Here is a 144,179-nt window from a genome sequence, read left to right as displayed (position 1 = left end):
CAAATTGCTGGTCCCATCCTACCAGTCTGAAATGTGAATTTCATGAGCTTTGGTTTCACTCAACCTTACCAGTTCTTCGGTCTGGTGGCAGAGTCATCTGCCCCACACAGAAATACCAGTTTGGGAGATAATAGTTGAGAAAAGTCCATAATTGATTAATTATACAGATGCTCAGATTCAAAACATATCAAAATGGAACATAGAGTGTGAGCTAAGCATATGTAGCAGAGGATAGCCTTGAATGGGAGGAGAGGCCCTTGGTCCTGGGAAAGCTCAATGCCAGTGTAGGGGAATGCTAGGGCAGTGAGGGAGAAGTGGGTAGGGGGCACACCCTCATAGAAGCAGGGGGAGAAGGAATGGGATAGGAGATTTCTGGGGGGGAAATCAGCAAAGGGAATAACATTTGAAATGTAAAATAAATAAAATATCCAATAAAAAAAAGTGAGCTAAGGACTCAATTGTACAATTAACCATGCAGAAGAAAGAATAAAAAAAATTGATGACCACTGAAATTATCTGACCTGAGGTAGATGGAGAGAGGGAACTGGATGGGAGAGAGGACAGGGAAGGGATCTGGGGTAGAGAGCAGTGTGCGAAGAGTAGGAAGTGGGGAAGAAGGCTAGGAGAGAGAATGAAAACAGGTATGTTATCTCTGGGACAAGCCTGAGGCCTTGGGCAGATGGGGGCACTCCCAGGAGGCTATGTGAAAGACCCTAACTAAGACTTCTAGCAACTAGAGATAAGGAAACTGAAGGAGCCATCTTGTGTAGCCAGGTGGTACTTCCAGTAGAACCACCCACAAAATTTGTCCTTCAACTCAAAATTTGTCCTGCCTACTAGATGTATACAGGGATTCTTACACGCGTTCTCGCAACCGGCCAGGAAAGACGCAACAAACCGGAATCTTCTGCGGCAAAAGCTTTATTGCTTACATCTTCTGGAGCAAGAGAGCAAGAGAGCAAGAGAGCAAGAGAGCAAGAGAGTAAGAGAGCAAGAGAGCAAGAGAGAGAGAAAGAACAAGAACAAGAAAGCAAGAGAGAGCAAGAAAGCAAGAAAAAGAACAAGAACAAGAAAGCAAGAGCAAGAAAAAGAACAAGAACAAGAAAGCAAGAACAAGAAAGCAAGAGCGCAAGAGCAAGAAAGCAAGAAAAAGAACAAGAACAAGAAAGCAAGAGAGAGAAAAAGAACAAGAAAGCAAGAGAAGAGAGAGAAAGAGAATGGCAAAACCCCGTCCCTTTTAAGGAGAATTATCCTCCGCCTAGGACGTATTACTCCCTGATTGGCTGCAGCCCATCGGCCCAGTTGTCATCACGGGAAAGGCAGAACACATGGCGGGAAAACTGCCCCTGCACGTGTGCAGATTATGTTTACCACTTAGAACACAGCTGTCAGCACCATCTTATAATGGCAAATGTGAGGGCGGCTTCCCACAAGGGATAAGGGAACAGAGATGGAGCAGAGATTAAGGGAATAGACAACCAATGACTGGGCCCAACTTTAGACCCATCCCATGGGAAAGAACTAACCCCTGACACTATTAATGATACTCTGCTATGCTTGCAGATGGGAACCTAGTATAACTGTCTTCTGGAGGCTTTATCCAACAACTGATGAAAATGGGTTCATACACCCACAGCCAAACATTAGGTGGGGCTCCAGGAATTTTTTGGAAGAGTCGGGGAGCAGGGGGGACTGAGGAAGCCAGAGGAGTCAAGAACACCACAAGAGAGAAGTGGGTAGGGAATCCACTCAAGAACCCAAATCCAGAGACTCGTACTTGCTACGCAGATGCTCTGCCAACGAGGCCCCTTTCCCAGCTCCTGTAATAGCTCTATTCTTATTCTGAAATAGAATCAAATTAGGCTTGTAAAACCCACACTAGGACAGGAGTGTAGCTCAGCCATACAGCATCTATCCATCGCATATGAAGCCCTCAGTTTGATCCCTAAAGTTGAGAATAAAAACAAAGAGTTGTAAGTTAATCTTCGTGTTCTCCACAGTCTAATGGGTTCCTCTGACTGATCTGTGCTGCTTCCCACCAGCTCACTATACTAACTCTGCTTTAGTCAAAGTGCCCAAAGACTTCCAAAGACTTGTCAGTCTCATAGCTAGAGAGGTGGGCAAGTGGTAAAGAGCACACACTGGTCTTGCCCAGGACCTGAGTTTGTTTCCTGGATTCCATGTTGTCCAAGGGGACACAAGGCCTCTAGTATCCATAGGTACCTACACACACACATGAGACACTGTAGCTAAATAAATATTTATAAAACTCAGCACTCTCGCATTAGCTTTATAGAGATAATCCATCATGGGGGCAAGCAAGATGACATGGTGAAGGGTAGTGTCTTAGTTAGGGTTTTACTGCTGTGAACAGACACTATGACCAAGGCAAGTCTTATAAAGAACATTTAATTTGGGCTGGCTTACAGATTCAGAGGTTCAGTCCATTACCATCAAGGTGGGAGCATGGCAGCATCCAGGCAGGCATGGTGCAGAAAGAGCTGAGAGTTCTATGTCTTCACCCAAAGGCTGCTAGTGGAAGACTGACTTCCAGGCAACTGGGGTGAGAGTCTTAAGCCCACACCCACAGTGACACACCTATTCCAACCAGGCCACACCTCCAGATGGTGCCACTCCCTGGTCCAAGAATATACAAACTATCACAGGTGGGTACTACTTTTGCAGAGGATCTGAGTTCTGTTCCCAGCACCAACATTAGATAGCTCACAGATATCATAGGTATAGATATCTATAACTTGAGCTCCAGGCAGATATGATGCTGTCTTCCAGATTCCACAGGTACCTGCACCCACACATGTATACACATTGGTAATTTAAAATAAATACATCAAAAAATAAATGTCTCACTACTAAGTTGCTTTCTATTTTTAACTATGGTTTGCTTTGTTTATGTAATTTCATCCTTAAATTTTGGGTGGCTTTTTTGAGATAGGGTCTCCACATAGTCCTATCTGTTCTGGAATTCATAATGCAGACCAGGCAGACCTTGAATTGTCAGAGATCCTCCTGCCTCTGCCTCCCAAGTGCTAGGATGCTAGGATTAAAGTTGTATGCCAATACATCCAGCTAATTTAATTTGTTTTTAAATAACTTTATTATCCCAGTAGAATGTCATAGGGATATGTCTCTGTCTCACTATCTCACTCATCCCTGATCCCTAAAAGAATTAATGACATAGTGAGAGGAGTAGGAGTCCTGTACCTTAGGCTGGTCTCCATCTCACAATATTGTGGAGGCTGCTCTTAATCTTCTGATCCTTCTGTTTCTCCCTGGAGTGCTGGGGTTATAGGTAAGAACCACTATGCCCAGCTTATGCAGTGCTTGACATTGAACCCAGGACATCTTGTAAGTTGGAGATTCAATTCCCTGGGTGAATACTAAACTTCATCTTTTCTGCATGCTCAATATAAGCTAGAAACTCCAAAGTTCCTATATCATTGCTAATTCCTTTTTTGGATGAATAGAAACTTTTGCTTTGAGTTCATTTATTTATTCTTGCCCTGGTCTTATTTTTATCTTCAAATTCCATTCTTATATAACAAAATATAACAAATAAACTTGTTATTTACAAAATATGACAAAATATTGGCATGTTTATTCAAATTCTTCTTCAACAAAGTGTATTGCATGGCCCAAAGGCTCCTCTTACTGTCTCCATATGCATAATTTGTGAAACCATTTATCCCTTTGATAAGGGGCGCCTTTGTCTCCTCCTTTCTTTATATCAGTTGCTTTTCAATAAATACACTAGATGATGGCTAGGAAAGAAAGAAAAAGTCTAACTAAGGGTGCATGCAACCCTGAATCACTGTGATGAGGCAGAGTTTGTGGCTCTAGAAATAGCAACAAACAGTTTTAGGGGCCTCTACTGTTTTCTGCTTGGTGAAAGGATTATGAAACCACTGGAGGACCAGTCTTTCTAACTTCTTCAAAGCTTGTTTCCATGTTACAAAGATATATATTCAAATGTACATCTTTTATGCTTTTGAAAACAAGAAGAGAGACCCTGGGCATGACTTAGATATGTTGTTTGGCATGCTTTACCAGAGTAGAGTAAGTGGAAAGTGGGGGAATCAGATTGCTCTCTTATCATTAGATATCACAGACATGGACTTTGTAGTGACTTTTTCTATATCAGGTCTCTGTTTCTTCACAGATTACTGTATCTGTTAGCGACAATTTAATAATTATCATCAGTGGAACTAGCCACTCCAGTTCCATATCCTTGCCCAGTAGCTCTCATAACAGACCTAACACTAAAGGATCAGGTCACAACATAGAGGCCCAGTGCAAGATGCTAAATATACAAATCTAATATTCTCTTCTGTGACCTCTAAGGAATTTGTACACTGGCCATAATCTGTTGATGTCTGTGAGTGCAGACATGCATGTTTTGATAGCATTTTAATGAGTCCCATTGAAACTGCATCATCAAATCTAGAATCAATTACTGCTTCTTTCCTGTCCAATGATTCTCTCATTGTCATTCTTATATTAAGCCTGAGGTTGAGGGATTTGAGCATAAGACAGGGACACTGTCCAAGTCCAAGAGCCTTAAAAAGGCAGATCCTGGAGTTCACTCTTTCTCTTCTGAAAATGGAGCAAGGGCACTCAAATCTTCAACAGCACATCTTTTTCCAAGAATTATGTTATTGCATGCTGCGCTAAATAGCATATGATTTTCGTTTGAAGTTCTAGATCAAAGACAGTGAGTAAAGGCATTTAGGATCTAGCGTTAAGGTTGTGCATGCTGCAATTCAAATGTTGTCATTGATGTTTAACAAAATTGACTTTGAATATTTTCCAGGGATATCAGATATTTCAAACTGAAGGTAATCATCACACACACACACACACACACACACACACACACACACACACAAAACAGGTGTGTGTCAAGTGCTGGAAACAATGATGTTTCTTAAAAGATGTAGAATTCTGGTACACTAGATACATCACCAGGAATTTGTTGAGAGCCTAATATGTGGCTGCTACATGTTAAAATCAACATAAGGAGTTTCTGTCAAATGAGATTCTTCAGACAGATATTTTCAAAAATTGCTGTAATACAATATGAACCTGAAGTTGGGAATGGGGTGGGCAGTGTGTCTATTTCTATTTCTATTTCTATTTCTATTTCTATTTCTATTTCTATTTCTATTTCTATTTCTATCTCCTCCTGATTATGCAAGCTTGCTTGCATAAAATACTTAAAGGGCAATAGGCATATATCACTCATTCATTCACCAAACAATACCCAAGAACCATGAAATGCAACATTTAAACTAGGTTTTACTTAGGTAATGAGGCAAGGTATAATCTGTTACAAGTCCTTTCATTGTGTGTTCCCTTAAACTTACCCACTGCACTGCTTTTTGGGGTTCTCTGTGTAGCCACACCCCAGTGTATCTTCTCACCCCATCCCTATTATTTTTTCACCTCTGTTATTCTTCCAGACTATGACAGTCCTTTGCCTCCTCCACAAACCCTTCTCATGTCAGCCTTAGATAGAATGCTGCTACTGTTCTCAAGGCTGTGGATGGACTTAAACACTTGTATTTCCACCAGAACATTTCTCCAGGGCAAAACCTTGCTGCATTTGTGCCTGTGTTGTCTGTATGTATGTTAGTCCATCCCCAACAGTGCTGTAAGCATCACAAAATGTGTGAGAAAGCCTGAAGGACTCCTTGACTAAATGTATGTCTCTGAAATTCCTAGTCAATTCAGTGTGAGGAATGTAATCAAATCGAACTTGAAGGATTATGGCTCTGTTTTTTTTTAATTAGATATTTCTTTATTTACATTTTAAATGCTATCCCGAAAGTTCCCTATACCCTCCCTCCCCGCCCTGCTCCCCTACCCACTCACTCCCACTTCTTGGCCCTGGTGTTCCCCTGTACTGGGACATATAAAGTTTGCAAGACCTAGGAGCCTCTCTTCCCAATTATGGCTGACTAGGCCATCTTCTGCTACATATGCAGCTAGAGACACGAGCTCTGGGAGTACTGGTTAGTTCATATTGTTGTTTCACCTATAGGGTTGCAGACCCCTTCAGCTCCTTAGGTACTTTCTCTAGTTCCTCCATTGGGGGCCCTGTGTTCCATCCTATAGATGACTGTGAGCATCCACTTCTGTATTTGCCAGGCACTGACATAGGCTCACAAGAGACAGCTACATCAGGGTCCTCTCAGCAAAATCTTGCTGGCATCTACAATAGTGTCTGGGTTTGGTGGATGATTATGGGATGAATCGCTGGATGGAGTAGTCGCTGGATAGTCCATCCTTTCGTCTTAGCTCCAAATTTTGTCTCTGTAACTCCTTTCATGGGTATTTTGTTCCCTATTCTACCGCATAGCCTTATGGAGGCTCCTACAGATGTGTGATGCAGTAGTTGTTCTTGAGCTGACTCCGGGTTTATCAGGAAATTTTATAGATGACAAGACAAATAACTCTTTGGGGACTTTTTCTTACTACTTTTACTCCAAAAATGAGTTGAAGAAATAAATCCTGCTGAATTCTTGCACAATTACTATTGTAGTGCATCAAATAGCGTTGGGATTGAACATAATCCCACCAAATTTCAGTTTCACAATATAACAAAGTATTGAGTTTGAGGAAATTAATTCACCTTTCTTCATCTACTAAAAATTAGTAAAAATCCCTTCTTTATAGGAATACACAGGAGAGCCATTACAAGGCACTTTGCCTTTGAAATGAGATGTAGGCAAAAAAAAAAAAAAAAAAAAATCCTAACTCCACGACTGTTCTTCCTCAGCAATCTAAAGATGGATATGATGATTGATGATGCAGACAGAGGGAATGAGGATCGCAACCTGTGAAGGAAGCAGATCTCTAGGCAGCTCCTGTTCTCTGCCAGAGGCTGAAACTAGGAACCCACAGTAAGACTCAGGAAACTACATCCTTCTTCAGTCCTCTGTCATTTCACGTGAGTCCCCTTGGCCCAGTTACCTCCTTCTCCCTGATTGCTAGGTTCAATATTGTCTGCAGGTCACAGCAGATAAATCAGAATCCTCATCATTCAGCAACTCAGTGGCAGACTGGGAGGGAATAAAAACCATGTTTCCCATAGCCGAAGCTTGCACATTGTCTTTGTCCAAATGTGATCTTGTGCAATGTAGAAAAATAATAATAGTGTTAACAAAAATGGGGACAGGTAAACATAGAACCTGAAGAAGGTTTTTCCATTTCATGCTCTTAAAAAGTCAACCTGAACTCTTAAAAAGTAGCCCCCAAAGTAAGATAGCTGGCCAAGAGATTTGAGTAGATTTTATTAAAGCAGAAAATATTGATAAGGCATTAAACTGTACATCAGTAATGTTTTCGTTTTAAAATATGATGCTTAAGTGTCACTACCTATTATATTTTTTCCTAACGTTTCTCCATGGGAAAAGAATTAATGACTTGTTTTGTAATTGCTAGCCAGACTTGATTACCAGATTGATTATGATATTTAAAATGTGGACAACTCCACCACTTTTGAGCACTTTGGCAGAGCAGAAGAACTCAACTTCATCCTAGGAAGACAAGAGAAACAGCCCAAATCTTGAAACAAAAAGGCAAAGAAAGAAGATTTAATGAGATGGAAAACTACACCAGGGTGAAAGAACTTATTTTCCTTGGCCTGACCCAAAGTCAAGAAGTGAGCATGGTGCTCTTTCTTTTCCTTCTCCTGGTGTATGTGACAACTCTGCTGGGGAACCTTCTCATCATGGTCACAGTGACCTGTGAGTCTCGCCTTCACACCCCCATGTATTTCTTGCTCAGGAATTTGTCTGTTGCTGATATCTGCTTTTCCTCCATCACTGCCCCCAAGGTTCTGGTAGACCTTCTCTCAGACAGAAAGACCATCTCTTTCAATGGCTGTCTCACTCAGATGTTCTTCTTCCACCTTATTGGGGGAGTGGATGTGTTTTCTCTGTCTGTGATGGCTCTAGATCGATATGTGGCCATCTCTAAGCCCTTGCACTATGTGACCATCATGAGCAGAGGGCGTTGCATTGGGTTAATAGTGGCCTCCTGGGTGGGGGGCTTTGCCCACTCCATAGTGCAGATTTCTCTCTTGCTGACACTTCCATTCTGTGGACCCAATGTTCTTGATACTTTCTACTGTGATGTCCCCCAGGTCATCAAACTTGCCTGCACAGACATCTTTGTTCTTGAGCTGCTGATGATTTCCAATAATGGCCTGGTTGCTACTCTGTGGTTTGTGTTGTTGGTGGTGTCATACACAGTCATTCTTATGATGCTTAGATCTCATTCAGGAGAGGGCAGGAAGAAAGCCATCTCCACCTGCACCTCCCACATCACTGTGGTCACACTGCACTTTGTGCCCTGCATCTATGTCTATGCCAGGCCCTTCACTGCCCTCCCCACGGATAAAGCCATCTCTGTCACCTTCACAGTCATCTCCCCTCTGCTAAACCCCTTGATCTATACACTGAGGAACCAGGAAATGAAGTCAGCCATGAGGAGACTTAGAAAAAGACTTGAACCTTTTGATAGAGAAGAGCAATAGCTCGACCCTGTCACAACATTCTCAAACATTTGTACATAAAATAAGCTTTATTCTTTATACTTGTCTGTCACTTTTCTTCACAGTGTGGCATAAAACAGCTCAAAAGATCTCAAATTGATAGTTTTAATTCTCCCATATATTTTCAGTATGTAAAATACTGTCTCACAAAATCACCAAGCAAATCTCAATGGAATCCATGAAATATGAAGAAATAAATGCATGAACTAGATCATTGCATACTGTAATCATGCTTTAGTTCTGCTTTGCTTTTGTGTTTTGTTTTCTGACACAAATTTCATTATACAATGTATTTGCACAGGCTAGCCTCAAGTTTTCAGAAACCTTCCTGTCCCGGACTCCTAAGTGCTGAGATTAGAGTTGTGAACCACTATACCCAGCTAGATTTTCATGTTTAAAATTGATTTGATTTCTAGAACAGACAAATCATCATGGGAGCCTTCATAGAAGAATATAGAAATGACTTAAATAGCAGTGCTGTGAACTAGATCCCATGTGTCTAAAAAAAAACAGATTCAAAAACATTGTGTGAGCACAATGCAATCAAGGAGTGCTTAGAAATATTCTAACCTATGTTGTGAGTAGATACAGCAAGCCTTGGAAACCTGAACTCAGTGTAATCACATACAGAAGAACAAAATGTATTTCCTTCCTCTTTCTGTATCATTGTAACTGGGAGGACTGAGATAAAGGATTCAGTGAAATGTTTCTAGAAGTTAATAATAGCGATTACAATAACTGATAATAATGCAGACTCACATTCTCATATTTGACTTATGGGAAGCAAGGTTTAGAAATTGACACTTCTTATATTTAGAAAGATAATTTCATGCATATAATGACATGCATTGTTTGCCCATGGAGAGTAGCTGAAAAGCAAATATGTAATTATTTTTACAGAAAAATGTTGGAATGTTCCTATAAGATAAAACAGTGTATTTGAAAATTATGCTTAGATTTACACTAAGATCAAATACTGCTGCAATAATTCAGGTCAGAGTAAATTTTACAACCAAAGATATTAAGTACTTGAGTAATGAAATAAATAACATAAATGTTTAGAGAAAAAAATAAAAGATATTTTTGTAAAATGCTGTTCTGGTTACTTTTTATCAGCTTGAAACAAGCCAGAAACCAAATCCAGACTCTATTGCACAATGCCAGAAAGATTTTGCTGAAGGGACCCTGTTATAGCTGTCTCGTATGAGGCTATGCCAGTGCCTGGCAAATACAGAACTGGATGCTCACAGTCATCTATAGGATGGAACACAGGGCCCCCAATGGAGAAGCTAGAGAAAGCACCCAAGGAGCTGAAGGGGGTCTGTAACCCTATAGGTGGAACAACAATATGAACTAACCAGTACCTCCAGAGCTCATGTCTCTAGCTGCATATGTAGCAGAAGATGGCCTAGTCGGCCATCACTGGGAAGAGAGGTCCCTTGGTATTGCAAACTTTATATGCCCCAATTCAGGGGAATGCCAGGGCCAAGAATCGGGAGTGGGTGGGTAGGGGAGCAGGGCGGAGGGAGGGTATAGGGAACTTTCGGGATAGCATTTGAAATGTAAATGAAGAAAATATTTAATAAAAAATAAACAAAAGAAAGAAACAAGCAAGGATCCTCTGGAAAGAGGGAACCTTGTTTGAGAAAATGCTTCTATAAGACTGGCTTGTAGGCAAGTCTGTAGAGCATAGTCTTAATTAGTGTTTAATGCCAGGGGGTGGACAGCCCACTGTGGCCTTGCCACCCCTGGTCAAGTAGTACAGAGTTGTTTTGTCTTGTTTTGTTTTGAAGACAAACTAAGCAAACCATGAAAAACAAGTCAGTAAAGACTAAGAAAGTGTCACACCACAGAGATAGGATACAGAAAATGGTAATTGATAAACATGGAGAAGAAAGTGAATGAACATAATAAATGTTGAATATAAGAGGAGTTTCTAGAGAAAAATAATAGGAATGGAAAAGCACTGTTTTAAGAGAGAATAGCTGATAACTTTTCTCAGGTGATGAAATACATAAACATGAAATCTATCAAATTAGAATCTGAAGACTGAAATGAGGTATTGGGTATGAGGGTTCAATGGCGTCATTAAGTTGGCAGGAAAGAAATCAACAAGCTCAGAGATGGGTTATTTGAAGTGTATAGTTCGAATTTGACAGGCAGGCACACCCACATTTAGTCTCTGAAAAGCCCAACCATGCAGGTACCACTGTGATCTTCTTTTATGACCATAGTTTATTGGATGAAAGAGGTGCAGAGAGCTTTTGAATGGCCCAGAGCTGGTCATGGAGAATGCCACAGGACTATGCAGACCCAGATGCAGCATCTCTTCTCCACTGTACAAACGTGAGAAAGTGGCTGAAGCTCCTTGAGGAGATGGGCGTGATCACAAAGTGGAAACAATGTTAACACTCTAAAGAATCAAATAGATATGAGTATAAAATTTGAAAGTTCACTAAGTCAAGGTCCTAAACTAGAGGCAAAGACCTCTGTAAAATCATCCTAGAGACGTAGCTCATGATTGACTTTCCAAGCATTGCTTCAGTCAACAATTATTTAGTACTTGCTGTATGTCAAGACACTAAATCAATCAATACTTTGAGAGAAAACATAAGTTGTACAATCTGAGAAGCATAAAGATAAACAAGTAAAGAGAAATGAAGAGAGTCATAGACACCTGTGAGATACCATGAGGCAAAAGAACCTATGCATGCATGACAAGAGTCCTAGGATAGGTAATGAACTGAAGCTTACAACTTCTGTTTAAAAACATTACACACACACACACACACACACACACACACACACACACACATATATATATATATATATACCTAATAAGTAAACACAAAAACTCTACACTTAAAATACCATAATAAAACTTTCCCCTTTAATCCCAGCACTTGGGAGGCAGAGGCAGGTGGATTTCTGAGTTCGAGGCCAGCCTGGTCTACAGAGTGAGTTCCAGGACAGCCAGGGGAACACAGAGAAACCCTGTCTCGATAAAACACAAGCAAACAAACAAAAAAACTTTCCAAAACTGAAAATAATCATGAAAAATATGATTTATCACATACAAGGAATATTGAATCACTTTAAGAGCTGAATTCTCATAAAAAATGGATTCAAAGACAACAAGAAAACAAATTCAAATTGCTAACAGAAGATGCCAGTCAACAAAGAATTATATTTCCAATGAAAATGTAGGAAACATTATCAGATAAACAAAAGTAGATTATATATAGCATCTTTCCCTATTAAAAAAAAATGATGACACTTCTGGATAAAAATGTAGGACATTCTGCAAAAGATACCAGCAAAAAGTAAAAACTTTCTAATAGAACCCTGGCTGCTTAGGAGGTAAGGAAAGATTTAACACATTAAACCTTATTAAATTAAAAGGCTTTTGTAAAGCAACAGAAATGGTCAACTGGGTAAAAAGGTAGCTTACGTGATGGGAAAGAAACTTCATTAGCTACATATCTATCAAATCATTAATATGTCTAGAATTCACAAAGAAATAAAAAAATGGAAAATGAAGAAAACAAGTGGGCCAGGTATGATGATGGCTACCAAGGACCAGCCTCAGCTTGGAGACGGGTTCTGGGAGAAGGAGTATTTGATAGCAGCAAAACAAGACTCAAAATCAAATCATGGCTCCAAGCTGCAAACCTGTGTTCTGCTCAAGACAGCTTTCGAGAGTGTGCTCTCTGTGTTCTGTTCTCTCTCTCTCTCTCTCTCTCTCTCTCTCTCTGTCTCTCTCTCTCTCTCTCTCTCTGTGTGTGTGTGTGTGTGTGTGTGTGTGTGTGTGTGTGTGTGTGTGTGTGTTCTACTCTGTTTGAGACAGTTTTCTCTTGCTATTCTAAAAACTCTCTGGATAGCTCATTCTTGCAGACCAAAAAGTCCAGTCTTTTATTCCATCTATCAATTCAGTCTTTACCCCAGGTTCCCTTTTGATTATCCCATGAATCATCATCCCATGTCCCCATCCCCTTTATTCATAGGAAAAAAACAGCAAGCACAAGCACAGACAATAAGATAGCTGGGTAGGACCCTGCACTGAAATTACCATTCCAACCACCCCTAGACCTAAATTAGACTGACTGAGAACTCAGGAATCCACCAGCCTTTCTAAGCATAAACAAAAAAAAAAAAAAAAAAAAAAAACTAGCTGAGTAGGATCTTGCTTTATGATCACCACTCCCCAAATGTCTTTATCTCCTTCCTTAGTATCTTTCTGAAAAACTGACTCACAGTGTATCTGCCTCTGTTCTTTATACATTGTATATTGCATCCTCATATTTTGTATAGTTGGGAAATTATATATTTTCAAACTCATGTTTTCAGCACTCTTTCCCACAACCGTAAAGGCTGCCCTGAAGGTCACAGTTTTACCATTTTGCTGAGACATAGTCACACCCTCACCTACCAGACTCATGCTGTCTCTGATTATTATGGAGCCATTAACCTTGGCAAAAAAAAGACATTCCTTGAGGGAGAAACATGAAAATATGTACACTATTATGCAAACAAACATTTCACCCACAGCAACCATCGACATTCATGGAGGCCCATGCCCAGCTGGCTCTGTTCCAGGGGCAAGAACCATGCCATGCCATTTCTTATATATGGCCAAGTGGGTCTTGGCAGATGGCACATGTCTTTAATCTGAAAATTTGGGAAGCAGAGGCAAGTAGTTCTCTGTGAGTTCAAAGACAGCCTGCTTTACATGGTGAGCTCCAGGACACAAGAGCTGCATGGAAAGAACTGTTTTTGAAACGAAAGAAAAAAAGAAAGAAAGAGAGAGAGAGAGAGAGAGAGAGAGAGAGAGAGAGAGAGAGAGAGAGAAAGGAAGGAAGGAAGGAAGGAAGGAAGGAAGGAAGGAAGGAAGGAAGGAAGGAAGGAAGGAAGGAAAAAAGAACAAATACCCCAGTTAAACAATAAAAATGTGTAAATGTATAAGAAATACTTTAAATACAAACTGTTCAACATTCCTACCCATCAGAGAACTGTGAATCAAAACTACTGTGGGAGTCCCTCTCACCCCAGTAAGAACAGCCTTTATTAGGTAATCAAGTGACAACTGCTGAAACCTAGTGTAGAGAAAGGAAAACCCTCCCTTCCTGCTGGGAGGGTTGTAAATTGGTGTCATGACTCTGGAAATCAGTGTGGAGGCTCCTCAGAAACCTAACCATAAATCTGCCCTATGACCCAACTGTACCACTCCCAGATGCATACTCCCTACCCTACAAAAGAGACAACTACACATCCATGTTCACTGCTACCTCTGCCTAGGGAATGGACTCAAGCTAGATGTCCACTGAATGATGAATGGATAAATGGATAATGCAAATGTAGTACATTTACACACTGGAATTTCGTTCAACTGTAAAGAAAAAAAAAAGACAATGAAACATGCAAAGAAATGGAGAGAACTGGAAAGTACAAAGTGAGATAACTCAGGCCCAGCAAGACAAAGAGCATGTACAAGCACTCTCTTTCATATGTGTGCTTTAATTTATTTTTGTGTTTAACTTGAAATGTTTCTACAGACAACAAAAGCTTTGGAAAATAGAGAGAAAGCAACCTAAAGGCAGACAGACATTAGAAGTGCAATTAGAAGGGGGAATCCTGGGCTAATGAGACTTAAAGAGAAAGAGGATGGGAGGATGAAAGGATGAAGGAAAAGGTGGGGTGGATAATAACCAACACTAAGCATGCAGGAGGACATATATAAAAGCTTGCACATCTACAACCTATTTTTAGAAGATATTTTAAGTTTGTACAGAGGAATTCTACATGGGTAAATACTATTACCAAATCCAGAAGCCATGGGTGACCAAGTGAACATCGTAGTGCCAACTGCAGTGTCTCCCTCTCAGTTAGCTCAGAAAGACTTCAGAAGCTCCCAAAACAACACAGGACATCACCATTGCCCTTGTTTGGCCACTTCAACTACATGGCAAGATCCTATTGCTGTAGATAACATATACCTGCATTACAGGACATAATGAAATCGAGCTGGAACTAAACTGCAATATTATTTACCCTGCTGCCTACTGGACATAATACAAGAAAGTGCCATGGAAGCTGCTGGAGGAGAAAAGTTATTAGCAATCATATACAGCTTTGAAGTCTGTGACACAAGATATTAACCTGCCAGGCAAGATGTGCCCAATGGTATAATACTGGCATGACTGTATAACCACTCAGCTTGAATAGAAAGGAATTTCCACATGGTATTATAAACCCGGTTAAAATCCAAGGCTGGTTTATCATAAGGCCTGGGAGTGGGAATTACCACTAACATTTTGCTAATTTGGCATGTTGTTAAACTCCCTTCTAAATATTTATGTTTATATCCATAGGCAAATGCTACATTAACCATGACCATAGAAGCATGCCTTTGTAGTCAATAGCAGTGAAAGCAGAGACTGACAACTTCTTGGGATTCTGAGAATAAGTAGCAGTTGTGGTCTCAGTCCTAAACAGGTCATTTACACCAACCACCCTTTAAAGCTCAGGGAACATCCCAGAAGACAAAGCAGAAAGAAGGTAAAAGCCAGATAATAGGAAGGAAAGCTGCAAAATGCTACCTTCTAAATATCATACAGTGATCTCAATCATAAGCTGACAGAAAATGCTGCTACTTGCACAGGCTGGAACATGATTGAGGCTGACAACCTCCAGTAGAAACTGGAATGATTGAGGTGGGGGTCATGGGATAGTACCCCTCCCTGGGAAACTATTGGCTACTATGAATACTGGAAGGAGAGGAAGTCACCCTCTTTGTTTATGTGCACCCTGGGGAGCCCACCAGGCTCTAACAGATAGTTTACATCCATAATCATGCACATAGGCGTAGTTGAACTAAATGGGTCACAAAGAAAAGCAGACGGACATGAATGTGGGAAATGGACTTGTATGGTGGGGTTGACTAGGGTGGGAGGGGGAAAGAGGAAGCAGTTTATTATAATTATAATACATTATGTATATAATTAAATTGTCAAATAATATGCTTAATTAATAAAGAATCAGGCCAGGCACAATAATGCACATCTTTCTTTTTAACCTTTTATTGATTCTTTGTAAATTTCACATCATGCACCCCAATTCCACTCATCTCCTCATCCCTTTGTATCTGCTTTCTGCCCTTGCAAACTCTCCCTGCTGAAAGAAAGAAAGAGAGAGAGAGAGAGAGAGAGAGAGAGAGAGAGAGAGGAAGAGAAGAGAAGGGAAGGGAAGAGAAGAGAAGAGAAGAGAAGAGAAGAGAAGAGAAGAGAAGAGAAGAGAAGAGAAGAGAAGAGAAGAGAAGAGAAGAGAAGAGAAGAGAAGAGAAGAGAAGAGGAGAGAAGAGGAGAGAAGAGGAGAGAAAAGGAGAGAAAAGGAGAGAAAAGGAGAGAAAAGGAGAGAAAAGGAGAGAAAAGGAGATAGAAGATGGAAGCTGTACTGTGTCACAGTGTGTCACACAGCCTACTCTTTTGTCCACACATCTTTTCTTGCAAATGTTCTTTGCAATGAGTCATTGGTCTGTTTCAAAGCCTCTGGCTTCTGCTACACTATCAGTACTGGACCCTCACTTGGACTGCTCTTGGATATGCTGTTGTTTCCCTGTGTCATGGAGATCCTGAAGCTTTGGATCTGCAGAACTGGCTCTTTCATGAACTCTGGCAGTTCATAGATTGGGTAAATGTTGGGATGGGGCAACTCAAAACCCTGGTTCTGGGCCTGGATGGTAGCTGAGTTGGTCGGCCAGCCAGCTCTCCCAAACCCACACCACCAGGGCAAGCTCTCCAGCTCTTCCCCAATTAGCTCACCTAATGCCACAGCCAGTTCTCCTGATCTCATGCCCACGAGACCAGCCACCCACCCCCATGCCACCAGGACCAACTCTACTGTGCTGCTCAGGTGAAGTGCAGAACCTGCTCTCCTGAATGCTGCAGCTGACAAGGGGTGGAGACAGTTCTCCTTTTCTCATGACGCAGGGCCAATCTTCCCTCCAGCCACAGGTAGCAAGTGGGGGGCGGGGGGAGGACAAATGATGCACATCTTTAATCATAGTGCTCTGGAAAAAAAGGTAGTCAGATCTCTGTGAGTTCCAGGCCAGCCCCATTACATAGCACATTCCAAGACAGCCAGTGCTACATAGTCAGACCCTGTCACAAATAAATAAAATAAAATTTAAATTTAAAAAGACCATGTGATAATATAAAACAAGAACAGATATAATCCCCATAAGAAATTAATATAGTATTTATGACAGTGGAACACCAATATTCTCATTTGTCAGTTATATATGTTAAAAGTTGATCTTTATTCACCCAAGACAAAAACATGTTATACTCTAAATGAACATTGTTACTGCTTTGAATTATGTGTATTTGTGTATGTACATTAGTGAAGGTAACAGCAGAGACTAGAGCAGTCGCCTCTCCATGCGGCTGGAGTTATAGGTAATTATATACACGGATGCTAGGAATTTAACTCAGGTCCTCTGGAAGACCTCAGTATGTGCTCTTAACCACTGAGCCATCTCTGTAGCCATGGAAATTCTATTTATTTTACAGGAGTGTTTGCCTGTGGTAGTATATGCTCTTAACCACTGAGCCATCTCTCTAGCCCCAAAAATTCTATTTATTTTTTATTTATCTATTTATTTATCTATTTATTTATTTATTTATTTATTTATTGTATAGTACCCTCTGCCTGTGGTGCCCACAAAGACCAGAAGAAAGCATTGGATCCCCAGGGACTGAAGTTATAGTTGAGATTCTCTGTGGATTCGGGAATTCAAACCCAAGTCCTGGAAGAACACCCAGTAGTCTTAGAATTTCAGAAAATTACATTTTCTGCATGCTTCTGGCTACCATGACTTCCCCAGGTTGGACTTTACCATGCTAGTCTAAGCTGAAACAAATCCTTCTTTTAAATTCTTTTGACAGGCATTTTGACACAACATTAAGATAAGTAAATAAACAGCTTCCATACTTGAAATGGTGATTCTCATTTCAAAGGTGAGAATAGCAGTTAACTAAAAGGTGCTCTTTGGTAAGGTCAGTTATCTCTACCATGTATTGTCCCCTTTCTTCTCTTTGTATCTGCTGCTTTTCATTTCAGTTGTCACATGATGACAGAGACAGGAAGAGTGGGACTAAGAGTCACTTATCCCCGATCACTATGGGGAAGCATCCTTCACAGCCTTTAAAAGAACAACCACCAAAGATTCACATTTCAACTGTGTTCCAGGGCACTGGATCTTACCATCCAGTTCTGTAGAGCAGTACATTAACACAACACCAGTGCTGTTGTATGTACAGTTGTACCAATGTCCCTCTGTGTTACCACTTACAAACTTAGCTCTATCTACCTCCCACCAAATAGATGGTTTTATATGGCATAATGATGGGAAAGAGTTGATAGCTGTGCCTTTCTAAGTATCCTCATAGGATACTTGAGAGATTCAGAAGAGGTGGACATCCAGGCTCAAGAGCCATACTGTTCTCTACTTGATAAGGAAACTAAGTGGTGTGAAACTACTTGAGAGCCAGCTCTGGTTTTCTAACTTCGTCACTTTATCCATATAAGAAATATAAGAAATATGGGCATTTAGGGGCTAGAGAGATGGCTCAGTGGTTAAGAATACCAGAATTGATCCAGGTTCAATTCCCAGCATCCAAGTGGTAGCTTGTGTGAATAGTCTGTAACTCTAATCCCAGGGCATCTAGCACCCTCACACAGACATACAAGCAGGCAGAACACCAATGCACATAAAACAAAGAATTTTTTTAAAAACAGAAACGTGGGCATTCAAATATACGATTTTATACTTCTAAAGACATAAAGAAAACCCTGGAAATGTATTAGACACGTGGACTGACACGCTTTATCAAAGAGCTGCTTAAGCTTTAGAATAAAGGCATTCAATGTCTGTCTTGACAACCTAAATAAAAATGTTGGGTTTTTTTTCCATAATGCTCTCTGTTTACACATGGGTCTATCTGTTGACAACAATTTAATAATCCCCATTGAAACTCCACTACTAGCAGTTCAACTAGCCGGTTGATTTCCACTTACTTGCCCAATCTGTTTAGCTTTCATAATAAGCCTGAGACTAAGGGACCAGGACACAACACAGGGGCCCAGGGCAAAATGTTAGAGAGTCAAACCAAATAGAGTTCTTGTTTAGCCTCTAAAGTATTTGGACACCAGCCAACATATGTCAATAATTGTAAATGTGTATATATGCATGTTTTAATAATGTTTTAATGACACCCATTAAAATTGCACCATCAATGCTACAATCAGTCAGTTACTTCTACTGCCCTAACCAATAAGAGTCCCTTTGTCAGGCTTATATTAAGCCTGAGGCTAAGGGATTTGAATATAAGACAGAAACAAAGTAGAAAAACCTCAAAGATGTGACTGCTTGAGTTTGCTATCGAGGCAAATGAAGCAAGGGCACGAAGATATTCAATCATGCAAAGAGTTTTGCATCCAGAAGAACATCTTTCAGTGATTAATGTCAACAGTTGCTGCACAGTGGACCTAGCATCATATCATATTCTCTGAAGTTTTGAGATAAAGGAAATAGGTAAAGATATTCAGCTGCTAGCTAGGATTAGGGTTATGGCATATTGAAATCAAGATGGTGTCATTGATTATGTTTAACTAACTTAAATTTAAATGTTTTCCAGGAATATTAACTATTTCATACCAAAAACAATCTTCTCACCAACAAACAACAAAGGTAGGTGTCACGAACTAGAAGGGGACATTGTGTTAAGAAGAATTCAGAGGGTGGCCTGGGTCTAAGACAAGTCATTGGACAATTGTTAAGAGCTTTTTGACTACTTGGTTTATGGCTGCCACATGTTAAATCAATGCAAACAAAAAGGTTTTCTGATAAATGCAACTCTTTAATTTTTTCCAATGTTCTTATAATGAAAAATGTAAAGATACACATATTGAATTACAGAGAAAAGAGAACAATGTGTCTCCATTCTCTGTATCTCCTCCTGTTTTCACAACCTTCCTTCCAGGAAATGCATACTGAATAGGTAATATTCCTAGATCAATCACTCATTGAATTAACAATACCTAAGAACCATGGAATTCAATAGTGAAACATTTATCGATGATGTAATGAGGCAAGAAGTTGCATTACAAAAAGAAAGAAAGAAAGAAAGAAAGAAAGAAAGAAAGAAAGAAAGAAAGAAAGAAAGAAAGAAAGAAAGAAAGAAAATAAAGAGAGCCTCCTATCAAAGCTCCAAGCACCCCTCCATTAGTCCACTGCACTCCATTTTTCTGTGATTTCTGGGTGGCTGTGCCATTTCACCACTGTTTGATATTATTTCCCTTCCTCTCCTGTTGAAATTTATCCAGACAGTGACAAATTCTTGTCTCCACTGTTAAAGCTTAAAGTTTCCTATAACTGCCCTAAATAGAGCCCTGTGCTTTCATGACACTAGGATATAATTGGTTGATCCCACAACTGTTGTCACACTAAATATCTGTATTTTCATCAGACTGAATACTGCTCCAGAATAACACCTTTGCTACACCTTTGTGCAATGTAGCTAGCCTACGTCTAGTCCCAACTGTACAATAAGGACCACAACCAATGTGTGAAAAATTACTGGACTCATTGATTAAATGTATACTTTTGAAAAGCCTAATAAACTTGGTGTCATGAATACAATCAAACCTAATTTAGAGAAATCCAGATCACTTTATTGAACATCAGTTTTTGCTGCACAATCTTAGGGGGCTGCAGATGTGTGGGAGAGTGGAAAGGTAGATGATGTATCCAAGTCTATCTGGAAACGTCATGACTTTTCTAATAAATAACCAGTCAGGAAGCATTTTTTCTGGTATCTTTATACTAAAATTAAGATGAAAAAATAACTCCAATTTACTGGATGAATAAAGAGTGGTTGTTGCAATAAGTAGAATGGCTTTGAAGCTAAATAGAACTACATTTAAAGCTCAGATTTTCAACATACAATTGCTGTGGTTTTGTGGTAGTCCCACTTTTCATCTCCTGAAACGAAGTAAAAACTGATAATTCACAAGAATGTATGAAATTACCATTCACAAGACTCCTTATCAGTTAGGGTAAATAGACCCTCCAGGCCACCATAACACTTCAACTGCTTTTCTCCAAAACCTACAAATGGTTCTGATGATAATGCAGACTGGAGAGAGGAAGCAGGAACAGAGGGGAGGAGAGTAGATTTCTAGTTGACTCCTGTGTTTTCACAGAGGCTAACATTGGGAACCTGTATTGAAGCTAGAAAGCCTCATCCTTTTTCAGTCCTACGGCATCTCACATAAGTCTCATACACACACACACACACACACACACACACACACACACACACACACACCACGGCCTCCTACACACATATACACAAACATACACAAACACACACAGTTTCCTTCTCTTCCTTGCTTGATCAAACTGATATTGTTGACAGCTCACAGTTCAGCTCAATCATGCACTTGGTTGCTAACAGAATAAGGAGGTGGTGAAACTACTGGCTCAGTATCTGTCTCACCATTGTGGCCACATCACTAACTGCCTTAGTAAGTGCCTGAAGTCTCCTTTAGTGGAAAAACAAGTCACCTTTCAGAAGAATTCCAAATTCTCCATGTGCTCACATCCAAGAGTCTCCCTGAACAACTGATACAAAGAATAACAAATTAGAGACACTCAACTTGAAAATTGTCCTTCCACTTTATGTTCTTAGGAAAGCAAGAACCTTTGACCCTCAAGTAGCATAACCAAAAAAGAGAATTTAAAAGATCTCATTTGAGCAAAACAAACAGAAAAATGGTTTACTGAGACAATTGTAAGTTTCATACCAAAAACATCAAAATGAAAACCATAGTGACATTTTTCGTTTGTTTAGTCTACCTAAGTGTCATTACTTAATGTGTTTTCTTTTCCAATGTTACTCTCTAGGGGAACAATTATTGAACGATTTTTCTATGTGCAAATTTGATTTGATCATTTAATTAACTGCAATATTTAGAAAGTGGACAACTTGAACAATTTCAGGTACTATAGACATAATGAGCATCTGAATTGTGCCCTAAGAGCTTAGGAAGGCAAAAGAAATATCTCGAGGCTTAAAACAAAAACAAAAAAAACAACAAAAAAAAAACAAAAAAAAAAAAAGCAAAGAAAAAAGGAGAATTAATGAGATGGAAAACTATACCAGGGTGAAAGAACTTATTTTCCTTGGCCTGACCCAAAGTCAAGAAGTGAGCATGGTGCTCTTTCTTTTCCTTCTCCTGGTGTATGTGACAACTCTGCTGGGGAACCTTCTCATCATGGTCACAGTGACCTGTGAGTCTCGCCTTCACACCCCCATGTATTTCTTGCTCAGGAATTTGTCTGTTGCTGATATCTGCTTTTCCTCCATCACTGCCCCCAAGGTTCTGGTGGACCTTCTCTCAGACAGAAAGACCATCTCTTTCAATGGCTGTCTCACTCAGATGTTCTTCTTCCACCTTATTGGGGGAGTGGATGTGTTTTCTCTGTCTGTGATGGCTCTAGATCGATATGTGGCCATCTCTAAGCCCTTGCACTATGTGACCATCATGAGCAGAGGCCGTTGCATTGGGTTAATAGTGGCCTCCTGGGTGGGGGGCTTTGCCCACTCCATAGTGCAGATTTCTCTCTTGCTGACACTTCCATTCTGTGGACCCAATGTTCTTGATACTTTCTACTGTGATGTCCCCCAGGTCATCAAACTTGCCTGCACAGACATCTTTGTTCTTGAGCTGCTGATGATTTCCAATAATGGAATGCTCACCACACTATGGTTTTTCTTGTTACTGGTGTCCTACATGGTCATATTATTATTGCTGAAGTCTCAATCAGGAGAGGGCAAGAAGAAAGCCATCTCTACCTGCACCTCCCACATCACTGTGATCACCCTGCACTTTGTGCCCTGCATCTATGTCTATGCCAGGCCCTTCACTGCCCTCCCCACGGATAAAGCCATCTCTGTCACCTTTACAGTCATCTCCCCTCTGTTGAACCCCTTGATCTACACTCTAAGGAACCAGGAAATGAAGTCAGCCATGAGGAGACTCAGGAAAAGACTTGGACCTTCTTATTGGATAGAGAGGTAACTTCTGCCTGTTGGTAACTTAAATATTTCTAACATTAAAAAAAACAACTATTTGCTATGCCTCCTCCTCATTTCCTTTATTCTGATATATTAAAACACCAATAAGCTGTCAAATGGATAGTTCTAATTCTCCTTTATATTTTCAGAATTTGAACTCATGTCTTAACAACTGAGACTATAAATAAATCTTGCAGATATCTATGATGTTGAAAGAAATAAACAAATTAGAATAAGATTTCAAAATCTATTAAGTCTTTAGCATCTGTTTTATTCGTTTGGTTTTATATTTTGACATGGATTTTATTCTGTTGCCCAGGCTAGCTGGATACTAAGTGTCACAGGGTATCCTCAGACACAACAACCCTCTTGTACTTGCTACCAAGTGCTAAGATTGCAGGTGTGAGACAAAAATACCAGGATAGCTTCAAATACTTAATCTAATTTTATTTGTGAACCAATGAGGCTTTATTTATAGACAATAAAATCTGAATTTCATAGAACTTTCTTTCATGTGTTAACTTTATATTTTGAACAGATATTTTTCACTAAAACCAAAAGGACTCCCAGTGATTTAATCAGGGTATCTGCAGTTTTACTTTCCTGAGTATCTCTTGCAGTTTTATGATGTCATAATCAAAAGATGGATGCAGTTACAACCCAAAGCAAATGACATTTTCTCAAAACTCCTCATTCCAAGTTCCAATCATCCTATCTTGTGGTTATGTACAAACAGATATCTACAGAGTGTCCCAATAAAACATCAAGGAATACATAAAACACATCTTACAAATTCAGAAAAATTGAAGTAATGCCATGTAACTTGTCTGATCATAATACCATAAAACTTAAAGTCAACAGCAGATGAATCGCTAGTAAATATAAAAACTCGTGGGCATTAAACACACATTTCTAGATGACAAATGGGGCAAGGAAGGAAGAAATTAAAGTTTTCTTGGGAATAAAAGAAAATGAAAACACAATGCAACAAAACCTCAGAGTTATATTAAAAGCAGTTCTAGGAGGGAATGTGCAGCTCTAAACATTTCATTTAAAAATAAGAAAGGGGGAATAGAGAGATGGCTCAGTGCTTAAGATCACTGAATGCTCTTCCACAGAACCCAAGTTCAATTCCCAGCACCCACATGGCAGCTCACAACTGTCTGTAACTCCAGTAACTGACACTCTCACACAGACATACATACATACAGGCAAAACACCAATGCACATAAAATAAAAATAAATTTTAAAATCAGAAAGTGGATAAATAAATGACTAATGGTGCAAGTCAAGATTTTGGAAGGGCAAAAACAAGATAAACGTAAATGCAGAAGATTGGAAGAGATACTAAAAACAAAACATAAATTAATGAAATAGAAACAAAGAAAACAATACAAGGAATCAAAGAGAAGATAAACAAGATACACCTTTGGTCCAAATGACCAAAAGAAAGAAAGGGCTCACATTAACAGAAGCAAAAATGAACAGGGAACCATTATAACAGACATCAAGAAAATTTAGAATATTATAAAAGAATACTATAGTGCATTAAATTGAAAATACAAAGAAAATGGATAAGTTTCTAGATTCATTCAAATCACCAAAGTTAAATGAAGATGAGCTCAGCAACCTAAACACACCCATGACAAAGGTAAATGAAAGCCTAATAAAACCTGCTCAACAACAACCAAGAAATCCAGACCCAAATAGATTCACAACACTCTTCTCCTGGATGCTCAAAACAGACCTATGACTAATACTTCTTATTCAAAAGATCTATCTCATTTCAGAGTAATAATTTATAATGTGTATGCCTATAAATTCTATAACCCCAATTCCCAGAAACCTACTCTCCTTTCTGTGCTCCATGGACAAGAAAGCGTGCACATGGTGCATAGACACACATGCAGGAAACAGAAATAAATAATTTTTAAAAAGAATAACAGGTTTTTAATCCAGGCTATGGTAGTGCATGCCTTTAATCCCAACAGAGGGGGCAGAGACAGGAGGATATCTGAATTGAGGGCAGCCTTATCTACAGAGGAAGTTTCAGGTAATGCAGGGATACACAGACAAACCCTGTCTTGCAGGGAAGGGGGAAGTTAAAAAATAACAGTTTTTAAATACTAGAACCTACTTTTTCATTTTGGAAAGATCCATGAAATGGATATATTTTAAATATCAAAATATAAACTTTGAAAGAAATGAATGTTACTTATTAATTTGAAAATTATAGAAATAAAAAAGAGTCATAGTAACACAGGTGACAGCACATGTTGTCGAGGATGTGGAGAAAGAGGAACACTCCTCCATTGCTGGTGGGACTGCATACTGGTACAACCACTCTGGAAATCAATCTGGAGGTTCCTCAGAAAACTGGAAATAGATATACCTGAAGACCCAGCTATACCACTCTTGGGCAAATACCCAAAAGATGCCCTTACCATACCACAGGGGTATGTGCTCCACTATGTCCATAGAAGCCTTATCTGTGAAACAACATAGAAATGATTTTTAAAGAATAAACATGTTATCTTCAGATGCTGAGAAAATTTATTTTCAATTCATAAGTCTGAGTCAGCAAAACTACTTTTAAGAAGTAAAAATTGTTTAGTAAAGTGGCAGTAGATAATTCCCCTCTAAGATCCATGACCTCACTAGTCCTAAGAATCTGGGTAAGCTCTAGTGCCAGACCTGATTTCCATCCTGTTAAACAAACTGTAAGTCCAATTAGAGAGCTGTTGGTTACTGCCAAGATATCAGTGCCACTGTTGCACTCTTGGGCTGTCTTACCACCCTTGTCTCTGTTGTGTATCGTAGGTGTCACTGTGAAGTAGGATTGCTGGTTGCTTCACTCCCTTGGGCACTTGACTAGAACCTTCAACACAACTGCAGCAAAGGCTCAGGGAACATCTCAAGAAAGGAAATCTGCTGTAAGACTATGTCTCCTAGAAACAGTGGGGAAGCTGTACCCATGGTAGCTCAGCAGTGTGGCTGACTAAACCAGACCTGAACAAATACAACACCTATAGGTGTGATAACCTAGAAACAGAACATTTCGTGGCGCTCAAACAATGCTGATTACTCAATCTTGAAATCACACACAAGTAACACTAAACATACCAAACAAATTGTATTTGTACATACATTCATATATAAGTATGAATAATAACTAACGAAAAAAACACAGCATGAATCTTAGAGGGAGTGGCAGAGAGGACATGGGAAGGGATAAATTGAACTATGTTACTATACTAAAAACAAAAACAAACAAATAAAAGGCCATGAAGTTGAGAAAGATCAATGTGTCAGGGAACTGAAGGAATTGAACTGAAAAAATCAGGGTTTCATATGATCAACATGCACTGTACTAACTATTATGGAATTTTCATAGAATTTGTAAATGTATATTTTTGGAAACATGCTACGCACACTCCAGTGAAGTCTGCTTGGCAGGCCGAGGGGCCTAGAAGCACTCATGAGGAAGGGAGTTTCAAGGAAATACAACCTCCTGGAACCAGGCATTCTCATAACCCATATATTTATACCCTATCCCCGAGTTAGTCTGGTGTATGGATCCACGTGCTCTCTTTTAGTATTATTTTATTATAAGTGCCCTTAAAGATTGAATTCTGACATAGGTAAGCCTCCCGCAGTGTTCCAATGTCCTAAAAAATCCTTGAAGCCAACAAACTTGGAATTCAGTAAGAATTCAGTAAGAATGTTACCTATTCAGTAACATTCAATTTTACTTCTAGTAGAGACAGTGAAACTAATTAGGCATTACAAAGAACAGAGCCAGAATAGCTCAGGGCTAGTCTGCAGAGTGTTTACTTGGGACAATAGCCAGTCTTACAAGGGAATTCACAATGGCCTAAGGAATAGGTAGGTTTACCATGAAAGAGTTAGGAAATCCTCCTGAGACAGGTTTCTTCACTAGGCCCAAAGAAACAGTCTAAATCAGACAATTACTAAGAACCCCTGGTGGTGGGCTTAACAATAGACTAGCATTACACCTGGCTCCCTTGTTAGTGGCAGTGGCCTGGTTCCCACCTTCTTTTGATGTATACATTCCTTTTGTATTGTGTCACTGTAACTCTGCAGATGTATCTCACCTGGTTTCTTGTCGCTCTTCTGTATAAAAAGTATGAAGCTCAACTTGAAAAATTACACTCAGATTCTACACAATCTCTTGTGTTGCTTCTCTCTGTCGTTCATTCGCCTACTCCTTGTCCACCTGCAACCAGAGACCTGTTCTATGCAGACAGGGACCAAAAAGGGTCTGCAGCAGAAATATAAATAGCAATGCACTGCAAAGTGTAAATGGACAGCAATATAGCTGTATTAGTCAGGGTTCTCTAGAGTCACAGAACTTATGGATAATTTCTAAATAGTAAAGGAATTTATTGATGACTTACAGTCGGCAGCCCAATTCCCAACAATGGTTCAGTCGCAGCTGTGAATGGAAGTCCAAGGATCTAGCAGTTACTCAGTCTCACGCAGCAAGCAGGCGAAGGAGCAAGAGCAAGAGCTAGACTCCCTTCTTCCAATGTCCTTATATTGTCTCCAGCAAAAGGTGTAGCCCAGATTAAAGGTGTGTTCCACCACACCTTTAATCCCAGATGAAAGGCATAGCCCAGATTAAAGATGTGTTCCTTAACTCGGAGATTCAATCTTCTGGAATCCATAGCCACTATGGCTCAAGATCTTCAAACCAAGATCCAGATAAGGATCTCCAAGCCTCCAGATAAGGGTCACTGGTGAGCCTTCCAATTCCGGATTGTAGTTCATTCCAAATATTGTCAAGTTGACAACCAGGAATAGCCACTACAATAGCTAACTAGGACCAAGAAAATAACTCTTCCTTAACTCTGAGTAACAGCCATGAGAGAGAGTTGGCTTTCACTATGTTTATCCTACTCCTGTTTTTCAGGAAGAAAGTTGAAAATGAATATACCAATTTGTGATTGTTATTGTTTGTTGATATTTAGTTTTAGAAGAGGGGTTGTGAGGTTTTCTTTTTTTTTTTTTTTTTTTTTTTACTTTTCTTTTCTTTTCTTTTGAGACAGGGTCTCTCTATGTTGCACTGGCTGTCTTGAAACTCACTATGTAGACCAGGCTAGACTTGATCTCAGAGATCTGCATGTTTCTGCTGTCCAAGTGCTGGAATTGAAGGTAAGTGCCATTGATTTTTTTAAAGAGGTAGTAGTATAGGCTATGGAGCACTCACAAAAAGGGGCCTATCATGACTGCCCTCCAACAGACCCAACAAGCAGCTGAAAGAGTCAGATGAAGATATTTGTACCCAACCAATGGACAGAAGCTGCTGACCATTGTGGTTGCATTAAGGAAAAGCTAGAAGAAGCTGAGGAGGAGGGCAACCCTGTAGGAGGACCAGCAGGCTCAATGAACCTGGAACCCTGAGATCTCACAGACACTGGACCACCAACCAGGCAGCATACAACAGCCAATATGAGGCCCCAACATATACAGCAGAGGACTACCTGGTCTGACTTCAGTCAGAGAAAATACACCTAACCCTCAAGAGACTGGAGGCTCCAAGAGATTAGATGTCTGGTGGAGTGGAGGGTGGGACACGAGGACATCCTCAAGGAGACAGGTGGCAGGGAGGAGGTATGGGGTGTGGAACAGTTGAAGGGTGGACCAAAAGGGGAAGAAAATCCTCTGTGAGTTACCATGACCATGGTGTCTCATCACAGCAATAGAAAAGCAGTTTAAAACAGTTCTCATGATTGTTCCTTGTGCTCTCTGAAAGAGTAGTAAACTCAGTGCTCCAAGGTATGCTAATCATAAAACAGATAGTGACATTCCTCCACCCACCCACTTCCTGAGTTCAAGGAGTATTCATTCAAAGAAAGTCACCCTGACCATTACCAGAAGCTGCAATGCAAATGTGCTATTGTTAGGGGCTCTTAAAAACTGTCTTGAGAGTTAACAATTACCAGGTATTCCTTGTGACACCTGTGACTTTGTACTTCCTTGTGACTCTTAACTGGTATTTTTGGTATTTTCCAACAATGCCCTTCCCACCTCCTTGAGTTGTGGTTTTTTCCTTTAAATACCCCCTTACTCAGCTACTCGGGGCACCACGGTCCTCTACCCCTGCGTGGTGTATGACCGTGGGCCTGAGAGTGCTCTTGAATAAAAATCCTCTTGCAATTTGCAGCAAAACCGTTTCTTGTAGGTGATTTTGGGGTGTCGCCTCTCCTGAGTCAGAACGTGGGGGAGTCCTCACGTTGTGAGTCTTTCATCTCCATACAATCTCACTATGTGTTCTTTCCATACAAGCCCGGCCCCACTCAGAGCAGCCACATTCCTGCCAAGACTCACCATTCTTTTGCTATACTTTCAGAGATAATAGCTTACTATTGAGTTACTTTCTATCCCTACTCTGCTCTATTTTCCTATTCTGAAATAACACACAATCTTATTTATTTTAGCAGATACTTGTATCTTACCCCTGGAATGTCAGTGCTGTCTCATACCTGGCATCTTGGAGTATGTCATGAACACTAGTTAATGCCTTTTACTGAAAATTGGACTCTACATTTTCTACATGATTTTGCTTCCATGACTTCTTCACCTTGGATTCTGTCCTCAAACTGTGTGACAAAATGAATACGTTCTTCTTTAAATCACTTTTTTGGGGGTCAGAGGGAGTGTTTTGATACAGCAATAGGACAAGTTACGTTGAAAACTTCTACACTTGGTGAAATAATTACTTAACTTTTAGACCATTTTTTGAGAAATAAGTTTGCCTCTACCCTGCATTTGTCCTATTCCACTTTTTGTATCTGTTTCTCTTTTTTTCATTTAATATAGAATATGATTAATGTTCTACTTTCATTTCTGTTGGTGTGATAATGTAGCCTGATAAACTTAGAAGAAATGGGTTTGTTTTGGCTTAAAATTCCAGGTTACAGTCAATAATTTTGAGAAAGTCAAACAAGGAATCTCAAACAGCTTGTCATGTCACTTTCACAGCCAAAAGCAGAGAAAAATCAATCCATGCCTGCTCAGTCACTTGCTTACCTGTACTCAGCCCAATTTTCCCACTCTTATATAGGTCAGGACTCCCAGCCTAGGGCCTGGTACCACCCACAGTGATCCCAGTCTTCCCACACTGAGTAACTTAATAAGACAGTCTCCCAAAGACATAACCACAAGCCAACATAACGAAGACAACCCTTGATTGAGACCATTTTGCCAAGGAATTTACATAGTGTCAAACTGACAATTAAAACTAAGCATCACACTCCATCATTTGTCAAACTTGACACACAAATACATCACTTTTGAACAACAACCTTCAACTGCTTGTCCCCATGGTCTGAGAGTTTTTTCATAGGCAAAATATAGACCAACTTTAAAAGGAAGCCCTCTTAACTGTGGACTCCTATAAAATTTTAATGGTTGTATAATTCCACCATATGGTGTCATAAAGTAACATTCTTATTCAAAAAGTGAAAAAGCAGAGTATCACAAAAAGCAATAAAACTAAAGCAAAACCAAATTTGGAAGAACAAATATCAAGCCCTGTAGCTCAGGGACCAATACCTGAAACTTGTTTTCTGGGCCTCCAGGAGCTTGTGTAGTACAGGTCATGTCATATTACTGATCCTCTTCAGTCTCAGCCAGACCAGCACACAAAGATTCTTAGCCAAAGTATCATACAAGCAGCCCTTCACACTGTTTCTGATAGACTATCTATTGCTTGGTAAAACCTATGAACCAGGCTCAACTGTCCTCAGATCCCAAGATCCAACTAAAATGGACCATTAAACATGGTTTCCAATATTCAAAAGATTTCCACCTCAATACACAAATACTTCCTCATTCTTCCCACAAAAAAATAGTCCAGGAGGGCACTGGAGAGATGTACCAGTGATTAAGAGCACATACTGCTCTTCCCGAGGACCTGAGTTTGATTCCCAGTACCCAAAGTAATTACAAGTTACGACTTGTAACTCTCACTCCAGAAATGTCAACGTCTCTCACTGCCTCAGGCACCTCTATGCCTGTGAAGGGCATATACTCCAACAGATGTGCACACACACACATATATAAATAAATAATGAATAACTGTGTTTTAAAGATAGTCCAAGGCTATCTTTAAATGTGCATGGCTGGAAATATCATAGTCAAAACCTCATTCTTGGTGCAAATTTCTATTTCAGCTTCATTTCTATAGCTTTGAAAAAAATACCCAAACCCAAACCAAAAAATAAAAAAAAAAAAACTTAAGGGAAATGGGTTCATTTCAGCATGTAATTCCAGGTCATACTTCATTGTTGTGGGAAAGTCAAGGTGAGGGAAACCTCAGACTGTCTGTAACCCCACCTCACTATAAAAATATCACTATTTGCTGATGATATGATAATATATAAGTGACCCTAAAAATTCTACCAGAGAACTCCTAAACCTGATAAACAGCTTCAGTGCAGTAGCTGGATATGAAATTAATGCAAACAAATCAGTGGCCTTTCTCTACACAAAGGATAAACGGTCTGAGAAAGAAATTAGGGAAACAACACCCTTCACAATAGTCACAGATAATATAAAATACCTTGGTGTAACTCTAACTAAGGGAGTGAAAGATCTATATGATAAGAACTTCAAGTCTCTGAAGAAAGAAATTGAAGAAGATCTCCCATGTTCATGGATTGGCAGAATTAATGTCAAAATGACTATCCTGCTGAAAGCAATCTACAGATTCAATGCAATCCCCATCAAACTTCCAACTCAATTCTTCAATGAGTTAGAAAGGGCAATTTGCAAATTCATCTGGAATAATAAAAAAACCTAGGATAGCAAAAACTATACTCAACAATAAAAGAACCTCTGGTGGAATCACCATGCCTGACCTTAAGCTGTACTACAGAGCAATTGTGATAAAAACTGCATGGTTCTGGTATAGCAACAGACAGGTAGATTAATGGAATAGATTGAAGACCCAGAAATGAATCCACACACCTATAGTAACTTGATCTTTGACAAGGGAGCTAAAACCATCCAGTAGAAAAAAAGACAGCATTTTCAACAAATGGTGCTGGCACAACTGGCGGTTATCAAGGAGAAGAATGCAAATTGATGCATTCTTATCACCTTGTACAAAGCTCAAGTCTAAGTGAATCAAAGACCTCTACATAAAACCAGAGACACTGAAATTTATGGAGGAGAATGTGGGGAAAAGCCTCGAAGATATGGGCACAGGGGAAAAATTCCTGAACAGAACAGCAGTGGATTGGGCTGTAAGATCAAGAATCGACAAATGGGACCTCATAAAATTGCAAAGCTTCTTTCTGTAAGGCAAAATATACTGTCAAAAGACAAAAAGGCCACCAACAGATTGTGAAAAGATTTTTACCAATCCTAAATCTGATAGGGGACTAATATCCAATATATACAAAGAGCTCAAGAAGCTAGACTCCAAAAATTCAAATAACCCCATTTTTAAAATGGGGTACAGAAAGGGGTGAGAAGCACCTGAAAAAATGTTCAACACCCTTAATCATCAGGGAAATGCAAATCAAAGCAACCTTGAGATTCCACCTCACTCCACTCAGAATGGCTAAGATCAAAATTCAGGTGAGAGCAGATGCTGGCGAGGATGTGGAGAAAAAGGAACACTCCTCCATTGCTGGTGGGAGTGTAAGCTTGTAGAACCACTCTGGAAATCAGTCTGGCGGTTCATCAGAAAATTGGGCCTAGTACTACCAGAAGATCCAGCAATACCTCTCCTGGGCATATACCCAGAAGATGTTCCAACTGGTAATAAGGATACATGTTCCAGTATGTCCATAGCAGCCTTATTTATAATAGACAGAAGCTGGGAGGAACCCAGATGCCCCTCAACAGAGGAATGGATACAGAAAATGTAGAACATTTACACAATGGAGTACTACTCGGCTATTAAAAACAATGAATTTATGAAATTCTTTGGCAAATGGATGTATCTGATATCATCCTGAGTGAGGTAACACAATCACAAAAGAAATCACTGGATATGTACTCACTGAAAAGTGAGTATTAGCCCAGAAACTTAGAATACCTAAGATACAATTTGCAAAACACAAGAAAATCAAGAAGAAGGAAGACCAACATGTGGATACTTCATTCCTCCTTAGAATAGGGAACAAAAACCCATGAAAGGAGTTACAGAGACAAATTTTGGAGCTAAGACAAAAGTATGGATGATCCAGAGACTACCACATCTGGGGATCCATCCCATAATCAGCCACCAAACCCAGACACTATTGCATATGCCAGCAATTTTGCTGAAAGGACCCTGATATAACTGTCTCATGTGAGGCTATGCCAGTGCCTGGCAAATACAGAAGTGGATGCTCACATTCATCTATAGGATGGAGCACAGGGCTCCCAATGGAGGAGCTAGAGAAAGCACCCAAGGAGCTGAAGGGGTCTGCAACCCTATAGATAGAACAACAATATGAACTAACCAGTACCTCCAGAGCTCATGTCTCTAGCTGCATATGTAGTGGAAGATGGCCTAGTCAGCCTAGTCAGTGGGAAGAGAGGCTGTTGGTCTTGCAAACTTTATATGCCCCAGTACAGGGGAACACCAGGGCCAAGAAGTGGGAGTGGTTAGGTAGGGTAGCAGGGAACGGGGACGGTATAGGGGACTTTCAGGATAGCATTTGAAATGTAAATGAAGAAAATATCTAATAAAAATTTGAAATAAAATAAAATATCTGGAATCCAGACAAATAAACACAACACTCTCTCTCTCAAAAAAAAAAAAAAAGTTGGGGTTTTCTTCCATAATGCTCTCTGTTTACACATGGGTCTATCTGTTGACAACAATTTAATAATCCCCATTGAAACTCCACTACTAGCAGTTCAACTAGCCGGTTGATTTCCACTTACTTGCCCACTCTGTTTAGCTTTCATAATAAGCCTGAGACTAAGGGACCAGGACACAACACAGGGGCCCAGGGCAAAATGTTAGAAAGTCAAACCAAATAGAGTTCTTGTATTGCCTCTAAAGTATTTGGACACCAGCCAACATATGTCAATAATTGTAAATGTGTATATATGCATGTTTTAATAATGTTTTAATGACTCCCATTAAAATTGCACCATCAATGCTACAATCAGTCAGTTACTTCTACTGCCCTAACCAGTAAGAGTCCCTTTGTCAGGCTTATGTTAAGCCTGAGGCTAAGGGATTTGAATATAAGACAGAAACAAAGTAGAAAAACCTCAAAGATGTGACTGCTTGAGTTTGCTATCGAGGCAAATGAAGCAAGGGCACGAAGATATTCAATCATGCAAAGAGTTTTGCATCCAGAAGAACATCTTTCAGTGATTAATGTCAACAGTTGCTGCACAGTGGACCTAGCATCATATCATATTCTCTGAAGTTTTGAGATAAAGGAAATAGGTAAAGATATTCAGCTGCTAGCTAGGGTTAGGGTTATGGCATATTGAAATCAAGATGGTGTCATTGATTATGTTTAACTAATTTAACTTTAAATGTTTTCCAGGAATATTTTTTCCAGGAATATTAACTATTTCATACCAAAAACAATCTTCTCACCAACAAACAACAAAGGTAGGTGTCACGAACAGGAAGGGGACATTGTGTTAAGAATTCAGAGGGTGGCCTGGGTCTGAGACAAGTCATTGGACAATTGTTAAGAGCTTTTTGACTACTTGGTTTATGACTGCCACATGTTAAATCAATGCAAACAAAAAGGTTTTCTGATAAATGCAACTCTTTAATTTTTTCCAATGTCCTTATAATGAAAAATGAAAGATACACATATTGAATTAGAGGGAAAAGAGAACAATGTGTCTCCATTCTGTGTATCTCCTCCTGCTTTCACAACCTTCCTTCCATGAAATGCATACCCAGTAGGTAATATTCCTAGATCAATCACTCATTGAATTAACAATACCTAAGAACCACGGAACTTAATAGTGAAACATTTATTGATGACGTAATGAGGCAAGGAATGGCATTACTAAAAAAACAAACAAACAAACCTCCTATCAAATTTCCAGGCACCCCTCCACTAGTCCACTGCACTCCATTTTTCTGTGATTTCTGTGAGGCTGTGCCATTTCACCACTGTTTGATATTATTTCCCTGCCTCTCCTGTTGAAATTTATTCAGACAGTGACAAATGCTTGTCTCCACTGTTAAGCTTAAAGTTTCCTATAACTACCCTAAATAGAGCCCTGTGCTTCCATGACATTAGAATATAATTGGTTTATCCCACAACTGTTGTCACACTAAATATCTGTATTTTCATCAGACTGAATACTGTTCCAGAATAACACCTTTGCTACACCTTTGGGCAATGTAGCTACCTAAGTCTAGTCCCAACTGTACAATAAGGACCACAACCAATGTGTGAAAAATTACTGAAGGACTCATTGATTAAATGTATACTTTTGAAAAGCCTAATAAACTTGGTGTCATGAATACAATCAAACCTAATTTAGAGAAATCCAGATCACTTTTTTGACATCAGTTTTTGCTGCACAATCTTAGGGGACTGCAGATGTGTGGGAGAGTGGAAGGGTAGATGATGTATCCAAGTCTATTTGAAAACGTCATGACTTTTCTAATAAATAACCAGTCAGGAAGCATTTTTTCTGGTATCTTTATACTAAAATTAAGATGAAGAAATAGCTCCAATTTACTGGATGAATAAAGAGTGGTTGTTGCAATAAGTAGAATGGCTTTGAAGCTAAATAGAACTACATTTAAAGCTCAGATTCTCAACATACAATTTCTGTGAATTTTTGTTAGTCCAACTTTTCATCTCCTGGGACTAAGAAAAAAACTGCTTATTCACAATAATGCATGAAAGAACCATTCACAAAACACATGATCGCTTGAGGAAAATAGACCCTCAAGGCCACCATAACACTTCAACTGCTTTTCTCCAAAACCTACAAATGGATCTGGTGATGATGCAGACTGGAGAGAGGAAGCAGGAACAGAGAGTAGATTTCTAGTTGACTCCTGTGTTTTCACAGAGACTAACATTGGGAACCTGTATTCAAACTAGAAAGCCTCATCCTTTTTCAGTCCTATGGCATCTCACATAAGTCTCATACACACACATACACACACACACACACACACACACACACACACACCATGGCCTCCTACACACATAAACACATACACACATACAGCACACACACACAGTTGCCTTCTCTTCCCTGATCAATCAAACTGATATTGTTGACAGCTCACAGTTCACAGAGTCCCATCATTCACTTGGTTGCTAACAGAATAAGGAGCTGGTGAAACTACTGGCCCAGTATCTGTCTCACCATTGTGGCCTCAGCACTACCTCTCTCACTAAGTGCCTGAAATCTCCTTTAGTGGAAAAGCAAGTCACCTTTCAGAAGAATTCCAAAATCTCCATGTGCTCACATCCAAAATTCTCCCTGTACAACTGATACAAAGAATAACAAATTAGAGACACTCAACTTGAAAATTGTCCTTCCACTTTATGTTCTTAAGAAAACAAGAACCTTTGACCCTCAAGCAGCATAACCAAAAAAGAGAATTTAAAAGATCTCATTTGAGCAAAACAAACAGAAAAATGGTTTACTGGGACAATTGTAATTTTCATACCAAAAGCATCAAAATGGAAACCATGGTGACATTTTTCATTTGTTTAGTCTACCTAAGTGTCATTACTTAATGTGTTTTCTTTTCCAATGTCACTCTCTAGGGGAAATTTTTTTTGAATGATTTTCTATGTGCCAATGTGATTTGATCATTTAATTAACTGCAATATTTAGAAAGTAGACAACTTGATCAATTTCAGGTACTACAGCCATAATGAGGAGCTTCTGAATTGTGCCCTAAGAGCTTATGAAGACAAGGGAAATATCCCGAGGCTTAAAACAAAAAGGCAACGAAAAAAAGGGAGATTTAATGGAGATGGAAAACTACACCAGGATCAAAGAACTTATTTTCCTTGGCCTTACCCAAAGTCAGCAAGTAAGCGCAGTGCTCTTTCTTTTTCTTCTCCTGGTGTATGTGACAACTCTGCTGGGGAACCTTCTCATCATGGTCACAGTGACCTGTGAGTCTCGCCTTCACACCCCCATGTATTTCTTGCTCAGGAATTTGTCTGTTGCTGATATCTGCTTTTCCTCCATCACTGCCCCCAAGGTTCTTGTGGATCTTACCTCAAACAGAAAGACCATCTCTTTCAATGGCTGTCTCACTCAGATGTTCTTCTTCCACCTTATTGGGGGAGTGGATGCATTTTCTCTGTCTGTGATGGCTCTAGATCGATACGTGGCCATCTCTAAGCCCTTGCACTATGTGACCATCATGAGCAGAGGCCGTTGCATTGGGTTAATAGTGGCCTCCTGGGTGGGGGGCTTTGCCCACTCCATAGTGCAGATTTCTCTCTTGCTGACACTTCCATTCTGTGGACCCAATGTTCTTGATACTTTCTACTGTGATGTCCCCCAGGTCATCAAACTTGCTTGCACAGACATTGTTGTTCTTGAGCTGCTGATGATTTCCAATAATGGAATGCTCACCACACTATGGTTTTTCTTGTTACTGGTGTCCTACATGGTCATATTATTATTGCTGAAGTCTCAATCAGGAGAGGGCAAGAAAAAAGCCATCTCCACTTGCACCACCCACATCACTGTGGTCACCCTGCATTTTGTCCCCTGCATTTATGTCTATGCCAGACCATTCACTGCCCTCCCCACAGATAAAGTCATCTCTGTCACCTTCACAGTCATCTCCCCTCTGCTAAACCCCTTGATCTACACTCTGAGGAACCAGGAAATGAAGTCAGCCATGAGGAGACTCAGGAAAAAATTTCGATTTTCTCATTGGATAGAGAAATAAATTCTGCCTGTTGGTAACTTAAATATTTCTAACATTAAAAAAATAAATAAAAGTTTTGCTCTGCTTCCTCCTCATTTCCTTTATTCTGATATATTAAAACACCAATAAGTTGTCAGATTCACAGTTCTAATTCTCCTTTATATTTTCAGAATTTGAACTCATGCGTTAACACCTGAGACTGTGAGGTTGAAAGAAATAAACAAATTAGAATATGATTCCAAAGTCTATTAAGTCTTTAGCATCTGTCTTATTCTTTTGGTTTTATTTATTGACATGGATTTTATTCTGTTGCCCAGGCTAGCTGGGTACTAAGTGTCACAGGGTATCCTCAGACACAACAACCCTCTTGTACTTGCTACCAAGTGCTAAGATTGCAGGTGTGAGACAAAATACCAGTATAGCTTTAATTACTTATTCTAGTTTTATTTTTATTTGTGAGCCAATGAGGCTTTATTTATAGGCACTAAAATCTGAATTTTATAGAACTTTCATGTGTTAACTTTATATTTTGAACAGATATTTTCCATTGAAACCAAAAGGACTTCCAGTGATTTGATCAGGATGTCTGCAGTTTACCTTTCTGAGTATCTCTTGCATCTTTAAGATGTCACAGTCAAAAGATGGATACAGTTACAACCTAAAGCAAATTAGGTTTTCTCAAAACTCATTCATTCCAACTTCTAATCATCCTATTTTGTGACTATGTACAAACAGACATCTACAGAGTATTCCAATAAATCACCAAGGAATATATAAAACAAATCTTATAAATTCAGAAAAATTGAAGTAACACCATGTAAATTGTCTGATCACGATACCATAAAACTTAAAATCAAAAGCAGATGAATCTCTACTAAATATAAAACTCGTGGACATTAAACACACCTTTCTAGATGATGAATGGGGAAAGGAAGGAAGAAATTTTTCTTGGGAATAAAAGAAAATAAAAACACAATGCAACAAAACCTCAGAGACATATTAAAAGCAGTTCTAGGAGGGAATGTACAGCTCTAAACATTTCATTTAAAAATAAGAAAGGGGGTCTAGAGAGATGGCTCAGTTGTTAAGACACTGACTGCTCTTCCAAAGGACCCAAGTTCAATTCTCAGCACCCACATGGCAGCTCACAACTGTCTGTAAATTCAATATATGACACCCTCACACAGACATACATACAGGCAAAACACCTATGCTCATAAAATAAAGATAAATTTTAAAAATCAGAAAGTGTATAAATAAATGATTAATGGTGCAACTCAATAATTTGGAAGGGTAGAAACAAAATAAAGCAAAATCCATAAGACTCGAAGAGATAATAAAGAACAAAACAGAAATTAATGAAATAGAAGCAAAGAAAACAATACAATGAATCAATGAATCAAAGAGATGATAAACAAGATACACCTTTGGTCCAAATGACCAAAAGAAAGAAAGGACTCACATTAACAGAAGCAAAAATACACAAGGAGCCATTATAACAGACATCAAGGAAATTTAGAATATTATAAAAGAATATTATAGTGCATTAAATTGAAAATACAAACAAAATGCATAAGTTTCTAGATTCATTCAAATCACCAAAGTTAAACGAAGATGAGCTCAGCAACCTAAACACACCCATGACAAAGGAGAATGAAAGCCTAATAAAACCTGCTCAACAACAACCAAGAAATCTAGACCCAAATAGATTCACAACAGTTTTCTCCTGGATTCTCAAAACAGATCTACAACTAATACTTCTTATTCAAAAGTTCTACCAAATAGATTCACAACAGTCTTCTACCAGATGATCAAAACAGACCTATTACTAATACTTCTTATTCTAAAGATCTATCTCATTTCAATGAGTAAGAGTTTAAAATGTGTATACCTATAAGTTCTATAACTCCAATTCCCAGAGACCTGACTCTCCTTTCTGTCCTCCATGGACACCAAGCATGCACTTGGTGCATAGACACTCATACAAGAAAAGCATCATTAGACAAGAAACAGAAATAAATGAACTTTTAAAAAGAATAACAGGTTTTTATCCAGGCTATGGTGGTATATGCCTTTAATCACAACAGTGGGGGCAGAGACAGGAGGATCTCTGAGTTGAGGCCAGAGCAAGTTCCAGATAATACAGGGATATATAGAGAAACCCTGTCTTGCAGAGAAGGGGAAGTTAAAGATAAAAGTTTTTAAATACTAGAACCTACTTTTTCATTTTGGAAAGATCCATGAAATGAATATATTTTAAATATCAAAATATAAACTTTGAAAGAAATAAACATTACTAATTTATTTGAAAATTATAGATATAAAAAATCATAGAAACACAGGTAAGAGCACATGTTGTCAAGGATGTGGAGAAAGAGGAACACTCCTCCATTGCTGGTGGGACTGCCACTCTGGAAATCAATCTGGAGGTTCCTCAGAAAACTGGAAATAGATATACCTGAAGACCCAGCTATACCACTCTTGGGCAAATACCCAAAAGATGCCCTTACCATACCACAGGGGTATGTGCTCCACTATGTCCATAGAAGCCTTATCTGTGAAACAACATAGAAATGATTTTTAAAGAATAAACATGTTATCTTCAGATGCTGAGAAAATTTATTTTCAATTCATAAGTCTGAGTCAGCAAAACTACTTTTAAGAAGTAAAAATTGTTTAGTAAAGTGGCAGTAGATAATTCCCCTCTAAGATCCATGACCTCACTAGTCCTAAGAATCTGGGTAAGCTCTAGTGCCAGACCTGATTTCCATCCTGTTAAACAAACTGTAAGTCCAATTAGAGAGCTGTTGGTTACTGCCAAGATATCAGTGCCACTGTTGCACTCTTGGGCTGTCTTACCACCCTTGTCTCTGTTGTGTATCGTAGGTGTCACTGTGAAGTAGGATTGCTGGTTGCTTCACTCCCTTGGGCACTTGACTAGAACCTTCAACACAACTGCAGCAAAGGCTCAGGGAACATCTCAAGAAAGGAAATCTGCTGTAAGACTGTGTCTCCTAGAAACGGTGGGGAAGCTGTACCCATGGTAGCTCAGCAGTGTGGCTGACTAAACCAGACCTGAACAAATACAACACCTATAGGTGTGAAAGAAAGAGAACATTTCATGGGGCTCCAACAATGCCGATTACTCAACCTTGAAATCACACACAAGTAACACTAAATATACCAAACAAATTGTATTTGTACATACATTCATATATAAGTACAAATAATAACTAACGAAAAACACAGCATGAATCTTAGAGGGAGTAGCAGAGAGGACATGGGAAGGGATAAATTGAACTCAGTGTGTTACTAAAACAAAAACAAACAAACAAAAGGCCATGAAGTTGAGAAAGATCAATGTGTCAGGGACAGCTGAAGGAATTAAACTGAAAAAAATCAGGGTTTGATATGATCAACATGCACTGTACTAACTATTATGGAATTTTCATGGAATTTGTAAATGTATATTTTAGGAAACATAAATAGTGATGCACTGCAAAGTGTAAATGGACAGCAATATAGCTAACTAGGACCATGAAAATAACTCTTCCTTAACTCTGAGTAACAGCCATGAGAGAGAGTTGGCTTTCATTAGAGAAATGCTATGTCTACCCTACTCCTGTTTTTCAGGAAGAAAGTTGAAAATGAATACACTGATTTGTGATTGTTATTGTTTGTTGATGTTTTGTTTTAGAAGTGGGGTTGTGAGGTTTTCTTCTTCTTTTTTCTTATCACAAGGAGCAATGAAACCAAAGCAAAACCAAATCTGGAAGAACAAATATCAAGCCCTGTAGCTCAGGGACCAATACCTGAAACTTGTTTTCTGGGCCTCCAGGAGCTTGTGTAGTACAGGGCATGTCATATCACTGATCCTCTTCAGTCTCAGCCAGACCAGCACACAAAGATTCTTAGCCAAAGTATCATACAAGCAGCCCTTCACACTGTTTCTGATAGACTCTCTATTGCTTGGTAAAACCTATGAACCAGGCTCAACTGTCCTCAGATCCCAAGATCCAACTAAAATGGACCATTAAACATGGTTTCCAATATTCAAAAGATTTCCACCTCAATACACCAAATACTTCCTCATTCTTCCCACAAAAAAATAGTCCAGGAGGGCACTGGAGAGATGTACCAGTGATTAAGAGCACATACTGCTCTTCCCGAGGACCTGAGTTTGATTCCCAGTACCCAAAGTAATTACAAGTTACGACTTGTAACTCTCACTCCAGAAATGTCAACGTCTCTCACTGCCTCAGGCACCTCTATGCCTGTGAAGGGCATATACTCCAACAGATGTGCACACACACACATATATAAATAAATAATGAATAACTGTGTTTTAAAGATAGTCCAAGGTATAAAATGTGCATGGCTGGAAATATCATAGTCACAACCTCATTCTTGGTGCAAATTTCTATTTCAGCTTCATTTCTATAGCTTTGAAAAAAATACCCAAACCAAAAAATAAAACCTTAAGGGAAATGGGTTCATTTCAGTATGTAATTCCAGGTCATACTTCATTGTTGTGGGAAAGTCAAGGTGAAGGAAACCTCAAACTGCCTGTAAGCTCACCTCACTGCCTAGAGTAGAGAGAAATGAATGCCTGCCTACTCCCTTGCTTGCTTGCCTGCCTGCCTGCCTGCCTGCCTGCCTGCCTGCCTGCCTGCCTGCCTGCCTGCTTGCTTGCTTGCTTGCTTGTGCTCAGCTCAACTACTCCACTCTTATATAGGTCAGGAATTTTGTGCATAGGTCTTTCCCACCAGTTAATTAAGCCAATCCTTCACAGAAATGTCCATAGGCCAACCCAATGCAAAAAGTCTCTCATTCAGATTCTCTTCCCATGTGATCCTAGGTTGTGCCCAGTTGACAATTACTGCTGACCACCACAGTGACTGAGACAGCAAGAGAGGGACTAATGATTCAGTCCTGAACCTCTGAAAATGGAAGAGTGAGACTTTATCTCCCTAGAAATAACAATAACCAAGAATTCCTACCCCCAAACTGCCAGGACATTGTTTCTTACTGTTTCTATTCTGCACAGCACTGTATGAACAATTATATCAATTTATCTCTATCTGCATACAAACTTAGGTCTATCTAACTCTCCCCAAATGACAGGTGTGGTTTTGTAAGCATACTCTACAACATCTTGAAGAGACAGATATGAAAGTTCAAGAGCCTAAACTACTCTCTACTTGCTAAAGAAATGAATTCTGAGACTGCCTATGGCTTAATTCTCTTTTCTCGCTTCCTGACAGCCTCATCTATGAAATCCATCATACATATATACACACAGATATATATGCATATATGGATATATTCAAATATATAATATTTTATGTATTTGAAAACACAAAATAAGATCTTGGAAAGTTTTTAGGCACACTATCTGGCATGTTTCCCAACCTTATTAAGCTAAGAATAAGGGGATTTGATATCTCAATTGGATACAGACCAAAATGGGTTTTTTTCCACATAAGTCTCTGTGTGTTTACATGTAGATGTATACTTTAGCAACAACTTAATAATTCCCACTGAAATTCCATCACCTCCAGGGGAAGTAGCCAGTTGATTTTCTCTTTCTTGCCCAACAGTAATCCTCTGCCTACCTCTCATAATAGGTCTGGGACTAAGGGACCAAGACACTACATAGAGGCCCAGTACAAAAAAAATAAAAGACATAAATCAAATAGATTTCTTTTATTGCTTCTAAAGAATTCTGAACACCAGACAAAATACATCAATGTACATTAATGTACATACACGAGTGTTTTGATAACACTTTAATGAATCCCATTGAACAACATAGTCAAAACTACAATCAGTCTACTGCTACTTTCCTGTTCAATAATATTCCCTTTTCCACTCTTATATTAGGTCTGTAGCTTAGGGATTTGGATATATGACAGGGACAATATGGAAGAGCCTTAAAGGTGTTTTTTGCTTTTTCCTTTGTCTCTTGAAACTAAATACACTAAAACATTCAACACCCAAAGATCTTTACCTTCTAAAGTTAATTTTTCAGTAATTAACCTTACCAATTGTTGCACACTGTACCTAATAACATAATTTTTCAATAAAAATTTAAGGGCAAAAGGAATGGGTAAAGACATTAAATTGCTAGCTGTATTTAAGGTTATACATGTTGAAATTGAGGTGCATTGTTGTGTTTAATAATGTGACTTTCAATGTTTTCTAGAGATTGTAATTACTTCTGACCAAAGATGAGTGAGATCACTGACAAGCAACACAAAGATGAGTGTTGAGTACTGGAGGGAATGGGGGTATTAAGAAGTACCATAATGCACTGGTCGTAAGATACGCAACGTCTTCATGTATTTGTTGAAAGCCATTGAATTGTGTAGCACTGTGGCTACCACATGTGAAAATCAATGTAAAGAGAGTTTCTTCCAAATGAGATTTTTGTCAAATACTCTTGTGATGCAAGATGAGAAACTACATTAATTGAATCTGTGCAGCTGCTAGAAAGCAATATGTCTCCCATTCTGTTTCTATCTCTTCCTTCTTATGCTACTTTCCTTACATAAAAACGCAGATCAATGGAGGAGCTAGAGAAAGTACCCAAGGAGCTCAAGGGATCTGCAACCCTATAGGTGGAACAACATTATGAACTAACCAGTACCCCGGAGCTCTTGACTCTAGCTGCATATGTATCAAAAGATGGCCCAGTCGGCCATCAATGGAAAGAGAGGCCCATTGGACTTGCAAACTTTATATGCCCCAGTACAGGGGAATGCCAGGGCCAAAATGTGGGAGTGGGTGGGTAGGGGAGTGGGGGGGAGGGTATGGGGGACTTTTGGGATAGCACTGGAAATGTAAATGAGGAAATTACCTAATAAAAAATATTTTTAAAAAAAAACACAGATCAGCCCTAAGTCTTAAATGATAAATAGAATTAAAACTGGTATATACCTAATTGGTAGAGAATTGAGTAAACCAACTTTCTATAATGTATTGCACATGAAGAGCACCCCAAAGAGTCTGTAGCTAGAAAAAGATTTTTTTGTTTGGTTGATTTTTTTTGTTGTTTTTTGTTTTGTTTTGTTTTTTGTATTATGAACTGCCGTGGACTGGACTCAGTCAGTCCCTCAACCCACAGGGAAATCAGGGTCTCAGTACTCAGGTGGGCAAGGAGTTGGTGAAAAACAACAAATAGACATGAACACAAGGGAGTGTTGATCTGAATGTAATTTCTCAAAGTGAGTATCAGATTTGTTTTTTCTCCAATTTTTTATTAAGTATTTACTTCATTTACATTTCAAATGCTATCCCAAAAGTCCCCTATACCCTCCCCCCACCCTGCTCCCCTACCCACCCTCTCCCACTTCTTGGTCCTGGCGATCCTCTGTACTGAGGCATATAAAGTTTGCAATACCAAGGGGCCTCTCTTCCCAATGATTGCTGACTAGGCCATCTTCTGCTACATATGCAACTAGAGACATGAGCTCTGGGGGTACTGGTTGGTTCATATTGTTGTTCCACCTATAGGGTTGCAGACCCCTTCAGCTCCTTGGGCACCTTCTCTAGCTCCTCCATTGGGGGCCCTGTGTTCCATCAAATAGCTGTGAGCATCCACTTCTGTGTTTGCCAGGCACTGGAATAGGCTCACAAGAGACAGCTATATCAGGATCCTTTCAGCAAAATCTTGCTGGCTTTCTTAGAATTGGGAACAAAACACCCATGGAAGGAGTTACAGAGACGACGTTTGGAACAGAGACAAAAGGATGGACCATCCAAAGAGCATCAGATTTATAATACAGAGGAAAAGCAAGGAAGCTAGGCGATACATCAGCCAAGGTACATCGAGATGCATAATGGCTCTTTACACAAAACAGAGAAAATGCATACATAAAAGCTAACAGGAACCAGGCAGTGTTTACAACTGAGAGAAGATCAGCTCTATCTAAAATCAGCTATTTACAGGAGCCAGGTGAAAGGGCTAATACACCCAGGTGCAATTCTGGTTTATTGTTTAGCCCACCACCAGGGGTCCCTTAGTAAATACCTAATTATGCTATTCCTCTGGGCCTAGTGAAAAACATGCACCAGGGAAGTTCCATTCTACTAACCTTTTCATGAGTAATACAATACTCTAGTTCTTCCTTAAACTGCAACCCTCCTTCTTCCTAGTCCATTGTAAATTCCTGCAAATGGGAGTGACTCAGCTGTAATTCTAAGTTTACTTTGTTGAACTAGCCCTGAGATTTCTAGCTCTTATCCAGTAAACTGCAATGCCTGATTTCTTTCACTGTCTATCAATACTGGAGGTATTACGTCTGAATGAGTAGCATCACCTATAATATAGCACCGACTACTGCAAGACAAATCTGGAGCATTTGTGCTATGGGATGCCAAGGCTCCAGAAGACTAGTTTCCGTGAAACTTTTTGCCTTGGGACTGTGTCCAAGCTTTTGGGCTTGCCACACAGACTTCACTGAAGTGGGTGTGGCAATGAACAAAAAGTTAAAACTATTATTTAAAAAGACAAGTAGCTTCATTTATTGTCTGAAGTGGTCTTGCTTTTTATGTTTCCTATGCCTCCCACCCAAAACTAGCTTGTTTTTCCTCCCAGCATGTTTTGATTTCTTTTCAGGAAGCTTGAATACCATTTTGGTAGAGTTTAGAAGAGAAGCCACAAGACAAGCAAGCACAAAATACTGCCGGAAAAATGGAGGCAGATGAGAATAAGAGACAGAGCCATGCCTTTTCAGTCAGAGCAAGCAATGGAGGGTTTCAAGCAGCCATTAGTGGGGATCTTTGGAGAAAATTGTGAGAAATCAGAGTGTCAGGCAGAGCATGCTTGGGGTCTTGGTCAGTCTCCAAAGGCAGAATAGAGAGGAGGAAACAGCAAAGTTATGATTTTTGACTTAGTATTCAAAAGATACACAGACTTAGCAGCAACTATCTACAGAGAAATTGTATCTCACTTTTTTATCATGCATTATATCTTTAAATTTTCACAAATCATTCTCTCTTCTTAAACTGTAAATACACTAGCAAGATCATTGAATTTATAGTTACCTATTTTAATTTTATCATGTATAAACTATAATCATCAATGGAATTCAGTATGGTGTCACATAAGCTTGCAGCATGCACTAGGTCCAGCCTCCTTTTATCCATCCATCCTTCACATACACAAACACACACACACACACACACACCACCCTACTCAACCTTCATTAGTAACTATTCTACTTTCAGACCAATTTTCTTACCTTCTATACATGAAAGGTGGAATGTGACACATTCATCTTTCTGTGTCTAGTTTATTTTGGTTAGCATAATTTTATCCAATTCTATCCATTTATCTAAATATATTTGAACATTTTAAAGGTATTTTATATACAAGGCAGAAAAATGATTACAAGCCTACATTTTCCTTGATGCTAAGCATGGTAGTACAACACACTAATACCTATATTTGAGAGTTTGTGAAAGGAAGATGGAGATTTCAGTCCTACACTGAGCTATTTATTTAGTGTTTCCCAATAATTCCCCAAGGTGGCCAATAACAGCTTATAAAAACAAAGCATTATTCTTTGCTAAGACTTATTTTCTTATATATTTGTGTGCTTGTGTGTATATATATATATGCATATTGTGTGAGTGGTCATGGAGGCCATAAGAAGTCATTGAATCCCCTGAAGCTAGCATTACAGGTGTTTATGAGTTGCCCAGTGTGGGTGCTGAGAAACAAACTCAAGTCATCTGCAAGAACAGCATGTGCCTTTAACCACTGAACCATCTCTCCAGCCCTCACACTATGCTTACTCAATATCCCTCACTTATTGAGATTCCATGACCATATTAGCTCCATTCAAAGAGGGAAAGAGGCAGAACCACGGCCAGTAAAGTTTGGAGCCGTAGGTCACTGTCCTTTTCTGGTCTCCATCTTTGAACAAGAACCACAAAATTCCATCATGGCTCTCAGAACACTCTCTGCCATCTGCTACTAAACACATGGGTCAGACTTGAGGGCCAAGTTATCAAGGGAATTAATTGTCCCTGCTCCCATGGAACACATTTTACAATCTTACGTGAGACCAAAGATTCCAGGAAGCTTGTATCAATTGTTGGTCACCAAAACAATACCTCATGATCACCAAATGTAATAATAAAATGTTTGCCACTGAGTTAATAAGACAAGTGATTGTCTGTGACTAATAAAAATTTAAAATCTAGTCAGGTGGTGGTGACAAAGGCAGCAGATGTCTGGGAATTCTAAGCAAACCTGGTCTATACAGTAAAACCCTGTCTTGGAAAAAAATAACAATCTCCATTCACCCCACATTCTCCTACACTACAACTGTGCCCCAGGTTTGTCGCTCTCTGTGTAGTCATGTTACTTCACAACTGATTAGCCTTTTTGAATTATTTTCTTTGTGTTATACACACTTCTGCTTCTGCTCTTGGAAAGTCATCCAGCCTGTGCCCTGGATAAGGTTCTGCCGATCAAATCACTGGGCCAGCATTGGTTCCGACAGCTATCTGTGCATTTAAATCTTGGTATTTCCCATCACACTGAACATTGATTTCCCTAAACCTATTCTGCTCTTGTGTTTCTGTTTCTAGAATAAGCCCAGTCCCAGTTTTGCTGTAAGCTTTGTAAACTATGTGAGAAGGGACCAAAGGATTGTATCCCCACTTCCTAATAAACACGGCCTCAGGAATTCAACTGACTAACTCGGGGACACTACAGGTGGGTGAGAGAATGGGTTGGTCTTGTGATGGTTCCTAATTAATCTGGAACATTGTATCTTTTTTAAACAAATAGCTCATCTTGGTCTGTTTTCTACTGTCTTTACTTTAAACTTGGGATGAAAATTTAATTCCATCCTTCTGGATGCTTTGAAAAAAAATGGTGGTTATAACAATGGCTTTGGAGCTAAGTACAGTGACATCTTTAATTCAGTCTCCCACTGTACTACTATTATGGGTATGGAGAAATAAGCTTGTTTTTCTTCTTTTTCTTCCTATTTAAGGAAAAAGTAAAAGTTTCCTCTTTGTGTGGATGTACACTGCAACTATTCACAGATACCTCGGCCTTTGACATGGAGAGACTGCCAAGGGCAACATTACTCTGCAACTGCTTTATCGCAGTAACATACAAATGTATCTAATGATGTTGCAGACAGTAGAGATGAAGGAGGAACATAGCAGAAGAGCAAAGCAGATCTCTACTTGGCTCCTATCTTTAGTCAGAAAGTAAAACTGGGACAACAACATTAAGACCTAGGATGCTACACCTTTCTGCTCTACTACTGTCTTATGAGTGCCACCAGCCCCCTTGCCCTGCTTCTTCCTCCTCCATGATTGATATCATCTACAGGTTCACAATTAGTGAAAGCCCCCATCATTCATTGAGTTGAGGGCCAAATAGGGAGAAGTTTAAAAAAAAAAAAAAGCAGTATTCCAATGTCTCCTACAGAGGTCTAGGCACTGCCCCTCCCCTTCTGTGTAAACTAGGAATTCTCCCTTTAATGAAAATAAATCATCTTCCAGAACGTTTTCTGAATCGTCAATGTATTTTTATCCAAGTGTCTTCCTGAATAATGTGGAAAACAATTAATAATAATTATAACTAATGAGGGACAATAAACCTGAAGACAGTCCATTCATTTCAAGTTGTTAAGAAAGCCAGAATCTTTGACTCTGAAAATAATGTAACTAACCAAGAGAACAGAAAAGATTTTACTAAAGCAAAACAAATTGAGAGAGTATTCAGTTAGGCATCGGACATTTGACACCAAAGCATCAAACTAAGCCTTTGCAATTTTGAGGGGGGAGGAGAGCATGGACAACGGTACGCAGGTGCACATCATGGCAGACACTACATCAGGATGCCATGTCTTTCTCTGTTGCTCCCTGCCTCATCACCTTGAGAAAGAGGTCTCTCAGTGAACAGGAAACTCTGCATAGCCATCCAGACTCACCTGTCTCCATTCCCAGTGCTAGGGTCATAAGCACTCACACAGACACATCTGGCTTTTTATGTAGGTGCTGGGAATTAAACTTGGGTTCTCATGCGTGAACAGCAAATGGTCTTACCCACTGAGGAAGCAGAAGATTCTAGCTACAGTCCATAATATCAGAGAAGTCCATTGATACGAGAAGATCCAGAAGTTAGCCTTGAGGAGACTCTGGAAAAGACTTGGACTTTTCTGATGGAACAGACAGGTAAACAGCTTCTGTCTGTCACCATCTTTGAAAACATTTGCACCTCAGATACATACAATGATCTACTGATTTCTCACTAGTTTTTCTGCTTTTACTAAGATTTTACACTTGACTTTCAAAGATCTCATCAGTTTGATATTTAAAAGAAAATAAAAATAAAATTATTAGCCTGGGAGATAGATATTTCTTTTGCAACACACCTTGGAGGAAATAGAAGAAACTCAATCAAAAGACACTCAGACATTCTAGTATTGTGATCCAAGACAGCTAAGACACACATTAGGAGCACAACACCCAGGGATTCTAGAACTTTATAATATCTTCCATGAAGTTATAACATCTATGAAGTGACCACATCCAAATTGAGTTTCTTTTACAAATTACTATCAACTGAAGAGTTGTTCATCTGAAGTCCACCATAATGACTAGCTCTAGTGTTCAACTTGACACAAGCTAGACTCACCTGGGAAGAGAGTCTCAGTGATGCATGGTTCACATTGGGTTGTCCTGTGGGAGATTGGTCTAGTTAAGTTAGTTGATATGAGAAGACCCAGCCCAATGTGGGTGACACCATTCAATGGAGCAGTAAAGGTGAGCACAAGCAAGCAAGTGAGCAGGCATGCATTCATTTCTCTCTGCTCTAGACTGTGGACATGATGTCACAGAGTGTTTTACATCCCAGCCATCTGGACTCTCCTGCTATGATAGACTGTAACTGGAATTATAAGCTCCTTTCTCTTCTAAATGGCTTTTTATTCCTGTGTGATACAACAACAGAAATTAAACTGGAACACCCACACTGAAGAGCTTGAGAACATTTGCCTTAGAGTCAGCACAGCTGTATCAGGACTGTGACCCCCACAATTGTGACCCTGAGCAAAAGTTCTTCCCTGATCATTCTATGAACCTCAGGACAGCAGGCCTCCACTCCAGTGTATCACCTCAGCATCTAAGCACACATTGATAAGTAGACACTCACACATACACATTAAATTAAAAATGAATTTTAAAATGTTTAGACAGTAAATAATATGAATAATCAATCAAAAATGTAAACATGCATAAATTCAAAAATCAATACTATAAATAATTATTTTAGGGTTAACAGCAAGGGGATCCTTGCTTGTAATCGCAACACTCAGGAGGTGGAGGTAAGAAGATCAAAAGTTCAGTAAGGTGGGACAGGCGTGGCACATGTCTTTAATCCCAGACCTAGAGAAACAGAGGCAAATAGATCTCTGAGTTTGAGGCCAGCCTGGTCTACATAGAGAGTTCCAGGCCAGCCAGGGCTACGTGGAAAGACCCTGTCTTAACTCCTCCCCCAAAAGAAGATCAGAAGTCCAATATGAGCCTTAATTACATAAGGAGTTCAAGACCAACTTGGGCTACATGTGATCCTGTCTTTAAATATAAATATAAACAATTTATTTTATTTTATTCTCCAATTGCATGACTTACTAAAAACAGCAGAAATCTATGAAAGTACTTCAGGCTTTCTATATGGATTAAGAAATATGCCCCGTGTGGTGGCGCACGCCTTTGATCCCAGCACTTGGGAGGCAGAGTCAGGTGGATTTCTGAGTTCAAGGCCAGCCTGGTCTACAGAGCAAGTCCCAGGACAGCCAGGACTACACAGAGAAACCCTGTCTTGAAAAACCAAAAAAAAAGAAAGAAAGAAAGGAAGAAATATGTGGGCAGGTGACTTTAGCTTTATTTGTTTCCTTATGATATTTACATATTATATTTAATATGCTATAAATCTTTTCATTTTTCTGAAGATAGATCCAATGTCTTAAAATTTCTGAGCCTAGAAAAAAAAATTTATGTAAGGTACAAATCTTAGTCCACAACTTAGTCAAGCAAAGACTCCGACGTGAGGCTAGGAGCCTAAAAGAAATAACACAGAGGCCGCTGAAACAACTTAAGGGAAACAAGAAAAGGAGATGTGCTAGTTGAGGTCAGAAAGATAATGGTATAGTGTGACCAAGTGATTACAACCTATGGTATAGGCCACTGAAAGCCCTTGACATTCACATTGAATAAAGTGGAAAGTGTTTGAAAAGCTTCAAAGAACAAAATAATTGTGCATATTTTGACAGAAACAAAGGCTCTATCACAATGAGGAGACAGAAGAGACCAACTAAGAGGTTTCTTCCATCACCCCAAGAAATAAATAATAAAGACATAATCTAAGGTAGAAATGGTGGACACGATGAGATATTTGAAAAGCTCTAAAGGTCAAGTTAGTTGGATCTGGTGATGGACCCAGTATATGTTCCTACTGTCTATGCACCCAGTGAACCTAGTTGGCCAGTCATCAGCCCACTGAGAGCTTCTACACTTTCCCCTACATGGTTCCTTCAGTTCCTTCCAGTACTCTGCATTACTCACCAGGAATCCTCCCCTGAGTAGATGACATTGCCTTAGGTCACTAGAAATGGATCTGGGCATTACCATCATTTCCTAGAATGTATTCATACATGGAAACAAAAGATAAAATAATAAAACCTGAATTTTATATTTATTAAAAAGTGGTATTCCAAGAAGTTGCAATTATATAGTGATGTTGCTTTTTGTTGTGGTTTGGCATGGATATGTCACTATTAACTCTTATTTTAATTTCTGAATTGCTAAACAAGCATAATGCAAGTAAGGGAGCAGGGTCACAGGAAACCGGAAGAGTGGAGAGAAATCAAGGATTTCCTGGCAGATAAGTCATACTTTACTCAATACAGGCAAAGGCCAGCACACAGGAAAGTAGACAGGCAGCCTCCAGAAGACATATCCCAGGACACATAGGCCCTGAGGAGGCAGGCAAAACAGGCCCGCAAACACGTAGGCTTTTTTTTGCAAAAACACACTGGATACACTAGCCCCTGAGTTCAAGACCACCTTTATCTACAATCACACAAAAGTGGCATGCTGCCAGAAACCCTTAGAGACATCAGTGTTTACTTTTAGAGTTGCCCAGCCATTTGTCAGCCATTTGTGCTAACTCCTAGTTCCCAGATATGAATATTGATATCAGCACCATGTTGTCCGAACACAAATGGCCTATTGGCTATCTGTTCCCTATCGCGTCATTGAGGAGGTGGAGAGGAAGAAGGAAGAAATTTCTCTTGAAGAATGACTAACAGTAGTACTAAAACAGACATATACAGTATAAGTGGGTAGTGCCTTGTCGAAATTCAAGAAAGTTCTCAAAACTAAACCCTGATGTGTTTCAAAGGGACCCTGTAGCCTCTTCAAAGTGCTCCCCTAGTGACCAAGGTAGGAACAACCCAAGCAACAACGTGTATATAACATGTTGGATTCTTGCTCAGAGCGGAAAACAGATATCTAGGAGTTCATGCAGATGTAAACATTTGAATATGTAACTAAATCCAGGGTGCTTATGTGCAGAACTTTAAATAATTTCTGCAGGTTCTCCACCTTCAAGGATATGAGGTCTGACTCCCAATTCTACAGGTGAAAGTTAGGGGTAATTTCCTTCTGTTGTATACAAAAGGACAGAGCAGAAAGAAAAAAAAAACTGAAGAAGCTTAATAAACATTGCCTGGGTCTGGGGGTTAAAGTTAATAGCATCATTGATACACTATGGTCACAGTCTGTGCCCTTTGATATGATCAGATAAGAACCACACTATAGTCCCCCACATACACCCTGCAAAGTTCATTACTTCTGTCAATTATGAGAAAATAATATGACACTAACTCAGATTTAGAGACATTCTATAAAATCCCTGTCTAGCACTCTTTGATGCTCTCCAGGAAAAGAAGTCTGAGAAACTGTCTGGGCCTCAAGAGCTTAAAAGCTGTGGCCACTAAATGTCATCTGGTATCCTGGATACGATCATGAGGTAGAAGAGGACTAAAGAAATCTAAATAAAGAATGGACTTTACTTAATGACAGCTTTTCAGTATGAGGCCCATTGGTCCTGACAAAGGTATCATGGAAACATTAATAGTGAGATCTTGCTCGAGATAGACAAGAAATTTCTGTAACTTTCTTGCAAGTCTGCTGTAAATCTACCCTAAAGTTTAAAAGTTAATAGCATGTTTATTCTCTTTAAAAGTACCTGGACCACTGAAATCACAGTGAATACTGCTCTTATTTTTGTATCAAGGAGTCTCTCAAAGCATTCCATTTCTATCCCTAAGGTTTTTAACAGTGGGAAGGGGATAATGTTGGAGTCTGGAATAATACAGAAAAGAGATGGTCCTGCCAACAGCCATCTGGGGTGCCTCCTGTCTTTGTTTATTCTATTTAACTTGGATGTGAGGGTTTGTCATCTCAGAAGAGACACCTTCAATGAGTCACACAGGAATAAAGTAAGTCCCTGTGTTACTGAGGCCATGGTAATCCTGAATCAAAACTCTTCTTCAACAAGTAGTCCTGCAAAGGTAAGGACTCCATCCGGTGACCTTTCACCTGGGAGACTGCTGCATCTACTGAATTTCATTCTCATTGTAACTGGAAAGGGACAGCTAGATCTAGACTCTGAGTAAAACAGAGAGATTTCCTGCGTAGAAGGAAATTGAGCCATGTTGCCTGGAGGCTGGCTGGGGCCAAAGGAAGGAGAAGCCAGCAGGCAGTTCTGCACTACTGACCCCACAGAGAGCAATTGTTGCCAGTAATTAGGGTAAAAGGTCTTTAATCCCAGCACTCAGAGGCAGGTAGATCTCTGTGAGTTCCAGGACATATACAGGGCCACTATCTAAAACCTATAAATCCTAAAGACCACCAAACAATCAAAATAGCTGTTAAATAAAATCATGGTTGTCATTGTGCAGCCATCTTGGTTTTTTTGTTTTGTTTTGGTTTGGTTTTGGGTTTTATTATTATTATTTATTATTATTATTATTATTCTGAGACAGGGTTTACTGTGCAGCCATCTTGCTATCATGTTTTATTAATTTTTCGTAGCCTAAGTAGTCACTACACTGCTTCAGCCTGCTTCAACCTGCTTCAACCTCTTCCCCACATGACAGATGCCCTGTGAACAAATGGTGCTGAGATATAAATTGGAAAGGGCTTTCTCCCAAACTTTATGTCCCAAACCAAACCCATTTTTCTATTGGAGTTAGGACACAAGGAACTCACACTTTTAGATGCTACAGAAAATGTGTATTAAAAACGTCTGTTGCTGATTAACATCTTAATTACTCCCACTGAAACTGACCTTACTGTCAACAGAACTTTTCCACAGTCACATTCACTATAATCCCTCTGGTAGTTCTCACATTTGTTCTGGGACTTTGTCAGTGAATATGATGGAACACAGCTAATCTGTGTGGAAGCGCCAAGAAAATGTCATTCTTGGAGCATGACCTTTGTCACAACAATAAAAGGAGAGGCCACCAAAAGAGACCCTTTGGAAGCCAACAGTTTCCAAGGTCCACATGAACATCATTTAAGATGTCAGCGTTCTTGAAAAACAATTGAAGATCTTAGGTAAGTAAGAGAGTTCTACAGCTTTGCATGCCTGATCTTAGGTAAGTAAGAGAGTTCTACAGCTTTGCATGCCTGTGGTGTCCTGTGTGTATGAACATGGGAAAGAAGGTAAGAGCTGGGTTAAAATCAAATGTAATCATCCAGGCAATGTGTATATACAGAATCCTAAACTTCAGAGAATGTTCTGTAGCAAACAACATGGTTACAAATATTTACAGAGAGGACACTATGAGAAGAGACGTGTGAAAAGGAGATCAGTTTGGAACTTGGAAAAAGGTATTCTTTGTTACAACAAACTCCTTGAGCTGTACTGAGATTTTTCTCAGACATTCTTTGTCTATGTAGGTGGATCTCCGCTGACTGAAATTCTTATATTTAATTTTAATGTAAAAAAGAAAAATGATATATTTCAAACCTTCCGAAGCGTTGAAAGACTAATACAAGGAGCCGGAGAGATGATCAGCAAGTAAAGATGCTTCCTACCAACCCTGGTGACCTGAGTTCATCACCAGATCCTTCAAAAAAGCAGAGGAAGAGAAACAACTCTACAGATAGTCCCCATGCTGTGGTGCTCTCTCTCTCTCTCTCTCTCTCTCTCTCTCTCTCTCTCTCTCTCTCTCTCACACACACACACACACACACACACACACACTCACACCAATTAAAATAAGTAAGTAAATAAAGATAAATTTTAAAAGACTAATAAAAGTAGTACAATCATTTGCTAAAATGTTGTAGCAATGATTTCCTTCTGTATTTTTTCCAATACCTTTGTGTTCAAGCCATTTCTTCCCCGACAAAACTCCAGTTCACAAGCAGCTTTTCAGCATCCAAACGGACTCCTTGCCCATCCCATTCTCATGGACCCCATATAGTCATCACCACCTCTGTGCAGCTATCCTGCTGACCCCATTAGAGAAAAGTAGCCCTTTTCACACTTAGTGTCTTATCTATTTTGAGATTGCCCCTTCACCCCCAAATAACTGTTAGAGTTTTATTATTTTCCACTGTGTCTAGACTGTATCCCTTTTCTCAAATAACCTAGAACTCTGCCAAGGCACCATCAATATATTCCAAGTAATTAAGTGGATTTAAAAAAAAAATCACAGACTAGGGCAGAAGTTGGAGGAGGTTAAAAAAAAAAGTGTTTCTGAACACAAAACGTAATTCCTTAATCTGAACTATGGCCTGTCTTCTTGCTTCCCACAGAGCATGGTGTTCTATGTAGATGAGTGCCAGAATGGAAGGTTTTGATAGTTAAGTTGATCTCCTTAATATCTCTGGTATACAGAGTTGGTATTTTCTAGAGACCATCTCTATGAATCCAAGCATTCACCAGCTCAGTTACCATTTAGCTGGTCTAAGTTAATCAACATAGTTTCTACTAGATGACCAGCCTGCATGTGATGACCTCTACATACTACTGTAATATCCACAGCTTCCCTTCACCATGATCTATCTGCATGCCACAGAAATGGAGACCACACACCTGCCCAGTTCTCACAAAGACAACACAAGGTCTTAAGCCTTAGTGGCTCTTACTCTAGAGGCTTTGCTGAATAACTTCTGGTCTACTTAGATGATGCCAGCCAAGAAGCCAAACAAAACATGTGTTCTTTTGACATACAATGCCCACCACATTGTGCAACATTCATTATCTTAACTTCCTTAAGAGTGTGTGTTCTGACGAATTTGTTTTTAGGTTTTGTATCCTGAAAAGTACACAGATCCTCTAAGATGCTGGTGTGTTTAAGAAGCTGTATGTGTGTAAGTGGTTAGCACAGAGTCTTACCTTAATAGGCACATAATCACATTTCCTATTCGTTAGGAATGCTTTAAATACTGATGTCTTACATGAATTAATTTGTTTGGCCCTCATGAAATGATACAGAGAGGGTGTCATTGTCAGCAAGTGACAAGTACCAGAGACTGAGACCAGATGGGTAAAGTAACTTGGTTGTGTTAAAACAATAAGTGCCCCACTTTGGCCAGTCAGGGAGGGGGAGGGGTGTGTGTGTACCATCTCTCCATTAGGACTCTTTGGGCTATTTATTTATTTAAGTTTTCCAAATTAAATTGCTTTAGAGAAGATATATAAAGAAGAAAAACTTGAAGGGAAAGTGAGTTATGTAAAAGAAAAATCTTCATTAGAACTGAAAAACACATTCCCAAAACACAAGGAAAAAGGGTAATCATTGCCTTTCTTTTTCTCTCTCTGTTTATTTACCTATTTATTTAGTTTCCCTTATAATAAGAGGAAAGTGGAGATAAAGTCAGGAGAAAGAAATTAAGGACTATTATAAGATTTCTTCAAATAAAAAAGAAAGAAACTAAAAATCAACGCAATTATATGGTAAGCACATATTATTTCAAAAAAACTACTCAACTGTTTTCAAAAGTAGTTTTACCATTTCACATCCCCACCACTTGGTATGTCAATCTTATCAACATTAGTTATGCTAATAGATGTGCATTGCTTCTTATTTGTGCCATGACTTCACTCAAACTGTAGTTTTACCTTACTATTTTTTTAAACAAAGTCTTACTATGTAGCCCTATGTAGCCTGGAACATCCTATGTAAACCAAACTGTCCTTAATCTCAATGAGATCTACCTGCCTCTTCCCTCTGCCTCTGCCTCTGCCTCTCTGCCTCTGCCTCTCTGCCTCTGCCTCTCTGCCTCTGCCTCTCTGCCTCTGCCTCTGCCTCTGCCTCTGCCTCTGCCTCTGCCTCTGCCTCTGCCTCTGCCTCTGCCTCTGCCTCTGCCTCTGCCTCTGCCTCTGCCTCTGCCTCTGCCTCTGCCTCTCTGCCTCTCTGCCTCTCTGCCTCTCTGCCTCTCTGCCTCTCTGCCTCTCTGCCTCTCTGCCTCTCTGCCTCTCTGCCTCTCTGCCTCTCTGCCTCTCTGCCTCTCTGCCTCTCTGCCTCTCTGCCTCTCTGCCTCTCTGCCTCTCTGCCTCTCTGCCTCTGCCTCTCTCTGCCTCTGCCTCTGCCTCTGCCTCTGCCTCTGCCTCTCTGCCTCTGCCTCTGCCTCTCTGCCTCTACCTCTCTGCCTCTGCCTCTCTGCCTCTGCCTCTCTGCCTCTGCCTCTCTGCCTCTCTGCCTCTGCCTCTGCCTCTGCCTCTGCCTCTGCCTCTGCCTCTGCCTCTCTGCCTCTGCCTCTGCCTCTCCTCTATGAGTGCTGGAATTAAAGGCATGCACCACCTCACTCTCCTCATTTTAAATGTGGTTGATTGTTTTCCTACTCATGAATTTTAAGAATTTCAGGCATTCCATTCCTAACTACTTCCCTGAAAGAATTGGAAATACATTTAACTAAAGCCACATAGCTCATAGCAGCTGTATGGGTTAACAGTGAAAAAAAAAAAAGAAAGGAAAAAAAGAAACTAGGCCAGAATTGTTCATCAAATGAATGCTTAAGTACACTGTGGTATCTCCACACAATACAAATTAAAAAAAAAAGGTAAGTTTCATGAGTGAAAGAAGCCAGAAAAAATTGATACAGATAGTGGTTCAACTTACAGAAAGTTCTCAACAGCGCAGGCTACTGTATAACAACAGAGCAGAAACTTGAAATAGAAGGAATAGAAGCTGATTATAGAAAGATCACGTTGTAGATAGGTCCTCTGTCTTAACTGGAGCAATCATGACATGGCAATATACATAGATCAAAGCTTACCAGAATGTACACTGCAAACATGTGTAACAGAGTAACAGCCTTTGTCCACAGCTGAAGGGCTAATCCACCATCTAAGCTAGTTGAAAGGAAAGGTGTTAATAGCAAATTTCTCCTAAGGGGGACAGTAGTAAAGGAGAATGGTGACCTTACATTTTTCTAACTTATCATGGAATGAAATTCATGGTTAATTCCTGTAGGATTTAATTCAAAGGTATTGCTTACTGAGTAGAGGTTCTTATAACTATTGAATCGGAGTAGCCAATCTAGGGAAAAAAAATCCTCATTAAATGTAAAATGTTTCTCAAAAAATAAAAATAAAATAAAATAAAAGAAATACAAAATGTTCTAGTTGTACAAAATAGTCACTGCTTTATTAAACACACACACACACACAAATCTACTCTATATGGCTCATACTACAAATATCTGAATCCTTGTTATCCACCTGTTTTCCTTGAACACTTATAGCTTCTTTAATTAGAACACTGCTTTTATACAGTCTAAAAATGTTTGTGATTTACAAACGCAAATAACTAAATGCATGCTTGTATAATAAAATGTTATTTGGGACATATTATGGTGAAAATATAATAACTTTGAAATAGCAAGCCATGAGGCAATCAATGGTGCCTGTGTGCTTTCAGTTCTGATAGTTGCCTCCAAGAATCTGTGCTTACTAAGGAAAAGTTAACACTTGCTAAAATAATACTGTCAATTTTTCCAAGATGTACAAGAAAGGAAAATCGTGATTCGATGGAGCTGAGAAATGACACCAGAGTAAAAGAATTTATATTTCTGGGTCTCACTCAGTCACAACACCTGAGCCTGGTCTTATGTCTTGTTTTGTGTTTTGTGTACGTGACAACTCTGCTTGGGAATCTGCTTATCATGATTATCGTGACCTTTGAGTCCCGTCTGCACACGCCCATGTACTTCCTGCTCCGAAACCTTGCCGTTCTAGACATCTGCTTCTCCTCCATCACAGCCCCAAAGGTCTTGGTGGACCTTCTGGCAAAGAAAAAGACCATTTCCTACGCAAAATGCATGACACAGATGTTTTTCTTCCATCTGCTTGGTGGAGCAGACATTTTTTCTCTCTCTGTGATGGCATTTGATCGATACATGGCCATCTCCAAGCCCCTGCACTATGTGACCATCATGAGTAGTAAGCGGTGCACAGCCCTCATCGCGGCCTCCTGGGTGGGCGGCTTTGTCCACTCGATTGTGCAGATCTCCCTCTTGCTCCCACTCCCCTTCTGTGGACCCAATGTTCTTGATACCTTCTACTGCGATGTCCCACAGGTTCTCAAACTTGCCTGCACAGACACCTTTGTTCTTGAGCTCCTGATGATCTCAAACAATGGCCTGGTCACTACCCTATGGTTTATCTTCCTTCTGGTGTCCTACATGGTCATCTTGATGATGTTGAGGTCTCAGGCAGGAGAAGACAGAAGAAAAGCCATCTCCACCTGCACCTCCCACATCACTGTGGTCACCCTGCATTTTGTACCCTGCATCTATGTCTACGCCAGACCATTCACTGCCCTCCCCACAGATAAAGCCATCTCTGTCACCTTCACAGTCATCTCTCCTCTGTTGAACCCCTTGATCTATACTCTAAGGAACCAGGAAATGAAGTCAGCCATAAGAAGACTAAAGAGAAAACTCACTCCTCTTGAAAAGTAATACAAAAAGAAACCCCAACTCTTGTTACCAGGAACTGTTTGCTTTATGTTTTCTGTACATTTATATATTCACATATTGTCAATTAACTAACTACACTTTCTAGGAAACCATTTGCTTTTCTATTTATATTAGTAGTAATTAATAACCCAATTTCTATATGGCACAAAGTAAATAATCATACAGCATCGGGCTGGTTGATTTATATATTATTTTTAGTTGGTTGGTTTGGAAACAAGGTCTCACCATGTATCCCTGGCTGGCCTTGAACTCATAGAAATCCACATGTTTCTGCCTCTGGAAGCTGGGATTGAAGGCATAAGCCACTAGACTTGGCCCGGTTTCTTCTTCTTTTTTAAGAATCATTTGTTTTATTATTATGTGTATGGATGGCTTGTCAGGATGTATGTGTGTGCACCATGTGCCTGATGCCTGTGGAGGCTAGAAGAGGGCATTGGATACCCTAGAACGAGAGTTACAGATGGCTGTGATCTGCTATGTGAGTGCTAGAAACCAAACCTGGGTCACCTGCAAGAGCAAGCAAGTGCTCTTAATGGCTGACCCACCTCTTCAGCCTTTGATTAATATGTTATGGTATATCAATCACTCAACCTCATTAACCTTAACTCTTTTTTTTTTCAAAAGGAAAGGAGTAAGAGCTGGTGGTTTTGCCTGTTATTCCAGTACTTGGAAAGTAGTGGAAGGAGATCAGGAACTCAAGGCCACCTTGAAGCCAACCTGGGCTATTTGAGAACCTATCTTAAAACACCAAGCAATAAAATATATATATTAAGAGGAAATGCTTCAGCAATTAAAAGATCTTTAGTCAAGTTAGGCACAGAAATGTCTTTAACAGCCAACTCATTGACTTTTTATTTCATGATTATAATTTCTTACATTGTTGGGTCTGCTGTACAAAACTTTTCCTGTTCTAGAAGGCTCTCATGTTCAGTGTCTCTGAAGGCCACATTCATGGGTGTGACTGGTTTATCACAGGTTGGGTAATCTGCTTCTACTTAGTTAAACTCTTAATGGACGTGGGCTTGTGAAAATGTTCCCAGACCATAAAGGTCACCTTCCTGGATTCCAGTCATGAATGAAGCTTGACAAGAGTTCTCATGACCTGAAGGTATTTATGATAATGCAGAATAAGACTTGCCAGTTTGACATTCTTGCAATGAGGTTAGAAAAGAGCAGGACCCCATACAGGGACCAATCCATCCCCAACATCTGAGTGACTGTTCAGTTGTCAACTTATTAGGTTGGTTTCACTATTCATGCTTCCTGCTACATGGGATTGGGGACACATGGCAAGGGATGGGAATAGAAGGGACAAGGAGGGCAGGAGGGATGGAGAAAGAGAAGATAAACCCCTTAACCTGTTAGCATTTATGGAAAGGCCAGATAGACTAGTGTTACTGTCTAGGAGTGTGGAAATGCCAAGCAGCTGAAAGTGTTAACTTCAAAGTTACAAGACAGAGTCACCAGTCCTTTATCTGCCACCTGCAAGTTCTGATATCTTGAGCAAGTTATGTCTTCTCTCTAAAAGTCATTCACTTCTAATTTACATGAAAGTGATTATAATATTCCTCTCATAAATGTTTTGCTTTGTTGTTGTTGGTGGTGGTGGTAGTGGTGGGTTTGGTGGGTTTGTTTTGTTTGTTTTGTTTGAAATCGGGTTTCTCTGTGTAACTTGGGCTATCCTGAAACTTGTTCTGTAAACCAATCTGACCTCAAACTCACAAAGATCCACCTGCCTCTGCCTCTCAAGTACTGGGATTAAAGGCGTGTACAACCACTGCCCAACTCATAGAGTCTTAAAGCTCAAATAATACTATATTTATGAAACATAACTATATCACAGGTTAATTATTAGAATAGGCAAATGTCACTATTGTATCATCTCTATTTCTCTACCTAACAAACTTCTGCACCCCACACACATACATTGACCTGTCACTCTCCTAAATGTTATTCTTCCACATTACTAAAGACAGACTAGGGGCTGGTGAGATGGCTCAGTGGGTAAGAGCACCCGACTGCTCTTCCAAAGGTCCGAAGTTCAAATCCCAGCAATCACATGGTGGCTCACAACCATCCGTAACGAGATCTGACGCCCTCTTCTGGAGTGTCTGAAGACAGCTACAGTGTACTTACATATAATAAATAAATCTTTAAAAAAAAAAAAGACAGACTATAAAGAATCAAAAAGCATACTGAATTCAAAACATTTATGTCATCTTAAAATTACCAGCTCTCCAGCATCAAAACATGACAATAGTCTTGCTTGTCATTTATAAAACCCCAAGGGACATCACCATGGACTATAGAAATGCTTCAGTGATTAAGATCCCTTGATGCTCTTGAAAAAGACCCAAGTTTAGTTCCCAGCACCCACATGATGGCTCACAACCATCTCTAATTCTAGATACAAGTGATCTGATACCTTCTTCTGACCTCCATGCACAACAAACATTTATGTGGCACATATGCATATATTCAGGCAAATTATATATATAATTTATATATTTTCAAACAAAACAAACAAAACAATAAATAAACCACTTATCTTGTAAGAGGGAGGATTTGTAATCCCAGAGTTGAGGAGACAGAAACAGAAATGTTTCTGGGGATCATTGACCAGACAGTCTGGTCCAATTGGTGATCTCCAGCTCGGTGAGAAACTTATCTTAAAGGAGGTGGGTGGAGTTCCTGAGGATGTCGCCTGAGAGCACACAGGAGAAAAGCAAGCCCAAGGTGAGTTCTCCAAAACATGGTGAGTGTGGAAGACAAACTTGATACGTCTCCTCACTGGATTTCTCTTGGACCCATCACCTGATTGACCACATCTAAGTCTTTACACTATTAACTTACTTCCTTAAATATAGTACTTCTAGGAGCCATTTGCACTCTCCAGAATACTGACCTTGCCCTAGTACTTTTGGTGTCTAGAGTAGCCCTTGCTGGACTGGAACTCAAAGACCAAGCTGGCTTTGAACTCATAGAGCTCCACCTGCCTCTGCCTCTGCCTCTGCCTCTGCCTCATCAGTGCTAGAATTAAACCAATATGCCATCATGTCTGAGCCCCAGGGTTCTCTTTATGAAATTGCCTAAGAAAAAGTACACACCAGGGCTAGAGAGATGGCTCAGTAGTTAAGAGCACTGACTGCTCTTCCAGATATCCCTAGTTCAATTCCCAGCAACCACATGGTGGCTCACAACTATCTATATAACGTGATCTGATGCCCTCTTCTGGCATGCAAATGTTCATGCAAATAGAGTACTCATAAACATAAAATAAATAAGTCTTTTTTTAAAAAAGAAGAAAACAAGGGAGTACACACCAAGCAACCCTACTACCCATTTCTCACTAATGTGCCCTTTACTTCCTTATCTAACTCTTACAATTCATTCAAATCAATGCCTTTATCTCTGTTAGAATCTGGCAGCATAATATATCTGAGTCATTGTATCTCAGACTAGAGTCCCAGGGTGTCAGGGATCCTGAAACCTTGCCATGTGTTTATGTCTACTGACTCCCAAGAACCATGTCTAAGCACACAACATGACCTGAGAAAACAGCCATTTTCATCTGATTGTACAAACACTTATTGGGTTCATGTAAATTTCAAATTGAACTGAATTTTTTTTCACTTAAAAAGTGATTGTTTTCACATGATCCATTGAGATATATTCATCAGATAAAATTATTCATATTTTCAGTATACAGTGTGAAATATATTGCAGTGATGTATGTTTTGATGGGTTTTATGCTCCTTTCTAAAGAACATCAAAACGGTTAAGTGAATCAGTGCACATACCACTTTTTAAATGTACTTTGGTCGCTATGTTCTCTCACTCAAATGTAATGATCAACATCTCTGAGTGCCCATGAAAAAGAAATACACATTTATTTATAAAGTAAGTACCTTGATGAATATCAAAACCTATCACCATCCTGCCTCCCTAGACTCTGACTGAATTGTGAATCTCAGCTATGTGGATTAAAATAGCTGCCCGGGGACCATGCACATCTTACTTTAAAAAATAAATTAGGTATATGAATCTACATACTGCAGCTCAGAGACCTGCAGCCACAGAGCTCTTGTTTTTGCCATCGCTACACTTTCTGTTTAGTTCCATTTCCCAGCTGATTTCTGGCAAAGTAACTTTTGACCAAGAGGGAGAAGGCAACGTTTTCTTCCTGAAGCAAAAAAGAACTGTTTCCCTGTGCTTTCACCCAAGGAAAAGCCACATTCCAAAGGAGCACTGACACAGTGTGTGTGTGTGTGTGTGTGTGTGTGTGTGTGTGTGTGTGTGTGTGTGTGTAAAAGTGACAGAAGGTGACAGGAGGAAAGGGAAGCTGCTGACATTTTAATGACTCCCATGAGAGTTCCATTGTATTGGCCACACTGCATCCACACTGATCCCCAGTAATATTCCCTTTGCTGTTTCCATTAATGGGCTGAGGCTAAGGGACTGGTATGGGTAGCCCAGACACTGAAAAGCAAAATAGAAGAGTCAGAACACTGTTAGTCCCTAAGGTTGCTCACCCAACCCATCCCATTTCCCAACCCTCTGCACCCCTACACCCCACATCCACATTGCCTCCTATCCTCAACCCCTATACCTACATACCCCTCCTCAGTCTAAAAGAAAATATGATCAGTAGTCTTGAGACAGACAGGCTTTATGTTACATGTAGAATTTTCCAACAAACAGACATCCTGACTCAAAGTATTGAAAAATATTATAAGGTTAATTTCCCACTTGGCAGTTAAACCAGTAGTGAACTTCTGAAACCATTATGGCTTTTCAGAAATGCTACAAGTGTACAGAATGCTCCAAACAAAGCAAGAGTCTTAAAGCAACAAAAAGAAGTGACAGGAAGATAGACAGTATAACCTCCTACACAGCACATAATAAGAGTAGCCAGGATGTCTCTACATCTCCCTCTGTAGGACTTTGAGGCAGTGGCTCCTACCTTCATATGTGGAGTCTAATGAGATTTACTCCTTGCTCAGGAATGGAGTTTAGAAGCCTTGAGTGAGACGTTTTTATTGTATTGGGGATCAAGCCGAAGGCCTTGCACATGCTAGGCAAGAACTTTACCACTGAGCCAAATCCTTAGTCCAAGTAAGGTGTTCTAGTGACTCACTTGTCCATATGATCATGTGCCACAGTGATGAGAATGCTCCTAAAGCTTTAGGGTTCAGTGGGACAAAAGGATACTTGCAGGATAGTAAGATGGTTCCGTGGGTAAAAGCACCAAGGCCACCAAGCCCTGACAACTTGAGTTCAATCCCTCTGACCCATGTGATGGAAGAATAGAACTGGCTTCTGCAAGTTGTCCTCTGACCTCAACATGTGAGCTGAGGCAAATGGACATGAATAAATATACATAATAAACAAATAAATATATAAAGAGAGAGTTATAATTTGGGAGGAAGTTGTTATTTGGCTTACATTTCCATATTATTGTCATTATTGAAGGAAGCCAAGAACCCAAAGAGGGCAGGAACCTAGAGGCAGGAGTTGGACATGGAGGGATGCTACTTACTGGCTTAATCTCCATGGCTTATTCAGTCTGCTTTCTTACAGAACCCAGGACCACCAGCTCAGGGGTGGCTGAACTAATGGCAGTGGAGAGAGACAAGAAGATGTTAGTTTTCCATGTGAGTGAATAAATAAGAGGGTGCTACTTGGAAAAGTGTGATCTTTTAAGGGTTTTCCCCTGCAAAGACTAGAAGAACAAAGTGAAATCAAATCAGAGAAATTAAAACTAGATTCAGAAGAAAAAAAAATCTATGTGGTGAGGCTAGCCAAATAACAAAAGAGATTGAAAAGACCTGAAATCCATCTGGAAGCTAAAAACCGAAAGGTGACTCTGACAGCGGTTGGTGAAGACTATAGTTATGCAACAGGAAAAGTAACTGCTATCAAAGTGAGTGATCCATTACATTTTGTTTTGTACAGAGTTTGTTATTAGGGGCAGGTGCACATAAGTATACAGGTGCTACAAATGCACCTTGCATACAATATAGAGGACAGAGGTTAACATGGGTGTCTTCCTTGATTTATCTCCACTTTATTCTCTGAGACAGGATCTCTCTGAACCCAGAGTGTTCTAATTAGACTGGTATAGCTAAGCATCTTGATCCAGGGATTCCCCATCTCTGCTTCCTGGTGGCTGGGATAACCGGAAGTCTATACCATCCCTTTCCAGTTTCTTCCTAGGATCCAAGCAAGGGCTGATCATTATACTGGCATGACAAACACTGAGTCATCCATCCAAAAGCACAGAAGTCACTCTTTAGACATGCCATGAAGATGGTACAGAGGAAATGTCAATAATTACTAATTTTTTTGAGATAGGGTCTCACTGTGTAGTCCTGATTGATCTGGTACTCATCCAGGATTCCCCATCTCTGCTTCCTGGTGGCTGGGATAACCGGAAGTCTATACCCTACCTTCCCAGCTTCTTCCTAGGATCCAAGCAAGGGCTGATCATTGCATGGCGTGACAAACACTGAGTCATCAGTTCAGCCCACAGAAGTCACTCTTTAGACATGCCATGAAGATGTTACAGAGGAAATAGTCACGTATTTACATTTTTTTTTAAGACAGGGTCTCACATACTCCTCGTTGATCTGAAACTCACAGATATCCTCCTACCCCTATCTCCCAAGTATTGCACGTTTCTTAATTTTAACTTATTCTTGAAATAGAATTGACTTATGTAGAGAAAAATGAACTTGCATGCACAGGTCAATAAATTTGTACACAAATTGAAAATGCCTTTGGAACAAGCACCAGGTTGAAATATTATTAACTCCTTAGGGTCCTCTCTCAAGCTCTCTTCAATTGCGTCTACATTAATAAAACAAAAGAAGGTTTAGTTTTTGGTACATAAGTTACTTAGAATAACAATGTCTGAAAATTTCACTTATACTGTTAAAATGTTCACCAGTCTTATTGCTGCTGTGTATTGTTTAAGTTCAACACTGTCCTTTCTGCTATCGGAGGACTGGGGAGTATGTGCCCTTTGCTGGTTTCAGAAAACTGTGGTGTCAACACTTTTCCAGCTATCTCTTGGCAGACGTCTGTATAAATATATATAAAAGATCTATAAAAATAGATTTCTAGGTAATATAATATATAAAGATACATATCATATGTGTGTGTGTATACAGGCAGACTTATATAATTAAGTAGTAAAGATGCAACACCAATCTCACATAGCACTTGCATTGTGTAAGGGTCCCAGTAGGTCCCAAACCTTTACCCTTCACTTGGTATTTTTCATTTGCTTAATCATTGTTACATTTTTTTAATAATTTTCCTTCATCTTCTCCATTGGTGGAGAGGAGCCTGAGGAAAAGAAGGTCCGACGACAGGCCCAAAGTGGGACCCAGCTCAAGGGGAGGTCCCAAATCTGACACTGTTACTGAGGCTATGGAGCGCTCCCAAAAAGGGACCTGTCATGACTGCCCTATAAAAGACCCAATAATCAGCTGAAAGATTCAATATTTGCCTCCAACCAATGGACAGAAGCTGACGACCCTTGTGATTGAATTAGAAAAAGGCTGGAAGAAGCTGAGGAGGAGGGCAATCCTGTAGAAGGACCAGCAGTCTCAATTAACCTGGACCCCCAACATCTCTCAGACACTGAACCACCAACCAGGCAGCATATACCAACTGGTATGAGGCCCCCAACACACATACAGCAGAGGATTGCCTGGTCTGGGTTCAGTCAGAGAAGATACACCTAACCCTCAAGAGACTGGAGGCCTCAGGAAGTTTAAAGGTCTGGTAGGATGGGAGGTTGGGGGAAGGGGTAGGATATCCACGTGAAGAAAGGGGCATAGGGAAGAGGTATAGGATGTAGACCAGTTGGAGGGTAGGCCAGGAGGGGAATAAAATCTAGAGTGTAGCTGGGCAGTGGTGGTGCATACCTTTAATCCCAGCACTTGGGAGGCAGAGACAGGCGGATTTCTGAGTTCAAGGCCAGCCTGGTCTACAGAGTGAGTTCCAGGACAGCCAGGGTTATACAGAGAAACCCTGTCTCGAAAAAAAATAAACAAAAAAGTCTGGAATGTAATATATATATATAATAAAAAGAAGGAATATATATAATAAAATAATAATAATGATTTTTCTTTTTTATTCTAGTCCTTCTTGTGTGTATGATCACTCTTTGTAACTTTTTTAAATATTTAGTTATTTAGATATTTTATGTATATGAGTACACTGTAGCTGTCTTCAGACACACCAGAAGAGGGCATGGGAGCCCATTACAGATGGTTGTGAGTCACCATGTGGTTGCTGGGAATTGAACTCAGGACCTCTGAAAGAGCAGTCAGTGCTCTTAGGTGCTGAGCCATCTCTCCAGCCCATTTTTTGTAATTTCAAACTGTAATTTCACACTAATTAAGTTGAACTGCTATTTAGATATCCTCTCTTGTGCAGCGTTAGTCTCTATCTCCTCTATTGCATTGAGTTAGTGACAGAATCTACCGGCTTAATGACTGAGTCAGAATCCTGGGTGACCTTTCAGGTAATATCTGCATCCTATATTGCAATCACAGAGTGTGCATTTAAAAAGAATTTTTGCCAGGCAGTGCCGCACACCTTTAATCCAAGCACTCAGGAAACAGAGGCAAGAGGATCTCTGAGTTCAAAGCCAGCCTGTCAGGTCAACAATGCAAGTTACAGGATAGCCAGAACAATACAGAGAAACCCTGGAGTGAAAGAGACAGAGACAGAGAGAATTTTCCCCTCCTTCTGTCCACATTCCACTGAAAAGACCACATTAAAATTAAAACCATATTATATAGTCATTATACTGCTATTCTACCAGAGATGTACTTGAGAAGGGATGTGTGATCGGAAGGATCGGGGAAATTGTACCACACTGAAAGAATTTGCTTCCTGGAGATTGCTCAACCCCAAGAGCTGAGCTAGATTTTATCTGCCTTGCTTCTGGTGTAAGTGACAACTCTGACAGGAAACCTCAGCACCATCACCATGAATCTCTCACACCCCTGAGAACTTCCTGCTCCACAGTCTGCTCCTTTCCTCACACTCAGTCTGTCAGGAAGAGAACCAGCCTCTGAAATGGCTGTCACCCATATGCTCTTACATTTTCTTCCATCTTCTGGGGAAAAAAAAAAAAAAAAAAAAACCTTCACTAGGGCCATAATTTCATGAACTGGTTACCGAGCCTACCTTTATTAAGTTGTTCCTTTTTTATTTGGTTATATATTCTTTAACCACCTCTCCTGATACCAAAAGAGCTCACAAGTTCTAGAAGAAAAATGTGCCAAATTATTGCAAAATATGAGAGAAATCTGAAAGTCATTTAATCAGGAAGATTTACAAAGATAAAAAGAGCCGGAGGCAGTGGAGCATGTCAGCAACACACAGGCAAGCCTTTAGTTCTTGGCCATAAGGATCATATCATCTCTAAGGTGTCTAAGGCCATCAGATGAGAGACACTATCTCAAAAAGTAAGGTGGAGAGCAAGCAAGGAAGACACCCAATTGCAACCTCTGCCCTCCACATCCATTAGCAGGGGCTCATGCACCTACACACACACACACACACACACACACACACACACACACACACACACGCTCGTGCGCAAGCACACATACACACAAGAACACACACACATACCACTCCCACATGCACAGGAAAGATAAGAACAAATCAAAAATCGTTAACATGGTAGGGCTTATTTGTTTCTTTCTTTTTGGTCCCTATGATAACTTTGAATATGTAATCGGTCAGCAAGAAAATAATAGATATGATAAAATACCCCACATGAAAAATTGTGTTCACTTTTTCTAAATTCCTATCTGAAAGTGAAAACTTACCATTTCTTTGGAAAGTCAGTTGTGTCAGGATAGCATTTCGCTGGGGCAATCATGTGAAGGAGTATTTTCCTGAAGCAGACACAGGTGAAAGGATGTTTTGCTAAAGCAAGCACATGAAAGGACATATGATGAAGGGTTCTTTGCCAACAACACATACATATTGGTTTGCCTTACATTGCCTATCTCAGCTCCGTTTGTTGTAGCTCCATAGAGAGAAATGCACCCTCTTTCTGCTTCCTCAGACTTGGGCCAATTGGCAGAGCGATGTCAGCTGATACAAACTCACATGAAGTTTTGCTAAGACAGACTCACATGCTGAGGCAAGACATGTGGTGAGGCAAGACCCTTGGAGGACATGTGCTGTTTGGAAGGAGTATAAATAGGACTCAACGGACAGTGATGGGGGCTTGCATATCTAGCTTTGCAACACTTCCTGGTCTCTTGTCTTTGCTGATCTTCACTTCATTAAGAGAGGCACAGCAAAGAGCTTCTCCTGGCATCCCTGGAGGTCTCCGTCACTCTTGCTGACTTGTGCCAAATTACTCATATCTATGGTCAGTTTATACAACCAAATAGCCACCTCTGCTTCTTGGGTAGAAACTAGAGGTTGGGGTTTTTTAATGAAGTGACTGTAGTAAACTAAAGCTTTGGAGAGTAGTTTGTATGTCTGATCATGTGTCTGGACACATGGGTCCTTGTTCAACCAACTTTGAAATATTACTCTGGATGAACTAGAAAGGGTTTGTGTGTCAGTGATGTTTTCTGTAGGTGTAGAGTGGCAGTTACTAATTCTAAAAGCCAGAACAGTGCTGAAAACACTTATTGTTCAAGATAAGGAAGGTGACTTGAAGGATACAGGAAAGTTCAACATTGTTAGAAGATATGGATAATGGAGTTGGTGGTTTTCCTCATTAGGGACTACAGCATTCAAAAGCCTATTTCATTACAATGTATTTTCTCAAATATGTTGGTAACAAAGTACTTGGGATTTTGAGTTTTTCCTTCTAAAAACAAAGGACAACTTTGTATACCTGGTTTCTTTCTTCTGCTCCAATGTGGTACATACATCCTCAAGAGTTCTCACTAATTACTTTGGTTTCCATTTCTTGTGTCTATCTTTGAACTCAGAAGGCTATCAGCTTGGACTTGTCCGTTGAAATGGTGATTTGACCACTTTCAAGACTTAATTTCTTTCCAGAACCTCAGGCTGCTGGTCCTGTGTACTTTTTAAGATAGAAAGCAAAGGGAGTTATTCATCCCCCATGTGCAGTTATGCAAGTACACCCATCCCACCATACAAGTTCTAGCCACATCCCAATTCACTGATCCTCCACAGGTGGAACCCAAGATACAGCCAAACCCTTTCACTTGCAATTCTTCCTTGCCCAATTCAACTGAGCTGCCCCAAACAAAAAGTTACAGGGAAGTGTCCATTCTGAAGACTCCCCATCAAACCTAAATAAAATTCCAAATAATCCAAGTCTACAGGATGCGTAACTTTGAGGGGGAGGGGCGGGCACCAGACACTTCTCTTCTCCTAACCTCCATTTCCTCATCTGCAAAACAGTGTTCACGCTTCCTGTCTGTCCTTCCTCATTTGTCTTTGGATGGCCCTGGCTGTTAATGGGAACTTACTCAGCCCTCAGACCTGTAAGCTCTCAGTGTGTCTTCAGTGTTAGTCTTAAAATTGCCTTTCATAAGACCTTATATTTTGAGCTGGAGAGATGGCCGGGCAGTTAAGAGCACTGACTGCTCTTCCAGAAGTCCTGAGTTCAATTCCCAGCAACCACATGGTGGCTCACAACCATCTGTAATGGAATCTGATGCCCTCTTCTGGAGTGTCTGAAGACAGTGACAGTGTACTCATATAAATAAAATAAATCTTTTTTTAAAAATGCACACATTTTTTTAAAAAAAACCTTATTCCTATTATTTCTGTATTGATCTCTTCAGTAACAGTTTATATGTCTGACCAAGTGAAGAATAAGAGACACAATCGGAATCATAAAAATAAGATATAGATATATATATGTGTGTGTGTGTGTGTGTGTGTGTGTGTATGTGTGTGTATATATATATATATATATATATATATATATAGAGAGAGAGAGAGAGAGAGAGAGAGAGAGAGTCTGTTGGGAACCTGAGGTAGGAGTCTCTTGAAAAATGCATTCTTGTGTTTAACTTAATCCTTAGCCAACAATAAAAAGTTGAAAGAACAAGAACAATGGGCAATATTCTTTTCATTTTTTATTATTTCCTTTTCAGACCTTACAGAGTCCTGAAGCTGGAACAGGGGCTATTCCAAAAGCTGTTTGTTGCCTGTCTGTGGGATGTGTTCCTCTAGCTGGGCTGCCTTGTCTGGCCTCGGTGGGAGAGGAAATGCCTTGTATAGCAGAGACTTGAAGTGCTGGGGGGAGGGGGGAGATACCCAGGGGAGCCCCCACCCACTCAGAGGAGAAGGGGAGGGAGATGGAGGAAGAATTGTGGGAGGGGGGTGACCAGAAGGGGACAGTGAGCAGGATGTAAAATGAATGAGCAAAAATTAAACTAAATTAAAAACAAAAGTCCTGAAGTTAAATTGCGGTCCCAGAACAAGAACCCCTTGAATAGAGACATACTTTCATGAACTGTTCACCTACCTGACCTCTACTAAACCATTCCTTTTGTTTATTTAGTTGGATATATTTCAGTTGTCTCTCCTCAAACCAACACTTCTGTGATATGTGCAATGTTTCATGATAATTGTTCTATCAATATGTCTAGACGATATTGAAGAGATTGGCCCAGCCTACTGTAATGGTCAGAGATAGCACCCACTGAGAAAGATTCAATACAATGAATTCTCACATTTAGCAGCACTTGATTTTGACTTCCTCTCCTTCCAGATAGAGGGATGTAGAAATGCTGCATGGCTGAGAAATGATTAAACATCCAGAAGTCAGCTCACGGCTTTATAGGTCCCATTCAGTTCATGGCCACACAGCTCGGTGAGTCTCTGCCATGACTTCACTGCACATAATGCCACAGAGGGGACACAAAGCAAGAGGACAGCTCACCTAGGGGATGCCAAGAAGCAGCAAGAGAGGCTTGGGCAAGGATCCCAGTGATCGCTCAGCTCTACCTCCTGGAGACTCCATTATCACGGAAAGTAACTACCATGCAAGGCCTTTCTCCTACAACTATAAACTAGGTCTGGAAATTCTTAATCTCGGCAGTTTTCCTTGCTAATAGCAGTCAACCTCAAGGAAAGGCCAAGTTCATCAAGGTTGCTTATGGGTTCTGAAAACCTTACATCCTTGAGGTCACTGGTGCTCAAGTTCCACTGATGAGCAACTAAGCCCCAGAGTTCATATGCCTTTAAATATTGCACCCTTGCTCCATCGATCCCTGAGGTAGACTTCAAAGCTCATGTCTCTCAAACCATTACCTTTCCTCTCTACCATATTATTTTCTATCACAGTTCAAAACTTAAATTTAAAAAAAAAAAGACCTCCTATGCATTATTTAGATGGCTGCATGGTTTTCAGTAAGACTTGTAAATTCTTTACACTGAAGAAAATATCTGACCATTTTATAGACTACAAATGTTTGTAAGCAATGAAGTTTTCTAAATTATTGATAGATTAACATATAATTAGGAGTGAAACTAGAGAATTTAGATTTGTGCTGCCTTAGCCTCAACGGACACTAAAGCAGGAAAATTAGCAAATGAGAAGTTCAGTGCTGATGGGAAGAAGTCCTATAAAATCCAGAGTATTCAGTGGTTAGAGAAGGGTCAGAGGTCAGTCTCAGGAAAGACAGACTAGAGAGTTGGGAGAGTATAAAGGCACATGAACGATGAAAGTAGGCAGCCAGTAATTAGAAAGGAAAACTAGTTTACCTTACCCAGAACCTGCAAGATGGCTCCGTGAGGAAAGGCATTTTACCACTAAATTTGATAATCTGAATTCAATTCCCAGGACTCACATGGTGGAAAGGGAGAATTCACTCCCATAGGCCTCCAGGAGTATGTTGTGGCATGCAAGGACACACACATGTGCACACACCTAATAAATGTGATAAAGTTTTAAAGTACAATACCCAAAGTGCGTTCCTTTTGTTTTTGATGTTGTACTTTTCCATAACAAAAGTATTTCCTCCGCAGGAAGTAGAGGAACCAGGAGGCAATGGAGCAGAACGTCAGCTACAGCAGGGTGAAAGAATTTGTTTGTGAAGGACTGACGGACACAGTCCCAAGAGCTGAGTTTGGTCTTCTTTTCTCTTCTTGGTGTACACAGCAACTGGGCTGGGCAGCCTCCTCATCATGGTCACGGCAACCTGAGAGTGCCTCCTCCACACCCCCATTTTTTCTCTCTCTGTGATGACATTTGATCAATACATGGCCATCTCCAAGCCCCTACAATATGTGAGCATCATGAGTAGTAGGCGGTGCCAGAGCCCACATTGTGGCTTCCTGGTGGGAAACTTTGTCCACTCCATTGTGCAGATCTCCCTCTTACTCCCACTTCCTTTCTTTGGACCCAATGTTGTTGATGGTTTCTACTGTGATGTCCCACAGGCCCTCAAGCTCACTTGTACCAGCACCTTTGCTCTGAGGTCTTAATGATTGCTACCAATGGTTTGATCACTACCATGTGGTTTGTCTTTCTGCTAGTGACATACTTGGCAACACTAAGGTCATACACAGGAGAAAAGTCATCTCATCCTGTACCCAAATCACTGTGGTCACCCTGCACTTTGTAACCTGCATTTATGTCCTTTACTGCCCTCCCCATGGACAGAGCTGTCTCCATCACATTCACTGTCATCATTCCTGTCCTCAACCCAATGATCTGTACCCTGATGTCTTAGTCAGGTTTTCTATCCCTGCACAAACATCATGACCAAGAAACAAGCTGGGGAGGAAAGGGTTTATTCAGCTTACATTTCCATACTGCTGTTCATCACCAAAGGAAGTCAGGACTGGAACTCAAGCAGGTCAGGAAGCAGGAGCTGATGCAGAAGCCATGGAGGGATGTTCCTTACTGGCTTGCTTCCCCTGGCTTGCTCAGCCTGTTCTCTTATAGAACCAAGACTACCAGCCCAGAGATGGTCCCACCCACAAGGGGCCTTTCCCCCTTGATCACTAATTGAGAAAATGCCTTACAGTTGGCTCTCATGGAGGCATTTCCTCAACTGAAGCTCCTTTCTCTGTGATAACTCCAGCTGTGTCAAATTGACACAAAACTAGCCAGTACACCTGAGGAGCCAAGAAAGTCAGCCATGAGGAGACTCAGGAAAAGACTTGGACCTTCTGAAAAGGAATACATACTATAAGTCTCCAATTTGAAAATTCAGAACTTAAAGACAAAAGACCCTAATCAATAGACAGTGTTTTTCTTCCATCTGCTTAGTGGGGCAGATGTTTATCTGCTGGTGTTTGTCCTTATTGCACAGTGGAGTCCTCAAAACTCCAGAGACAATAGTCTTTTAGGGTTTCCTCATGGTGAGGTTACTGACAACATAGAGCCTTAGACATTTAAATTGTCAATTCTTGACAAAGCACAGGGAAGAGATCAAGCCATTGGTAGCAATCATTAAAACCTCAGAGCAAAGATACTGGTACAGGAGAACGTGCGGGCCTGTGGGACATCATAGGAGAAACCATCAAAAACATTGAGTTCACAGAAAGGAAGTGGGAGCAAGAGAGAAATCTGCACAATAGAATGGACAAGGCCCCTCACCCAGGAAGCCAGGTGAGATGGCTAAGCAGTTAAGAACCTTGCTGTTCCTACAGAGAATCTGAGTTCAGTTCCTAGTTCCCACATCAGGCAGCTCACAATACCCATAATTCCAACTCCAGGGGATCTGACACTTCTGGCCTCTGATACGCCCAGAGACACACATGCATGTAATAAAAAAAAAAAATGCTAGCTCTTAGGAACCCAAATGCTTATAAGACTCAAACAAGTGGGTGGGTAGGGGAGTGGATGGGGGAGCATGTGGGGGACTTTTGGGATAGCATTGGTAATGTAAATGAAATAAATACCCAATAAAAATTTTTTAAAAATTAAAAAAAAAAATAAGAAAACAGAGCCCAGGGAACTGAAGAGATGGCCCAGCAGTTAAGAGCACTGACTGTTCTTCCAAAGATCCTGAGTTCACATCCCAGCAACCACATGATGGCTTACAACCATCTGTACAGCTACAGTGTCCTCATATACATTAAATAAATAAAGAGAGAGAGAGAGAGAGAGAGAGAGAGAGAGAGAGAGAGAGAGAGAAGGAAATGGAGTCCAAGAGAAAATTTGGTCTTATTTGATGGGGTTATTATTTTGTTTTGTTTTGTTTTGGGGTTCCTGGATTAGTTGGATTACTGTTGCATGTCTAGTGCTAGGAATTAAACTTGTGAGTTTGTTTTCCTATTAAAAGGGGCTAACATACCAAGGGCCAATAGTCCGTAAACATCCCCCATCTCATGAGCTCCCTATGTAAGCTGTCTATGTGCCCAGCATCCCTGAGACTTTACTATCACATCCTTCCCCTTAAGCTGATTCCGAATTAGACAATCACATCCTAGTAGGAGGTCACATCCCCGCCAATGAGATCAGACACAACCAACCACAATTAGCATAAGAAAAATGAGCTGAATTTCCCTCCCCAGTGTGCTTGCTTGCTAGGTTTGGGTTATGGCACAGTTACAGCTCACAACAGTGCATCCTTCTCACGAAAAGAACGCCTGTGTAGGGTTACCGTCACTTTGTGCATGTGCTTTGTGTGGCACTGAGAAACATCCTTTTCCAGCAAGCCTTTTGCCTCCCACACGCTAGGCAAGTCCTCTGCCACAAAGGCTTTATCTGCAGCTCATGACTGGACTCTTGAATTGTGGCTACACGATGTATTGTCCAGGCAATCATCAGTAAAATGACCTCCCAGGGACCCGAGGTAAAAGCTTGTAAAACCCAGCCACTTCTCACTTGGAACTAATAGAACTGATTTTTCCTCTGGAAGATCTCCACTTCACTTTTCTAAAGAAGCCTCTAAACTGCCCCTTAGAAAGGCAAGAAAGAATTCAGATTCCATCAAAGATTTCCTATCTAACTAATGCTGGAGGCGCAGCTAGATCTGAGATATCTGACTCTGAGATAGTACACATCCCACTCCCGCACCTACCTCAGACACAGGTATGGGATCTGAAACAAGGTCACAAAAAGGAAAAAGAGAGGGGAAGAGGGAACACTCTTCTCTGTTGCAGTGTCAAGAAAGGCACTTGCTTGCCCTCACCTGACCAAACAGTACATACTGTTCCTGGTACTTACAAAACTCATCACTTTACAGTCAGTCAATCCTAACCAGCCTTCCAGGAAGAAAGAAATCCTACCCTGTCCACATTTCCTTAACATGCCTGGTGTATTTGTGTACAAGAGCTTGAAGCTAAGGAAAAAACAAACAAACAAACAAACAAACAAACAAAAAACTCCTTTCTGGAGGCTCGAGGCACTGGCTGCCCTTCCAGAAGTCTTAGGTTCAATTCCCAGCACCTACATGGCAGCTCACAACTATCACTAACTCCAGACTCCGTTGTCCTCTTCACCAGCCCAGCCTATCGTCCACGCTGCTGTCTTTGTCTGTGGAAACAGAGAACAAGATTTAATTCTAAAGCTGGGCGTGGTGGTTCTTGCCTTTAACTTCAGCACTCAAAGGGCAAAGGCAAATGGATCTCAATGAAGTCCAGGCCAGCCTGGTCTGCATAGTGAATTTGAGACTGGCCAAGGCTACAGAGTGAGACCCTGTCTCAACAAACACACAAAAGTCTAATTCTAGCAACCTTATTTGTCAGTTACGCATCTAAAATTGGCTTTGTTCTTAGATGTACTAACTAGATTTATATGAGTGTTTGCCCAGATAAATATGTGTATCATGTTGGTACTTGGAAGATCAGAAGAGAGCATCAGGTTTCCTGGAACTGCAGATGGTTGTGAGCCACCATATGGGTGCTGGGAGTTGAACCCAGGTCCTCTGCAAGAGCAACACATGCTCTTGACCACTGAGCCATCTCTCCAGCTCCTCCAAGTCCTTTTGATAGACATTTTAAAACCTGCGTTGTAGGTTATTTTATTTCTAATTAGTAAATTAGTTGCTTTTTAATCAACGTGATAAAACACCACCACCAAAACAACTCAAAGAAGAAAGAGTTTATTTGGAACTTATGGTTCCTGAGACATACAAGTTCATCCCCTCACAGCAGAGACGCATGGCAGCCAACAAGAGGGTCTCTCAGACGCTCAAATACAAGTTCATCCCCTCACAGCAGAGACGCATGGCAGCCAACAAGAGGGTCTCTCAGACGCTCAAATACAAGTTCATCCCCTCACAGCAGAGACGCATGGCAGCCAACAAGAGGGTCTCTCAGACGCTCAAATACAAGTTCATCCTCTCACAGCAGAGACGCATGGCAGCCAACAAGAGGGTCTCTCAGACGCTCAAATACAAGTTCATCCCCTCACAGCAGAGACGAATGGCAGCCAACAAGAGGGTCTCTCAGACGCTCAAATACAAGTTCATCCCCTCACATCAGAGACGCATGGCAGCCAACAAGAGGGTCTCTCAGACGCTCAAATACAAGTTCATCCTCTCACAGCAGAGACGAATGGCAGCCAACAAGAGGGTCTCTCAGACGCTCAAATACAAGTTCATCCCCTCACAGCAGAGACGCATGGCAGCCAACAAGAGGGTCTCTCAGACGCTCAAATACAAGTTCACCCCCCTCACAGCAGAGACGCATGGCAGCCAACAAGAGGGTCTCTCAGACGCTCAAATACAAGTTCATCCCCCTCACAGCAGAGACGCATGGCAGCCAACAAGCGGGTCTCTCAGACGCTCAAATACAAGTTCATCCCCCTCACAGCAGAGACGCATGGCAGCCAACAAGAGGGTCTCTCAGACGCTCAGTCTTTGAAGGCCCTGGGGATGTTTTGTGTTGTCAGTGAATTTTGTTTTCCTTCACCTTTTTCTCTTCACCATGTCTTCAGAGGGGAGAGAGAGGTTTTCAGGTACACAGAGGTTTTTGTATATAAGTCATGTCTTTATGTACCATTTAACATTTTTAACCAATAACCACTAAGATATTTCTCCTGAACCTTCTTAATACCTGATAGCTTCTGACTTTACATCTTTCTCTATGACAAGTCCTTTTTTTGAAGCTTAAACGTTCTCTAGTAAGGCGGTCTCCCACAAGTAAGTCTGTGCTTTGTTGGCAGACCTTCAAAGACAAGATCCAAAAAGGCCTTTCTTTGTTTGATCAATGAAACTGAATTACAAAGGAACTTGAATTAAAGTACTTCATAAGAATATCAAACTTTTACAGTATCACTTTTTTAAAAGTATATTGGCTCAGAAACACATTCAATTCATGTAAGTGAACAGCGCGCCTCTTACAGGCTGAGGCCTCAGAACTATGACTGTCTGTCTCTCCGTCTAAATTCAGTCAGGCTTCTCAAAGCCACTTCTCCAATAGGCCTCGACCCTTGGCAACACAAAACTGAAAGAGAGCTGGAAGGGAGGAGTGACCCAGCCTGGTGACCCAGGGATAGAGGTCAAGAAAGCATTTGAGGGAAGTCAAAGTGCCTGGTGGGGGAGGGAGTGGGGGAGGGGGGTAGGAGGCCTTTAAGAATGACAGTGAGGTGAAGGAAGCACTGGAGAGATAGATAGATCATTGGTTAGGACTTTTTGCAGAGGACCCAGATTCAGGTCCCAGAAGCCACATGGTGGCTCATAACCATCCAAAGCTCCAGTTTCATAGAATCCAATGACCACTGCTGGCCTCCACGAGCATCAGGTATGCATGTGGTACAAACACAGTTGATCCAGTCGAAACACCCATACATGTAAAATAAATATAAATTAATAAATAAATTTTTGAACAATGACAGTGGGGGCTGTAGAGATGGCTCAGCAGTAAAAACTTACTGATTTATCATGAGGACTGGAATTTCCATTACAGCCCCCTTATACGCCAACTTAAGGGGATCAGACACACGCCCTCTGCTGGCCTGTATAGGCAACTGCACACATGCTGCATGCGCAACACAGAGAATCAGAATTTAAGATGAAAATAAATCTTTTAAAAATTGAAATTGCGCAGGATATTTTTTAAAGGAAGAAAATGAGGTAGAGGAGGAAGAGGAGATAGAGTAATGACTAACTTACTGAAGATCGTAGTGCCCGGTACGTTAGTTTGTGCATTCGTTACTTTGTGCTAACAAGGTGCCTGGCGAGGACAGTTTGAGGAAGGAATGGTCCGTTTTGGTTTGCAGTGCAAGAGTAGATTTCCATCTGGTAGGGCAGGCATGGTGGCGGGAGCCTGAGGAGAGCAGCCACGATGCATCTGAAGTCGGGACACAGAGAGTGGTTGATGTCAGCGCTTGGCTGACTTTCTCCTTTTTATTCAGCTTGGGACCCCAGCTAGGTGTATTCTCTCCCCTCAATTAACCTGTTATTAACACCCTCAATTAGTTCCCTCATACAGGTGTTTCCATGATGATTCTAAATCCCATCAAACTGATGATCGAAATCAATCATTAGAGTTCACTCTGTGCCATTGTGACAGGATGCCTCAGCCTTAGATAATTTACAGTGAACAAAAATGTATTGGGCTCGTATTGTACAGACTGGGATGCCCAAGATCCAGGTGTCCCATCTGGTGTCATGACTAGCTGTTTCAAACCCCTTTATAACCAATATTACTGTGTTCACTTATGGCCTAAGCATCTCCCAGTAGACCCCCATATAGGAAGTGCTATTGCACTAGGAACCGATTTTCAAACACGTGGACTTTAGGGATGCATTAAAACTGCAACCAGAAAAGAACAAAAGCAAAGCAAAAATATATGGTGGCCGTGGGGACCAAGTCTAAGGGTGCTTTCAGGGGGTGGGAGATGAAGAACTGTGTGACGCCTACATTTTGAGAAGTTATTCTGGTTGTTTGTCAAGTATTGAATGAAGTAGGACAAGACCAGATATGGAGGCACTACTCAAGTCCAAGCATGAGATAGCAGACGCCTTCCAGGAATGAGAAGTGCTCAATGAATCTGCTGCTTACAAAAGTGCTTACAGCTCTGGCAATGGTCTGGGTGATGCAAATAAAGAAAAAAGATCAATGTGTTTGTAGCCAAGCTACGGAGTTTCTCCAGAAGACGACTCTGATGCTCATTTTGGACAGTTTATGCTGATTTGGATTATGTCCACCCCAAAGTCGTATGTTGAAATCACAACTGAACCCCAAATTGAGATTTTATTGAAAAAGAGGGCCTTTAGAAAGGTGTCCAAGTTAAGGTGTAGTCACTAAAATGCACTCTGACCCATTATAATTGGTTCTCTTATCAAAAGGGTAGTTGGGACACAGAAACACACGTAAAGGAAAGACAATGTTACCTGACATTGTCATTGTTCATTGTCTTGTGTAGAGAGACATATTGTGGAGGTATCAAGGCTTTCCTGTCCTGCCTAGGAGAGGCAATCTCCCAGCAGACTTCCTGGTCCTTTGACCTTTACAAGATTTCTCTCTCCTGTTCTTTGATGTTCCTTGAACTTCAGGTGTGAGAGCTGTGTTGGAGCCGTATCCACTGGGGCTGGGGTCCCTACGGTTAATTACTGTATTTGACCAGTTGTGGTTTTCTGTAAGGGTCTCCATCTGCTGCAAAGAGAAGCATCTTTGACAAGGGTGAAAACTCTATGGTTATAGAGACAGGTGTTTAGAATTGGTTAGGAATTATGCTGGCCTAGTAAAATGGTATCGTTAGATTCCCCTCTAAAATCTAAGATCTTACTAGTCTCAGGTAGGAAAAATCTGATGGGGTTCTAGCCCTAGACAGAAAAACTACAGGCTGCTTATGACTACTGAGAAAAAGAGAAAGAGGCTCCCTGTATTTGCTTATCCAGTGACAAAGCAGTCACTCCCAAAATGGTATACAAACAACAGCAAACATACTCAGTGTTGTATTTATATATATATATATATGCGTAAATCTGTGTGTGTGTGTGTGTGTGTGTGTGAGAGAGAGAGAGAGAGAGAGAGAGAGAGAGAGAGAGAGAGAGAGAGAGAGATTTCATGAAAAGGAAAGAAAAAGTGTAAGTATAAAGAAGAAAGAGAATCCAAAGAAATGAGCCCACCGCACCTATATCTGACATATTTGGCAGTTAGCAGTTTCCAAAAAAATGTCTACAAGGGAAAACAGACCAAAATAGTCCTCAAACTGTGTCAAGTGTGCCTGCCAGAGTATTAGCAAAGATGTTAAGTCTGCTGACTCGGTGGAGAGTCAGTTCACCAAACCCTCCTGAGAATCATACAAGAGGTTATCCCCCACGTTTGCAGAGAGGAAAACAGGGACAGGACACATAGGTAACTCCCTCAAGGGTCACACCCAGACTCTAGCTAGGAACTCTGCCCCGGCCATACACTCAGAGAAGCTGACCAGCCAAGTGCTGAGATACGTGGCTGGTTGTGATTCATCTGTCCACCCACCCCAAGGGTTCAGGGACCTTCTCTGAAGAGGAAGCAGGAAGAACACATGATGTAGGCTTCTGCACGTGACAGTCACTGCGCACTCACTCACGAACGCTGCAGTTTTACCAAAGTAGGCGATTGCCTGCGTGAACTGCACTAAGACCCTCCCCACCCCAATCCCAGCACGGAGACCCTCCCCACCCCAGCCCCGCCACGGAGACCCTCCCCACCCCAGCCCCGCCACGGAGACCCTCCCCACCCCAGCCCCGCCACGGAGACCCTCCCCACCCCAGCCCCGCCACGGAGACCCTCCCCACCCCAATCCCACCACGGAGACCCTCCCCACCCCAGGGAGAACAGGCTTTGCAAACACGTTTCCCAACTTTGTTATTTGTCTTCTGATATTCAGTGCCAATACAGAAATTGAAAGTTTTTACGCCGTTAAATTCGCCATCCTTTTAGTTATCATTTACCGGCTTTTAAATTTTCTGCTTGGAAAAATCTGTTCTTATTTTGAAATTACGCTCTAAAAATTGTGCTGTTTGTTCCTGATGACCACGTAACAAAACACTTCTAATGTTTAAATCTTCGGTCCATGTGAAATTTCTGCTACTAAGTGCACCGTAAGGGGACGCACTTGTGAAGAACAATAATGAGATACTTCTAGGAGTCACAAAAGAAACTTCTGACTATTAAAAATGAAAGGGAGGATTTTTAATCTCTTCCCTTGCGCCTGACAATAATTTCTCAATATGTACTTGTATATCAATAAGATCAATATGAGGCTTGTAATTAATCAGCACTGATAGTAGCAACTTTTTAATTATTTTAAAGCAGAGATTGTAGGCGTGCTTCATCAGGCAATGGAAGCAACTTTTAAAAGTGGCCCAAGGCGAATCAGACACCCAAGACCTACTATTTGAAAGCCACGCAGGCACCAGGAGACACAATCCCCTCACCGGCACATCCCAGAAGAGGCCACAAGGGGGCAGTCACACCGGCAGCGGACCGGCAATAGCTCGCGCACAAAATCCAAATTCTCCGGGGAGGGGAGGGGGGGGGGGGAATTACACTGAAATAGCTTTAATAACGAAAGAAAAGTTACACTGGTTCCACTGGGGCTCGAACCCAGGACCTTCTGCGTGTAAAGCAGACGTGATAACCGCTACACTATGGAACCACGTGCCACAATGGTCTTCTCAGATTGGATAATGAAAATAGAAAACTTTGATTAAAAACTAGTCTGGTAACAACGAAAAGTTTGTAATCTGCCCTTAAAGAAGTATTTCAAAATAAACACAGATTTTTCTAAACGCCGAAAACAAACGGGTGCTTTCAAAAGGAGACTTCAAAGTACCGTTTAGATGCGTCAGAAACAAAATTAGATAACCTAGACAGGCTACAGCAATAACTACCTGAAAAAAATTAACTAGCACACCACGTGGTTCCACTGGGGCTCGAACCCAGGACCTTCTGCGTGTAAAGCAGACGTGATAACCGCTACACTATGGAACCGGGCGGAGGAGTCGCATGCCATATCAACTAACTACATGTAGAACTGTGGTGACGCTGGGACTTGGAATCAAGATGTTTTTGTACCTTGCGCAGAGAACTTCCAACAGGACCTGGGGTTTCTAGTGGCGCCGCTCCGCTCGCTCCCGGCTGCTCGCTTCCGGCTGCACACTCCACGGTTAATGGAGGAAGAGAGAGCTCGTCCCCCCGAGTCGACGCTCCTGCTCTGATGTAGACAGTACGGAGACAGAAACACACCTGGCTCTGTGGCGCAATGGATAGCGCATTGGACTTCTAGACAAATGGAGGCATTCAAAGGTTGTGGGTTCGAGTCCCACCAGAGTCGCTTTTATTTTAATAAGAGAGTTATAACGCAAGAACAAAAGACCGGAGTTAGGAAGAAGGAAAAGTGTACCGAAGTCCATGAGTATTAAAACATCCTGCCTGACATGCCCATTAAAATAAAAAAGGAAAGTTATCGCCGTCGTTTCAAGTGTCCGTCACCATAGAAGAATCAGTAATCTTGGTACTACCACCAGCGAGCTTTCTCAGTCACTTTCCAGCGTCAATCACATTGCTATTGTATGCGGAAATGAAGTAATGAGCGAGGTATAATCAGGGTTACGAACCTCCCTCCCCTGTGACTTTGTTTTTCATTGTTTTGTTTTATATGAGTAAAAAATATTATTTTACGGTTCTTTGAAAACTTTTAAATCTTGCAGTATTGCTCCAGTTGCTGGTAAATAAAATCTAGCTCTTTCAGGTACCAGAATGGCCGAGTGGTTAAGGCGTTGGACTTAAGATCCAATGGATTTATATCCGCGTGGGTTCGAACCCCACTTCTGGTAAATGTGTTTTTCCTTTTATATTCTCCTAGCACCTATGACGTTAGGACCCAAACAAAGAGCCGAGGACACGAGGTAGAGAAAAACACGACACAACAGCTTTACGTTCCAGACCCAGCCACATGCCGAGTGTCTTTCTGAAAGCTAGAAAACTGGCGTGCGGCGAGTTTAAAAATTAAAATGTATAAGGAAAATATTTTAAAAGGAAAAAATAAAAAACAGGGTCTTTAACTGTAAGGTGTGACAGAAGAGAGAAACTGCAGAAAAATAAACAGGACGCTCAATCATCTGAAGGTGTTTTAGATAGGCTGCGGTGAGCACAAAGACAGGGCAGACTGAATATCCCCCCCAACCCTTCAGCGGCTAACCAAACATCTCTGCGGGCCATCTGTTAGGATCAATCCAGACTTGGGCAAACCACGGGGCATTCGAAAGTAGGATGGGGAGCGGCTAAACGGAATGCAGCTCGGGTTGCGTCTCTACAGGTAGCAAGAGTGGCCTCGTTGCCCTGGAGCCTGACACTCTGGTCTGCGCTGGGGACAGCCGGCACGGATCTGCCCGCTCTGCTTCACCCTGCGCGGACTCCACATCCTTTGTGAATCACACTCTCTCCCACTGGGCGTGGCGGTCAGTCCAGAGGTTCGAAGGGCAACACGCATGAGGCTCCTGATTCCTCTGAAACTGACCGCCTGGCCAGGCAGCCCCTCTCCAGGAGTCACGGTGTTAGCATTCTCAATTGAACTCGACAGCAGATGTTTAGGGTCCCATAAGTTCTTTGTAAGAAGTGCCTAACTCGTTTGCGGTTATCTAATACCTGCGATCGTCCCTCAGAGCGCGACTGGGGGCTAGGGAAGGCGGTCGGTTCGACCCTACACAGGACCAAGCCTCACAAGCTTGCCGAGATCCTGAACTCAGTGTACGCTCAAGAAATGTCGAATGCAAACCTCAGTTCAAGCTATACACCCACAAGGCGCTCTAGCGTGCCAAACAAACAAAAAACCCGGAATCAGAAAAAAAAAAAAAAAAAAAAAAATGTCTCCAACAGCTCAGGAGGCCTGACCATAGGGTACAAAATATGGGGCGTTCCTCTCGTGAAATGCACAAAATAGAAACCTCCAGTAACTGTAATCTTTATAGGCTACATATGATGAGAGAGGAGAAAGATATACTTGATTTCACCATAACTGCTTATCGTGATTTTTTTTTTTTTTTTTTTTTTTTTAGTAGTAAAGACTAAAGGTTTTCAACTACTTGGAAAGAATTAGGACTCTAGGCCTAATTTTAACTGTGGATAGACTTTGAAGAAAGGACTCGCTAAGAGCCCGGATAGCTCAGTCGGTAGAGCATCAGACTTTTAATCTGAGGGTCCAGGGTTCAAGTCCCTGTTCGGGCGGAAGTTGTTTTAGGCTCCTGTATTTCCGGTATGACTAAATAAGTGAAAGACCTTCAATATAGACCCAACCTACCCTTATTTGAAGGGGGCAATTTATAAGAATGAGTACAGACGTCATGCGGCTGGGTTTTGCTTGGAAAGTGGTTGTTACATGACATTGTGTGAGATTTTTGTATTCAAAACATCTGTAGGTATACAACCAGAAAACACTGTACATCAGTAGTCTCGAAGAATGTCTCCTGATGCCTCTTATTAAAGGCGAAGCTTGGGAACTAGGCTACTAAATCTGTATTTCAAATGAAGACACAGAATGTATAGTCTCCACTTAGGACTACGTTCTTAGCCAGATTTCCTGTGCTCTCTGATGGGCCCCGACTTAGCAAGAGACTTGGCTGTGTAGGCAAATACTTCCAGGACTAGCTTCAAACCTGTCATTGAAACTTGAAAGCTTAGCAAAGGGACAACATAAGGTGGCGATTGGGGGAACAGACCCAAGAGGTCAGCTGGTGCAGCAGGCATGTGTTGTATGGGCATATCTCCCGAGCCAAGTTGCCACCATCTTCGTGAGTTCAACTATATCTCATCACAGCTGAACTTGCTGACTGTTGTTCTCCTAGAAAAGGAGGCAGGGATCTTTGAATTTCCAATCACCCCACCCCATCGGTTATATACAACTCTGCGAATGACTTCAGAAAGAAGATAGAGCATACAGCTGGAAGAGATTAGTGGAACGGGCTCCACATTACAGGGCCATTGAGGAGCCAGGCTGGGTTCCAAGCAATGCGACTGCTTTGGGGGTCACCCATGCTCCTGCCCATAACCCTCATCCAAGATCTCTAAATAACCCTAATAAGTTCATTGGTTCCCTGGGGTGAACTTTGATGCAATCGGTTTTTGGTTTGCCATAATACTCTGTCGACGTGTCAGCTTCCACCGTGTAAGATTTTGAGCCATGTATCCCAGCTAGGATCCTATGTTTCTTTGCCTCTCTTTCCAAAGAGAATCTTTGTGTCTTCACAAGGATGGCTATTGTACTGGGAAGGAAATAACAAAAGACAGAAATAACAAAATAAAACTTTGCTGAAACCCGGGATCGAACCAGGGACCTTTAGATCTTCAGTCTAACGCTCTCCCAACTGAGCTATTTCAGCACAGATAATAAGCCCCCGTCCCCACTCTAAAGCAAATTTAAAGTTAAAAAAAATTCAGGTCACTTCACCTCCAATTTTTGAATTTTTAATTTTATTTTTAAAGGTGTACTATTTTTAGTTCTGCAATTTTAAGAACAGTAACAAAATTAATTCCTGTCAGGTCAAGGTGTGTCCTGGGTTACCTTCGTTTAGTTTCTACCCTTTCTCTACCCTTATCCAGGGTCCCAAAGAGTACCTAGTGTGTATAGCTTGGTCTCACGGTCCCATTCATCCCTCAACGTGTGCTGGAAGGTCGACTTGCTCATAATTCTTTTTCTTTTTTTTTTTCTTTTTTTAATTTTAAACTCCAGATTTTATTCTTTTCCCGGCCCACTTCCCATACCTCCTCCCCGCTCCCCTGTCTCCATGAGGATGTCCTCACCCCCACCCCCGCCACCCCCACCTCCACCCCACCAGACCTCTAAACTCCCTGGGGCCTCCAGTCTCCTGAGGGTTAGGTGCATCTTCTCTGACTAAGCCCAGACCCAGCAGTCCTCTACTGTATATGTGGTGGAGGCCTCATATCAGCTGGTATATGCTGCCTGGTTGGTGGTCCAGTATCTGAGAGATCTCAGGGGTCCAGGTTTATTGAAACTGCTGGTCCTCCTACCGGGTCGCCCTCCTCCTCAGCTTCGTCCATCTTTCTCCTGATTCAACCACAGGGGGGCAGCAGCTTCTGTCCATTGGTTGGGTGCAAATATTTGCATCTGATTCTTTCAGCTGCTTGTTGGGTCTTTCGCAAGGCTTTCATGCTAGGTCCCGTTTTGTGAGTGCTCCATAGCCTCCGTAACAGTGTCAGGTCTTGGGGGTGATCATAATTCTTAAACGCAGTAACCAATTTGCTCTCAATCACCCAAATTTGCCCGAGGCCTAAAAGGTCAGGGTCGCGATAAACTTCAGTGTTTAATTTGTCAACTTCGAGCGAAGGGCGCATGCAAACTATAGCTGAAAGGAGGCAGCAGGAAAGTAAAAGGGAAGCAGTCAGTGCTCTGCATCAGCCTGTCCTGAAAAGGATGAGAGTGAGGAGCGATGATAATGACTTTGTACAACTCTAGTTGGATATGTACTTTGGGTTTCACATATATATGAACTGCATTCTGATTGTTGTAACCCCCTTAGCCTCTCAGGTCTCCCTCCCAGCCCACCAGTTAATCTCTCTCCCACATTCATGTATTCTGAGTTTGTTGTTTTGTGTTTCGGTTTGGTTGCCGGTTTTGAGACCTGGTCTGTGTGACCAGGGACATAGAACTCTTACAACTTAGTGGGTGCCTTGGTGGCTACAGAACTGAAGTCAATGAATGTCTCTTCCCCCAGAATCCGATCATGGTGACTTTCAGAGAGCCCAATCTCACCCTGCTGTCCCCTCTTCCTTGGATGAGTGACCAGAGAGCCATTCCTTTAGCAAATACCAACCAACCAAGTCTTGGGGCCATAGGCCTGTGATTTTGAGTGTCCATGCTTCTTTGAAACATCCGTTTCGGTATATGTTTTTGTTTTATTTGGATTGGATTGAACTGCATTTCATCACTAGAGTAAAAGCTCTTAGTAATTATCACATAACACCAGCTTTCCTGTGGATTCTACTAAGCTCGTTTAGTTATCACAGGAAGGCAAGATAACTGTTCCTTTACTTCTGAGGAGGCTGTCAGTGAGGACGAGGCGGTCATTGCGGGATCGGTGTGGACCCTGCGTGAAGCGTCCTTGTGAGCCAGGTGAAGACCCGGCCTCACTCTCGAGTTCCACCTCCATCTCTGCTGTCCTTAGAGGGCGCCTGTCTCATTCTGTTCGCATTGAGGAGGTCGGCTTCATTCACAGCCCACCTGAATCAAGGAAGACTCAATCTGCATTAAACAAGCGGTGTCTTCTCCTCCCAGGGAAAACTATTTCACCTCAGGGCTTGCAAACTTATTGTGCTTACAAGCCAAGTTCTTAAAAATCCTGCAGGAAAATGGATGAGACTGTATGAATTTGACGTGGACGTGCCCTGACTCTTAGATTTGTACCAGCCCTTAAGTGCCCCCTTTTCCCACTAACAGACATCTCTACCTCGGCTTCACCATCTCCCAGTAATCAGGAGCACTTTTCATAACAGGAGAAGTTGGACCTGGTGTGAAGAGGCAAGCTGCTCTACGTGGGGTTTCAGTTCCCAGAGAAGCATTTTTTTTTCCCTGAGGACGGGGTAGGACAAATATAGGGAAACCGAGAGGCAGCCGCGCGCGCGTGACCGAGGCAAAGCGGTTGCTGGCGTGTATCTCGAACTTTCGAGCTCTTTCCCAAGAATGCGTCGAGCTTGTGGTGTGCTCGCCAGAATTTTAACATTTCTTTCTTTAGCCAGACATGTCTGGCACCCTAAATCTAATTGTCCTAATTACTTTTTTAAAAGAAAAATAGCAGCGCCCGAACAGGGACTTGAACCCTGGACCCTCAGATTAAAAGTCTGATGCTCTACCGACTGAGCTATCCGGGCTCATGGCTGCTTGGCTCAGCTCTGTATGTGAAGACTCCTATCACTTTTTCTGTGCTAGTAATGTAAAGGATTACTAGGCCCCTCCTTCGTGTCTCATATAATTTCTAGGTAGAGATCGCGTGAAAGCGGGAAGAAAACAAAATGGATTTATGGAGTGGTGCGTTTGCCTATCGTCTGGATACAGACTTCTTAAATATGCCGCTCACTTAGAAGTTTGTTCCCTTCACTGTAAACCCTGAGTTCTGCAAGTGTATGAAATGAGCAGAAGCCTCTTGCTAACAGTTGCCACACTACACGTTTCTTTCCCTAAACTCAAACTGAAACCAGGGGTTATGCCATCAGGACGCCCTTTCTTTCAACACACAATTTTCGATTCCTCCTACCCATCCCGGGTGCCCAGCTCAAACAAATACAAGTACGCAGCACAACATCTAAGAGGAGCCCACCTATCATACCAGAAGTCCGAGCCTAACCAACCCCCGCCCCCACTTGCCACGGTCAGGAGCCCGACCTTGCGCACGCGCAGCTTCTACGCCAAGGGCTCTCTGTACCTACTCGCTCCTCTGATAACACAGCATTTTATTTTCATAGCATATCTTGCTACAGTCATTCAGTCCTCTGGGCCTTTGCTCTTCTCTTACCAAATAGAATGTCACCTCCCGTTCTGTTCCTTATTCCCAAACACGTGGGAAAGAGGAAAAATAATCCCTGTTTTGCTGCTTTCTCAGATGACGTTCTTTTAACAAAAGGAAAAAGCAAGAGAAAACAAGTGTATTAACACGTGAATTTCACAGAGACACGGAAGAGATACCCAGAGAGTGGGTGATTCTTCAAGAAACGGCCCTAAGTTCTAGTATATATAGCACCTTCAACAAGTAATAATAATAATTAATAATAATAAAATATTTTAGGATGAGTGACAAGAAAAAGGGAAAGGAGCTCGTGTCTCCAGAAGAACGCATCGTGGAAACGTAGATATATAGGAAATTAATGGTAGATAAAGATAGCTAAGGAAGTCTGTTGGGTAGATTCCTCTGGTCCAATCTGCAAGCCAATAAGAGTTTATCTTTAGTTGTCCAACCTTTGTCCTTCGAGACAGAGAGGGGCGGAGAGAAACCTTTGTGCGTGTATGTCCTGCTTTGCATTGGTTGCTGAATTTCCTGACTCAAAATAACCTTTATGCCAAAGCAGTATGGGTGTGACGTGGTCTCCTCCCTATTACACACTGGAGACTGTAGATGAAGTGCCATCTTCTCTGGGGTGCTCCCTGTGACAGCTGGCAAAGCTTCATCCTGCAGAGTGGGTGGATAAAGGCATCTAAACTATGCCTTCTAAGTTGAGTGAGGTCATTCATTTGTCTTCTATGCCCTTTGTGCTTGGGTCACACTGCTTCTCACCGGTTTCCTCCCTCCACCTTGAACTGAAACATGGCCAGGGCAAAGGTGCAACATTCCTTAGGCATGAACGATGCCCATTTTATTAAAAGATCCCAACCTTCCCCTTACCTGTGTGCAAGAGATGCTGAAGCAAACTGTCACGTTGCTCCAGATCCCCAGAACTGATTGGACACAGAGACAGAGATGAAAATAGAATTGGAAGCAGAGATATATTTTAAGAATTTAGTTCAAACAGTTGTGGGTGTTTTACATTCAGAATGCTATCTCTTGAACATAGCCTGGCTATTGAGTTCATGAGCTCACTGCAGCAGTGATTACCCACACAAGGCCTGCTCGAAATCAAGACAGCCTAAAATCCCATGCCAGACAGATCGGTGATCTCCAGGCCCTACACCACACTGAAATAATCAGCAGTGGGTTCTTGCTGGAGGAGGGGAAATCAAACTTCACTGAAGATGTGGTCACTGGGAGGTTTCCCATGCTCTAGTGCATGAGCCCTCACACTCATGCACACAACCCACTGGACTTACTGGGAGGGAGGGAGGGAGGGAGGGAGGGAGGGAGGGAAGGAGGGAGGGAGGGAGGGAAGGAGGGAGGGAGGGATGTGAAAACTTGGGTGGGAATGGGTTGGAGGGATATAGAGTTGGAAAGGGAAATGGAGGATAGGTATGATCATATTTCATTGTATGCATACAGGATATCCTCAAAAATTTAAAAAAAAAAAAAAAAAAAAAAAAGGAAAGTTCTGTAGGGCAGACTGGCAGTCTAAATAGCTACAAATTCTTGGATGTAATGAAGCAGTCTCAATTCCAAGCACAGGAGGAGGGCAGTCAGCCAAAGATCCAGGCAGGTATTCCTGAACCTGAGGTCTTAGAATTCCTTTCTCATTAGAAATTCATTTTTGCTCTTAAGGGCTTCAAATGAGCGCATGGAGCAAACCACATCCGGAGACTAATTGGCCTTGCTTGAAGTGGGCTGAATTGAATATCATTTCTAGTTTTTACTTTTTTAAAGTTACATTTATTTATGCATGGATGGGGGGGTGTGCACACATACCACAGTGCCTATGTGAGGGTCAGGGTACAGTTTTCTCCTTCCACCAAGTGAAACCTGGGAAATAAGGCCGGATCAGGCTTGGCAGAAAGCACCTTACCCACTCAGCCATTTTGCTGACCCTGTTATCTCTTTTAAAAGCACACCACACACACACACACACACACACACACACACACACACACACACACCACAATAACATCTAGACTGGTGTTTAACCAGTCACTATCACACAGCCAACTTGACGCATAAAACTACTCCTGACTCATGTGACGTCCATCATCCAAAGTTTGAACTGTCCAGTTTATTGGATGGCCATTTTGATTTTTTTCTAGCCATCACTTATTTGAGTTTCAAGAGTCTCTGACTGAGACTCATCTTTCCATCCAAGAACCTAATGATGTGGTGAATAAGGCACCTTATCGTCTAGCCTCTTGGCAGACTAACAGGTTGGGAAGTGTAAGAGTCGGTTTACCGGAAGCTTCGGGGTTTGCTGGATCTGATTCTTCTCAGCCCGTGCTTCAGCCTGGTACCCGAATACACGGGAGGCTCTGCTTACTCCACTGAGCGTTGCTTCATTGCTTGACGCATCACCGTAGCACGTTTTGGGTTTGTCTGTTGTTTTGTATTAGAATCCAATCCAAAGCCTTCAGAATCTCTCGTTTCCTACCACAGTCCGGTAGAGCTTAGGTGGTCAGCTTAAGTCAGTTTATCTCGAGTGCTTGGTGTCTGGGTATCTTTGCTGGGACACAAAGTGAATGAACATTGAACTGGGACAGGAGGCTGTGTAATGGTGGTTTTCAATGTGGCAAATGAAAATACAGGGCACCCAGTTACAACCGAATTTCACGGAAACAACGATACTTGCTTTATATGTTCCTCGCAAAATTTGGGACACTGCTTATTCTAAAGGGTCATTTCTCTGAAATTCACATTTAATCGGGAGTGCTTCATTTGGAGTGATAGCGCTAGAGTAGACCTAAACCAGAAAAGGACTCCTTCGTTTTCTGTACTCCATCCGGGTCCTACTTATTGTTAGCTCAGATGGACAAGCCTCTGTGCAAAAAGGGTCCAGACTGTGACCTGAGCTTCTGAACACAACCTGAGAAGCCTGAGCTGGAGCCCCAAATCAGCTGGCAGGCTCTGTTCAGAGTAAACCAGGCGACACACGCTGACCTCAAAGGGTAAGGACACAGATGTCTACATAAGGGAGTATTACAAGTGGAGTTAACAAGGAAATTCAATTAGATACACGTGGTTGTGTTGCCGTATAAAATCACTGCCGAAACCCGGGATCGAACCAGGGACCTTTAGATCTTCAGTCTAACGCTCTCCCAACTGAGCTATTTCGGCTGTGCTTGAAAAGGTTTTTTTAAATCTGGTAATTATAATGAGGAAATACATTTTAGCGGTACTAAGTCAGCTAAATTTGGCCAAGAATATACAAAAGTAACGAAGTTTTTTTACTACTTTATTTCTCTTTCTTTAGGACCCTATTTACAACCTGAGATCCATTGCTTCTCAAGTGACATCTTTTAACTGTCCTACAATTTGCTTCTCTCCGTTAAAAAAAATACTCAATTTTTTTTCTTAAACTCAAAAAACATTTTAAAGTAATGAATATTGCCTACAGCCTAGGCGGTGCTCGGATACTGAGCTATAGCCACAGTCCAAATCATGAATTTTTGAGCTTGGAATTCAATTTTGAGACTGTAATTACAATTGCATGCTTATTAATTCATGCACAGAATTGACTGTATAGGTACAACAGAAGCTAGTTACACACACACACACACACACACACACACACACACACATCATACATCATACACATACACATCACACACACACACAGATTTCATGTTGTAAAACACTGTTGTAATGATTAGATACACACATACTAATTTTTTTTAAAGATTTTTTTTTTTTAATGTGACTACACTGTCACTGTCTTCATACATACCAGAAGAGGGCATTGGATCCCATTACAGATGGTTGTGAGCCACCATGTGGTTGCTGGGAATTGAACTCAGGACCTCTGGAAGAGCAGTCAGTGCTCTTAACCGAGGAGTCATCTCTGCAGTCCAATTTTTTTTTTTTTTTTTTTTTGAGGGAAGCCAATTTTAAAAGGTTAAGGTGTGACCTTCAGTTTATTTTGAGTTTTGGGTTTGGTATATTTTTACAGATATCGGTTTGAATGTCAGATATATTTACAAAATGTCTGGAAAAGGACGGGAAGAACTAGATTGTAAGCTGCCCTGTTTGATTTCCACTAACAACACACACACACTCATTCACACACACACACTCACACACACCTCTCACACACACACTCACACACTCTCATACACACTCTCACACACTCACACATACACACACACATTCATACTCACACACACTCACACACACACTCTCACACACACTCATACACACATATTCACACACACTCACACATACACTCACACACTCTCTCACACACACTTACACACACACATACACTCACACACGCTTGCCATTTGCAAACTCTTCACATGATCCAGACTCCGTGTTACCGCAGTAGGAGTTGCAGGACCCTTTCAAACTGGAAGTCAGCTGTGAGTTAATGCTATCCCTAACAAGCTGGGTCTACCCCACCTGTCTCCCATTTCACAGCAGTACATTCCTTGCATGCATTTCATTTGAAAGTGACTTAAGTTCCCTAAAGCTAGCTAGAATAATCCAGTGTTTCATACTGAGTTGATTCATAAGAAAGGGGAACATGAGCTTATTGCACTGTGAAGTAAACGGATAACCTTGTTTAGGATGTTCAAAAAGTAGGGAGAGATTCCAGATAGCCTTTTTCAAGAGACCAAGGGAAGAACACATCCCAGGTGTGCATAGGGTCTCAAACCTGGGACAAAACAATATGCCCACTTAACATAACAAAGCAGATACTGGCCTCCAGGTTCTCACAGCATCTCTCTGTCCCTACCTGTTACCAGGTCCTCCAGGGTGGCATACCTGCCCACCCCGCCCCTCTCCCCTCTTCTCCCTTCTCCTCCCCTCTCCTCCCCTCTCCTCCCCTCACCTCTCCCCCCTCCCGTCTCCCCCCTCCCGTCTCCCCCCTCCCCTCCCCCCTCCCCCCTCTCCTTACCTCTCCTCCCTCTCCTCACAAGGCTCAGGGTCATGTCCACTCTGGGATTCTCCCAGATGTCCCTGCCTGGCTATGCTTCCCTGTTATCTACAATAAACTTTCTTCCCCACTATATCTAGAAGCAGTCATGTCCTTGCTTTGCTTTGCTTTGCTTTGCTTTGCTTTGCTTTGCTTTGCTTTGCTTTGCTTTGCTTTGCTTTTTGCTTTGCTTTGCTTTGCTCTGCTTTGCTTTCTTTTTCCCATCCAGTATAGAGCTGCCATGCCATGCCTCAACTAGATGCAGGTAAGGGTTTTGCAGACCCAGCAGTCTTGTTGAAACATCAACATTTTGTTTTCTCTACATAGTTGTAGTAGGAAAAATCCTAAAATAATGACCACCTTCCAAACCTTCCAGGTACCACCACCACCACTCTAAGAAGGAAAATTACAAAAATCAATGAGACCATTAATATGGTAGGATTTCCCCCTTATGGTTAGATTATCCTAAACAGCACATCTGACTCCAAAATATTCGATTTTCTATTATTCATAGAGGGTTTTGTGATGGCTAGCCCTTTTATTTTCCAGATAAGGGGTAGAGGCAGACAGAGGGGAGCAGAGCCTTGAAAGCAGAGAATGGGGGTGGGAGTGGGGGAAGGAAAGAAGGGCAGAAAGGGAGAGACCGAGCACTGGGAGCAGCTGAAAGATGCCCAAAGGGTAAACTTCTGAGTCCGTAAGGTTGTTTCTATAGGAGATCACCACTTAATCACAGGTTTAAGCAACTGAAAGATTCCAAATTTAAATAGGTAATTAAGTGGTGGTAAATTATGGAAGGTGTGCCTTTGGAAGAAGTGCATCACTCAAGGGAGGGAACGAAAGGGACATTTCCTAACCCTGGTCCTTCCTGCTACTCCACTACACTTTCTGGTTACCTTGTTCCATCATGTCCTTTCAGTAGTGATGTTCTGCCTTCCCTCTGGCCCAAAGCCACGGAGCTGGCTAAACGTGGACTGACGCCATGAACTACAATAAACCCTTCTTCCCCCTTACGTGCTTCTCTCTGGTATTTGTCACAACACAGACTGTCTGGCCAGCATGGGGTCCTCCAGCTGCGTGCAGAAGAAACTCAGTTAAAGGTGGCAAGGTTGTAAAGCTCTCTGGACTTGGACTTGGAGACCACATGATAAGGAATGCAGGTAGCCCCTGGGATGAGAAGAGCTCCTCGCTGACAATTCACAAGGAAACTGTTTCTTTACCACAAAAAGAAGATGAAGGATGCCAGCAAGGATAAATGTGAAAGGAGACTTCCTTAATATGCCTCCAGATAAGAACTCAACCACATCTTCTTACCTTCTCATGAGACCCTGGACAAAGAAGCCAGCTATGTGGTGTGAGACTCCTCACCTCCAGGACTGAGCTCATAAATAGGCCTTGCTTTAAGGCACCACATATATGGTAATTAGGTGTGCTGCAAGGAAGAGCCACTACTAGCTGCATAGGCTTGGTGTATACATGACAAAGGGTGACTTAAATCCTAGCCTGACCAGATGCTTGCCTGGGATTCAGGGCAAGTCGATTCCTTCATAGTCGTATTTAAGATATAATGGCACTAACTATATAGTACAGTTATTACATATATACTAGTCTACCCTCAGTTCCTCAGTTGAATAAGAATTCTCTGCAGAATATACATATATATACTCTGCAGAGTATATTCTGTATATATATAAAATCTTGCTTGTTTGATTTGTTTTTTTAAAATTGGCCAAATGATTTAATCTGTGGTTTCCCTTGGTCTTAGTTCTCAGACTACATAGAAGAGCCATGTTTAAAATTGTGTCTCAAAACAGGTCACCAGGATACATGCCTGTAATTCCAGGATTGGGAAGGTGGAGGAGGAAAGACCAGGAATTCAAGGTCATCGTTAGCTATATAGTGAATTTGAAGGCAGTCTGGGGTACATAGAAAAATTGGAGGCTATTCTGGGTAATAGTAGATTTTAAAAAACATTTTTTGATAGCACCACAGGTGATACCAAAGCATACCTGGTTTTCTTTCAAAGTTTTTTCTTCTTGTCTTCCTTTTTTTTTAAATTAATTAATTTATTTATTTTTGGAATTCCAGAATTATATAAACCAGGCTGGCTTTGAACTCACTGAAACAGCCAAGGATAACCTTGAATTCTGATCCTTCTGCCTGTCCCCCTAATATTAAGGTTAAGGGTGTGTTACAATTCCCCAAATTGTTATTCCTTAGTATGTATGCATGTTTGTAACTGTGTGTGGAAGCATTCATGTGAGGGCAAAGAACATTGGATCCACTGAGTTGTATGTAGTTCCAGGCAGGTATGCGCTAGAAGTAGAATTCTGGTCCCCTGCAAGAGCAATACTCTTAACCACTGACTCCTTTCTTCTCTCATTTCAGAATTCCTACTACTATCTGTCTTAGTGTTTCTATTGCTGTGATGAAACACCATGACCAAAAGCAAGTTGGGGCTAAAAGGGTTTATTTGGCTTATAGTTCCATGTCACTGTTCATCATTGAAGTGAGACAGGAACTCAAACAGAGCAGGAAACAGGGGCAAGAGCTGCTGCAGAGGCCATGGAGGGGTGCTATTTACTGGCTTGCTCCTGTGACTTTCTCGGTCTGCTTTCTTATAGAACCTAGGACCACTAGCCCAAGGACAGCGCCATCCTCTCCCATCAATCACTAATTTAAAAGATGCCTTACATATAGGTCTTACAGAGGCATTATCTCAAGTGAGGCTCCCTCCTTTCAGGTGACTCTGGCTTGTGTCAAGCTGACATAAAACTAGCCGGGACACTTGATCTTCCATCTGAGTTTCCTAGGTCAGAGACTTGCAAAATCTTCCCTTCTCTACCTTCTAGTCTTCAGCCCATGGGCTGTTCATCCCCCTTAGAATCCCTTTGCTTCTCATCTTTCCTCTCCAGCCTCTTAACTGGTCTTATTCATAAACTTTTTTCTACCTGAAATCCAATATCCTGCTTTTTTTTCTCTCTTTTTTTTTTTTTTTTAAATTAGGTATTTTCTTCACTTACATTTCCAATGCTGTCCCAAAAGTTCCCCATACCCTCTCCCCGACTCCCCTATCCCCCAACTCCCACTTCTTGGCCCTGGCATTCCCCTGTACTGAGGCATATAAAGTTTGCAAGACCAGTGGGCCTCTCTTTCCAATGATGGCCGACTAGGCCATCTTCTGATACATATGAAGCTAGAGACACGAGCTCTGGGGGATATTAGTTAGTTCATATTGTTGTTCCACCTATAGGGTTGCAGACCCCTTTAGCTCCTTGGGTGCTTTCTCTAGCTCCTCCATTGGGGGCCCTGTGATCCATCCAATAGCTGACTGTGAGCATCCACTTCTGTGTTTGCTAGGCCCCAGCATAGCCAATATCCTGCTTTTTACTAGTTAAAAACAAAAGCCAGGGCTTCTTCTAAAAGCACATAAAACCTTCTGTGGGTGGGGCCATACCCTCCTTCAGCAACTTGCTCAGTGTTCTATTTATTTATTTACTTACTTATTTATTTATTTCTGAGACAGGGTTTCTCTGTGTAGCCCTGACTGTCTGTCCTGGAACTCACTCTGTAGACCAGGCTGGCCTCCAACCTCCCAGGTCCTGGGATTAAAGGCGTGCACCACCACTGCCCAGCATCCTTTTTTCTTTTAAGCTTGAGGACAAGTTTACTATCACTTACAAGAAAAACAGTACAGATTAAGTGAGAATACTAGCAGCTACCACAAGGAGAGGTAGAATGAAAAGTCATGTACTGTTAAGTTAGCCACGGAAGGCTTGTGGGAGTGAGGGGGTGGCAAACACCTTTAGTCCCAGCACGTGAGGCAGAGGCAAAAGGATCTCTGAGTTTGAGGCCATTCTGGTCTCCATAGAGAACTCTAGGATAGTCAGGGCTACACATGGAGACCCGGTCTCAAACAAACAAAAGCTAGTCTAGGTATAGAAATAAAAATAGCTTAGCAGGAAAGAAAAATGCACTCCCAAAAATGGTAATGGGCTAGTGAGCTGAGCAAAGGCCCCCTCCCATCTTCCCACCCCCACAAGGCTGGTGGTGAATGCCTTGACTTTAATCTAGCAATACATGGAGCCACTGCTCCATGGAGGATGCTTGTCTGGACCTTGCTCTTCTCTCTGTGCAATCACCCTTGCATCACCCTTTCCCCGATGCCTACTTAGCTTTGCAATCACAGCTCTTCTAGTTCCCAGACTCCTGACATGCCTCCATTCACTTTCTCCCAGCTCCCTACAGGCCACAGTGCCTCACACCACCTGTCAAACTTGATTGTAATTGGCTGCTTACTTAATCTCTTTTCTGCTATTTGTATTCCAAATCAGTTAGATATCAGGCTCAGGTAAATGCTTAATGACTGAGGTTGAGTGAATGAAACAAAGAAAATGTTCCAGCCATATTCTAGAATGAACTTGTGTTTAGTAACTCTAAAATCACCTGGTCAAGCTCATAGGTCATGACCTCTACAGGCTATTTATGGAGGGTTCTACTTAATTGATCACAGTGCTGGGTGTCAAATCCCAGGCCGTGTACACACTCAGTGGCATTCTGGACCCACAGCCCTGGAGCTCTTTAGGATCTGTCCTTTGAAGACCCCTCATGTGACCACTCAGCTCCTTTCCTGATGGAACAATGACCAAAGCAGCTGTGATTTGTAAGGGTGGTGGGACTATGGTTTACAACAGGAGCTTCAGAAACTACACAAGGCTCAGAATGCTTCCAGTGGGGAAAGAAGGGTGGACAAGTGTGTTTCATACTGGTTTTGGCAGGGTCTCATGAGACCCAAGCTGGCCTCACATTCACTATGTTGCCAACAATGACCTTGGACTATCCTTTCCTCTCCATGTCCCCATGGCTAGGATTCACTGGGGTTCACCTGGAGGTTCTGAATTTTGTTCCATAAATGTACATCTATAATGAACCAAATCTGAAGATTTTCTGTGCCACTCTTTGAGACTTTGTTTTACTGACCCTATAGTGGAAATCCTTGAAGTATATGGCTGATGAGCAAGTTTGTTGAATGTGTGTATGTGATTGCTTTTTATAAATGAAGGAGAAGCAGCTAGGTCATCATGCTGGAGACTGTACTGTCGGCAAAAAGCCGATAGAAACATGCCTCCTTCAAGATCTGGCGAATGTTGTAGAGTAAGGACCACGGCCTTTGCATAGTGCATAGTCCTCCTGGGAGAACTTGGGAATACTGGGGTATAAAGTCCAGCAGTGTTGTGGTACAAGCAGTGCTCCGGTAGGTACACTTTCTTGCTTGAGGTCACTGATACTGCTTGACATGCCACAGATTGAGAGTTCTGGAAGGCTCTGTCCTTATTCCTTTTCAACTGTAGGGAACAGTGGCTGGCTGTCTTCCACCTCACTGTCATCTCTTCTTGCCCCACAGGTCGGAAAACTGCTGCTTTTCAACTCTGTGGAAATGAAGGCTGGGGAATTCAAACAGAATGGTAAATGCCAAACTCACTCCTATTTGCCTAAGACAGCATGGTGAACCATCTGTGGTGAAAGCCTGTATTTCCCTAAGTTTTGGACTTTGAAGGTCTCTGAATGTATTGATTTGAAATTTTGCTGAGTCATAATGGTGAATCATGTTGGATCCTGACCCTCAGGATCCACATTCCAGGTCATGTCATGTTATTAGATCAGAGAGGGATCATTAAACATTGTTGCTGTTTGACTGACCCTAATGTTGGAATTAAACTGATGGTGCTTGAGGTCTAACAGGACTGTCAGGAATGCCTCAAACCTACTGCTCTGCTTTTCACCTTGCCAGCAAACAAAATAACAAAACTTTACAAAATTTAACTTCCAATCTTGTAGTAATAATCGGGTGGTTTCCCCAAACCTGGTACAAAAACAATCTCTGATAACAGCTTATTTTGTTGACTTGAGATCTGAAAACTCCAGTCTTTGGGGCAGAGCTTTAAAAGAAAGGAAGGGCACTAGCCATCCAGGCCTGTGAAGACAGTCAAGCACTTTAGCAGCAGGATGTGACACACAGCCTGGAACAATGGTGAAGAACTGGACTATAGGAGCTTGAGTGATGGCTTAGCCATTAAGAGCACTTGCTGCTCTGCAAGAGACCCTCAGTTTGGTTCCCAGACCCACATGTTGACTCACCTTTCCACACAGTCATCTGGCTGCTGTGGCCACCAGGCATGCACACAGTACACATACACACTACTCTCAGGCCAAACACTCATATACATAAAATAAAGTTCCCACACAGAGCAAATCATCACTGGCCAGGTCTCCCTCTGTCCACCACTATTTCCTGACTATTAGGAGTAGAAGCAAATCAGACAATATAGCTTTTTAAAAATTATTTAATTTAGTAGTTTTTTTTTTTTGAAAAAAAGCAATAAGGCAAAAAAACTGAAAATATATATATAGTCTTATTTTGCTTTCATGTGACTTTATTCCATCTTCAGGACTTCTAAGCTTCTTCCATTAGCAGGGATCTGGGAATCAAGCTAGAAATGTAGTGCAGATAGAGGGAAAGGGGAAAGCACAGAGGTTCCTTGGGAAATTTCCATTCTATCCAAAGCCTCCGAGACGGCGCCCATTTTATGGGCCTCCCTGGAGTAACCCCTTGTGCTGGGGAAGCCTTCTTAGGAGGAAATTCCCTAGTGCTCAATCTTTGATCATTTTATCTAAGGAAGGAGAGTCAGTGGGAACGGACTGAAAATACTAATTTACCCAGTAAAATCCAATTTCCCTGGAGGGATAGCTTCCTCTGGAATGGTTATTTTCCCCAAGGACCCACACTGGCTGAGGCTCAACAGTTAAGGAACAAAAACAAAAACACTAACAAAAAGTACACAAGGAAGGCACCTCAATTTATGACCCTCAACCAAGGGTGGGTTGCACAAGGGCTACATTTCTGAACAGGAAACTAGAACTAATAAAGAAAAAGGGAGGGTGCCAGTGCCAGCAGGAGCAGCTCCCACAGAGCACGAGCGCTCTTAGCTCTCATCCTTGGAAGGAAACGTTTTTGGGATTTAGCCTGAGCTGGGACATAAGGAAGCTAGAAATCACCCTCTTGACTTTCTACCCGTACGCCTCCTAGGGAAGGAAACTGAGGCAGGAAAAAGACCAGGACTTCCTTTCCAAGAGCCACGTGTGATCGGCAAAGCCGAGCTGAGGCAGCCGCAGGGTAGGCACAAAAACCTTCCTCCTTGTCCCTGCTCAGCAACTGCCACACATGACCCTGCTTGGGGTTGCAATGTCCCTCAAACATGGAAAGCAGAGGCACCAACCCATATTAACGCGCACTTGAGAGAGTCCCAGGGAGACAGGTGATATAAAAAAACCAAGATTCTTCATGGGAAAGGGGGAAAAAATTAGATTTTCTCTACATATATATATATATATATATAATATACAGATGATTTAACACATTATTTCAGAAGTGGCTCCATTCTACTGGGACTTTCAAGATGAAAACATTTGTTGCAGAGGAACTTCTCTAAGATTCTGAAGTATACAGAATGGGTCAGGCAATGTTTTGCTCCAGACTGTGGCACAAACTCAAAATGGTACTGTGCCAGGAAACAGAAGCCAGAAAGGCAACGAAAGACGGATGAGGAGGGACTGGGAAGGTACAAGTGGCTAGCAGTCTTCTCCCACCCTGCCTGTGTTTGCAGAGGTTCTCCACCTGAGGGAGTCCATAAAACCCCTTTATGAGGAGCGTGTGACCCTCTTATCAACGACCAAGGAGGCCCCTGGTTGCTGTCAAAGTAGACAAAACCGCAGAGGGGAATTGTATGCAAGTGAAGATAAAATCTCCAAGAACATAATTCAATATTCAAGCCCTAGAGAACACTCTCTCCTGCAGATGCTCCAAAGCCTTAGTTATCTACACGCGACGACCTGTTACAGCAATCCCACGTGTGAGTACACTTCATACACTGAGACCTAGGCGTGATGCCTCTGCTGGGTAAATCTTATGTGTTTCTTTTTAAAGGAACTTTAAAATCAGTTCTTGCTCTGAACAGCACCAAAATGCTCCTGAATCCCAATCTTATGCAGATCTTGGCTGAGCAGGACACAGGTGAGGGTCAATGACATCATCTCAATGAGGCCGAGAGGGAAGCACACTTACTTGCCTTTGAGATGTAGAGGAACACTAACTTCCAGCCACTAAACCACTCCCTTACAAACATGGGCATCTACTACGTCGATTTCAGCGTCAATCAGCTAAGGCAACCAGCCAATCACCACCACGGGTGTCTGCTTCTGGTGATTGATTTGGAAAAAGTGATTGGTTAAGACAGACAAATTTGAGGAAAGCACTCGGTAAGAGTCCCAACTGCCAGCCTTCCCGCACATCCTCTGCCGTCTTCTCCGATCAGCCCTCTTCCTTTGAGTTACAGCTGCTTCAGAAAATATCTGGGCAAGAACCCCAGTCCTGCTTTTCCTTACATTCCCAGTACTCGCCACTATAAATATGGGTTAGCTCCCTGGTGACAGGGTCCTTCTTCCGCTCAAACCACAGTGCTTTATAGGGGTCATGTGGTGTGCCTACAAGGAAAGAGAATGAAAAGCAAGGTTAGAGCTGACACCCACCACACATCAAGAAATCCGAGCAGGGGACAGGCTTGTTACCATCTTCCGTGGCTTTCGCAGCTTCTGCTTCTCTCTTCTTCCTGGAAAGCCGCTGTTTCTCCTCCAGGCGCTGCTTCTCAGCATTTGCTTCATCCCAACGCCCGTTTTCCATGAGTCTCTGGTCGGGCCGCAGCCGGCTGTCCGTGGGAGCAGTGCCACCTTCCCAGGCATTGAGAGTGAGGGCAAGCTCTGAGAAGTAGTACATGTTCTCTGCATTCTTCCTGAGGACAGCAGCACACAGGAAAGGCAGCTCACAGCCTGAACCAACCCAAAGGGGCGAGCGAGCAACGGCTCAGAGCACCGCCCTGCATCTAAGTGGCCAACAGTGGAAACTCTAAAGCCTTATCAGGCAATCCCCAAAAAGAGAGCTCAATGCTCCCACTGCCACCCTTCTCCAGCGCCCTTTCAAACAACAGATGCCTGCAGCAGCTGCACTCAGAGTCATCTCCACTCATCAGGAAGAGCGAGCTCTAGAGCTGCTCACTCTGTTGCCTGGGCTTCTGTTTAGACCTCGGCCTGGGAAGGTCTGGCTACTTCTGGAGACGCAGTAAGTATATACGATGATGACCTGCACTTGTTTCCAAGCTCTGGGCTTTATCTCTAGGGTCTGTAGGGGAAATTGTTAGCCGGTGAAAAGCACCTTTCTCTCCAGTTGCTTTTGAAAAGCTCTGCTCTGAATTGAGAATGCTGGTGGTACCTGCCTGTAACCCAGTACTTGGAAGGTACGAGTAGAAGAATCAGATCAGCACTTCAAAGAGAGCCTCAGGTACACAGAGAGACCAGCCTGGACTATGTAAGACCCTGTCTCAACAATAGAACTTTAACTAAACTATAGGGATTCCTCTGATTCAGTGAAACTTTAGAAAGGAGAAATCTAATTTGGCATATGGTTGGTGAGATAGTCTTGGAACAGTCTCTTTCAAAGGTTCTCATCCCCCCGGTCATTCCCACAGGTAGCCATGAAGAATGCAGGCAGAATGCTGACGTACCATGCTAGAGTTAAAGGCAAAGGAAGCTGGGATGCCACACTCACGGTAATGGGTTCCTCTTCCACAGCATGACCCTGCTGTCTTCTGCTTCATGGCCTCTCTGCCGAGCATCACCCCCATTCTCCCCGGAGGCTGCCTGTACTTTGAAACAATCCATTTTCTCATCCCATGTCCCCAGGAGGGCAAAGTGAACTTTTCCTGATGGGTCTGTCACTTCACCTGTCACCTATAAGGATGGAGAACACAGCTTTAGAGCAGAGCGACACCGTGGGGTGGCTTACCTGACTAATCTAGAAAAAGTTCTAAAGTAATTACTGGTTAAATCCAGTTATCATAAACGTTATGGAGTTAGCCACACTTATTGCTACTCATTTTTAAATACTATTTGAAACAAGACCAATGAATTATGATCAAAGTTTTTTATTGCATAGGAATTTCTGATGTAAAGGATGTAAAAGCAGAAAAAAACACCTGACACTTAGAATTATTCTAGAAGTTACACAAGTTCACAAACACATCTGAATCTCCAACTACCCTTCACCTTTTCTTTTTTATTGCTCTATGTAGCCTTGGCTGTCCTGGAACTCACTCTGTAGACCAGGATGGCCTCAAACTCAGAGATCCTCCTGTCTCTACCTTGTGAGTGCTGGGATTAAAGGCATGCACCACCATGCCTGGCTAGTCTTCATTCCTACTTGAAATTCTGTGACATGAACCACCTGTGGTGGAGCACACATCTCTCCTCTGCATGTCAGAGGTCCTACTGTCTACACCTTCCTCTCCTCTCCGTTCCCACCTTCACTTTCCTACTTTGCTTGTCTTCATTTTTTTTTTTAAAGAATTATTTATTTTATGTATCTGAGTACATTGTTGCAGTCTTCAGATACACCAGAAAAGGGTGTAAGATATCATTACAGATGGTTGTGAGCCACCATGTGGTTGATGGGAATTGAACTCAGGACCTCTGGAAGAGCAGACAGTGCTCTTAACCACTGAGCCATCTCTCAGCCCTGCTTGTCTTTATTTTTAAAATAAATTTATTTATTTTTATTTAGGTAGGTATGTGTGCCGAGAGAGAGAGAGAAAGAGAGAAAGAGAGAACGAGCACCAGCCACATGTATCTAAGTGTCTTTGGAAGCCAGAAGTGAATATCAGATCCCCTGGAGTGAGTTACCAGCATCTGTGAAGTACCAGATATGGGTGCTGGGAATTCAGCTCAGATCCTCTGGCAGAACACTAGTGCTCTTAGCCACTGAGCCATCTCTCAGCCCTTGTGCTTCTCTTTCACTTCCTCATGGTCAGAAGAAAGTGGTTCAGTAATGTATCCGGTTCCTGTTCTAGTTCTCTCCTTTAAGTCTACTTTTTGGATCTGCGTACTAAGGACACATGACTTTCTACCCCTCTCTCTCTCTCTCTCTCTCTCTCTCTCTCTCTCTCCACACACACACACACACACACACACACACACACACACACGCGCGCGCATGCACATTAAATAAAAAAATTTACATTTCAACCTCTCTTACCTTTCTTGCTACATCCCGAGAGAAGTAGCTATAAGGAACAAATTTAAGATTACACTTGTCTCCTGTCTTGTGATTTACAATGTCAATCTCACCAGACTGTAAAGTGAGAAGAATCATGGGTTAGTTTTATGAAGACTGACCTGAGTTTTACATGAGCATTCCTTTTGTGTGTCACATGTTGGTAACATGGCTTGACCTGCACACTGAAATGCACACATAAACTACCTCCTGAACAAGTCCCTCACTGGGACCCTTCTAGAATTCCTTTGCTTACCACAATTACAGTTTCAAAGTTCTTCCTATAGATTTCATTTTTCTCTCCTTTCTACCTTTCAAAGATTCAGCTTAACTCCACATCTTCCATGAAGCCCTTTTCCAGAAGACAGTGTTCCCTCTTTTCTGAATGCAGTTAAACCAGTCTCACCTCAAAGCTAACACTTAATAGGAAAATCTCTCAGCATATCTCCTGTCCTTCGGTATTTTGTTACACTTTTCAACTTACACATGTCACATTTCTCCAATGTCTCAATAACTCCTGGAAAGTGTTCTCTGACTTTGCAACCCTAGTACTTAGGATTAAAAGCAATAAAAGCTGGGGCCATGTAGCTATGTCTTATGTCCTTTATATTGCCCAACAGAGTCCTACTCATCCTTGGTAGAAGTTATAATTTGATCATTCATAAATAATAATTTATAGTTAGAACTTTATGGAAGTAGGACTACTGCCCAAGAGACAAGCCTTAGGAGAGACTGGCGATCCAGTAAAAACAGTCTGGGACAAGTTCCTGTGTCCTAAATACAGCAAACATGCTCTGAACTTCAGAGGAACTTTGGGTACCTTTGCTCACCTGATCTATCCACAACTTGCCCACAATAATGTTGTGTACTGTTGTGGTAACTTTTTTCCAAGTGTAATGGTGCCCAGTTGAGTGGAAAATGCAGTGGATAGTACCTAGAAGCAAAAGTATACAGCAAGGTATCAGAAAAACACTATCATACACACTAGAAAGAAGACCGATGTCCTTCTATTAATATCTGTTACTTTAAAAAGAAAACAGCAAGTCAAAAAAAATTAAAGCACAACTTTCTTAATTTTTTATAAAAAGATTTATTTTATTTATATGAGTACACCTTAGCTGTCTTAAGACATACCAGAAGAGGAAATCTGATCCCATTACAGATGGTTGTGAGCCACCATGTGGTTGCTGGGATTTGAACTCAGAACGCCTGGAAGAGCAGTCAGTGCTCTTAACCGCTGAGCCATCTCTCCAGGCCCTTCTTAAATGTTTTAACTGTTGGGTTTACTTTTGCTTACTTGATTTTAAGTATATGAATAAAATATAACTAGATGATGTCAGGTAATAACAACTGATACATCTTAGCTAGGAACCTGTATTTTATAATACCAATTTCAAAATTAGAGAAAGAAGGCAAATGTGCCCCATCATCAGGAAACGAACACTGCACTGTGGAAGGAATGTGTATTTGCAGTCAAGACTGGTAATCAGCTGTCTGAGCACACAACCCACTACCTATGGGTCGTAACAGCAGGAGTGGGGAAGGAAGCAGCGATAAGGAAGCTTCAGGATTGGAACTAGACTACTGTGAGTTTAAAATGGAGTTGTGACAGTACTACAGTGGAAGAGATTTACAACATCAAAGGCAGGATTAGCTGAGCCTGGCGACTTATCTATGTAGACAAGATGGGTAAGAGAAGAGAAGATTTCAAATGCACCAAAGTATAGAAAACTAAAAAGAGGCCAAGAGTGGCCAAGAGTGCACACCTTTGATCCTAGCACTTGGGAGGCAGTAACAGATGAATCTCTGAGTTTGAGGTCAGCCTGGTCTACAGAGTGAGTTCCAGGACAGCCAGGGCTACACAGAGAAACCCTGAGGGCAAAAGCTTCAAGACATTAGATTAGTAATGACTTAGGAAATGACACCAAAAGTATAGGCAACAATAAAAACAAGGGGGAAAAAAAAAAGGACAAAATGGTCTTTTGGAAATTAAAAAGTTTGTACATCAAAGGGCAATACTATGGAGTAAAAAGGCAACTCACAGAATGAGAGAAAGTATTTGAAAATCCTATTTTTGATAAGAAAACGATACCCAGACCAAATATAAAACTCTCAAAACTCAACAAAACAACTCAATTTCACAACTAGCAACGGTGGCTAGGTGTGGTGGCACACAATTTTAATCCCAGCACTCAGGCGACAGAGGCAGGTGACAGAGGCAGGCGACAGAGGCAGGCGGAGCTCTGAGGGTTGGTCCTGGCTGAAGAGAGATACAGTGAGACTCTGTCTCAAAGAAACAAAGCAACAAGAACTGTCAAAGGGTCCACGCATGGTGGTGCTCACCTTTGTTCCTAGAACTCCAGAGGCAGTGCATCTCAGTACATCAGCCTTCCTGGCCGATGTTTTGAGATCCAGCCAGAGCTACATCTCAAAACAACAACAAAAATCCTAAAAACAATTGACAACAGACTTACACAGACCTCTCTAAAGCAAATCCACAAGTCATTAAAAAGCAGATGAAAACAAGCTCCACACCACTCTTACACCAAACGCACGCGAGACACGCGAGACACACTTAACAACAGCTAGGGTGGCTACCATTGAATGAATGAATCAACAATGGGGACATGGGATAACTGCAGCTTTGGCACTCTGCTGGGAGGATATAAAATGGTAGACTCTCACTGTAGAAAACAGTGTGGAAGTTCTCAAAACATTAAAAAGGGAATTACCATGTGACCCAGACCCAGAATTTTACTACTCTACTTCTCTATACACTCAAAAAAAAAAAAAAGGTGGGCTCTAAGATTTATACTCAGCTTCACAGAAGACTTTATGCAATAGTTAAAACATGGAAGCAACCTGTAATCATCAACAGGTGGCCATATAAAAAACCAAAAACAATAGCTGATGCATGTAATAGGAATAGTCAGCCTAAAAAGAGAAATTCTGACACTCAACACTAAAGAAAAGGACCCTGAAATGACAAATACTTTTAAGTCAAAGATCTGTCAAAATTATGCATCTGAGTCTGGAAGAAGGGCAAAATGAGCAGTTACTATTTAAATGGATAGAGAGTTTCAGTTGTACAAGTTGGATGGTTCATGGTGTTCACATACCATTATGAATGTAGTAAACAAAACTGAACTACACACTTAACATGTTTTAAATGTGTGTGTATTTACAATAAAATATTTGAGGAAAAAATGCAGAAGGCCAGGAGACAGCAGAATAGCAAGATGTTTGGAATAACAAGAAGACTCAGATGTTAAAAAGACTACCAAAGGAAGAATTGTATATCTAGTAACACTATCCTGAGTAAGCAAGGAGAACTTATGAGTCAGTCATTCTCAGATCAACAAAATTGAAAGAATCCATCTAAGACACTCTGAAAGGACACAAGTCAATAACTTCAATTCACACTAAGAAACTATAAGAGACCAGTAAAGCCAACTATGTATCAAAGATGGCAACCTTTTACCCTATAAAATTTGCATGAGTAAATAATATAAAGTTATGTGATGAAACTATAAAGTAAAAAAAATACAATTTTTAGGGATTGGAGAAATGGCTCAGTAGTTAAATGTTCTTCCAGAGGACCCAAGTTTGATTGCTAGCATGCATATCTGGTGGCTCACAACTGTCTATAACATCAGCTTCAGGGGATCTGACATCTCTGGCTTTTGTGGGAACTGCACTGAAAACACATGTATACAAACACACACACACACATTAAAAATAATAAAAATAAATCTTGACAAGGTTTATCTGTGTACAGTCCTGGATGTTCTGGAACTCACCTTGAGACCAAGGTGACCTTGAACTCACAGAAATCCGCCTGCCTCTATCTCCCTGAGTGCTGGGATTAAAGGTATGCACCATCACATCCAGAAAAAAAAAAAAAGACTTCGCACACACGCACAGACACACACGCACAGACACACAGACACACAGCGAAGGGAACGAGAACAGACTGCTGCTGTGCTTCCAACTCTACACATGAGGGTTCCTAATTCCAGGCTTCATCTTTTTGGTCTGATGCAAAAATAACTTATAAATAAATCCAATAAAATGAAGCTTCATCTTACCCAGGATTCAGTTATTACATTAATGACACACAACCCCTCATGCAGAGGAGAGAGGACCACAGGAGAAATACTAGCCAAGAAACCTAATCTTGTAATCCTTTTTTTTTTTTTTTTTTTTTTTAAAATGGGATTTTTTTTTAGTATTTATTTATTTATTTATTTATTTATTTATTATATTATATGTAATATACACTGTAGCTGTCCTGAGACACTCCAGAAGAGAGAGTCAGATCTCGTTACGGATGGTTGTGAGCCACCATGTGGTTGCTGGGATTTGAACTCCTGACCTTCGGAAGAGCAGTCGGGTGCTCTTACCCACTGAGCCATCTCACCAGCCCTAATCTTGTAATCCTAAATGTTCTACATACAGATAGAACCAGACTGCTAGAGTAATGTGGAAATATCATTAAAATAATTTTTTAAAGGCATGTTAGAATCTACATTCTAAGCTAGTACTTACAGACAAAAAGTAAATACACTAAAGAGACAAGGAATTTATGCAGGATGAGGTCTTAAAAGAGTGCCTGGCCTCCCAACTCCTAACTCTCTGTGTAGTTAAACGATTGCCCAGTGCTATCTAGTAATACGGGTGCTTGAATCAGAGTTCCCGTCTGACCCCTGAACCAGCGGCCTTCTCCATCATGTCAGAACACCTGTACTGGAACAAACATGGTGGCCTTACCAAGGGGCATAATGGAGAGGTATTTGCCTCGAAACTTGCTGGTGATTTTAATTTCCTGACGCAATGTCCAGCCATTTTTGGATTCAGCATGGTGCGCAGCAGCAGGGGGATGATGACTCACCTTTAAGAGATCAGGTGTGAGTTAACAAAGAAGAGTGGAGAAGAGTACGCTAGAGCCTGTTAGCTGGCGATAAACACCCAAGAGCCTCCCTTGATATTTTTACATCCACAACAGCAGGTGAGTAACAGGCTAGTGTACTGAACCCTGATGAAAAAGAAGACAGACTAGGCTGACTAGAGACTGGCTTCTCAAAAACTAGCCTGTGGTAAGAAGGGAAAATGTTACCAGCTTGGGGTCTTTACCTGCTCACAGATGGACCGATACCCATTCTCCTCCAGTCGGTCCAGTTCAAATGTCTCCCCAAGGAGAGGGTTGAATGGCTTGCTGGTTCGGAAGACGGTAGTGGAATAGGAGGAAACAGTGAAGGCTGCAACATAGCAGAGCTGTTCTAGAGAGTTCTCACACTTTGCAGCTCTGTCTAACAGCTCATGGTACTCCAGATCTTCAGTAAGGCGCTGAAGCATGGACAAGGGCTCATTAAAGTTTACCTGTAAGCAAGAGAGAAAAGCTGAACCCTTCCCCCACACATTGATAGGAGACAGCCGAGCCTCTTTGCAGATGGAGAAGATGCTGAGACAGTAAGGTGATATAGCAACTAACCAGAAAGAGAAAAGAACTGTGGCTCTCAGATTAGACATCAGGTGCCCCACTCTCCTACTTGAGATGGAAACCATGCCTCTTCCATGCAGTACCGAAGACCCAACAACAGCCAGAAGTGACTTCATCAGGCAGGAACTGAGTGAATGAATTACAAAAGGAAGGAAGCAGGTGATGCTCTCACTTTTCAGATTTTACAGCTGATTCACAGCACTCGTCACTAGATGACACAGTATGTGGAGACGGATCCAGGGAGCGAAGAACACTTCTGCTAGGGGAGATGTGCGCCTATTCATTACACAAATATTACCTGAGTGCTGTGAGCCAGTGACGATGTGGCCTACTTGGTGGAGGAGTGAGAAATAGACACTGCTCACACTGCTCCTCAGGAAAGTCAGTTACTTTCTGAAGTAACTTTGGTATTTATATAATTTTGCAAATTTAAAATTTGTACCCAGGCATGGTGCTACACACCTTTGATCCCACCACTTGGGTGGCAGATGTAGGTGGATCCCTGTGAGTTTGAGGCCAGCCTGGTCTATAGAGTGAGTTCCAGGACAGCCAAGACTGTCTTGAAAAAACAAAAACATAAACAAATTGTTCTAAAGCTAGATATGGTAGCACATGCCTTTTACCAAGCACTCAGGGAAGCAGAGGAAGGTGAATTTCGTGTGTCTGAGGCCAGGATGGTACACATAGCAAGTTCCAAAACAGCTAGAGCTACATAAGAGATCCATGTATCAAAAAAAGAAAAACAAAAATAAAAACAAACAAATTTACTCTATGGGCTGGAGAGATGGCTCCTTGGGTAGGAACTCTTACTATGCAAGGATGAGGACCTGAGTTCAAATCTCCACTACTTACCCTACTACCTACATTAAAAGGGCAAGGCATAGCTGCTTATGCTTATAACCCTAGCACTTGGGAGAGGGAGGAAGGAAGGCAGAGGTAGAAACTAGCACAACCCAGGAGCTCAGCCTAGCGACACAGAGTTCAAGCCAAGTGAGAGGCCCTGTCTCAGGAGAGTATATAGCTGAGTAGTAGGAAAAGCCCTTTTCTGGCCTCTCCATACACAGCCCCCCACACCCCACAAAAATACAAAGAATTTAAAAAGAGAGAGAAAGAGAGAGATGGCTCAGTGGTTAATAGCACATGAGCTCCATTTGCAATATCTATATCAATTGTCTTACAACCTCCTGTAACTCCCACTCTGAGGAATCAAATGTCTCTGGCCTCTAGCTACTTAACTCACATGCACATACCCACCCAACAGACATATGTAATTAAAACAAAATACATCTTAGAAAGAGAGAGAATAAATTTGCTCTAGAAGGAACATTTACTTAGTCAGTAATAAAGCAGCATGAGCTTGGATAGTACAGGCCTGAGCTCCATTCCAGACAAAGAAGCCGTCTTCTTTCTTTTCAACAGTTTCCTCCTTACTTCAGCCTTCTGTCTACCTTCCTATGATACTCTTGCCTCAGCCTCCAGAGAAGCCTAGACTACAGAAGACATCTGAGTGGAGCTGTTAACAGTTAACTGTTAGCAGTAAAGCCTGAGTCCTTCGGAGCCTTCCTAACCACTGCAGCACAATCTCTCAGTGGCGACACTTCAAGCAGAATGAAGTGAAATTTTCACACGTTCAAAGGAAAATTGTGACAAACTGTATCCTGGTGAATACTAGACATAGGAACAGAAGCTAGCTCAGAGTCTTCATATCACTCGTCTGCCACTGCTTTTCTTTACATATAACCCAACTTCTAATAAATGTTCCAAGAATCTCAGTTTCTTTGGAAGTGCCTAGCTTTGTTTAATGATCATTTTACCACTTGGAGGCCAAAAAGAAACACATGAGTGAATATTTTAAGCAAAAGGAAGCAAGGACATCATTCACTGTCAATGGAGAGTTAGCCAGTCACAAAAGAGAACACAGAGACTAGCAATGCCAGGCCCCCTTGAGTGGGGACAAAGAAAAAGCAGGGATATCACTGCACTGCAGAGGCTGAGGGGACCTGGCAGAAGCTTAACATCTTGAGGCACTCAGGAAGCCTGACTAATGAAAACTAGACTCACACAGATCCTGTCAGAAGACTGCGTAAGAAGGAGCTATGATCTCTTACTGATGTCTTATATTGGCAGTGCCCAGCTAAAAGCCAGCAGGAATAGAAGTCTAAAACTCACAGCCTAACCAGCTTCTCTGTGATGCAATGCTGCTGGAGAAGATGACTGGAGGTAAGTCAGGACTGCACATTCCTAATGGTGATGTCAATAAGGAATGTACAATGAAGAAGACACAGAGGCCGGGCAGTGATGGCACATGCCTTTAATCCCAGCACTTGGGAGGCAGAGGCAGGCAGATTTCTGAGTTTGAGGTCAGCCTGGTCTACAGAGTGAGTTCCAGGACAGCCAGGGCTAGAACTGACAGAGAAACCCTGTCTCAACCCCCACCCCACCCCACCCCCCCCAAAAAAAAAGAAAAGAAAAAAGAAAAAGAGAAAGAAGACACAGAGGTCACCTAGACCCAGATGCTGATTCTAAGTAAGGTTTCTATTCTGAGACAGTGATGGCCTGCCTTTCCAGCCCATCTTCCTACAGCTTTCTATAAGGCACCCAGTGATCGAACAAGCGAGTTCTCTATTTAAGTTTCCCAAACACCAGTTGTTTGGGGGTTTCTCCAATATATGCTCACTCAGTTGCTTTTTTTTTCTTTTCTTTTTTCTTTTTGTCTCTATGTCCACCTTCACTTTATTTTAATTAACTAATTAATTACTACTACTATTATCACTATCCCATCATCATCATCATTATTTTACATTAGTGGAGATGGAATGTAGGGCCCTAAACATTCTAGACATGCATCTATAATCTATTATCACTGAGCTACATTTCTACTTTTGGGAATCATTCCTTTTAAATATTAAACCTTATACATGTATATAAAAACAACCTATTTGTTTTCCAAGGCTCAAATAATGAATCACTCGAGCATTTGTTGAGTGAGTGCCTGTGTCAGGCAGTATGCTGAGCATCAAGGACATACACAGCAGCAGTGCAGTTCCTGCCTAGGAGAAACAGTCTATGAACAGAAGCCTATGTGCCAAGAGGCTGAAGAGTGCATTTTATTTCTGCTTCCAAGTACCTGGCTATGGACACAACATGCAGCTCCCAGACCCTAAGTCTTAACATCTAGACTCTTCTCGAGGTAAGTACGGTCACATAAGTAAGCTATGGCCACGGAAATTCAAGAGATTAATGGATTATGCAATTTACAGGAAATGCCCTTAAAAGGCACAGCCTGCTCTTATTTGTCCATCTTCCAGCTGACTGCAAAGTATCCCTCTGATGGCTCAAGAAGCCCCTGCAGACCTATGAATTAAGGCTCCTAATAATAAGTAGACAGCTACAAACAGAAAGAAACTTGGTCCTGACACTGTAGGTATCAGCCCCAACAATATACTTCTGGATTTCAAAATAAGAATCTGTTATAGGTGAGTGCCCACTGTTTTGTTTTGCCTTTGCTTTTGTTTCTCTGTAAAAAGCTACAGAGTAAAATTTAAGCCTTCAGGACCAGGTGGTCTCTATCTCACATCATTCAATACTGCTTCAACAATACAGCAGGTACAAACAGAAATAAATGAATGAGAATCTCTGTCCCCAAAAAGCTTTATTTGTGGACATTAACCTCATAACTATTCCTTTTGCATTACTTTAGATTTATAAATTTTAATAAAAACATAAAAATATATTCTTAGCTTATGGCTGCTTAGAAGACAGCCAGATTTGGCTCAAGGGCCTTAGTTTGCTGAGCCATGGTTCAAATTAATGTAGCTTGGGATTTCTTTTTATAAACTGAACATCTGTCTAAGAGGCACACTGGCACTACACTGGGCAAATTGGAAACACTCAGTAAATACTTGTAGAATGAATAAGCAAGCAGAACACTGCCAAACACAAGCAGTGGGCCTTCTTGGAGCACAGGGGATAACTATCTCACTTTGATTAAGTATGCTAGAGATTTATTAAAGAGACATTACACCAAAGCCCCCAACAAAAAATATACCAAGGGTTAGAGGCAACCCAGGTTGGCATGGAGGAATGTAGCCTCAAACTCTTGTCATTCCTCCTGGTGCTGGAATTAACAGGCTTGAATTACCACACCCAGCTACTGTAATCTTTCTTTTATTTGAATTTGGGTCGCTGTGTACCTGTGTGGTGAGTGCATGTGCATGCCAAGGCAGACATCCATGCCACCACTGATGCCTCTTTTTTTTTTTTTTTTTTTTTTTTTTGGTTTTTTTGAGACAGGGTTTCTCTGTATAGCCCTGGCTGTCCTGGAACTCACTCTGTAGACCAGGCTGGCCTCGAACTCAGAAATCTGCCTGCCTCTGCCTCCCAAGCGCTGGGATTAAAGGCGTGCGTCACATGCCTGACTTTTTATGTGGGTTCTCAGGCTTCCATGGCAGTACCTTTACCTACTGAGTCATCTCCTCAGCCCCAGTACATGCTTCTCAGAAGCAGACTTGATACTGTGTTATGTGTGCATCCCCCATGCCTGCCTGCCTGCCTGCCTGCCTGCCTGCCTGCCTGCCTGCCTGCCTGCCACAGGAATTGCTTATAGATGTTATCAAACACTAAGCAGCTAACTCCAGCTGATCTAGAAACATACCAGATCCATAGCCAGAACTAAACCAGTTGACTTAAAGGGATGGTCTATGATTAGCTTGACCATGCTACAGTGTGGCAAGAGTGACCTGCGGTGGAGAGGATATCAGTCTGGGTGTCTGAGGACCTCACCGGCATTGGGATCTTAGAGAGCTCCTTTCCAATGCAGTTCTTCATGATGCTCCACAAGTTGAGGCTGTAGTTTGGCTTATATGGTATTCTGGTTCTCTTTTCCTTCTTGGTCTCCTCCAGCTGATGCTTGTACTAGAAGCAAAAACAAAGCCATTCAATCAGCCACAAAGAACAAAAAATCTGCTATCTATAACCTTCCCTTCCCCCATGCTTAACGAACAACAGGAGTTTCTATTTCTCTTAGCACTTCACAGACAAGTCCTTGCGAATCAAAATAAAATCCCTTGACTGTGACAACTTGCAAATAAGAGTTACCTGTTCATCAAGGCTGACATCACTGCTGGCCCCACTGATATTGCTGCCAGTACGTCTTCATGGATGAAAAAACAGAGGAGAGTTAGAACAAAGACCAGAACTGAAGTTTGGTCCTCACCAGTTCTTTATGAAGCACAATAACAAATATACTGCACATACTTAGAATGGCTTGAGTTTGGGATCTCTGAAAAATTCAATGTAAATGCTAACGGTTTTCCATCTACTTAACACAAAGAGCCCACATCTTAGCAACCACCACCAGCTCAGATTCTCATGGAAAACTCATGGAAAAGAGTCTCATCATGTAAACACACATGTTCATTTTCTTCAATAGTCAAGGACTCACTTGTGGCCCAAATTTTCAGGCATGGTGATAATCTCTGGTGCATCAAAAAACTCATTCTCGTCATCTTCATCGCTCATGTCCCCTTTGCCAGAACAGCACTGATCTACAAAGAGAAAAGCCTCATTTGTTTTCGTGTTATATTTACCAATGCCTGGCACAGTGGGTTCTTTTAAATACTGACCACAAACACAGCAACAATGGCAGAGAGCAGTAGAAAAGCAAAACGAAATCAACAGCTCCAAATGCATCCATGAGCCACCAATCGCGGAAAACGTCTTCAGTCACTGCAGAAACCTCCTGATCATCCCACAACAGCTGTACAAGAGCCAAGTGTCCTACCTTTACCAGACCCAGCGCTGCCCGGAGGGTTTGCTGGCAGCACTGTGGCTCCCCGGAAGGCTCTCTCCAGGTGATTGTGCTGCTTTGCCAGCTGCTCAAGAGTTTCTTCCAGTCGGATTCGCTGGTCTCTTTCATACTGTAGTGACTTCTGCCACTTCTTACTGTGTGTCTGGGCTAACATGAGGAAATCTCTGCAAGCCTATATGGAGAAAGTGTTAGTTATGGCACCTCAACTAGTCAGACTCCCCACGAAGTCACCTTATTCTGGGAACACGAGAAGGCATATGACAATTAAGTACTTCCTGCTATTCCACAGTTATCAGGGACAGCCAGCTGTGTGCTGCAATCAAGGTCAGACTTGGGAAAGAGTGAACACTGTTGTCATAGTTCTATTTTCCTGGTCACGAGGACCAAGCAAATACCAAGTGAGCAGCAAACCCAGACAAGGCATTTGTGGCAGCAGCACAAAAGGTGGGCATGTGAACTGCACCCAGAGGGCGACTGGCTGAAAGGCAAAGGGCATGACAACAGCTTTCAATAACCAACCCAAGCACGTAAGCCAAAGCTGAGAACTAAGGCCTGGCAGGTGATCCCTTTCTGTACCTACAACACAGCCACACTGAACTCATTTCTTGGGTACACAGCTTTCTTCCAGCCCTAACCACTTAGGCATGTGCTGCTCACTCTGCCTGCACTGCTCTTCCCTCTCCCCTCTCTCTAAGGACCTAGGACAAATGGCACTTCTGTGGCACCCACTCTCCCAAACAGCCAGTTGTTTCTTCCATCTCCTTACCAACTGCAGCATACTTCTACCTAACACATGCACATGACTGAGTTTCTTTCTCTCCAGAGGGATCACAAGCAACTTTAAAACACATTTTACAGCTTATTCGTATATAGGTCTCCAGCTCCTAATACATAGCAGAAGCCTCATAAAGTTTGCTTAATAAATAAATGAAGGAAGGAACCAATCTAACCTTAAAACTGTATTCCCTGTTACAGAGAAACTAAAAGGTTCTATTAGAATGTCTGCTTCCATGGTTTCAACAATTGCCTACAGGTCCACCAATGGCTACTAAATCAGTGATTCCAAATTGGACTCTTGGGAGTTTCAGACCAGAATATCCAAGTGCCTATTCAATGGCTCCAAGTAACTTCAAAATCAGTAGGTCTCACGCTTGATTCACCACAGTCTCTTGCTGCCTCATTTCTTTCTTCGAATTTCTCCATCCCAGAGCAGTTCTAGAGCCTTTCAAGCTGCCCAAGCCTATGGGGAGTCTCTCTTTCACTTTTGCTTCTTTCTTCACATCCAACTATCAACTCCTAGTGACTCTCCTTTACTATTCTGGAGTCTGCAATCTCTTTGCATTCCTCCACAGTAGAAGCCGTGGAGCAGACATCTGCAGTGGGGGCTGGCTGGCCTCAAATCATAGCTCTTTCCTGCTATCTAGTTAGTTACTGATCTCTGTGCTTCACATTCTTTGTCTGTGAAAGAACAAAGACTAACAACAACAGAGACCCCCCCACCCAGTCACACTCTCCACACAGAACACTTAGAACACCACATTCAGGAAGGCTATAGTCAGACCACCGAGCCCACTCATCTGATCTGTACCTTCCAGCCTCCACTCAAGCCTCACCTCTGGCTACCGCCTTGCTCCAGTCACCAGTGGTTCCCAGACTGAGGTCGAGACCAGGCCTACATATAGCATATCGCTACCCCCAGCAATTCCTCTCCTTTATTCTCTTCTAATAATACTGATAATCATTAAAATTTGGCAAGAACCACTGGAATGGCGGTACATATCTCTGATCCAAGCACTAGGGAGGCAGAGGCAGGCAGAGCTCTGTATTTTGGGAGCCAGCCTGGTCTACATCACAAGTTCCAGAACAATCAGAGCTACACAGAAAAATCCTGTCTCAAAAATTTGAAAACAAAAAAAAACCAAAAAAAAAACAACAACAACAAAAAATCATCAAGAGACTACGGTACAGCCAGGCACTTTGCCAAGCATTTCAAATATATCACCTAAAGTCTCTCAACACTACTATTAAAGATCTACTAGTATCAAACCATTTACAGATAAGAAATAGAAGTCACAGAATGGGCAGGGTTTCCCTGGGTTATGCAGATAATGAAGGACACGGTTGGAGTCCAAATCTATACTGCCTTCTTTCTAGGCAGACTTTCATTCTCCCTCAGCATTTAGCTGAGGTGTTAGCTCCTTTAACCTTCCGAGCACATGCTGAACACCTCTACCCTGTCACACACGTAGCTGCTCAGGCTGGCTTTGATCTCTTGTTTCTCCTGCCTAAGCCTCCAGGGTGCTGAGATTAACAGGCATATGTCACCATACCTGGCTTAGTTTTAGTATGTATAGTGCATTTAAAGCCTTGCTATTATAACAACACAAGAATAAAAAGTGCAGCTTAGGCAACAATGAGATTATGACAGGGACACTGGCAGTGAACAGCTAACGTCTATCAAGTTGTTGGACGTCTCAGTGTGTGTTGAGGTGAGGATCAAACCCAGGGCCTGGAGCATGCTAGGCCCACTACTCTAACCCGGAACTGCATTCCTCTCCTGCAAGCTGGGCTCTGACTTCCATGAGTTCATTCTTTGACATGACCTTGGAGATGAATAATTTCCCAAGGAACAAAGAAGGGCACTTTCCAAGAGAAAAGGCTAAAGCAAGACTTTGGGTTTATAAAGCAGGAGTGTTTTATTTAGGAAAAAAAGTCATATTAGAATAAGAAAAATAAAAAAGAAGACTGTCAGAGAGTTGAGCTGATAGTAATTAGAGGACCTGGGTTTGTTTCCCATAAGGGTGGATTGTGGCCACCAGTAACTCCAATCTCAGGGGTCTGATGCCCTTTTCTGGCCTCCATCTGCACATAAGAGGTGCATGGACATCCATGTAGTCAAAACACACATACACACGAAATACAAAATGGCAAGTCTACATATTTACTATGGGTCATTGGTTTGTGGAATTATCAGGTTTCCTGGTCACTGAACACCCTTGTCAGCACTGACAAGGTGGCTAACTAACACTAGGAGGTGGCTAACCTTCCTGAAATCCTGAAGGCAAAAAACTAATTTGTCTTCTTTCTGGCTGGGGTAAATCAGTTCTGAAGGTGTTCAACACTTAAAATGAAAGTTAAAATGTTAAAATAAAAGTTAAAACAAGCTACCATCACATAACAAAGAAACAAAATGAGAAAACTTTCACCTCAGGAAAAGGTCTTTGATGTTCAGGCACCATAGGAACTAAACTAGCTCTCACGGTCACTCCCTAAACAAGGGCAATCTGGCACTCATGAGGTAACTTAACCCATTTAATTAGAAGGCGAGAAGCTCTGCAAAACCGTTTCTCACAGAATACTCGTTCGTCTCACTTACAAAATGTCCTTCAGTGTTTTTATGTGAAGGAAGCTAACATAACCCGTTGAGTGAGAATCAGTTAGCAGAAGAGGAAAAACAGCATTGTAAAACCTGGTATTCCTTTCATACACCTACCAATTTGTCAGTGAGGCCAGCAATGCTCTGTATTTACCCATTCTTCTAGTGCCTACGTGGAGTGTTCTAGAATCAAAGACTCACACTGAACTAACTAGAATTACAAGTTCTTGACAGCCCTTGAGCTGGCCCTGCTTGCCATCCTGAACGCAGACTGCCTTAGCTGTGCAGGGTCTGACTCCAAGGAGGAAGGAAGCAAAAGCTCACAACAGGACAAAGGATTCAAGAGGACCTTTGAGTTTGACACATTAGGTTAGAAAAACAGAGCAAAGAAGAAAAACCATAAAGGAGCCCAACTAATAGAACCTCAGATGCCCTGCCACTCAAGGAAGGCTGCACCACTGACTCCTTGGCACCGCCCAGAAGAGGAAATGCCCTTCTGACCACGTGAGCAGAACACCTTCCCCCTGAGCAGCTGGTCCTGTTTCATGCAACACACAATGTAACTTAAAGCACCCGATGATGGAAGCAAGACCTGGTATATTCAGTGTTTTAACAGTTAGTTCCAAGGGGTCAGAAAAGCACTACATTTCTGAGAGGAACTGTCAAAGAGGGCTACCTTCTTTACTCACATTGATCATGGCATTGGATGTTATCCTAAAAAGCGTGGCTCGTTCATTGACCTGCTTGATTTTCTCATTGCTCTCAGCAGGCAGCTTCAGGGACTCCAGCTCACTGAGGGAACGCTGCAGGGCGGTGCCATGCTTAGCTATCAAGTCGTTGCACGTGCTGAGGTCCTCCACTTTGCTGGAGAGTGTTCGCAGGGTGCTCTGGAGCTCGGTCTTGTCAGTCTGTGAGACAGACTCTTCATCTCCTGAGTCATCTGTAGGGATGCCAAGGTTAGGCTCTGCCGCTAGGATCAGGACGGAAAGTTGGAGCCCTATCTATCTACCTACCTACCTACCTGCCTGTCTGGCTGTCTGGCTGTCTGTCTAGCAAACCATGTGCATTCTGAGCAACTGAGGGCTTGCCACTCCCAGGATTCCTCTAGAACAGTGGTTCTCAACCTGTGGGCTGTGACCCTCTGGAGATTGAACAACCCTCTCACAGGGGTCATGTAATCAGATAGTTACATTACGATTCATAACAGTAGCAAAATCACAGTTATAAAGTAGCAACAAAACTAATTTTATGGTTGGGGTCACTACAACATGAGAAACTGTATTAAAGGGTGGCAACATTAGGAAGGCTGAGAAGCATTGCTCATAGTGTGGCCCAAGACCCACACTATGCATAGACTTGAAGTGCATCATGATGATGCAAAGTCTCAGGTCACACTCCTAGACGTTTAGATTCAGATGGTGAGAGGCAAGGTCTGGGGACCTGCATTTCTCTTTTTAAATTATATTTATTTATAACTTTATATGTAGTGGGGGGGGCGGGGGGTAGGGTATGTGTGCTACAGTGCACATGTACATGTCCGAAAATAACCTTTGGGGTCAGTTCTCTCCTTCCACTGTGCAAATCTCAGAAATGAAATTCAGGTTGTCAGGTTTGGTAGCAAGTGCTTCACCGGCTAAGCCATCCCACTGGACCAGAGTCTGTGTTTCTAATTGTGACCAAAGTAGCCCTACTATCCACCAAAGGTTAGATCCACTGATGGACAGGATAGTATGAGAAACTGGATGCCTCTTAGAAACATATAACTAGATCTCCCAATTCTTTTTTGAGGCAGCTTCTCATGTAGCTCAGGTTAGCTTTGAACTTCCTATGTAGCCAAGGATGACCCTAAACTTTCGATCCTCTTGCTTCCACTTCCTGAAAGGTATGACTACCATACCTAGTGTTGCAGTTCTGGGGAATTAAAGTCTTCGTACATAGTAGGTAAACACTCTTACCAAAACTGAACCCCAACGAGCCTTTAAACACTGAAGATTCCAATCTAATCCAAACTATTATTAAGTCCACCATTGTCTTTAGGGTGGCACGCAGGCCACCTGCAAAATGGGTTGGGAATCGAAGAGTAGCTTCTCCTATGTCACACAAAGCTACTGAGCTCCAAGGGAGCTAAACCTCATGACGAGCTTACCTGACTCTAATGCCCTCCAAAAGCAAACCAAGAGAGCTCTCAAGTCATAAACCGTGGAGGATCTGGGTTGTTCCTCTCACTGTCGGCTTTGTACTTAACAGTTCGACACTGCAGACTGTTTTCCCAGCAATGTCACTCCTTTGTGAGCTAACATCAGCCCTTAAATTAAACAAAGGAACAAGAAAAGGTCTGTCCTCTCTCCTGGACAGAGGCAGGGGCCAAGGTCAAAGCAGAACCTGTCACCACAGAACTGATAAAGCAATGAAGTCTCCTCTCATGGCCCAATAGACATCAGGCACCAAGCTAAGCAACTGGCAAACAAAAGCTGACAGCTCAGTTCTCTGCCAGTGTGCAAGCTCAGTGCAATTATTATTATCTTCAGGGAAAATCCTATCCTTTTCTTTAGAGGGAATAAAAGCCAATTTTTAAAAAAAAATTATTTTTACGGTTTTAAACTATATTTGTGTTTATGCTCTTATGGGTCAAAGGTGGGCAGATCCTCCTGGAGCTAAACTCAAGATGTTGGTGAGCTTCCTAACATGAATGCTGAGAACTGAAATCTCTCCCTCCGCAAGAACAGGGTTCTTGCAGCCTGATAAGACTGGTTTTTTGGTCATCTATCATGACTGTTACAACTTCATTAACAAAGACAAAGCTACCAGAAGCTGGGCCTAAAATTCCAGCACTTGAGAGGTGGAAACAGAAGGATCAGACGTTCAAGGTCAACTTAAACTACAGACAAGAGTGAGTATGAGGACAGCCTGGGGCATGCATGACTGTCAGAAAAATAAAAAGAAATCAAGAGAAGAAAATTTGGCAAGGGTTCAAATTATGAGTTGTAAGATTCCTAATTCTGAAGCCGGGCAGTGGTGGCACACTTCTGCAGAGGCAGGCGGATTTCTGAGTTCAAGGCCAGTCTGGTCTACAGAGTGAGTTCCAGGACAGCCAGGGCTACACAGAGAAACCCTGTCTCGAAAATAAATAAATAAATCCTAATTCTGAGCTAGTACTAAAGTAATTATGTCTCAAATATTTAAGAAAGTTAACTGATATTAAAAATAAAAGCACGGGTCAAGCACTAGGCACAGTAGAGAATGTCTTTAGTCCTAGCACTCAGGAGGCAGAGGCAGGAGGATAGGGTTACAGGCCATCCAAGGCTACTAGTAAGACCATGAAGCAAAAAATTTACAACAAAATTTTTTTAAGCATAAGTGGTATGTCATATCTTTAGGACCAAGGTTTTTCAACTTCAGCCAGCTGAAGGGTGGAGATGCTATTCTGTACCTCACAGGGCACTGAGCACTATCTTTGGCTTCTCGTCTCTATATGCCAGTAACACCCCAGCTTTTTATTTTTAACTAAAAATATCTCCAGACATTATCAAATGTCATATGTGTATATGCAGGACTGAACTCAGTTCACAATCACTACTCAAGGGAAATAACATACAACAAGAAGCTTGGGATATCTAAGACATGGAACATAATCAAAATGTACACTGCAGTCAGGGTTGTAAAAAATTGTGTTTCCCAGGTCAGTGTTCCTTTGTTCCATACCTGATTCGGCCAGCATCTTCACAGCCTTGGCCTTGGCCAGTTCTAAGGCTGTCACCCAGCGCTGACGCTCTACTTCGGAGCTGGCCTTCAAGTGGTAGGTCTGAGCACCGCCATTGGAGATGATGAAGTTGCAAGAGTCCTCCACAGTGATGTTGGCTGTGGCGAGGTTGATGGTACCTCGGCAGGTGTGTCTCATCTCTGCCTTGGACCTGCCATAACAAGACAAAAAAGGCTAAACAGAAAGGTAACAGACATCTGCCCTGCTCTGCCTTTAGTTCCTCTTATTAACTCTGGGCCGTTGAAAATTAAGTAGTCTTAGGAAACAAATTCTTGTTTTATTTCCTTCAAACAACTCTTGGAAATTTAAGCAATGAGAAATCGCTTTCAGAGCTTGTAAGCACTGTTTGTGAGTCAGAGTTTATTGCCCCACTGTTCCTCTTACTATTAGCTTTTAAAAATACAGTCTTTACTGAGCTAGAATTGCATGAACTATTAATTCAGCAGTTAATTAAATACAACTGACTGAATTTTGAAAGGTGGAGAGAATCGTGGGGCCACTACCACATCCGAGTGTAGAGCAGCCCTAGCTCTCTCATGCCCATTTGCAGTCACAAACCACTTTTTAACTTAGCAAGTTATAAAACACTTTATAACCTTGTGCAACAAAAATTTTTGACACTCTCATTCTCTAAGAATAGCTCCATTTTTATACACTGAATCACCCCCTCACTGTAAATCAGCCCAAATGGGAACTGTCATGCCATGCTTAGGATTACATTGCCGAAATGTATAAATGGCAAACCACCCTACCTGAGTAGACTATTAAATATTGGTTATGGCTCAGATGTAAGAAGTAATAACTATAATAAAGCATAACCACGAAACAATCACCAGGCATTTTAATCTTTTGGAAAATGCAGTTTCCTAAGTTCCAGGTTTTTACTGGTGGGAACTCCTAAGCCGTCCTATTAATAGCCAGGAAAGACTCAGCAGGTCTGTACTCAAGAGGGCTGGGTGTAAAAATTCCCCCAATCTCTACTGACAGCGCTATTAATAGACTAACTTCTGAACTTCACAACACTACTTGGTGACAACAAGCTACGAAGCACTGGGCATAATATATCAAGACTCACATTAAACATAAACTCCCAGCACTGCTGAGCATGCAGAGAAGCCTGCCCATTTCCCCACTACCACTGGCTACGCCCAGGGACCCTCACGTTGAAACTGCAGTTTCCCCTGTCCAACTCAGAACATAAAGAGGTCAAAGTCCTTTGCCACAGTACAAAGCATAGAGCCAAGCAGCCAAACACACCTGGCACATCCAGAATTCCTACATGCCAGAAATGGCACACACCCTTCCCAAAACACTAAGATTTGATATATTTGAGAAAGTCTGTTTACTGCCCTTAAGAAGACAGATTCGCTGCTGGTGACCTTGTCATGTGTAACTTCTTTTCTTTCTCAAATGTACTAATGAGCAATAAGAGATCACAGGGTGGGGGTGAGGGTCTCAAAGGACTGGCCATTTTCCATGCCCTGCACCTGCCACACTGTAACGTGAATCCTTGCTTTTTCTATCCTTAACACCACCCCCTCCCCGCAAGCTTCAGTTACATTATGAATAATGCAGGCTGAATTACAGACCACAGCTGAAGGCCAGCTTACCCTCAGTACTTGGGCCTTCTATCACAGGCCTCCTTATTACTTTCCACTAACCACCTCCTAGGATCTCCTCTGGTTCCACCATCCTTGGATTAAAAAAGCTTCTCAGCTACTATAAAGTCCATAGCTGGTTAACAGACACTAAGAAACGCTGGGAGGGGGGGGCTTGAACAGACGTAGGAAAGATTCTGCTCTGAAGTTCTTCAGCCATCACAGTATTACAGCTATTTTCTGGGTAGAAAGTTCTTGCCTGAAAAGGCCAGATGAAATTTAATTTAATCTTTGGAACCTAGAAGGAAAACCTATTACAGCCTGCCATGGGTGTTTTTGAGAGAAATGAGAATTTGTGTAAGAGAGTAAGCTATGGGGCATTTGTGTAAAGAAACATAAGACAAAAGGATTGCTCAGGTCTGTTCTTCTGTTATCAGAGGATGGGGTCTATGAAGAGAAAATGGATTTTGAAAATGGCATACATCAGAGACTGTAGGTGCTGAACATATGACATTCAGAGGAGGAATGCTAACACAGCTAAGTAGCTCTAGGAAGGAGATGGGGACCACAAGCCCCCTGCTAAGAATAAACTGCCAACGCAGCAGGAAGGATGTACTTCACTGAAATTCTTCGGGTGTGGGGTAAGGAACAGATTGATAAACTACACCCTGTTGATTGGTCGGCCTGTGAATGGGACCATCGTACTTGGCATGACAGGCTAATGGCATATCTTGCTATGTTTTGGAAGGTGTTTTACGTGGAGTCAGCTTCTGTGAGAAAGAAGGTAAAAAAAAGCAGCAACAAATATGAAGAATAGCAACAGGGTACATTATTAATATCCAAGGTCAACACTGATCAAGATTTATACTGACCAAACAATCAGGTATCCTGCAAAGTAGATAATGTAAGAACTTGGTTGGATTAAACCATCAGAAAATATTTCCTTTTTTTTTTTTTTAGATTTCCTGTATTTTATGTGTCTTTTGCCCTTGTTTATGTATGTGCGGTAAGTGCTCTTCTCCAACCCAAGACTACACATTATTAAAGCCCTTAGATAATACAGTTGGTTTTTTGCTTGGTTTGGTTTTCATTGTTTTGTAGCTATGGTTCAAACTCATAAAGATCCACCTGCCTCTGCCTTTTGCTGGGAGTAAAGGCTTGTTATCACTATATCTAGCCCTTAATGTACAAGTTTTAATATGAGGAATCAATGTTACTAGAGATTTATAAACCAAGTCAGGATATGAATCATTAGAATAGTAGTCAATTAAAACAAGACATGGAGCTTGAACAGATGGGAAAAAAAAATCTCTGAGCCAAACTAAAACTTTAAATGTATGTTATAATCCTAAAATGAGTTATAGATGAGTAGGAGAAAGGGTTATATTAAAATTAATTCAGAACACAATAATGAAAATGTCACACCTACTAAACAACTAACGTTGCTTAAGCATCAAGGATGAGCTAAGGCATTTTCTATGTGAGGAGCGATAAAAATGTTCCCACCAACAGCCTATAACTCTCGTCTTCAGGCTTTCTTTAAAATTCTCTACGAGCCAAGCCAACGATGTTCATGGAGGTTATTCGTCCCCCATGGGCCTCCTGATAGGAGAGAAACTACTGGTGAAATTGAAAAGGAATACAGGCTGAGCCACGCCCCCAGCAGTGTCTTGGGTTCCCAAACTGGATGGACTGTGGGAAGAGATTTCAACCAGAAATGGCGTTATTATTATACTAAGCAAATCCCTCTTAGAGTAGACTTCGGTACTTTCTTCATGAGACACACTGTAACACACTCTATAAACCTAAACCGTGTCTTAGGTGATTATCTCTGTATCTAACTGGTTCACGTAGCACTAACCTAGGTTTTAGGTTTTAAAGTATGAAGAGTAGTTTCAAATCCTGATTTCTCCAAGACCCTGGGAGAGCTGCGCATGCTGAGTCTGCTTTCTTGTCAAGAACATGGGAACATGTCCTAACTCCCAGGGAGATAGGAGATCTATGCGCACTAAATGAACAGTTGCATGTAAGACATCCAGCCACAATGCAAGGCTGTTGGGAAAGCTTATAACCTGTCCTCCAATCACCTCTCAACACCTCTGTCTAGTAATATAAGCCCCGAAGTGTGACATGTTATGACCATGCTATGAGTCACAGTAAGTATACATTAACCATACCAAAATAAGCACTGTGAAACCTTAACAATCATTTCAAAAACATGTGTTCTTCCTTTAATAAAACTTAATCTTAAATAAAACTAAAAGGTGCACGGTGACTGCTGGATAAGACAGTCATTCCCATGGGAAGAGGTGGGGCAGGCAAAAGTAAAAGCTATGGTAGAGTACACATCTCTATTGTGGACTGTCTAGACCGAGAAAGTACGCGCATGCTTGAAGAGGTAAGACATATGGTGGACAGAATCCCAAAGTCTCCCTGTGTGTGGTATTCTGATGTCGGAATGTGTATTCTGAGTAGACATGGGCAGGTATATCAAGGGTGTATCAGAAACATTAAATTTTAGAGACTAGAGCACAAAAAGTTAGGAGTTGTAACTTCCACTGTAAGTTCCTGAGGGACAGTGCCCGGGCTCGCGCTGTCTGTGCCCCTCCAGCTTCACAACAGTGCCTTACTTGCAGAATTAGCGATTGCACCCACGTGGTAGCGGAAATACAATGGCAGAGCAGATGCTCTCCAAACAATTGCTGACAGGAAAGACCCAGGGATGGAGGCAGATGAGGCACTAGGGGCGGGTGACAGCGGAGACAAGAGCAGTGTGTCAAATCTGCAGGTTCTGACTTCTGCAAGCTGTCAACCTGTGCAGGTGACAGACAGCGACCCAGGGCGACCTTGGCAGTGAAGCCAGCCGGCGGAGAGTGACAGCGCGGGTCTGTGGGCTGCACAGGGGGGGAGGCCAGGTGAGCGTGGCGCCCCGGAAGCAGTTACCTGTAGTAGCTTAGGAGCCCGTTGCTCAGCACGAACCATCGCCGCTGGTAGCCTTTGATGTAATTGGTCCATTTGAAGAGCCAGCCCTCTCTAGCCGAGCCCGAGCCCCCGGCGCCCGAACCGCCCGAGCCCGCGGCTGGCGGTGCAGAGCCCGGGCCGCCTGCCGCCACTCCTCCGGCCCCGGGGCCCGGGCCGCCCGCCGTCGCCGCCGTCGCGGCCGCCACCCCGGGGCCGGGCCCCGCGTCCCCGCGTCCGCCGCCGCCTCCCACCGCGGGTGGACCCGCGCCGCCGCCGCCCGGAGCCGCGATGGCTGCCGGGCCCGGCCCCACCACTCCTCTCAGCTCGGTCGCCGCCATGAGCCGCCGCCGCCCGGAGAGACACGACCGGAACCGCCTACGAGCTCCGCCGCCGCCGCCCGGAGCGCCCAACACGGCTAGCGCTTCAGCCGCCGCCGCGCAGCGTCCCCGCCCCGCCAGCCCCGCCGCGGGAAGGAGGGCTCGACTGCCGGGAAGGAGGGCGGCGATTGGTGCCGCCAAGTGTCACTTGCGGAAGACCCCGCGGACATTGGCATTTCTCTCGGGCCTGTCATGCTACTCCGCCCAGTGAGAAGCTCAAGGCGCGACGCGTCCTCCAGGCCTGCTTTCGATTGGCTAACAGGAAAGCCAATCAGGCAGGGCTACAAAATCATTGGTGGCTTTCCGAAGTCCGAGGACGGGAGAATGCAGAGCTCACGGCCGGTTTGGCCTCCGAATGGCTAGTACTTCCGTCAGTCATTACAGTTTATGCTTCTGTCATTGCCACGTCACCCCCGCCCATCGCGCTGCCCTTCATCCTCTTCCGCCCTTACGGATTGGTGGTTGATATCAGCTGCTCAAACCTTTCTACCAATTACTGAATGCATTGAAGTAAATGGGGCAGAGTCCAGCCTTCACATACTCATTCTTATTTTTTATTGGCTGACACCTATGTCTTTCACCTGTCGGTGGAGAGGCAGGGCTATGATTGGAGATGATTGGTTCTGGACATTGTCAGTGAAAGCTGCAGTTGGCCGAGATAGCAAATAAATTCATGGATGCACAAGTGGGCAGGCACGTTTGCAGCTTTAAGGAAGTGATGGGTCTCTATAAATGCTCTTGATGTGGGTGTGCTGTGGAATTCCCTCCTTCTCAATTGAGACTTGCAGATGGCCTTAATAAAGAGAGATGGATGGTTCCTGGGTCTCCTAGGGATTCCGTTTTCATATCCTGCTTCCGGAAGAACCCAGAGAGAGCTTCCTCGGCCCCCTCCTGGACTCACGACTCCTCCAATCCTCACCCCATTCCCTTTCCTGGTCTACCCTCTGTCTCTTCACTCTAGATTCTAATACACTTCTATTAATTCTGACCATCTAGTTGCCGACCTTATTTACGGGGAGAATAGATTGGCAAAGACCTACTACCTACCTTTATATCTCTTTTCCAAATCTAAAGGCCCTTGTTAGGTTTAGTGTGGTAAAAACACAATTAATTCTCTTGTTTATTGCTAGGGTTTTGTTTTGAACTGGGTGTTGAATGATTAGATTTGATCAGCTTAATTACAGCTGTGTTAGAGGTCACAAATTTCAGTAACTAGTCCAGCATTGAGCTGTTGTGAACTATTATTACAAAAATAGCCAAAACCTGCATTTTGGGGAATCTAACACCTATTACAGTGTAGCAGTTTTTGACCTGGCAGTAGGAATAGGGTTTAACTTTTATTTATTCATTTCTTCTGATTTGTGTGTGTGTGTGTGTGTGTGTGTGTGTGTACACCTAAGTGCAGGTACTTGTGGATGCCAGCAGAGGGCATAAAATCCCCTGGAGCTGGAACTAAAGTTGGTGGGTAGCCAACCCATAAGAATACTGGGAACAGAACTCAAGTTCTCTAGAAGAACAGGAACTGTTAACATCTCTCCAGTCCTAGGAGTTGCTTTTAGATACTGTAAAAAACTATTTACCTCATGAATATCAAGAAGTAATCTAAGCTGGGAGGTGTCGGCACATACCTTTAATCCCAGCTCTGAAGAGATAGAGGTGGGTGGATCTCTGAGTTCGAGGCCAGCCTAGTCTACACAGAGAAATCCTGTCTCAAATGGAAAGAAGGAAGGAAGGAAGGAAGGAAGGAAGGAAGGAAGGAAGGAAGGAAGGAAGGAAGGAAGGAGTGAATCTAGTCTGATTTGGAAAGCCTGGCTTCTCACTTTGGTTAAATACCTTTACAGGAAAGGAGTGGAAAGAGGGAGGGGGGGCCTTTGTAATCATGCAGTTGTAATAAAGCTCATTTGAGTTTTGACCAGCTGCAAGCGTCTGTAACAAATGGGAGCTGTGGTGCCACATGTCCCTCAGTTCAGTGTTTCAGGAGAAACACATACTTTTAAAACCAGGAGATCTTGCTGTCCCCGTGTCAACCTAGTAAGCTCACATCACTAACCCAGAGACAACATTCTTATGAGGTCCCTGTGATCTTGCAGCACAAAGTAGAAATGCCATTAGTGAATAAAACTGTCTTGCCAAAATAATTGAAACTGAATCAAATAAACCCTGGTTACAGGAGCTAAAGGAAGCAGTTTAATGACAGACGCAAAGAGACAGCCAAGGGGAGAATGTGAGGTCTGGGAGATGGCTCCAGGGTTGTAATGTTGCTCTTGCATGGGACATCCCTCAGTTCAAACTCACAATCACTGGTCACTCCAGCTCCAAAGATCCAATGCCTTTCACTTAACCTGGCACCTGCATTCAGGTGAACAAACTCACAAAGAGACACACATAGAGACACGTGATTTATAAAGACACACTGAGAATGTAGCTCAGTTGGTGGAGGGCTTGCCTGGCATGCACAAGAACCTGGATTCTACCCCCAGCACCACTCACACCAGGAGCGGGAGGCAATAAATTTATTTAAGACCACAGGGTGATTGATTCTGCTTGCTAATTAACAAACAGACATAAAGGCACAATTAAATGAGTATGGAATTGGATTCTGGCTCCGCAAAACTGACTTTAGACTTCTTCAGCACAGTTGCAAAGAGAACTGTCTCGGGCTGCCAGCCTGTTGTTAGGCAGTTACTATATTAGTTCAGTTACTGATGTTGGAGATCTGCAAACAAATCTTTAAGGTCTGGAAAACTGTGCCAAAGCATAGAAGTGAATGTTACACTACCAGTCATTTTCTTCAAAATGATTCAGCACAAAAGGGAAGAAAAGGAAGACAGCCACCTAATCACTGTTGGTTTTCATTAGTGAGACCGAAGAACCGAGAAACAAATTAAGGTAAGAAGAATTTATTTTTGCCTTATGGTCTCAGAAGTTCCCGTTCAGGGTCTCCTTGCTCCATGATTCAAGGCCAGGCTGGGCTATACAGGGTGATTTGGGGTCTGCGTGATAAGACAAAGCATGGGGAGTGTATAGTACAGCAAAGCACCTTTCTTGTTGGCCAACAGCAAACAGAGGGGCCAGGTCCCCAGTGGTCTACTTCCCCCAAGTCTGCCCCATCCTTCAGTTTCCACCACTTCCCCTCTGTCCATTCAAATTTTGACTCAGTCAGATAGCTTAGTCTAGGAGCTGGGGCGATGGCTCAGCAGTAAGAGTGCTTTCTGCTCTTACAGAGGATCGAGGGTCAGCATCCAGCATCCAGCATCCAGCATCCAGCATCCAGCATCCAGCATCCAGCATCCAGCATCCTGCATCCTGCAATCTGCATCCAGCATCCAGCATCCAGCATCCAGCATCCAGCCGGTGACTCACAACTGTCTGTAATTCCAGTTGTAGGGCATTTGATGTTTCTTTTGACCTCCTTTGGCTCCTGTACCCACACAATGCACATACTCAGGCACACACAGGAGTATATACATTTTAAAAAGCAGTCTATTGATTAGTTTAAAGCTCTCATGAATCAATTCCTTCTCAATGACTGAATCCACCACATGGGGGAACCAAGCTTTCAAGAGAGGAGCCTTTTGGCAAGCAACTCCATATATGTAAATCACCACAGGAGGGTATAGTCTAAAATGTGCCCACATGCTATGTGCTTACCTAAAAGAGGAAATATAGCATACACCGAGGGGGAGTTATGTCATCGGATGGATGTTTTTCTCAGATACAAAGTGTATCAGCGCTCGTTGTATCACAGTTTTTGTTTTTATTCAAAAAGATTTTAAAACATCTGGGCATGGTGGCACATGACTTTAATCCCAGAACTTGAGAGGCAGTAGCAGGAGGATCTCTGAGTTCAAAGGCAGTCTGATCTAACTGAGCTAGTTCCAGAACAGCCAGGACTATGCAGAGAAACTGTCTCTAAAAGACGAAAAAAAAAAAAAAAAACTTAACAAAAAAATACTGAGTTAAGTTATTGATGTCACTCCACACTACCACCAGAATAGAATTCAGAATTTTGGTCTGGCAGGTGAGGCCGTTCCGTGCATCATCTCTGGCAGGTGAGGTCCTTCCGTGCATCATCTCTGGCAGGTGAGGCCGTTCCGTGCATCATCTCTGGCAGGTGAGGTCCTTCCGTGCATCATTTCTGACCTCCGTCCTCTCCTGCTTTTCTCTCCGTTTCTTTTCTTGTTTCAGAAAGCAAACCATTAGAGTATTTTGTTTTCAATGGAAAAAACAAACCCCATGTTCGTGACCAAATGCATTTTGCACGAGTATGAAGTTTGTTTTCCCAACAGGCTGTTCTTGAAGGGTGGTTGTTGCTCTCCAGGCATCAGGGTCCTGGTTCTCCCATCTCCTACCTGTGACCCAGCCCACCCCAGTGCCGCCTTTGCACGGGCCCGTTGTTATGAGCTGTGCCCAGTGGGCACTGGTGGTCTCTATCTCCTACCTGTGGCCGGGCCCACCTCAGTGCTGCCTTTGCAGGGGCCCGTTGCTATGAGCTGCACCTGGTGAGCACTGGTGGTGTTTGTGCTGTCTGCCCTCCTGCCAACCTTCTGAGAGTCCTGCAGACCTCTCTTGCCAAGTCCTACTGGAGGTAATGCTGCAGGGGAGTGCCAAGCAGTAAGTAGCATTAGCCATCTGGGTTCAGCCCCTCAGAGGGTTGGGCCCTGGTCCTTTCATAATTTACCCACCACCCTCATCTCTGTCTCTGAACTGGGAATAGGAGCCCACAGTGCCTAAGTAAAGCTTTCCCAGTCCCTCGTCTTTGCTGTAGACTCCATCTAGGTTCACTCCCAGCCCCCTTGTCCAGGTACACACCTGCCCTGGCCTGTGTTGCCCATGCCTTTTACCTGCAGTCAAAAAATACTGAGTTGAGTTATTGATGTCACTCCACACTACCTCCAGAATAGAACTCGGAATTTTTGGTCTGGCAGGTGAGGCCTGTCCATGCATCATCTCTGACCTCCACCCTTTCCTGCTTTTCTCTCCACTCTCTATTAAATTGATCTACACACTTTCTCTGGGTGTCCCTTTGCTTCCTCTGCCTGGCACCTTTGTATAGGCTTTCTCTCCATTCAGTGGACAGTGTGATTCTACGTCCTTATAGAGTGTCCCCTGAATTCCATAGCTATAGCAATCTCCCTTCTTCAGGACACAGACTTTCTCTATGATGTTAAGTGTTTTAGGTGTCAGCCAAAATACCAGAGGAAAACAACTTGAAGAGAACACTAATTTTGGATCATAATTTTAGAACTCAGTCATCAGAGCAGTGGGGCAGGGTGCGGCAGGGGGAGTCCACCTAGTGGTCTCAAAGGAGCGGAGGCGGGGTGGGGATGGGGGGAGACAGTATGCCTGTAGTGATGAAGGTGTTTTTTTTTTCTTTTTCTCTTCTTTTATTCTACGTAGTCTGTGGACTGAGATAGCATGGGAAGGTTTAGAAGTGTGGGGAGAGGGGAATGTTTGCAAGCAGGGGAAGGTTTAGGGATGCCCAGCCTTTGGGTTAGTCCTGCCATGTCAAGAATTAACTATTAACTGTCGTGTGTGTGTGTGTGTGTGTGTGTGTGTGTGTGTGTGTGTGTGTTTCATTCTCAAATTCAGGTAGATCCACTTGCCTCTCCCTCCTGACTGCTGGGATTTAAGGTACCTACCACCCTGCCTGGCTGGGAATGTATACATGGCTGAAGAAAGATCTGTGTGCAGGCTTTTTCCTTTCTTTTCAAGCTTATTTTTAAGTTAACATACAAAGAAGTAGGTTTTATTATAGCATTGTGTGTGTGTATGTGTGTGTGCACATGCGTACATGTGGGTACGTGTGTGGATACATGTATGCTTGTGCTCATGGAGGCCAGAGGTCAACCTTGTTTGCAATTACATGGCCTCACTTTGTGTTGGAGCTTCCTGATCCGGCTCCCCTGGGTGGCCAGTGAGTGCTACAGATCCGTTTATCTCTACCTCCCAGCACTGAGGTTACAAATGGGTACCACCACATTCAACCTTTTTTTTTTTTTTTTTTTTTTTGGTTTTTCAAGACAGGGTTTCTCTGTGCAGCCCTGGCTGTCCTGGAACTCACTCTGTAGACCAGGCTGGCCTCAAACTCAGAGATTCGCCTGCCTCTGCCTCCCAAGTACTGGGATTAAAGGCATGTGCCACCATGCCCAGCAAAGATTTATTTATTATATCTAAGTACACTGTATCTGTCTTGAGACACACCAGAAGAGAGCGTCAGATCTCATTACGGATGGTTGTGAGCCACCATGCGGTTGCTGGGATTTGAACTCAGGGCCTTCAGAAGAGCATCCATGCTCTTAACCGCTGAGCCATCTCCCCAGCCCCACCTAACTTTTTAAATAAGGGTTCTGGGTATCAAATGAGCTTTTGTTTGTTTGTTTGTTTGTTTGTTTTGTTGTTGTTGTTGTTTTGTTCTCTCAAAGCAAAACCCTTTGCTGATTATCCCTTCAGTCCCTGTTATAGAATTTTCATGCAAATACTTTGTTCTTAGTACTCCCTCCTCTCCTGTGGCTGGACCCTTCCTCCCCTCCCAATAGCCTCCCATGCTGCTTTCCTGTAATGCATATCCCATTGCTTTCTAGTTCTTCTTTTCTTTCTTCTGAGCATACAAGTTTTTATATAAACATGTTCCCTACTTGTCAGGTTAAAGTTTTCTTTTCTTTCTTTCTTTCTTTCTTTCTTTTTTTTTTTTTTTTTTTTTGAACGCACTAAAGCTTTATTACAAAAGGAGTTGACTGCTAGAGATGGCCCTCCAGTCTTTCTCTGTGTCCTCTTCCTTCCCAATATACACCTCCAGGGGAGGTCAGGGTCCATTGTAGAAGAGGTGTCTAGGAAAGTGGAATATGCTAATATTTTTCCAAAGTTCCTCCAAATCCTTCCCGGTGCTGTTAACCATCTTCTGGTAGAAGAGGCAGGGACTTTAGCTCTTATCTTCATGATCCTCCATAGCTATGTCCTGGGGAGCTTTTATCTTCTTTTGTTGCTTGGGCTGTAGCTGACTAGTCCTGGTTGACTTGAGGGGTCTTCCACTTCCATGGCTGCTTTTTCTTTCTGGGCAAGTCGGATCTGCTGCAAGAGTTTCCTGTGCTTCTTCCCAGACAGCGTGATGTTGGCACGAGCACTGGATGCCCGCTTCTTGAGGTGGTGCTTCATAGTCAGCCCTTAGTCTATCACAGCCCCGACCACCCGGCGCTTTTCCTGCTTAATACCCTGCGGCGCCTGAACAACTTCTTCTTCAGCTCCATCCGGGGACGATTGATCTTTCCTCCCGGAGGTGCAGGTTAAAGTTTTAAACTTAGTTTTTATTATGCATGCTGGCATCAGCTCTATGGCCCAGCTTTTACCGGTGATGGTTTGCTAATGATGTTCTTTTTTATTTTATTTTATTCTCGATCGATTGATTTGTGTGTGTGTCTTCAGTCAAAATAACATACATATATATATATATATATATATATATATATATATATAATGTCTGTATACATAATACATATGTATAATATATATCTGGATGGGCCTGGAACTTGCTCAGTAGACCAGGCAGGCTTTGAACTGACAGAGATCCATCTGCCTGGCATTACAGACTTGTGCCACCATGCCCCAACAACTGATTTGTTCCTTTGAGGGACAGCAAGAGTCTCTTTTTAAATATGAATGTGACGTAATTTGAGTTTGTCTTAGACTGAACTCCCCCAGGGCTTTACTGGGGAGCACCCCCTTCTGCGCTGAAATTGACAGCCGCAGGCAGAAGGGTCAGAGGCAAAAGAACACTGAGCAACAGCAGCAGAGGCCCGCAAGCACAGCGCTATCTGGATCTGAGTCAGCTTACTTAGGGGCTCAGTCCTCAGAGTAGATACGGCTCAGCCGTTTCCCTGCAGATTGTCCAGGGAGTAGGCAATCCAGAGAAACAGACTCAGCTGTGGGCTGTCAGCCACCAACACTTGCAGCTGAGGACAGTGCTGAGTCCCCAAGGTAGGCATCTAGGAGGCCTCTATCCAGAGCATCCTGTAGTCTATGACATGTCCCCTCTCGGGTCAAGACTTCTATAGTTCACTTAACCTGCACAAAAGACGCCAGTAGAAGTAACCCTGTTGCTGCTTGCCAGAGGGACACTTCTCATTCCTGTTCCTCCTACTAGATTCTTAAAGTCTACCTGTTCTAGGTTCTGTATTCAGAGTGGGAAAGAGCTTGGAGAATGAATTCTATTTTGGTGATCACTGGGGACTGGTCTAATTTCCTTTGCTTGCTCTCTGACTTTTCTTGAAGCGAGTGCTGTCTCTAAGCATTCTAACCTTCCGCTTTCACTCAAGTCTGGGCAACAGGATGATGTAATTCATTGAAACTAAGGAGACACAAAGTGAATTTGTCAAACAGATCTTTCCACAGAGTCTCGAGGGAAGTAACGGACCTTCTGTTTTGGGATCATTAGGTGCAAGAACCACATTTGGTGTGTTTTGTGTCTAGCTACATGGGGAATAATTACGTGTTTTTAAATAAGGAGAGCTTCACATGTCCCTCACAGGAGGCAGTATTTACCTGGTTATTCACTTGGTTACGATGTCCCAGGGCCTTGATAACCTAGCCTCAAGTCCTGGTTTTGCTAAGTGAATCCAGTCTTGGGCTGTTTATACAATGACTCAACAATTTTCTTATGTCCATCTTACTGTTTCATAAGTATTTGGGTAAGGACTAAAGAAAGCACGGGGAATATACCTGGATATGTGGTACTAAATGCCAACTCTAATTAGTAATTTTTCAAGAAGATCATTAGAGCGCAACATATCTAACCACGTTGTGGTTTGGATTTGAAGTGTCTTCTTTCCCAGAGGCTCATATGCTGAAGGATTGGTCCCTAGCTAGCGACCATAATGAGAAGTGATGGGAATCACAGGACTTTAGCCTCATCGTAGAGTCATCCCTTTGTAAAGTCAAAGCTGAAGGGGCTATCAGGAGATGGGGCCTAGTTAGAGGAAATAGGTTTATGGGGCCTGGCGGGCCTGCTTTGAAAGGCTGTCTTTGCTTCTGGACTTTCCTCTGTTACTCTGCCTCCGGCCCACTGTGAAGAGAAACGCCCCATCCATCACATGCTCCCTGCCATGATGCTGTGTCTCATCATGATTGGGCCCAGAAGCAATGGAACCAAGTGAGCATGGACTGAACCCATGTGACCAAAACCAGCCCTTCATCCCTTAAGTTGTTTTTGTTTAAGTTATTTATCTGTTTTTATTTATGTCTGTGTGTACATGCGTGCTTGCTGGTCTGTATGTATACCACATGCAGGCAGTATCTCTGGAGGCCACTGCAGGTGCCAGATATCCCGGAACTGAGTTATAGGGGGTCGTGAGCTACATGGCTAGGGTACCAGGAACCACACTCTATCTCCTGTAATCATATCAATGAGCCTTCTTTCCACAACGCCCCACGTTGTTTTTTTACAGATATTCTGTCCCAGCAACTAAAGGTTCAGTTTTCATTGAGAGCATCAGACATACTGCAGGGATGCCTAGAAACACTTGAACTTTATAGAGGAAGTACTTGATTATTATTTTGTGTAAAGTATCTTTACAGATCATGCCATATATGTTTTCAAACCATCCTCACTGTTCTATCTACTGTTTTGTTTGTTTGTTTGTTTGTTTATTTATTTATTTATTTATTTATTTATTTATTTGAGAGAGGGGTTCCATGTATAACAACCCTAGCTGTCCTGGACTCGCTTTGTAGAACAGGCAAGCCTACAAAGGCCTTGGCTATTCCATAGAGTTCCTCCTGCCTCTGCCTCCGGAGTGCTGAGATTAAAGGCACATGCCATCACACTCAGCTCTTCTACCTACATTTCTATGAGGAGGACAATTGAGACTCAAACAGGTAAAGTCCCTTGCAGAGGCAGAACCTCTGTGTGCAAACATGGATGTGACTAGGCAGGCCACATGTTACCCATTGCTTTGTAATCTCTTCATTTTTGCCCTTTATTAACTCACAATTTTCTTCTTTAAGTTTATTGTGTTGCTTTGATTTATTTATGTGTGCGTACATTCCACAGTTCTAATGAGAAAGTGAGAAGACGGCTTTTGGGGGCTTGTTCTTTCCTTCTACCCTGTGGTCCTGGGGTTTGAACTTCAGTGATCAGGCTGAGAGGCGGGAGGGGAGGGGGGCTTTTCCTGCTGAGCTACCCCATCTACCCTAATTTAAAGGGGGGGAAGAAAAACAAAGCCCAGAAATCATTCAAACTAGGGGCACCACAGGGCTAGGAACGTGGCTCAGTATACACAATGCACACCTAGCATGCAAGCTCTGGGCTCATCCCCCATCACCACGTTAGAAATGCGTGTGATAGCACTCACTGCCTACAGCTCCAGCTAGGGAAGCAGAGGTAGGAAGAAGAGAAGCGCAGGCAGGGCTGTTCTTCGTTCTATGGCAAGTGTGTGGACAGCTTGGGCTGTGTGAGGGCCCTGCTTCAAAATGGAAAGATAAAGAAATAAATAGTCAGCAAACAAACAAGGGCCCGTGAGATAGCTGTGCACGGAAAGGGGCTTGCTGCCAAGCCTGTGACCTGAATTCCATCCCCAGAGCCCACAGGATGGAAGGAGAAGACAAACTCCCTCAGGTTATCCTCTGACCTGCATGTTTGCCTGCGTCATGATGTGTGGACCCACAAATAGATAAGTAACAGGTGTAACGATGTCATGTCATCACAACAGAGGGATGTTTGGCTTGATTTCGATAGCGTGAAACGTTTTCTTTATTTGTTTTTTTTTTTAATTTTTATTCTTTTGGTCTTTTGAGACAGGGTTTCTCTGTGTAGCCCTGGCTGTCCTGGGACTCACTTTGTAGACCAGGCTGGCCTCAAACTCAGAAATCCGCCTGCTTCTGCCTCCTTAGTGCTGGGATTAAAGGCGTGCACCACCACGCCCGGCTTAATTTGCTTTTATTTATTTGTTTTGTGGTGTTTTTTTTTTTTTTTTTGGTGAAACATTTTCTTGTATTTTAAAGGAGTGTCACCGTCTGGCCCGATTCTTGTAAGCCCTGGGACGATCTCTCTCTTCAAGCTCAAGCTACACAACACTCATTGTTTCACATCAGAAAAGCATTTATTTATTTATTTATTTATTTATTTTGCATTTCAGAGAATCCTGGAGTCTCCGGGTGATGGATTCCACAAAATCTGTAACAATTAAGATGTGTCTCTCTTAATAGCACTTAGTAAGTCCCAACACAAAAATGACTGCAAAAGTCCTTTGCAATAAATAAATGGCTAAGCGTAGTCGCAAGTATTAGAAGCCCAGTTTACAGTGGATATGACACAACGCTTTCACACGCAAAGAAAGATGCAGGCAAGTAGCTCTGGGTAAGTGTAAAGGCTTACAGTGGAGGTTCCCTGAAGTCTTTCGACACAGACAGCGTCCTCCCTTCTGCATTGTTTCTGCTGTAAGGTTTCTTTTTGCCTCCAGGTGGCTATAGGAGCTTCTGCTCGCTCTAACTGCTAAGTAGGCAGCAGGAAGGGAAGAAGATCCCAAAGCAAAAGCCCCTCAGCCTATGAGCTCCCAGCTACTGACCCAGTGCCCTGCCTACCTGCCTGCTGCCACTGCTCTCAGCCATGACAGTCATGGCATCTTAACCCTCTGTAACTATCACCACACCTCCCAAAGCTCAAAGGGCGGAGCAGCACCTAAAAATAACTCAGTACAGCTACCACAAGTATCATAGTACTTTGGTTTTCATTAATCAAATGAACAGGACCCTTTGAAGTGAAGCTTACTGGAGCCAGCACAATGACTGCAAGTATTTGATCAGTCTTGTACAAGCAAACAAGAATCAAAGATGCCATGTAAGACTTCATTTTCAACACTGAAAAGAGATGTAATAAGATATATACATTTCTGGCTTATTTTTGGTTTTTCGAGACCGAGTTTTCTGTGTATAGCTTTGGCTATCTTGGAACTCACTTCATAGAACAGGCTAGCTTCGAACTCACAGAAATCCACCTGCCTCTGCTTCCTAAGTTCTAGGTATTAAAGGCATGCACCACTATGCCCTGATCAATGTACATACACTTTTAGTATCAAGAGAAAAAAAATGAGCATTTTGAAATGCAATGAGGATTGTTAGGACTTTGAGTTTAGAAAATACATGGTGCTTAGCCATGTCATGAATTCAGTGCTGGGATATACAAAAGCTACGGAGCACAGTAGCAAAGCTAGCACCAGTCAGTCTGACTCAACATAAGACCAGTTTCCTGCAGCCTTCTCTCAACCTCACTCACCTGAGCACTGCAAAGATTACCTGCTGCCCAAATGATCTTCAAAAATGATTCTCTCAGGGATTCAGGGCAAAGCAAGCCCTGGTTCATTGTTGGTGGGATTGTGAATGTGTGCAGCCACTATGGAAATCAGGGTGGAGAATTCCCAGAAAGTTAAACATAAATCTACCATAAGAGCCAGCTATATAACTCCTTGGCATATGCCGGAAGGACAGTTATCCTACTCCACAGATCCTTGTTCGTCATTGTTCATTGCTGTTCTATGCTCAACAGCTAGAGAAATGGAGACAACCATGTGCCTACAACTGAACAAATGGATAATGCAGATGTGTACATATACGCAATAGAATACCATTCATCCTCGAAGGAAGACGAAATCATGAACTTTACGCAGAAGTGGATGGAATCAGAAAATATATTAAATGAGATAACCCAGACCCAGAAAGACAAATGTTGCATGTTCTCTCTTAACTGGAGGCTCCCGACTCTAAATCTTCAAAGGGCTTACTTTCAGCTCCTAGCACCCATTTGGTCAGCTCACAACTACCTACAACACCAGCCTCCAAGGTATCTATTGCCCTCTTCTGACCTCCATGGATATTGACACTCATGTAGACCTGTGCACATATACATAAACAACATACATACAGACAGACATTCATACATTCATACATACACACATATATACATGAGCAAACCTTTTTAAAAGTAAGTTCCTCAGTAGTTTTTACCTTTTTTTTTTAAGATTTATTTTATTATTATATGTAAGTACATTGTAGCTGTCTTTAGACACACCAGAAGAGGGTGTCAGATCTCATTATGGATGGTTGTGAGCCACCATGTGGTTGCTGGTATTTGAACTCAGTCAGTGTTCTTAACTGCTGAGCCATCTCTCCAGCCCCTTACCTCTTTTTTTTAAAATTTATTTGTTGTTTGTTTTGTTTTAAGACAGTATCCAGGGTGTCCTATAGACAAGGCTGGCCTTGAACTCCTGACCTCTTGCCGCTCTCTGCCTCCCAAGTGCTGAGATTATAGGGAAACATCTTCACAGCTGACCAGTCACCTTGCCTTTTAAAGGGGCAGATTCTGCATCTGTCAGAAGAGGGAAAATTGTGAGATTTTTATAAGGGCCCCTGTTCCGTTTTGGGTGTGAACTTCTCCAGTAAAACGTATGTTAAAGTTTAGTTGCCCGTGTGAGGTGACTGAGAAACTGTGGGACCTTTAAGAGGTAACTAGGTTATAGGGTCTCCACTCTCATGAAGGCATGAAGAAAGTGGGTTAGTTACCAGGAGAGCTTGTTGTGCAGTGGGTCAGTCGCTCTGCTCCTCAGGTCTGCACACTCCCATCCTGGAGGTTTTCTCCACCATGTGCACGGAGCAGCACATGGCCCTGAGCCGGAAGCCGAGC

The 144,179-nt window shown here is 42.1% G+C and overlaps 5 protein-coding genes, 1 long non-coding RNA gene, 8 other non-coding genes and 3 pseudogenes across 15 annotated transcripts; 8 read left to right on the top strand and 9 right to left on the bottom strand.

Annotated features, from left to right (window-relative positions):
• The first annotated feature begins 4,564 nt into the window (after positions 1-4,564).
• Positions 4,565-8,802, top strand: Olfr1426 (olfactory receptor 1426). The gene is made up of 3 exons (NM_146809.2): positions 4,565-4,729; positions 6,797-6,967; positions 7,466-8,802. Exon 3 carries the CDS (start codon positions 7,622-7,624, stop codon positions 8,555-8,557), a length of 936 nt encoding a protein of 311 aa, NP_667020.1. The 5' UTR covers positions 4,565-4,729; positions 6,797-6,967; positions 7,466-7,621; the 3' UTR covers positions 8,558-8,802.
• A 12,979-nt stretch (positions 8,803-21,781) lies between these two features.
• Olfr1425 (olfactory receptor 1425) lies at positions 21,782-22,717 on the top strand. The gene has a single exon (NM_001011853.1). It carries the CDS (start codon positions 21,782-21,784, stop codon positions 22,715-22,717), a length of 936 nt encoding a protein of 311 aa, NP_001011853.1.
• A 13,944-nt stretch (positions 22,718-36,661) lies between these two features.
• Olfr1424 (olfactory receptor 1424) lies at positions 36,662-37,603 on the top strand. The gene has a single exon (NM_146681.1). It carries the CDS (start codon positions 36,662-36,664, stop codon positions 37,601-37,603), a length of 942 nt encoding a protein of 313 aa, NP_666892.1.
• Positions 37,604-59,671: 22,068 nt separating this feature from the next.
• On the top strand, positions 59,672-60,604 carry Olfr1423 (olfactory receptor 1423). The gene has a single exon (NM_146680.1). It carries the CDS (start codon positions 59,672-59,674, stop codon positions 60,602-60,604), a length of 933 nt encoding a protein of 310 aa, NP_666891.1.
• Olfr1422-ps1 (olfactory receptor 1422, pseudogene 1) lies at positions 74,649-75,357 on the top strand (annotated as a pseudogene).
• Positions 76,009-76,217, bottom strand: Olfr1421-ps1 (olfactory receptor 1421, pseudogene 1; annotated as a pseudogene).
• Gm31151 lies at positions 78,008-82,318 on the bottom strand. Its single transcript, XR_877735.1, has 3 exons — positions 81,895-82,318; positions 80,671-80,848; positions 78,008-78,089 (listed from the first exon to the last, which is right to left on the bottom strand). It is a non-coding gene; the product is annotated as a predicted gene, 31151 (long non-coding RNA).
• A 1,755-nt stretch (positions 82,319-84,073) lies between these two features.
• n-TVtac2 lies at positions 84,074-84,146 on the bottom strand. Its single transcript has one exon. It is a non-coding gene; the product is annotated as a tRNA-Val (tRNA).
• Positions 84,147-84,408: 262 nt separating this feature from the next.
• On the bottom strand, positions 84,409-84,481 carry n-TVtac1. Its single transcript has one exon. It is a non-coding gene; the product is annotated as a tRNA-Val (tRNA).
• Positions 84,482-84,738: 257 nt separating this feature from the next.
• Positions 84,739-84,824, top strand: n-TRtct1. Its single transcript is given in 2 exon segments — positions 84,739-84,775; positions 84,789-84,824. It is a non-coding gene; the product is annotated as a tRNA-Arg (tRNA).
• A 419-nt stretch (positions 84,825-85,243) lies between these two features.
• n-TLtaa4 lies at positions 85,244-85,326 on the top strand. Its single transcript has one exon. It is a non-coding gene; the product is annotated as a tRNA-Leu (tRNA).
• Positions 85,327-86,643: 1,317 nt separating this feature from the next.
• Positions 86,644-86,716, top strand: n-TKctt30. Its single transcript has one exon. It is a non-coding gene; the product is annotated as a tRNA-Lys (tRNA).
• A 1,078-nt stretch (positions 86,717-87,794) lies between these two features.
• n-TFgaa2 lies at positions 87,795-87,867 on the bottom strand. The gene has a single exon. It is a non-coding gene; the product is annotated as a tRNA-Phe (tRNA).
• A 2,433-nt stretch (positions 87,868-90,300) lies between these two features.
• On the bottom strand, positions 90,301-90,373 carry n-TKctt29. Its single transcript has one exon. It is a non-coding gene; the product is annotated as a tRNA-Lys (tRNA).
• Positions 90,374-94,103: 3,730 nt separating this feature from the next.
• On the bottom strand, positions 94,104-94,176 carry n-TFgaa6. The gene has a single exon. It is a non-coding gene; the product is annotated as a tRNA-Phe (tRNA).
• An 8,121-nt stretch (positions 94,177-102,297) lies between these two features.
• Osbp (oxysterol binding protein) lies at positions 102,298-130,568 on the bottom strand. 2 transcript variants are annotated; one of them, NM_001033174.1, is made up of 14 exons: positions 130,116-130,568; positions 125,517-125,725; positions 122,504-122,754; positions 118,412-118,610; positions 118,073-118,175; positions 117,727-117,781; positions 117,412-117,543; positions 112,263-112,508; positions 111,900-112,020; positions 107,960-108,063; positions 107,112-107,207; positions 105,630-105,811; positions 104,597-104,817; positions 102,298-104,512 (listed from the first exon to the last, which is right to left on the bottom strand). In NM_001033174.1, exons 1-14 carry the CDS (start codon positions 130,469-130,471, stop codon positions 104,370-104,372), a joined length of 2,418 nt encoding a protein of 805 aa, NP_001028346.1. In that variant the 5' UTR covers positions 130,472-130,568; the 3' UTR covers positions 102,298-104,369. The 2 variants fall into 2 exon arrangements, with proteins under 2 accessions (NP_001028346.1, XP_006527502.1); XM_006527439.4 differs by lacking the exons at positions 122,504-122,754; positions 125,517-125,725; positions 130,116-130,568 and adding an exon at positions 119,205-122,466 and having other exon boundaries at positions 102,300-104,512.
• A 6,864-nt stretch (positions 130,569-137,432) lies between these two features.
• Gm46643 lies at positions 137,433-137,793 on the bottom strand (annotated as a pseudogene).
• Between the last annotated feature and the right edge of the window lie 6,386 nt (positions 137,794-144,179).

Source organism: Mus musculus, chromosome 19 (genome assembly GCF_000001635.26).
Source record: "Mus musculus strain C57BL/6J chromosome 19, GRCm38.p6 C57BL/6J".
In the NCBI taxonomy this organism is placed as follows: domain Eukaryota; kingdom Metazoa; phylum Chordata; class Mammalia; order Rodentia; family Muridae; genus Mus; species Mus musculus.
This window is presented reverse-complemented; position numbering and strand designations above follow the sequence as displayed.

Excerpts from the sequence above, each read along its gene's own strand:
- Olfr1426 (NM_146809.2), top strand. The coding sequence starts at position 7,622 with ATGGAAAACTACACCAGGGTGAAAGAACTTATTTTCCTTGGCCTGACC.
- Olfr1425 (NM_001011853.1), top strand. The coding sequence starts at position 21,782 with ATGGAAAACTATACCAGGGTGAAAGAACTTATTTTCCTTGGCCTGACC.
- Olfr1424 (NM_146681.1), top strand. The coding sequence starts at position 36,662 with ATGGAGATGGAAAACTACACCAGGATCAAAGAACTTATTTTCCTTGGC.
- Olfr1423 (NM_146680.1), top strand. The coding sequence starts at position 59,672 with ATGGAGCTGAGAAATGACACCAGAGTAAAAGAATTTATATTTCTGGGT.
- Osbp (NM_001033174.1), bottom strand. The coding sequence starts at position 130,471 with ATGGCGGCGACCGAGCTGAGAGGAGTGGTGGGGCCGGGCCCGGCAGCC. Across the intron at positions 117,782-118,072 it reads CCTGAAAATTTGGGCCACAA|ACGTACTGGCAGCAATATCA; the intron begins GTGAGTCCTTGA and ends TCATCCATGAAG. Across the intron at positions 112,509-117,411 it reads TCTCTAAGATCCCAATGCCG|GTAAACTTTAATGAGCCCTT; the intron begins GTGAGGTCCTCA and ends TCTTGCTTACAG.